The 122,772-nt window shown below is 51.9% G+C and overlaps 5 protein-coding genes across 9 annotated transcripts; 2 read left to right on the forward strand and 3 right to left on the reverse strand.

Moving 5' to 3' along the window:
* The first annotated feature begins 2,082 nt into the window (after positions 1-2,082).
* NOL4L (nucleolar protein 4 like) lies at positions 2,083-65,453 on the forward strand. Of its 3 annotated transcripts, XM_066561384.1 has the most exons (11): positions 2,083-2,391; positions 19,935-20,090; positions 23,611-23,722; positions 28,196-28,305; positions 44,402-44,543; positions 55,719-55,990; positions 56,385-56,570; positions 56,650-56,841; positions 56,929-57,051; positions 57,311-57,512; positions 60,346-65,453. In XM_066561384.1, the coding sequence occupies exons 1-11, from the start codon at positions 2,083-2,085 to the stop codon at positions 60,543-60,545; spliced, it is 2,004 nt and encodes a 667-aa protein (XP_066417481.1). In that variant the 3' UTR covers positions 60,546-65,453. The 3 variants fall into 3 exon arrangements, with proteins under 3 accessions (XP_066417481.1, XP_066417482.1, XP_066417483.1); XM_066561385.1 differs by lacking the exons at positions 2,083-2,391; positions 19,935-20,090; positions 23,611-23,722; positions 28,196-28,305 and adding an exon at positions 38,344-38,414; XM_066561386.1 differs by lacking the exons at positions 2,083-2,391; positions 19,935-20,090; positions 23,611-23,722; positions 28,196-28,305 and adding an exon at positions 38,795-38,863.
* Positions 65,454-67,025: 1,572 nt separating this feature from the next.
* On the reverse strand, positions 67,026-85,046 carry ASXL1 (ASXL transcriptional regulator 1). The gene is made up of 12 exons (XM_066561662.1): positions 84,943-85,046; positions 80,313-80,395; positions 77,105-77,213; positions 75,903-76,023; positions 75,734-75,828; positions 75,303-75,396; positions 74,883-75,035; positions 74,321-74,484; positions 74,127-74,223; positions 73,579-73,684; positions 72,548-73,163; positions 67,026-71,833 (listed from the first exon to the last, which is right to left on the reverse strand). The coding sequence occupies exons 1-12, from the start codon at positions 85,000-85,002 to the stop codon at positions 68,972-68,974; spliced, it is 4,560 nt and encodes a 1,519-aa protein (XP_066417759.1). The 5' UTR covers positions 85,003-85,046; the 3' UTR covers positions 67,026-68,971.
* A 1,470-nt stretch (positions 85,047-86,516) lies between these two features.
* Positions 86,517-98,363, reverse strand: KIF3B (kinesin family member 3B). 2 transcript variants are annotated; one of them, XM_066561502.1, is made up of 9 exons: positions 98,325-98,363; positions 93,692-95,130; positions 93,015-93,116; positions 92,248-92,370; positions 92,017-92,135; positions 91,675-91,788; positions 91,088-91,193; positions 90,702-90,880; positions 86,517-90,121 (listed from the first exon to the last, which is right to left on the reverse strand). In XM_066561502.1, exons 2-9 carry the CDS (start codon positions 95,072-95,074, stop codon positions 90,025-90,027), a joined length of 2,223 nt encoding a protein of 740 aa, XP_066417599.1. In that variant the 5' UTR covers positions 95,075-95,130; positions 98,325-98,363; the 3' UTR covers positions 86,517-90,024. The 2 variants fall into 2 exon arrangements, with proteins under 2 accessions (XP_066417599.1, XP_066417600.1); XM_066561503.1 differs by lacking the exon at positions 98,325-98,363 and having other exon boundaries at positions 93,692-95,175.
* A 652-nt stretch (positions 98,364-99,015) lies between these two features.
* Positions 99,016-104,737, reverse strand: POFUT1 (protein O-fucosyltransferase 1). Its single transcript, XM_066561450.1, has 7 exons — positions 104,578-104,737; positions 103,839-103,960; positions 103,557-103,739; positions 102,877-102,989; positions 102,031-102,223; positions 101,289-101,531; positions 99,016-100,856 (listed from the first exon to the last, which is right to left on the reverse strand). The coding sequence occupies exons 1-7, from the start codon at positions 104,735-104,737 to the stop codon at positions 100,668-100,670; spliced, it is 1,203 nt and encodes a 400-aa protein (XP_066417547.1). The 3' UTR covers positions 99,016-100,667.
* A 39-nt stretch (positions 104,738-104,776) lies between these two features.
* On the forward strand, positions 104,777-111,728 carry PLAGL2 (PLAG1 like zinc finger 2). Of its 2 annotated transcripts, none has more exons than XM_066561425.1 (4): positions 104,777-104,868; positions 105,303-105,412; positions 106,804-107,192; positions 107,995-111,728. In XM_066561425.1, the coding sequence occupies exons 3-4, from the start codon at positions 106,930-106,932 to the stop codon at positions 109,214-109,216; spliced, it is 1,485 nt and encodes a 494-aa protein (XP_066417522.1). In that variant the 5' UTR covers positions 104,777-104,868; positions 105,303-105,412; positions 106,804-106,929; the 3' UTR covers positions 109,217-111,728. The 2 variants fall into 2 exon arrangements, with proteins under 2 accessions (XP_066417522.1, XP_066417523.1); XM_066561426.1 differs by having other exon boundaries at positions 104,815-104,868; positions 105,307-105,412.
* Positions 111,729-122,772: the final 11,044 nt, after the last annotated feature.

Raw genomic sequence — 122,772 nt, forward strand, 5'->3', positions numbered from 1 at the left:
CAGCCATACAACTGCTGACCATGCAGGCAGCCCTCACATGGACCCTGCTGTGCCCCTGACTTGGGATGGAGCAAGTGTGTGGCACTGCCAGGTGGGCATGGAGCACACGTGTGGCACTGCCAGGTGGGCATGGAGCACACGTGTGGCACTACTGGGTGGGCATGGAGCACACGTGTGGCACTACTGGGTGGGCATGGAGCACACGTGTGGCACTGGTGGACAAAGCAGGAGCACAGGAATGGCACTGCCAGGTGGGCATGGAGCACAGAGGTGGCACCAGTGGGCAGACTAGGACCACATGTATGGCATTGATGGACAGACAGAAAACACAGGTATGGCAGTGATGGACAGACTGGGAGCATGCAGGTCACTGATGGACAGGGAGCACAGCTATGGGACAGATGGAACACACATGTGGCACTCGAGGACAGACTGGGACCACATGTGGGGCAGTGATGGACAGACAAGGAACTGGTGTGGTGGCACCAACAGACAGACCAGAAGCAGAAACGTGGCACTGTTGGGTGAGCATGGAGCACAGACGTGGCACTAATGGACAGACCAGGAGCACATATGTGGCATTGATGGACAGACAGGGAACACATATGACACCAACAGACAGAAGAAGAGCACACACGTGACTCTGCTGAGTGGGCATGGAACATGCATGTGGCACTGATGGACAGACCAGGAGCACACGTATGGCACTGACGGACAAACAGCACGTGCGTGGGACCAGCGAACAGACCGGCAGCATATGTGTGCCATTGATGGGCAGACCAGGAGCACACGCGTGGCGCTGCCAGGTGGGCATGGAGCCCACATGTGACACCGCTGGACAGACCGCGAGCACACGTGTGGCACCACCAGCATCTCGGCACATGCGTGTGAGCGCCGGGCAGAGCCCGAGCCGCAGCCGCCGGCCGGGACGGGCCGCCCCATCTCACCCCCCCGGGACCCGCCGTGGCCGCCCTCGCCTCCGCCCCCTCGGGGCCGGAGCATCGGGACCGTGTCCCGACCCCCCCCGTTGGCCCCGCAGTGGCGGCGCTCGATCCCGCCGCGGGACAGCCGCGGCTGCGGGGCGCGCGGCGGATGCGGAGGGCGGGGGAGCGGAGCGAGGCACCGGGGCCGGGGTCCGGCCTTTGTCTCCCGCTCCAGGGGCCGGCAGGACCGCGGCTGCCCCGGGGCCGGGCTTGGGGCGGGGTGCGGCTCTCCCGGTCCGGCGGGACAAGCCGCAGCCGCTCCGGTCAACCGAGGGCGCTGCGGGGCGATCCCGGTCCTCGCGGCGGGTGGCGGACCCCCCCCTCTTCACCTTCCCACCGCCGCTCCCGCTGCCCCCGCGGCTCCTCCCCGGCTCTGCGGCGGCTCGGCAGGTGCCCGCCTCCGCCCCCGCCGGCCCGTCCCGCCGCACACGTGCGCCCGCGCCCCGCCGGCCCTTTGTCTGGGACCGGCACCGGGACCCGCGCCCACCGACACCCCCTACCCCGCCCCGGCCGCTCGCCCCCCCGCTCCGCTATCCCGTACGGGGCCGTATGCCCGGGGAGCGGGGAAGCGGGGGGGGGAAGAGGCGGCCCAGCCAGGGGAGCGCATCCCACCGGAGCCGGGGCGGGGGGGAGCAGCTGCCCCGGGACCGGGTGTTGGAGGGGGGGGGGGGGTGGAACGACCCGTCGGTGGCGGCGAGGCCGCTCTAACAGGTGGGATCCCGCTGAGAGGAGGAGGCGGCCGGAGGGGGGCGGAGGAGGCAGGGACGGGCGGGCGGGCGGGCGGGCGGAGGGAGGGAGGGAGGGGGACGAGCCGGAGCCGCCTGTGATCCTGTGACAGGAGCGGCTGCTGCTGCTGCTGGCGCCGCCGGTACCTCCCTCCGGTCGCTGTCCGAGCCCCGGTGCTCCCCCCCTCCTCCCCGTTACAGCGGCCGCCACCCCTCCTGCGCCTCTTGCTCCCCGCTCCATCCCGCCCGTCGCCCCCGCAGCCCGTCCCGGGAGCGCCGCTGCCCCTCCGCCCGCTCCGGGACAGGGCGCGGGGCCGGGCGCCGCCGCTGCTGCTGCTACCGCCGCCGTTACCGCCGCCGCCGCCGGTCGGGCGATGCCGAAGCCGCCGTTACTGCTGCGGGGGAGCCGCCCCGGGGACAGCGAGCTGGGGCGGCAGTTCCGGGACTGGTGCCTGCGCACCTACGGGGACTCGGCCAAAACCAAGACGGTGACCCGGAGCAAGTACCAGCGCATCGCCGAGGTGCTGCAGGGGGGAACCGGCTCCGGCGGCGGCTCCGGCGGGGGGGAGAAAGGCAAGTTCCAGTTCTGGGTCCGGTCCAAGGGCTTCCGCCTGGGAAACGGCACCAGGGAGGCGACGAAGATGGGTCAAGTGGTGGTATATGTGCCGGTGAAAACGGGAACGGTTAGTGCGCTCCGTGCCCCGGGGGCTCTGTGTCTGTCTGTCTGCCTGCCTGTCCGTGTCTGTTTGTCCTCCCCGGGGGTGCGGGTGGGGAGGGGGGGGGAATTGCCCGGGGTGGGGGCGGGCACCCCCGGGGCCCCGGTCCCTTCCACCGCCGCGCCGGCCCTGTCCCGTCAGCACCGGGCGGCCCAGCCCCGCCGGCCGCCGGGAGCGCGCATGCCCCATGCGGGGCGCGACGCGGGGCCCGGCCGCTCCCGCAGCCCCCGCCGCTCCCGGGGCAGAGCCGCCGCGCCCCCGCCGCCCCGACCCGCCCGGGATGCGGATGGGGAGAGGCGCCCGCCCGGAGCCTCGCACCTTCCGCTGCCCCCCCGATCCCCATCCCCGTCCCCGTCCCATCCGGTGCTGCCGCCTTCCCCGGGCGCTGCCGGCGCGGGGGAGGTGGGGGGGCGGCGGTGCCCCGCGCCCGCCGCCGTGCACCTGCCCCCGCGGGGGGGCCGCGCCGCCGCCCGGTGCGGGCCCCGCCGCCCCCCCGCCCCGTCCGATCACGTTCGCCCGGCATTTCCCATCCGCCCCACGGCCGGGGACAGGGCTGCAGTCAAGGGCAGCGGGCGGCGGGGAGGGGGCGCCGGCACCCCCCGCCCCCCCGCGCCGCCGCCGCGCCCTGCCCGCCCCGCTGCCGCGCCGAGCGGAGCGGAGCGGGGCGAGTCTCGCCGAGCCGAGCGGAGCGGGGCGAGCCCGGCCGCCGCGCTGAGCCCGGCCCCGGCGTCCCGCGGCGCTGCCCGCCCGGCGCGGCCGCCGCAGCCGGTGCCCCGGGGGGTGCGGGCAGCGGCAGAGCCCGGATTAGGGCAGCTCCCCCCGCCCGCTCGCGGGCCGCTGTCCCGGGAACTCCCCCGCCGGAGCCTCATTGTTCGGCGCCCGGCCGGGCCGGGGAGCGGGGCACCGGCCGCCGCCTCCCTCCCTCCTCCCGCCGCCGCCCGGGGCTGCCCCGCCGCCCCATTGTTCCCGTCCCGAGCGTGTCCCGCTCCCCGGCGCGGGGGGGAACGCGCAACTTTGGCGGCCCCGGCCCCGCGCAGGGAGCGCCCGGCGGGGCTGCCCCGGTCCCGGCCCCGCGCCCCCCGCCGTCCCCCGCGCCCTTCTCCGCCCCGCCGGGACCGCGGGCACCGGAGGGCTCTGGCAGGGATTTTTTTCCCCCTGTCCCTCCCCGCCTCTCCCGCTGCTGCTGCTGCTGCCGCTGCTGCTGCTCTGAAGGGTGCAGTGTTTTCTGTGCACACAGACTCCAGCATTGATGTGGCTGGAGGATGCTTCCATTGAGGGCAGCCCATCTGTGGCAAATGCTTCTAAACGCACTATTTACCTCCCATCTGGTCCGCCTGATTATTGGGGGGAGGGGGAAGGGTCATTATTTCTCCCTCTCCCTTCGTGGTGCTCTGAGGCTCCTTTCTTTCTCCCCTCTCAGCCCCCCTCCCCCATGCAATGCCCCAAAAAAATTCTTTGCAATTTTTTTTTTTTAAGACCTCTTAGCAGCCCTCCTCTATCTCTGCCCCTGTGCCAGGAGCCCCTGAGGGAGGGCGGATTAGGTGCTGTACCCCCTTCCAAAGATCCTGCACTCCCTCCCGGGTCCTCTCCATGCAGTCAGCGACTCTATCCCAGATCTTCCAAATGCTGCAGAGTCATGGTACCCCAGAGAGGCCGAGCCAGACTCCCTCGACCCCGCTGCTCGCTAGATGCCCCCTCCCCTTTGTCCGGGAGGGAGTCCCGAGGGTCAGCGGCTCAACCAGGCCGGCACAAGCCCGCATATTCCCAAAGGGCCTCTGCACAGATGAAGTTTCAGCGAGGAGCATGCCTAGGCCCCCGCATCTTCCCTGGCAGAGTCCCTGCAGGCTACAGACAGGCGTTACACCCAGACTCCCCTAAACCAGCACACACAGGCAGATATACCCTAAGGGACAACCGAATTTTTTCAAGGGGCAATACAGCTTATTTCCCAGTGCCTAGATGCCAGCCAGATGTTAGGACTGGGAGCGCTTTGCAGAGCCACTGCAAAGGGAGACCAATCATCACAGTCCCCAAAACCTTCCAGAGTGGGGTCTGTAGAAGTTGTTGCCTCCTGCTCCTTTGGTCCCAGCCTCCCTGGCCCCCCTTGGCCAGGAATCCCATGGACCATTTCAGATGAGTGCAGTTGAGAGTTTGGTTTTGCCTGAAGTGGCTCTCAAATTTAGAGATAACTTGTCAGGGATTTTCTTCGGCTCCTTGTAATTCAGTGCTCTCCGCATCCTTGGTGGTTTGGGCTGGGTTTGGGGTGTATTTCCTTGCTCTCAGGCACACAGTCAAATATGTCATGAAGCTGATATGAGGCTTTTGCTGGACAGTAACGCCTGGATTCTGGTTTAATGTCTGTTCAGCTGCTTTTCCCAAATACTTCTGGAGCGGGTTTTGGTTGCTTTCCCCTGGCTGTGCTCCTCAGCAATCTGATCCCGCTCGTCCTGTCCGCTCGCCCTTCTCCAGGCACATCTGCCGGGCCAGCACCGTTCTGGGGATGTCCCCTGCTGCAGGGACAGGCAGAGCCCCACCCCGGGTGCACTGAGGGGGTGCCAGGTGCTCTGCTCTGACTGCAGGACACCACAGCAAATCCAAGGGACCAGGAGGGAAAGCTGGAAAAGAGGAGGAAAAGAGCGTGTAGAGGGCAGCAGTGGGGATAAGATTTCCTTTCCCTGACAGGGCTGGGGCCACTCCTCCTCTGGAAAATAATAATAATGACAATCCCAAACCCCAAAAATAATCACAACCCGCCCCCCCCAGCTAGCCAGCTGAGCTGTCCCTTTTGGCTTGTGCACCCTGAGCTGGTTTGTGTATTTTCTGCGCATCCGTAGTGAAAAATTAATTAACATGTGGTTATTATTTTCTCTCCTGAGTAACTTTCCCTTGCCCTCCTCCAGGCCTCTCATCAGAACAGGCCTAATCAGATTTGGGTGGCTTGAGAGCAGGGACTGTGCACTGAGAAGGGGGCATCTGCCTTAGGTGGTGGTCAGAGCAGATGGTGGTCTTCTCAAAGAATGCACTGGGAATAGGAACAGCAGTGCGGACGGATGTCTGGCACAGAGACTGTTCACATTTCTTTTTCCCAGATGAACGTCCCAAAGATGCTGGACGTTTAACACATACAATTAAAAAAGCCCTACGCAGATAAACACAGGCAGTTTAGCGGTGTAGGACATTGTTGCCTGACAGCCCTATTCACACGTGGGCTGGACTCTGCATCCTTTAGGTCAGGGTATTGGAAAAAAATACATTTAGGCTGTACTGAAGAGGAGGGTATCTTTGTGTGCTGCTGCAGCACAGACAATGGATACAGCCCAAAGTGCTCAGATCTGCCCTTCTTTCCTATGGCTGACACACTCTAAGGTGTGAACCCCTTCATTATCCATGGGCTGGATCGAATCCTGGCACTGGATGGGCAGCACTCATCCTTCTCCCCATCTTTGCTAAGAACTGTGGGAGAATTTGTCCATGACAAGGTGCTAAGATGCAGTTCATTATAATCTCATGTCCCTCTTGTCCTAAGCATTTAGCATCATTTAGACAGTCTTTCCCAGACAAATGTGGAGCGAGATGGAGCCAGGGTGCAGGAAAATGGCCAGCCCTCGGTGACAACCGGCGGAGCAGATGGCTGTGGCCGGAGCAGCGGGTGTGCAGGGGAGGCTTCTCCTCAGACTTGGGCTCGGGCGTTAGCTGCTCTCTAAATCGATGCTGCACTTGGCCGTGTGTGGTGGGAGCCTGTCACAACTCCGGCGGTGCTGGCAGGCCATGCTGCAGGCTGGGGGGCTGCGGGATGGATGAGCAGGGCAAGCCTGGAGTCAGCCCAGCCCTTCGGGGGCTGTGCGGAGCCGTGGGGACCAGGCAGGCTCTGCAGCACTGCCCACGTTTCATTCTGCTTTGCTGCTCTCTCCCCGTCCCCCGCAGCGCTGACATGAGGCTCTGGGGCTCTGTAGGCATCACTAACAGGGGAGGGCATTGCTCCAGTGGGTTGCTGCTGTTGTACAGGTACAGCTCACCTGTGCCAGCTCCCCTGGAGCCAGATGTACAAAATTATTTCATGGTTGTGCCTCATAAAACTCACCCGAGGAGCGATGCTGGGGTGGGGGGGAGCACTGGAAATACAACTGACGAGTCCAAAATGCAAAAATGGATGGAGGCTTTAGTGGACAGCAGGAAAACTATCCCACGGGACAGCAGATAAATCTCACAGCATGGCCTAGCCTTAAATTCGTTTTAGCTCCAGAGACAGGGAGTGTTGTGCTGTGGAAGCTGCGGTGCCAGGCCGTGGGACAGCACAGCAGAGTGGCAGAATGCCGGAGCTGAGGAGCCAGGCATGTCAGAAAGATGCTGCTCCAACAGCTAATAGAGGCTACATTTTTCCTGATACAAGTACCCTTCAATGCCCATATTCAGTGCCCCAAAAAGCTGCACATCTATAACCTCTGAGAACATCAGTCAACAGAAGGTTTTCACGGCGTGAATAACCACTCAGACTTTCTGGGGACTTCAAGTGATAAAAAAAATAAATCAAGACCATTCAGAAGAGCCTTAGACAAGGCAGATGGGCCTGAGGGTATTATCTGAGAAATCGTCTATTACTCCCATTGCACCAGCCTTACTTAGAGCATGCAGAGCTTTCACCTGTGGAGAGATCCCACCCTGAGCACACAGGGCAGCACCAGCTTTTCCAAGGAGTGAAACCGATGGCAGGTTTACATTTAAATGTGCCCTTAGGAGACTGGAACAATTCTGGCCTGGGTGCATGGTCCCATTCAACCCCATCTAAAGAAAATCTCCCACATTAGCATCCCGTCCAGATTCAGCTCCAAATTTGCACAGCATCAGTCACAGATTTCACATCTGAAGCTGCTCGTGGTAAGACTCAGAGAGGGCAGTGACACCCAATCCCCTGGGCCCAAGAGCTGGCTTAGCCTCACCAGGCAGTAGCTAAAGCCTTAGCAAGGTGAATTTAAAGAGTTCTGATGATCTGTAGTTACACAGACTGGCAGAATGAAGTTCCTCACTGCTGGGAGCAGATCTGACAGCAAAGCCCACTCCCGGCTCACTCCCATCCTTTCAGGACAGCCTGCTGAAGCCACTTCTAATGATAAGGGGGAAACCAGGATCTCCTTCAGTCCTTGCTTTATTTCTGCCAAGCCTACAAGCCTGATTAAAGGCAGTCCCACAGTAGTCATTAGTACTGTGTCCCAGTCCCAGAGGTCCCACCATCCCAGCCACCCTCATCCTTGGCTGCTGGCTGTGGTCACCAGCATTTGTGAGACCTGGAGCTCCACCAGCAAAGGTTCCCAATACATGTCTGACCAAACAGTTTCTGAAAAAATAAATCTCTGCCATTCACACTGCACATCCTACATGATTCCAGAAACAGGCATGGCATTGCTGATCCGAGAGAAGTGTTTTTTGGATAACATTTATCTGAAAGTAATCTCTTTCACCTACAATTGTTTTCAATTTGTAATTCTCAAAGGGTGTCACCTCTGAAGAAGGTCCAAAAGCAAACAACCAAAGCACAGCTTTGCCAGGCCTTGGTCAATGAGTCTGAAATGTAAAGAACCCCAGGTCTGACAAGGGGCTGTTGTTCCCACACTCCAGGTTATGTCCCACCTTTGCACAGGAAGAGGGTCTGAGCACTCAGGGCCTTGTTAATGAGGAGGAGAGAGGACTGGTGTGAGGACAGTACGTGGCTGTTCTCAGCTCCCCTCGTGGGCCTTGCTCAGAGGGGCTTGCTCTGACCACAGGCAGAAGGGGGAATTCAGTCAGTGACTAAAGTCTGCAGCAGAGCCCAGAGAGGCAGCCACAGTCCTTTCAGTGGGAACTTTCTCAGGACCATTCTCAGCAATAATCTTCTTTTGGTACAACTTGTTCAGTTTTAGTTTTATCATTATGTTAGGCTTGATATGAGCAGTCTGTGAACTTACACCGTGGACAAGCAAATGGCAGGGAAAGCCCAGGGGTGTGGAGGAGCATTGGTGGAGTGTCCATCCACCCTGCCTGGCCAGCGTGGATGCTCTGGCATTGCCATGACAGAGGAATGCATATTAATGTCTCTTTCTTTAGTGCAAATCATTAATTATCTTTCCCTGATCTCATATCAGCTGTGCCCACCTCTAAAGAATCACATTGAGAACGGGCCAGAGCCACCCCAGAGCTTCAGTGTCTGGTTTAATTAGCTGATTGTAGCAAGGGCAGGTACCTGTTGGCCAAAATCATTGTCTTTGCTGGAAAGCTACTGACTTCAACTTTTATGGCTGGTGCCAAAGAATAGCAATTTATTTGAGGAGAAATAACTGCAGGGAGTCTGTGCTGTGTGTGAGAGCAGAGAGCAGAGCAGAGGTTTGGGTAACACTGTCCATGTCTGAGGTTAAGGCAGCAGCCTCTGGAAGGGGAGTGGAGCCTGGTTGTGTCTTCCTGGCACGGTGCAGGGCCCTTCACGAAGTGACAGCCAGGAAGACAATGCTGTGTGAGTGGTTTCTCTCTGTCCTTGCTCTTCTTTGGCTTGGCAGCCCCAGAGGATGTATTTCCCTTCCAACAGACAGGCAAAGGCTCTGATGGATTTGCTCCTCACCAAGAGGGAGGGAGGGCTCTGGGAAGATGGGGTCACTCAGTCTTTCCAGTTGGTAGTGGGTTGCTCTTATGGGAGTCTTTGGGCTAAGAATCCAAACTCACCAGAAACAAGCCCCCCCCCCCCAGAAAAATGAGACTGAAGTTTGGGACTCCTCTGCTGGCTTGCATTTGAAGGAGGGATCTCAAAGCAAATACCGAGTCATCCACTCATCCACACTGTGGTGACATCCAAAACCTCCTGGGTGTCGGTGCTGCAGGTCCCACCCACACTGGCTCCAGGTGCCGCAGGGTGTTCCAGTTTGCAGTCTCACAGCACTGGGACAAGCAGCCAGTCCAGGGAAGCCGCTCCCTTGGGGATGCTTTTGGGTTTGTCATTTCCATCCTCGGTTTGAGCGCTGGTTGTGTGGCTCCCGGGGCTGGGAGGAGGCTGGGAGGAGGCCTGGCGTCTCCCGCTCACCTGCGCCCGGCGTTTGGATCCGGCAGAAAGCCCTTGAGCTGGTGACAAAGGTCTGGATGTGGGCTGGAAAGTACAGTCCTGTCTCTTAGCAACTGGTTCCTACCTCTGAGCTCTCGGAGCCGTGTGTGGGACAGAGAGCATCAGTCACGCTCCCGCTGCCGCAGCAGCGACGCACCGAGGAGGGGATGGGGGATCAGGCCGGCTCCAGCCACCGCCGAGGCGCTTAAAGAAGCTCAGGCATTTCCAGCACAAGCAGTCATCTGTGAGCCCAATCAAAGCTCGGGTTTAATTGCTTTCCTCGTGCCCTTCTCTGCCCGGCCAGCGGCGCCGATTGGCTGCGGCAGCGGTGCCTGCCGGCACCCAGAGCCCGCTCCCCAGCGCACCGCACCGGGGTGGGGACGGCACCGGGAGGAGCGGCACGGAGGACACAGCCCGTGTGTTTGTAGAAAAATGAGGCGTCCTCGGGTCCTCCCCTGAACTCCTCCACAGGGCAGCTGGGAATCCCCGTCCTCTCACAGACATTTGCATGGCTGTTTTCCCTCTCAGTGCTCGTTCTGCTGTTTCACCCTCGTGTTTCCTCTCCCAGCCCAAAGCAGCTCCTCTCTGCTGTGCGTTTCTCAGGGGCTCCCTTGCCAAGCACTGTTTCATAAACATTTTCACGAATCCTCTGCTTTGTCCTCCTAATTAACCATCCAATTGGCCCCCAGTGGAGCCTTCACCTCTCCTGTGAAGATCCTGCTTGCACAGATTATAACCTGTCAGCTGCCAATTTATTCCTCACACAGAGGGCAGGTTGTATTAATTGTCTGCCTTCCCTGCCCCGCTTGCTTTGCCCCTCCTTTCTTTTCCTCCCAAAAGCATCCCTGTTTGGAGACACAGACTCACCAAAGACCAGGGAGAGTCAGATGTGAGGCCACTCCATATGCCTCATGTGTCCAGCCTGCAGTGCTATGGCATTGAGACCAGATGTGATGGGATGAAGTGTCACACCTGGGAGAGGGATCTCTGTGGATGGATTACCACAACAGACTGTTTAAGACCATGCTTGACTTCTGCTCCCCCCATGTGTAGTCTCAGTTAAGAGCTCAAAAAAATTCCACTTGGTCATCCCAGGTTAGTGGGGAATCATTCCTGGGCTTATCTAAAAGTCTCAGTTTGGCTTTCGGAAGGGTTGGGGTTCACCTGGAGTGGTTATGATGGACATGAATCAGAATACAGGGGGCTTTACCTAAATGCAAGGGGACAACAAGCAGAGCTCCATCTATGTCTGCCCCCTGTGGCCCTTGCCCTGACTGCCTGTACAGGACCCTCCAGCCTTGCAGAGCCAGAGCCCAGGGTAAATACAAGTGAGCCCAGGATAAATACAAGTGCCTGCTCTCACTGAGGGCAGTGGACATCTGTTTTCCTGGGTTCCCATGTTGGGAAAGGGCATGATGGAGTCCAGCATGACCCTTATGCTTCCACAATGTCCCCATTTCATGAACCCAGTGCGGGCTCACGGGGAGCAGTCGTGGTGGTGCTTGGCTGTGCAGCCGGTGTTTCCAGGCTCTGGCATCGGGACCAGGCTGTGCTGAAGCCACTGTGGTGTGGTGCAGCTCAATCCCTGCTGTGCCCTGACCTGGAGAGGAGGCTGGTTTGGAAGGGGAGGGCTTGCAGGCCTTTTACCCCCCTCCAACATCCGCTGAGCTGTCAGCATTTCCCTAGAGGCACATCACATTGTTCCTGTGGGAGTCTCCGACTGTGGCCCACATACTGGGAGCTGCCAGGGCACAGGGAGCTGGCACCAGGATGCCACACATCCAGGGCTCTGCCTCTCAGCCCTGCCTGACCTTGATTCACTGTAGCATCATTTGTAACTGATTTTACATAATTTTTCTTACCACTGACGAGCTGAACTGCTGCTGCTCCGTATCTCCTCCTCCTCAGTTTCATTTTGACATCACCACGTTCTCACTGTAGGTGTGATGATGTCACCTGGCTGCCCTGACACTGCTGGGTCTATTCCTAGGCACAGAGGGGTCACCTTGCTGTGACAGGTCATCTCATCACTTGTTACAGTGCCTTGGCCCCCCTCTGACTCAAAGGATTGTGCTTTGCTTGTGATTTTTATTAGATTAGTGCTTGGTGCTGGGGAGATCGCTCACAGTGATAAGTTACTTCAAGGAAGAGCCACCTCTAGAACATGTTCTGAGTTTGTGTTACAGCTACAGATTGTCAATATTCTTTAGATTCCTAGTTTTATAATTTTTTCGGGATGGAATATAAAAACTCTTCTGATTGTAAATGCAGTTTACCATTCCCCCCCTTCTTTTTTTCCATTCCAATAGCATTGTCCCCCAAATCACCAAAACCAAGATCCAAATAGCATTAAGAAATCACTGCTCACCTTTGCAAATATATTTTTTTGTAAATTACCAAACTCACATTTTAGAATCACAGAATCCTAGAAGGGTTTGGGTGGGAATGGACCCTGAAGATCGTCTCATTCCAACCTCCTGCCATGGGCAGTGACACCTTCCACTAGACCAGGTTGCTCCAAGCCCTGTCCAACCTGACCTGGAGCACTTGCAGGGACAGAGCATCCACAGTTCCTCTGTGCAAACCTTGCCTATTTCAAAATATTAAGAAACACTGCAACATTATAATAATCCCCAGATGATAATGCTCGTGATCTCCTCCCTATTGGCACCCACATGGCACTTCTCCCACCCAGGTCCCTCACACCTTGGAGAGGAGGGTGATGCTCACCAGCTAACAGGGAGTGGGAAATCCACGGCCCCAGGGAGCAATTTCCCAAGAAGGTCAGTCAGGTGCTCCACTCACCAGGCTGCAGGAAACTTTCTCACCAAACCCAAGTGAAGCAGTGCTTGGGCTGCCCCACAGCACCCAGTGTCTTGTTATCCCTGAAAGAGCCAGCTCCCCCTTGCTCCCATCCAGCAGGTGCAGGGTCACATTTATTGGGGAGCCCTGTGCTTGCCTCTGCCTGCCAGGGTCACATTTATTGGGGAGCCCTGTGCTTGCCTCTGCCTGCCAGGGTCACATTTATTGGGGAGCCCTGTGCCTGCCTCTGCCTGCCAGGGTCACATTTATTGGGGAGCCCTGTGCCTGCCTCTGCCTGCCAGGGTCACATTTATTGGGGAGCCCTGTGCCTGCCTCTGCCTGTCAGGGTCACATTTATTGGGGAGCCCTGTGCCTGCCTCTGCCTGCCAGGGTCACATTTATTGGGGAGCCCTGTGCCTGCCTCTGCCTGCCAGGGTCACATTTATTGGGGAGCCCTGTGCCTGCCTCTGCCTGCCAGATGCAGCTGCTCCTGCAGCCTCCCTGCCGGCGCACAGCCTGGTGCTGGCAGGGAGGCAGCTCTGCTCTCTTGCGCTGTGCAAAATGTCCTCTGCCTCCCGGGCAGAGCAGGCATCCAAGGAGTCTCTAAGCAGGCATCTGAGCAAGAATCTCTTCCTGCTGGGCTTCTCCTCTGTCCTTCAGGCAGCCCTGGGATGGATGGCAGCCCCATCCCCAGCCGCCCACCAGACCCTGAGCACACCAACCTCCCCTTGGCACCCTGCACCTGGGCCCTCTCCACAGCTGGAGGCAGGGCTGCCATTTCCAGGCTCGCCCCTCCCAGGCTGCTCTGTTTTCATTCCCAGGCCTGGGAGCCAGGGGAGGAATAAGCCGAGGTCAGAGCAAAGGCCTGGACCCATCCCCATGGCTCAGCTGCTGAAAGAGCTGCTTGCTCTGAGGAGCTGCCTGTGCCCCGTGAAAGACACACACCTCAGCCGTGTTTGCCAGCTAAAAATAAAGCACCCGGCTCCCCTCATGAGGAAGTATTTGCTTTGGGAGAAAAAAAAAAGCATTGTGTACAGTTCTGGCTAGAGAAACAATGTGAATGCCCCCAGTCTTGGCCTGAGTCAGCAGAGAGTATTGGGAAAATTATTTTTCCCTGTGCCTCAGTTTCCCCAGGAGAAATGAGCTCTCTTGGGCCACAGGGATGCTCAGCTGCTCAGGAGGGCTGGGGCTGTTTTCACTGCAGTGAGTGGAGCTGGAGCTCTAAGTGCAGGATGGGGCTTTGTGTTTGCTTGGTGCAACAAGACACAACACAAAATGCTCAGCACTGGGAAGCACCATCAGCATTTTAGCAACTGCTTTTCTCCCATTTTTAAACCAGAAATGATCAGAAAAAATTCCTAGCAAAATATTTCCAGGAGAAAAAAGAGCAAAATCTGTCAGTCAGAGCATTTCCCATCGTCTTCTTGTGGGTTCTTTTATTATGAGCAGTACAGCTGATACTGTTTTCAGCCCAGTGTCTTCCTGGTGCCTATTTCTAAGGCATGCTCTGTGCCCCTGGCATGAGGGGCAAGAGGAAGAGGGAAGTTCGAGGAATCTAGCTCCTCTTTCTCCTCGCAGCATTAGCAGAGGGAGCCTGCTGTGGTTTAACATATCCCCCGCAAAAGCTGCTTTCATCCTACACCTAAATACCATGAGGAGTGAACTTCCTAAAGCCCTGGAGAAGTCTAAATATAGAAGCCAATCAAGGGCTGACTTCCCAGAGATGAGAAGTACCAAGAACAGTTTCTTGATCAAAAGTTGTAAGAGTCCATATTGAAATAAAACGTCTGTTTTGGTGCTGAAGCCTGTGCAGGAGGAGTAGTTGCAGAGGTGGGCTGTGGGCTGTGGGCTGGTGGTGGCCACAGTGCCAGCACAGGTGGTCACTGGGGGCCATGGGCTGCCCAGGGAGGTGGACTTGAGGAATCCTGGTGTTCAGAGGAAATTCTTCCCTTTGAGGGTGGCAAGATACTGGCACAGGCTGCCCAGAGAAGCTGTGGCTGCCCCGTCCCTGGAAGTCTTCAAGGCCAGGTTGGGTGGGACTTGGAGAAATCTGGTCTAGTGCAAGGTGTCCCATGGCAGAGGGATTGGATGGGTTTTAAGGTCCCTTCTAATCCAAACCATTCCATGTTTTTATGATCTCTGGAGAGCTTGATGGGAAGCTGGTGTCATGGCAGGATCATATCCCATCCTGTATGTCACAGTTTCTGATCCCACTAGGTCCCAATTGCTGTGCACATCCACTCCCTGGTCCAGCTGAGCATTTTTGTCAGAAGACCAAAAATTCCCTTAGAACAAAATACGACTTGTAGAAAATTAGAAAGACGCTTCAAAGAGGAAAAAGCCAGGAGAGTGCTCAGATGAAACCCCACCTTTGCTCCTCTTAAAGAAGGGTTCCTCCTTTGTGCAGCAGAAGGAACCACCCAGGGCTGGAAGAGAGGGCGAGGGATGGGTGAGTGCCACAGGAATGGCACTGCTGCTGGTGTCAGCTGGGGAACCCACGGTCATGCCGTGGGGTGACTCCAGCAGGGGACAGGAGGGCTCTGATCCTGACCTGGCTGAGGACAGTGGCTGTGTCCCACAGGCAGAGCAGCTGGAGCACAGGCAGAGCGAGCGACGTTGCCTGTCTGTGTACAAGGGAGGTGACCTTGAGGGACAGCTCGATACGGCTGGCCCCAAACATCCAGCTGGGCTGTCCCAGGGATGAGGGTGACAGTGGCCCTTCCAGCCAGCAGCAGGAAATTAGTTTAACGTGCACCTCTGTGCTGGGGCGGGGAGATGCTGTGGTTGGGAGATACAGAAGGGAACGCTTTCATGTGGGAAGTGCAAGGAGAGGCGAGGGCAGAGGGTCTGCTTGCGGGCAGAGAGCAGAACACAGCCATTATCAGGCAGGGCTCTGCTGGCAGGAAGCTGCTTTTGACTCACAGGAAGCTGAATTGGGCTGGTATCGGCCCTGGTGCGAGGGCCAGGGCAGTGTTTTATCTGCTGTTGAGCACAGCAGATGGGGAAGCAGTCGGCACTCCCTCCCATCCCACTCCTGCCCCAGCAGTCCCAGCCTGATGGCCCTGCAGCATAACCCCCTTGGAGAAGGGATGCTTCCCTGCAGAGCTGTGAAGCTTCCTGGGCCCAGGAGAACTGCCAGTCCCACTGGGGAAGGCACTGCCAGGCAGTGCAAGGGCACAGCCAAGCCCCTGCATGCTGCTGAGCCCAGAACGGGCAGTTTCCAGTTCTTCTGGCAGTGTCTATCCCAGTCAGCCTGAAGAGGAGCTGGGAGCATGCAGGCTTTGGAGAGCTCTGGTTAAATGTTCCCAGATTCTCCCAAACCCAACTCCAAGCTGGGGAAGGGCTTGCAGGGTTGAGAAGTCCTGTGCATGAAGGCTGCTGTCATCCCTTGGCCTCCCGGGAGCTGCCTGGTTGGGTCTGGTTTCGCTGGGGTGGTGGCAGGTTGCTGGGGCTTGGGGTGGAGGTCACCACGGGCAGCACGGACTGGATCAGGTGGCAGCTGCTGGCTGTGGATCTGCTGCCCCACAGAAAACGGGGCTAGCTCATCAGTGCTGCAGTTTGGCTGTGAAAATCTCCCATTATGGCAGTTTTCACACCCAGGCTGGGCTGCTGAGGAATGGCCACAGGGGCTGGTGGAGACACAGCAGGTTGCTGGGAGCACAGGGAGCTGCGTGCGTGGAGGAGGTTGGTCATGGAGATGTGTGGGTGCTGCTGCCAAGCTCCAAGGCAGGACTGGGCTGTGTAGGAGCGATGGCAGGGCTGTGTAGGAGCTATGGCAGGGCTGTGTGGGAGCATGGCAGAGCTGTGGGAGCCATGGCAGGGCTGTGGGAGCCATGGCAGGGCTGTGTGGGAGCCACAGCAGGTCCATGTGGGAACAAGGCAGGTCCGTGTGGGAGCATGGCAGCGCCCTAGGAGCATGGGAGGGCTTTGGGAGCCATGGCAGGTCCTTGAGGGAGCCGTGGCAGTTCCATGTGGGAACACACCAGGTCCATGGGGGAGCCGTGGCAGGTCCATGGGGGAGCCTGACAGGCCTGCGGGAGCCGTGGAACGTCCATGCGGGGGTGTGGCGGGGCTGTGGGAGCGCGGCAGGGCTGCAGTGGGGCTCCAGAAGTGAGCGGAGCTGCGGCCGGATGGCGGTTCCGGGAGTGGTAGGAACCCTCCCCTGCCCCTGCCCCTGCCCCTGCCCCTGCTCGCCCGTCCCGGGCCCGGCGAGGTGCGGGCCCGGCCGCAGTGGCCCCGCCGCCGCCGGTGCCTGCCCCGGGCCGGTCCGCGCCGGGCGGGGCGCGGGGGCAGCGGGCGCGGGGCGGCGGCGGCGGGCCCGGGGGAGCGGATTACCGCCGGTTGCCGTGGTTACCCGCTACCTGCCGGCGGGCCCCAGCCCGGCCCGGGCGGGGGGGGCTCGCCCGGCCCTGCCTCCCTCCCCCGCCGCAGCAGATGTCATCCCGCGCCGCCGCTCGGGGCTGCCCGAGCGCTCCCCGTCCCCTCCCGCCGCACCGCCCCCGTCCCGGGCCGGGCGGGGGCCGAGCGTGCCCGGGGCGGCTGCCGAGAACAAAGGTGCCGGGGCTGGGCGCTGCCAGCGCCATGGCCGGGCCCTGGGAGCGCTGCCCGGCCCGCGGCGCAGCCGGGACAGCGCTGCTGCCTGAAATGGCTGTCGCCGCCCGGGGCCGGGCACGGAGGCGACCTCGGGCCGCAGAGGCGGCTCCCGGCGCTGATCCGCCGGGCTGGAGGCGGCCGGGATGGAGCAGGGACAGAGGAGGTGCAGGGGCAGCGAAGCCCAGGGGAGTGGTCCTAGGGCAGAGGGTCCCCGGGGTACCGGTGCTCAGAGATGTGGAAATAGACAAAGGACACTGGGGAGGAAAAAGACCTGATGGAGGAGAGGAGCTGAGAGTGCTCACAGCTCAGGGAAAGTGGGGAGGATGTGAGGAAAGGCAGGGTGAGAACTGGGGGGCACAGTACACAGAGAAGGAGAGACTGGGAAGAGGGAGAGACAGAGCCGTGCTGGGCAAATATAGGGAAAAGGAGGATGGCTGGAAGGTGGTAGAGGGACTCCTCAGCACCTGAAATGCCACCTGCTTCCAAGCACCTCTGTCAGGGCTGAGCTTTGCTCCTGAAATCTTTTCCTCCTTGTGGGGGCAGGTGACTTCTAATAAAGCCCCAACACCAGGACAGGGTAAAAGCATCCCTTCTTCCCATTCTGCTTCCCAACTGAATTTTTATTGCTATTTAAACCTGAGGGGTTTTAAGCCTTTCTGAGATATTATGGGCTCTGACTCATGCCTTGAATACTGGTGAGCAATGCTGGGTGTGGAAGGAGGAACCCGAGGGGCGTGGGCCCCTCTGAGAGGTACTTTACAGCACACGTGTCCTCTTAAATCCTAGGTCAACATTTGGATATATTGCCAGATATAAACCTCCCTAATCCTGGAGGCACTGACTTGATACTGCTTCTTATACCCAGTGGCTTTGATACTGCTTGCATCTCACCTGCTTCCCAAAGCTAAATAATCATCACGGGGAGAGCAGTCACAAGGCTGAGGAGGGGATGGGGGATCGCTGCAGGGGGTGGGATGCTGAGGAGGCAGCTCCGGATCCAGCCGGGGTGGAGAGGAGAGAGAGCGCTGCTGGGTGTGCAGGGAGGCTGTAGCAATGCCCAGACCCTGAGGTTACCTTCCCTGCATTCCTTCTGAAACAGGGGAGGAAACAGGGACCTGCTGGCCGGGCAGGGAGGAGGATATTAGCTGGTTGGAAACAATGATTTGCATACAGGGTTGGTTACAGCCTTAATTTTGAAGGCTGTGCTTGTTAGATCTGACTGTGCTTTTCCCCTGCTGCATTTTCCTTTGTCCTGTTTCTGTAATTATCCTCATTTCAACCCTGCTCTGAGGATTATTGGTCAGTAGGAAGCCTCCTAATGCCCACTTCTCCTTGGCAGGGGAATACCCATGCCCTCGATTAAACTGAAACTCTCTGAACGGTGACAGAAGAAATTAGATCTATATTCCTCAAAGACACTCCCTGGGGCGAAGTTTCCCGACCCCCACCACGCAGCCCTGCCACCCTGCCCCTTGTGTTCGCTCTCAATATTCTCTTTGTTACAGCCACCTTCAGCCCGGGCTTGGGGCTCCCCGGGGAGGGGAGAGGTGGTTTGTGTTGGAAAATCCTCGTGCCCATGTCCCGGGTGAGCTCAGCCACCATCCCACTGCAGCCCGTGCCCAGGACAGGCAGTCTCTGTTCCGAAATTGGGGTGAGGAGCCAACTCTAATAGGCAGCGCTGTACATTAAATGACTGCTCCTCTGAGATGTTGGGTAGCTCTAGCAGAAGGTGGGCCCACTAAGTGATTGATTTTTGAGAGGCCCTTCACTGGTGGCTTAAAGAACAGCATTTATTCAATCTATAGACTGTGTAAGATACACAGAGCCCGACCAAGGACAGCACAAACGCAGGTTAGGAGACTGGCTGTTCCCTTTGCTTGCAGACCCCTGCCAGACCCTGCCCACAGCCCCTGCCCACAGCTCCCTGCCAGCTCCTGCCTGCCCTCAGGGATGTGTGAATGCACGTGAAAAAGGTAGTTTGCAGGTAATTTAGATGTGCAGGTTGCTGCTTAGCTGCCTGGTGGGTACCCAGTGGACAACATCCATGCATTCCTTTTGGAAAGCAGCCCTTAAAGGGATGTAATATAGATACATATACATACATAGATGCATATATATAATATTTTCAAAATTTTTTGTCTATGCAAAAATAGCATTTTTTCCAGGAGCAAGCTAAGTGACCTCCCAAAGGCTGGCCCTTTCTCAGTCCCCCCTGCCATTACATAGCCACTGACCACCTCCCAGTAGCCCATCCTGCTCTGGTGCTTTGTGCCAAGTGCCGATAGCAGCTGCCGGGTCCCAGAGGCTGCCTCCCCTTCCCACGGCAAACCCTGCCAGTGTGAGCTGACACCGTTGGTGCCAGTCAGCTCGGAGGAGCACTGCTCCCCACACTTCCCACTCCCATCAGTCTGTCACCACTGTCGTGTGGCAGAATTACTGCCTCCTGCTCTCCAGCACATCCGAACACACAAAGAGCTGTGCTGCTGCTGCCAGCGCTCAGCTGCTCTGCGTCTGTGAGAGGGAGGGAGCCTTGGAAAGGTCAGTGCAGGGAAGGAGGGGATGCTGGCTCCTTCCTTTAGGGGCTGTATCCTGGCATCACAGTGAAACCTTGTCCTGCTGGCTGATCCATGTCCACGGGGACTGCAGCCAGCAAGAGTACCTCACATCTCAGGGCTTCCCAGGGTGGTTTAGCACCATGTGCAGGTCCAAAGAGCTTCCCCTGCCTGTTCCCCGCCTAGCAAAACCATCCCACATTACGGAAATTGAATCTCTTGATCAGTTGTGACTCCACTCTGGACTCTTCCCTTGTTTTTATTCCTGGCCCAATTTCGTTGCCAGCTTTAGCAGCACGACAGCAGCAGCCGCCACTGCCCTGGCTACAGCAGGATCCTCCCTGAAGCGATGTTTAATTTATCCCCCACATCCCCCGTGCCCAAGGCAGCCCGAGGCGGGAGCACAGCCACTCTGCCCCCTCCAACCACATTAGCCCCGGGCCGATCTCGTCACCCCTGTCACCCATCGCTGACACTAACTCAACTTGCCTGCACTGTTGTAGGGGGCAGATGGACTGTCGGAGCCCGAGGGCATCTCTCTGAAACGCGTGGCTGTGGTGGAAGATTTCTTTGACATCATCTACTCGATGCATGTGGAAAGCTCGTCGGAGCCGGGCAAAGCACCCAAACATGCCGGGCAGAAGAAAACCTACCGAGCGGTGAGAGTCCCGCCGTGCCCCGGGCAGGGCGGGCACTGGAGCGGAGGGAGAGTCCCTCGGGAATGGGGATGGCAGGGCAGGTAGGAGCAGAGCCGCTGGCGGGAGGCAGAGGAGAGGCAGAGCCCAGTGTGGCTGTGCGGGGAGGCGTGAGGAAGGAGGGGTTTAAAGGCAGAGCAGCTGTGCTCGGGGAATCCGGGCTGCAGCGGCAGCACAGCGCGGCTGCTGGGAGAGGAGAGAGCAGGGCAATCATACAAAGACACTGTGCGTGTCTGAAGGGAAAAGGAAGAGAAATCCTCGGTGTTAGTGATGGATGAGAGAATGTTTGTCCGGTCCCGTGCTTGCTCCGGGTGATCTGCCTCCCTGTCTCCCTCAGCCAGAGGGAAATGTCTCCTGTGGGCCTTGAAGGTCAGGAGCCTTCAGACAGGGGGAGCGGGGCACGGCCGTGGCCTTTCCCTCCTCTCCTGCCCCTCCTGGGTTTCCTCAGTTACAAAATGGAGGCAGGCACCAAGCTAAGTCTTGTCTTGGTTCCTTGGTTCCATGCATGCCAAGAACCAGCTCTATCCACCCTGAAACACCACTCTAGTTAGGTCAGGAATAATTTAGCTTGAAGTGTGCTTCTCCAGGGAGCTTGCTGTTTCTCCTGACTCTGCACAGCCCTTCAATGCAAACGTTTGGGCTCTCCTTTTACAAGAAGAGCTGAATTTACTGTCCAAGACCAAGCTACTCCCTTGAATCCCACAGCCCTAAGGACCAGGTCGCTTAGAGACAGGAGTGGCTTGCTGGCAGCTCATCTCTCTGGTGTATACAATGTCTCAGAGAGGTCTTTGCAGGCTGCCCTCGTCTCAGTGATGATGCCTGAGGTTCTGCACAGCTCTGTGCTGCCAGAGTCAGCACAGGGTTGGAGTCTGTCCTGCCTGCCTGTGTCCCTGCTCCATCCACGCTGTGCTGGGAGTCTCCAGGGAGCAGGGCTCTGCACGCAGAACTCATGGCATCACTCCCTGCCCTGAGCACTCCAGTCCTGCCCCTGCAGCAGAGCTGGGGGCTGGGGCACGCACTGACCCTCCCTGGCTGGGGGCAAGTGATGACCTTTTTATGGTCAAGGGGGGCAGCCCCACCAGCATGACCACAATTCAAAAACTTTCTGCTCATTTCCCCAGCAGACCACTCCGACCCTTCCCTAATTCCTTCAATTCATCTCTCTGGAGGACTAATCTGTGCCCTGCACAGCCCCAGGGGAGCAGGCTGGATCCGTCTGTTTTCCCAGGCCTGCTCACAGCAGTCAGAGAGAGCTTCACGCTCCACCCCTCATCTCCCTCTTGAGCTGAGATCATCACATTAGCAGCGTGTATCCCCTCCTGACCTGGCAGGAGCTGCTGGCTGGGCTGCCCAGCCTGGCTCCTGCCCTCACTGCTGCCCTTGCTCCCCGCAGCGCCTTTGTAGCCTGAGCTGGAAGGTGAAATGGTGCAGAGCACACGCCACGCCTGGCACCGCGCACAAAGGGACACTGCTGGGTGGCCAGCTGGGAGGCTCCAGGGTCCCCTGCCTCCTTCTCCCTGCTCCCTTTCCCTACCACTTCTGATTAGAGACACTGGAGAGTTTGCCCTTGTCCATGACCTCTGGAGGGAGGCAATCAGAAAGGGAGTTTGGATGGGAGATAACTCATCAAGGAAGCTGTCTGCTCTGCAGAGCATCAAATCAGCTGAGAAATAACAACTGTATCACTAAAATTAGCTGAACATTTGCAGCAGAGACTGTGGGCTTGCTGGAGCAAAAGAGGCAGGGAGACGGCTGAGCCCGGCAGGCAGCAGGCGGGGACAGTTCCCTGCCTGTGACACCCCACCACGGCTGCCACCAGCAATTTCCAGGCCCCTCATTTCAGCGTTTCTGCGGGAATCCCTTGTGCTTGTGCATCGATAAATATCACACAGAGGCAAAGGCTGAGCTGGCATCCGCTCCGCCACAACAGAGCTCGCTGGGGCTGCAGATAAATAGGAGGAGAATCCCATGAGGACCAGGCACTGCAGCCTCCATTTGAGCGCTGGGACAAGGTCCCCGCCTGAACTTTCCACCCATCTGGCATTCTGTGCGTGTGAAAGCCCGGGCTCTGCTGCCGCGCAGTGGAGAGGGATGCGGCTCCCTCCCACCGCAGAGCCAGAGCCGGGCACGGCGCTGCCTGAGCCGTGATCCAGCAGAGCCCCTGCCCCGCTGCTCTGCCTCTAGAACAGCACCCCCTCAGGGTACAAAAATGCGTGGAATTTAGGTCTTTTTGTATTTCATGTCGACTTTTAGAATTTAGGGATTGTTAACTATGTCAGGCAGGAGGACAATGTGGCCACAGGAGGGGGATCAGGACATCCTGGGCTGTCCTCCCAGCTCAGCCCCGTCACCCACGAGGTGTCTGATTCCAGCCCCACTTCCCGTCCTGAGTCCCACTTCTGCAGGGCTCCCAGCCCCGAGGACTGGCACAAACAATTGAATTTCTGTCTGCTTTATGACCCCACTTGTAAGTGCTGTGACCCCTGTGGGGGTCACGGCCCCTGGTTTGGGAACTGCCGTGCTGGGACAAGTCACTTAGACCAAACAGGATGGGTGATTAACCATAGGAGCCAGCCCAAAGTGAGAGGTGGGCTCTCCACCTTTTAATGCCTTCCAATTAAGACCAGATGTCTTCCTGGATGATGTTTTAGGCAAACCACAGGCCACGGGGCTGCAGGAGAACCTGGGTGAAGTTTTGTGGCTTGTGCTGCACAGGTCAGACTCCAAGATTTGATGGTGTTTTATGGCTTTAAAGAAGTCTACATTAAAATGGACTCATACCTTCTCCAAATAGCCTAGTCTTGATCCTTAGAAACACCGTAAAATTACTGCTGGCAGGAATTAATTGCAATAACAGGGATTGCCAGACACCTTCTGTGGGTGCTTAGGTCTGGATTTAGTGTTTAACTTCAAGCATTCAAGTTTTAAATATTTATCCTTAGCTTTTCCTCATCTGTAAAATATATACCATACAAAGGTTCAGGAGACTTAATTCATTATTGTTTGGAAAAATGTTTTCAATTCCCTAGATAAAATATGTCACAGAAGTGCAAAGTATTATTAACAGTAATTGATTGTCATTGTGGGAAAAAGTGACCTGCCCTTACAAAAGATTAATGGATTCTTCAGGTTACTGGTGTGATGGTAATTAACAATGCAAACAGAGCTGATGAGGCCTTACTTTCACATTTGATTCTTACGCGTTCATAGCTTTGCTCTTCCCAGACTCCAATAGGGAACGGGAAGGAGTTTCTGGGAAGGTGTGGGTATGCAGGGATACCAAAGGCCTGTTCATTTGTGTTGTGGTGCCTCAGTGGCACACCAGTTACCCTCCCAAGGCGTTCCCCTACCAACAGCTGCTCTGGAGGGAGGGATTTAGAGCTGGAGGGGACAATACGTGGCTACGAGCATGTGCCCGTGGTCCCTGTGCTCTCCACCCCGTTCTCCATCTCCCAGGACCTACAGCTCTCTGTTGTTTCCCCAGATTGCAGAGACCTATGCTTTCCTCCCGAGAGAGGCTGTGACCAGGTTCCTGATGAGTTGCACTGAGTGCCAGAAGAGGATGCATTTCAACTCCAACGGCCTGGAGCCCAAAGGTAAAGGCGAGTGGCTTCTGCCAGCAGAGCTGACTCTGCATTTTGCACCAGCACAGTGCCACCAACAGCTGCCAGACACTGTCCTGCCCAGGAGATACATCCTAACCTAAGGGTTTTCCTAACCTGGGATATTTTACATGAAGGAATTGCTTAAACCTGCTCCTTTCAGCTTTGGGAGCAGAAGCAGCCTGGCTTTCTTTCCAAGCCTTCCCCAGTGCTGCCCAAAACATGGGTCAGAAATACCACAGATATGGCTGCAATCAACCCTTGATCATGTGAAGGTGGAAACCTCAATGTCTATAAAAATAACCTTAAGTTTTTTGCCCTGGAACTGATAATTTTGTATTGAAAGACACAGAATATGTCTGAATAGCTGAAGTTTCTGATAAAGAAGCGATTTACACTTAATTACTAGATAAGCACGGGATCCTGAGTTAGATAATGGCAAGTGTTTTGGCAATCCCAGTTACACTGTGCCTGTGTACACACACAATTAGTGTGGCCACTGAGGTGGTTGACTCCTTATGGTTCTTTTGTGGGCAGTTCCAATCTGCAGCTTCTTAGGTGTAAGAGAGAGCAGGAGTGGGAAGAAGATGGGACCAGGTTCTCTTCCAGAGTAGCTGCTTAAATGTTTGTGTGGTTGTTTTCTGAATTACAAACTTGTTTTTCATGGTCAAGTGCAAAGCAAGTGCAAAGTGATGTTGATTTCAGCTATTAAAATTGCTACTTTAAAGAAAAAACCTGAGCAAACTGCTGGGAGTTGGTCAGTTTCAAAAGTGGCAAGGCAAAGTGGCTCATTTGGCAGCTCTTATCAGGAAGGGAAGCAGAATTTAAGGAACAAAAGGCCCAACAATTGAGAATTTCTTGTATTAAACTGTTTACTGCTGGGAGCAGAGCTATGGACATCCCAGAGGTTTTGTGTAAGTGGATTATGTGCCATCTATCCAAAGGTAGTGACTGAAATGCTTTGTACTCATTATATTTTTAAAAAACTCTCAAAAACTCTCCCAAACAGCTCCATGTGAATTCTATTAGTTGAAGCTCCATTACCACTTCCCACTCTGCCAGCTAAGGGCCTGATCCCTCTTTCCAATTACATCCAGAAAATTTTGGCCTTGCTGGGAGCAAACCTGACCTTCACATGGATTACACTGCATCCATCATGGGAGAGGGTCCTTCACAGAGTCACAGACTGGTTGCGTTTGGAAGGAACCTTAAAGTCCCTCTCATTCCAACCCCTTGCCAAGGGCAGGGACACCTTCCATTAGATCAGGTTGCTCAAAGCCCTGTCCAACCTGGTTTTCCTTCAGGGGCTTCCACCCACCCACCATCCTGCATCTCCTGTGCCTCTCCCAGCAGCACACACCCATCCCAGTTCAGAGGCAGCTCTGGGAACCTCTGGTTCTGGATATCCCCCCCAGTGTGTTCTGGATATCCCCTTCAGTGTGGTCCTAGCTGTGGGAACCATGATCAAGGCTGACACCCATCTGTCCTGAACAAATTTATAAATTAATATCAATTTGTGAATATTTTCATAAACCTTCTGCCCTTAGCAGTTCTCTTAAAAATAAATCAACCAGGAATACAAAGGATCCCACAGGTAAAAAGTCTTACCCACCATGAATGAATGAAAGGACAGAAGTGTTTCTCTGTCTGAATAGCACCTAAATAGTGACGAAGTACATGTGAAAATGCATTGAGTAGATTAGATAAGGTTACTTTTCCTGGGGAAGGGTGTCTGATTTCACTAACACGTATTCAGAAATTTATCAGGAGCAAATCACCTAAAAAAACCACTGGGGTCATAGAAGAATTACTGAGGTGTATGCACGTGCATACACACATTCAGGCACATACAGGTAAAGTTTAACTCAGTAAGATGACAAAATTTGAGTAATTCCCATCTCTTTCTACTTCTCTTGTCTGTGAAAGAAATCTGAACACATTTAATTTGTGATCACAAAAATCCCTAATTAAATATATCTGCCATCAAACCCTGCAGGGCACCCACATCATTCATAAAAGCAAATTGTCTTGCTTGTGGGAAGGTTTGAATGTCACTGGACTTCACTGGGATCTCTTTACAGTGGTATTAAATTAGGAGTAATTCTGGTGGAGTGATAAAAATGTGGAGCTAGGATCAAAACCATTTCTCCTTGTTCCATCTGTGTGTCCAACATGTGGGGCATGTGATAGAGATAACTGCAAAATGAGCTAAAGGATTCCTGGAGCTTCCTCTTGTGGCACAGGATGTGAGGATTGTTCCCGTGGAGCCCCCCAGGCCTTTGAAAACAAAGGTTTTCTTTCTTTCCCAGATAACTTAGCAAAAAGGAGAAAAAAAAAAAAAAAGGGGCTTGGTTTCTTGGGCTCAAGCCCTTCTGTAGTGCAGTTGCACAAATTCACAAATTTGTGTCCTCAAATGGGATTGTTCCAAATTTACATCAGAATGGTTCCAGGCAGAATCTAAGCACTAAAAGATCACTTACCTCCCTCTTCCTCCCCATCTGAAGTTGCTGAGCTGCTCCTGTTCAGCTTCATTCATCTCTGCAGCGCTGAGCAGTGGAGTGGGGAATGGCAGGAGAGCAACTTATCATCCTCAGGGATCCCAAACACTCCCCTCACCGTGCCTGTGCCTCAGCAGAGAGCAACTTATCATCCTCAGAGATCCCAAACCCTCCCCTCACCGTGCCTGTGCCTCAGCAGAGAGCAACTTATCATCCTCAGGGATCCCAAACACTCCCCTCACCATGCCTGTGCCTCAGCAGAGAGCAGCTCTATCTGTGATACTCTGAGCAAATGCTTTCCCAAATTCTTAGGGACTCAGCCAGCTGGGGCAGGTTTAGCTCCTGTGAAAAGCTCCCCTAGCATTGGGATTTTAGCATCTTTTAATCACAGCACAATAAAGGTTTATTTTGGGTCCTACAGAGACATATAAGTGCTCCTAGTCTGTAGGTCAAAGCATGACAGAGACAGCTGACATACAGCCATGAGAAAAGATGGAGGAATCAGTTTACAAGGTTCCTAAAAGCTTTGGACCTTCCTGTTTGGGCAAGTTGATGACTTGAGTGGCACTGGCCACCCTTCCCTGCACCCACAGGCAGGAATGCTCCATCTGCCCAGGAATGGACCAGATTAACCTGAGAAAAAAAGCATTGTATTTCCATGGACCCAGTCAATGTCTTGATAGAGAAGATTTGCAAAGACCTTTGTGATGTTTAAGTCGATTACAGGCAGTTTTGGGGTCAGGTAATTTCCTAATCAGTCATGATAGATGTGGTCTTTCCAGAGGTGTGAAGCATCTTCAGGTCTGCTGAGTTTCAACAGGATTTTTTTACACTCAGCATTTCTGAGAAGCAGGCCCATTAGGATTGGGTTGATGGCTTTTCTGAGGTGCTGTAAAACATTTTGTGAAGGCTTTTTTTCAAAGGGCTCTGTCACACATGCCTGTGAAACCAGTGACCCCAGAAAAAGCAAGGCAGCCAGGGAGATTCAGAACCAGGAATGGAAACCTCCCACCATAAGTTCACCTTCAGCTCCTGAGAATCCTTCTTTCCCTGCTGCTTAAGCTCCCTGTCCAGTGGGTACCACACATCCCTTCAGCATGTGCTGGAAGGCTGGATTAATTCCCCAGACTTGCATCTGCCTGTGCTGAGGGCAAAGAGATCTTGCTTGTAGCCACCAGCCATCCCTGTGGACAATGGCAGCTTTCCTCCTGCACAAACCCATTCTGAGAGCCTGAAAATTCAGTGTTAGAACAGATCATTCCAGCAGCCTTCATGTTCTGTGTCCTGCAGGATCTGTAGTGGTTGTGGCAGAGCAGAAAAATCTTTGAGAATTCAGAGAAATCACTGAGAATTTGCTTTGTGGACTCGGCCTGGCCAGACAAAGTGATTTGCAGGAGCATCCAAACCTGGAGCCATCTCTAGAGCTCAATGTGATGCAGCCAGAGGAATCAACAGGAACAATTTAAATTAAAGATCTCTAAAATTAAGTTTGTGCTTTAATGAGGATGTTAAAAATAATCTTCATCACCAGATAGAGATACTTAATACGTTGCCTTAATGTTAACTCCTACCTGAGGGAATCCCAGCAAAATTGGCAAGACTTTGCAATGCTGAAGCAAGCTGCAAATAGATCCTTGTTCATCATCCCCTGCATAAATCCCATGTGCATGGAAGCACTTCTGAGGCTTCAGCAAGACTCAATTTCTTCCTCAGGTTTGGGGGACACTGAAAAATTATACATTATGTGTAGTTTTTTTCACAGGTGACAGCAATGCTTTTTTATTTATTTTTTTTTTCCAAGACAACATCTGTTCTGTAATTATGTTCTTGGTGGGGTCATGTTCTTAGAGGAACCTTCTCTCAGCGGGTGGCTCTTGCCAGGGATTTGAAGTTCTCCTGAATACCCCTGAGTTACAAGAACATACCTGCAGGTCCCTCATCTAAATAAAGCTTTTCCTCTGTTCTTCAGAGAGTGAGCCACCTTCCTCCTTGGTTTCTGGGATCATTGACTACAACATGCCACTCACCTCGACCTACCTGAAGCAGATGAAGCTGCGGGTGATGAATTCCCAGGAGCAGGTGAGTGATCTGCCCGTGCCGAGGGGCTCAACGGAGAATGGGGAAGGGCACTTGGATTCCAGGAGGATGTTTTTGGGAATGCCTGGTTTGTCTGAGCTTGTGAGGCTCTGAGCAAGCACAGCACGTTGGGAGGCAGTGTATCCTGCATCTCCTGGAAGCTGAGCTGCTTCAGAGTTGTGCCAGTGGAGAGAGGCAGAGATGGGGTTGATTAAGTTGTAACTGTCTGCTTGTTCTTTAGACATACAGTTCTTCTAAGAAATTGTTTTAAAAATAAATATGGCAAGTAGTAATTTGTTTATCTCCCACGGATGTCTGGGAGCTTTAGCAGATGGGGTCTGAAGCCCAGACCTGGCTTTGGTTGCTCTGGGGCTCTCTTAAACTGCTCAGCAACTTGAGGGGTTCAGCTGCAGCCGCTCCGCTCCCACGTCAATGTGGGACACGGCTCTGTTGTTTGGTGACAGTGTTAAGCCACTGGATTTTGCTTTGGGGATGTATGGGGCACCCTGCCACAGGATTATACCCAGGCTGTGCAATTTTCTGAAGTTCTGCAGCTGCAGAATTAGCTATGGGAACCTCTGTGCACCATGGAAACAGTCTATAAAAAGAAAAGTATGTTTTACTTGCTCCCCACAATCTGCACTGGAAGCCAGTGCTGGATTTTCTTTCCAGCACTCTGAAACCTGAACCTGATTTCACACATTGCTGCCAGTGGCAAGATGTGACAGCATTTGCATGGTGCTGTGGTGGAAAACATTGCTGGGAGCCTGAGCACCCGATGGGGGCTTTTATCCAGCAGCTTCCTAAAGGGATGTGGGTTAGAGCATCATTGCCAGGGTGTGAAGTGCCAAGTGTGGGTTTGCTGGAGGGATACCGAGCTGCTCTATCACTTCTGTTGTGAAACCTTCTTGCTGGAGGACAAAATGGCATCTGGTGGGAAGCACTTCTGTGTCTCAGAGCTTTTTCCTTTGCACTTGTTTGACACTTGAGTGATTTCAGGATTTGTTTTAGGTTTTAAAAGGTGAAAGGCTGATGTGCCAGGTTTTGTGCTCATGATGGGTCAGGCAGTAGAACTGTGGACAATTTGGGGGGCAGCTGGGCTGTGCAGATGGAGTGGGTGGATGTGCCCCTTTGTGCCATCTGATTGCTACTTTGGGACCACTTCTGGATAAATAGGCCAGCATGTTCCAATGACCTTTGGGTTGCTCAGTGTTTGCTGGGTCTTGGTGCAGCTCCTGGCAGAGTGGCATTGGTGTGGCAGACCCTGCAGTCCTGTTCTTCACCAAGGTCAGGGACTCAGGGCCATCCATGAAAGCTGGCTGTGCTTTCCAGCATTTGAGGTGGTTGCTTCAAGTTAAGTTTACTACATACAGAGGACTGAGTAGTTTGACTTGTAGCCATTTATGCATTTTCAACCAGTTCCTCTTGGCTCTGAAGCTGCTTAAGGGAAGTGTGCTACAAAGCTTCATTAAACTCCTGTATGCAGTTTATGCAGGTAAATACTGACCTTGCAGTTTGGTCTTACTCCCAGGCTAGCAAACCACCCAGAAGCCGGGAGGCTTCAGTAGTGGATCTTGAGTTTTTGAGCTACCTGCTTAGGGATGCTTGTTTTGAGAACTTTAGTTGGTAATTTAGAGTTCATCCCCTGAATTTTGGTGCAGCAGTTTGCACTGCAACTGTCACTAGATCGATATAACGTGCTGCTAACATGAATACTCCTGAAGCTTGCAGAGATTGGAATAGAAGCATATGTCATGCAGGAACAAAAAGGGACCAGCTGAGGCAACCAGCAGTTGTTGGTTTAGATCATAAATCAAATGGTTTGATGTTATTCCCTGCCTCCAAAGTTTTCCTTCTCCTGTGCTCCTGTCGTTACACTGCAGCACAGCTTTCGAAGCTTTTCAAGCTGTAGCAGCCAAGGGAAAAACCTGTTTGGAAGAAGTAAAAATTGCTGTTCACTGTATTACTGAAACTGATTCCTGAGAGCAAAGTAAAAAAAGGATCAGTCCTATTGCTCAGACTTCTGAAGCGTTGAAATTTTCCATCATGGCAAAAGTCTGGAGAGGATTCAGATGGCTGGGGAAAATCCAGCAGGATTTGAGTGCAGTCTCTCCTGACATGGGACGTTCCCTGGCTTCCCCTGAGGAATCAATAGAATTATTTAGGTTGAAAAGATCTTCAGGATCATTGAATCCAACCATTTCCCCAGCACTGCCAAGCCCACCAGTAAACCATGCCCCCAGGTGCCACACTGACATGGCTTAAATCCCTCCAGGGATGGTGGGCAGCCTGTTCCAGGGCTGGACAACCCCTTTGGTGAAAAAATTTTTCCTGATTCAACCTAAACCTCCCCTGGTGTAACTTGAATGAAAACAAGTGCCACACTCCTGAGGCAGCTGTGGCTGGACCTGGAGCTGCTAATGCTGAGGCTACCTGAAGATAATGTGTGTAATAATGCAAATAACAGGGGTCAGGTCCCTCCACAAGCACTCCCCTGCCAATTTTATTCTATTTATTCATACACTGCACTGGAAAGAAAACAGTGCCATCCTTTTTTTCCTGGAGGAACCTGGCAGTCTGTGTGGAGCATGGTGTGTGAAACAAGGGCTGTGTGACACAGGGTGATGGTTAGGGTTGCACAGTTCAGGTGTTGCAGCTTTTGGAGTTCCAGGTGTTTGCCAACTGAAAGAGCCCTCTGAAGACAGTAGAAATAATTCTGACTTTTAAGCAAATGCAAAACAGTCAGAAAATACAACCTCCTTCTTAAATTTGCCCTATGCAGATATCCCCTGCAAGGGTTTTATCTACCAGCACATCCAGGCTGCTCTCGCTGAGCGCTGCCACTTTGCTGCCTCGCTCTCACTAACATTTGATGGTGTTAATAGAAATAAATTAAGCAGTGGACTCATGTTTCCCTTGGCTTTGGCCAAAAGCAATTATTTGTATGCAGCAGCACCAGGAGAAACTCACTTCACTTAGGGTAACAATGAGTGAATTTATGCCAAAGTGGCCTTTTAACTTCATTATTCAGGGAAAAAAAATAGTGCATGTAAGCGTAATCTATTAGTGCTGCTAAGCACATCAGTATTAGGGCACCAGTGTCTCCAGAAGGAAGCACAGCCAGGAGAACCTTAAAGAAAGCATTTTATCCCTGCTTAGGGACAAAAAACTGTCAGAAAAGAAGCTCTTTATGTGGTTGCTCACAAAAGGAAGAGTTCCCACAGAATATATCTCTATATATTTTTTGGAGTCCGAACATCTGTTCTGGGACAGTGGAAAACAGCAGAGACCCGTGTTGCTTATACTGGGTTCAGTAGGACATGCAGGTTCTTCTGGAGTGGGAACCTTCCTTTATCCCCATTTTTTTACCAGTTCTCACATGTGTGAAAAACCAAGCCCCTTACCCTTTCCAGGGTGCTGAATTAGCCCCATTTCATAGTATCTACCAAAGCATTAAGCATCTCTGAACTCCCGACTGTCCCAATCTAGCAGCAAAAAGGAATGAATAGAAGATATTTGATATTTATCTGTAAAGATCCTTCCACTTCATTTTCAAATGCTAAATATTAGCATTTTTAAATGATTGGTTATTCTACTGCAGTCATTTTTCAGACAATCTTTTCTGTTATTCAACCTCAGCCTTGGATTTATTTTTTATGCTGCTGTTGGGCAGGGTTTCCACTGGTGACAGAAGGAATAGAAAGATTTTAAGAGGACAAATCTCAGCACTGAAATGCCAGGCTCTCTCTGCTCCAGAGTTGTTGCTGCTACCTTGGCAGGAACAGTCCAGGGCCAAGTAACCAGGTTTAAATGATACAGAAACGTTTTCAAAGATTGCTTCAGTGGCTGCTGGCAGAAGGTCACGCAATCAGTGAATGGCAGGAGCTGCTCTTGGATGGGAAATAAGAAGAGTGTTTTCCTTGTTGCTATGGCTTTGATGCACTGACTTGTGTTTGAGAGGGACAGAGCCTTGTCCTGCACCATCACACATCCCATCCATCCAGTAATTTCCCTGTAAGCCTGGAGTGTGTGACAGTGCATGGATGTGAGGTGGTTTTCAGAGCGCTATTTCAAGCAATGTTTTAGCTCAGACAGCTGGATCATCCTGGAAGGGGGTGCAGGGGCTTAAATCCCATCCATGTGCAAGGAGTTGGTCTTGTCTGGTGCTGGTGAGGATCAAGCCTCTGCAGGGTTTGAGAGCTCACAGAGCCTCATGACCAGAGGCTGGTTGGCAATGTGAATTCCTCTCCTTTTTCCCTGGCCTGCCCATTACTGTGCTTGCTCACTTCAGTGTCTCAGAGGCTCTGAGAGCAGCTAAGATGCATCTTCCCCTGGCAGCTCACTCCCTTCCTTCTGCTTTGGAGCCATCTCCAGCCAGTCCTGGGGGTGCAGAAAGCAGGGAGGGGAGCCTGCAGCCACACAGGAAGGCACACTGGGTTTTCATTTTCAGCCTGGAAGTTCAGTAGTAAGAATTGCAGACATCTCATTCCACATAGTCCAGACACCAGGAGCAAATTTGGCAGAGCTGGCAGCTGCTGGACAAGCCCTAGGACCTGGATTTAGCTGTTTTATGTAGGCATCCTGAAGAAAAACTGTGTGTGTTCACAGAGGTGAGGAGGGCAGAAGCAGGCAGTACTTGACAGGAAGTGGGATAATGCGTTTGCATCACATGAGGATGATAAGGTACTTCCCAGTCCATTAAAGAGGGTGTTAAACATCTCCGGGGGAATAAATACCTCTAGATCAACTTGACTTGAGCTCTAGATAGTTCTCATTCAAGAAGTTTTGTCATGGTTTGGGATATTTGTTTCCTGATGCTAATTTTTAAAACAATTTTTGAGCACTGGAGAAGTTCCTTGAACACACCCTTAGGCACAGAAGGGAGCACCGGCCGTAGGCACAGGGAGACACCGAGTCAGGAACAGATTTCCTCGCTGCTCGCCTGCGCAGCCCTCTAGTGGGGACAGAGCTTCTGCCGCCGGGAGCCGGCTTTGCCTGGGAAACTTCGGATCTGCTCTAAACCGCAGAGTTAGTCCGGGCAAAGCCAGGTCCAGCTGTCACAGCAGCGTTCTTTACTGGCAAAGATGCTTTAGGAAAACTTTCATCCTTGGCCTAAAGGCTCATGAGATGCAGGAGGTCAGATGACCGATCCATTTAGCCTGGTTTCACCCTGGTGTGAATGGGTGGCTTTCAGTGAAGGGCAACTCTTTTTTTTTTTTACTGGCAATTAACTCTGGCATTCCCAGCTAGTAAAAACTCGGCAGCTTTTATTTCCCACTGTGTGGAGGTGTCAGGTCCCAGTGCTCCAGGTGAGCTCTGTTTGTTCAGAATGACGTGTGCTGTGAGCAAACAGTGTGAGACCAACGTGGGCAGGCTGGGGTCGGTCCTGCCGCTGCAGCTCTTGTCTTCCAGTGAGAAGTGCTGCCAAGGCTCTGGCTCTTTGCTGTTTTGGGGCTAATCACGGTGTTTTCTATAATAAAGGAGGTGGCATTGCGTGTTTATAGTGGTGCTGGGGACAATTCACCCCCCTGAAGTACTCAGGTGCATTTAGTTGCTCCATGTCACAGCTCCAGTCCATTCTTGTGCACCAGTGGTCCCTTCCCCACTCTCTCTTCACTTCCCTATGGTGTTGTGCAGCTCAGCTAAGGTCCTGGAGTAGTGGCTGGGGGATGTTTAGAAGTTTCTCTGGCTTTTAGTAGGGCTGTGGTTGTCATGCAGATCCACCCCTGGGACATTGGGACTGATCACTCTCACCACGCACACCTTTCCTGGGGCCTGTTACCTGGTCTCAGAAGCCTGCTACAGCCAAGCTGCAGGACCTTGTGTCTGGGAACACTGAATAAGCAGGGCCAGAAGGCTCTCTATCTCTCTTTATTCCTCATTTCTTCCCAGTACATTCTCTGTTTGGTAAGGAGAGCTGCTGCCCATCCCCTTGTGTGCTAACCAGCATCAAAGGCAGCTGTTCCCAGTAGAACTGGAAATGAGGTTTTGGTTCAGGGTCTGTAAAGTGGGGCTGGGGAAGAAGTAAAGATGTCAGCCTCAGAGTGAGGAAAACACAATTGCAACATCCATGGAGTAGTCTCATGGATCCAGTTGGATCTGTCTTGTTCCTGTGGAAAGCTGTGCATGGTGGGCTGTTCTGCATCATCTCAAAGCTCAGGTGCTGACGTGCTGTACACTGACTTTGATCAAGTCACACAAATAGCTGTTTCTTAATTGCCTTCTCCCTTTAAAAAGGGGATAATACCTTAGAGAGACTTCTGAGGTCTTGCTCACTAATAAAGCTCTTCAAGATCTTGGATGGCAACTACTTTGAGAGTGCAAACTGTTATTAATGATTTCCGTTATTACAGAAGATGAAGCTGTGTGGTTCAGCTTTTTAACCTTGAATTGTGTGCTTGCTTTTGTTTCTGCTGCTGTTCAACCTGCACGGGCAGGTTTGCACCTTGTCTGCTTGCACACACCCCTCAGACCCACACCAGGAGTTGTGTGTGCTCAGAAGGAGCTGAGGAGTCAGTTTTACTCACAAGGATGGATTCTGAATTGTGTGGAATGCTTGAGAATGGCCAAAAATGGGTTTAATGAGGGTTCTGTGTGTGGTTACTCAATTCTGATTTGGGGGAGCAAGAGATAAGCTGTGAGGGCTGTCCTCACTGTATAGAGCAGTGCAGACATCGCTGCTGGGGCTGTGTATTTGGGCAGTGGAAAGGAATGTTAGGGGATATTTGACTGTCAGGGACCTGTCCCATCAAACACCCATTCCCTGTACACCAGAAGAAGAAAATTCTATCCACAGAAACAACTCCTTTCCTGCTCCTGTATTTGGCAGTGACTGGTGTGAAATACAGAGCTGTATTTCCTTTTCTTCTCTTGGTCTTGGCTCCTGGGAGGAGAAAACCCCTTTTATTGATGCCCATGCCAGATACTAACCACTGCTGCTTCTAAGGAAGGAGTGATCAGGATAAAGTGGGAATACAGCCCTTAGTCCACAAGGAACCTGGTCTATAATGAAGTTTCCCAAATCTTTACCCTCCATTTTTAACCTGACTCTGCTCTGGATGGCAGATAAGGCACAGTGTGGATAAAAGCTGTGTCTGCCCCTCATGCCATGCCCTCCCTCAGTCCCTCCTGCCCATTTCCCTCCTGGCCTTGCCCCAAGAGAATCGCATTTCACTGCTTATTCCTCAGCAGGGTTTGATGGTCACGGAGGACCCAATGCAGGAGGTCCCGTTTGTTATTTAACCTACTTTTCAGAGGCACAAGAACATCAAGTGACTCGCACAAGGTCGTCCATGAGTCAGTGACTCCTCTGGCGTGATGGCCAGAGCCTGCAGTCCCTGCTCCCACCACTAGATCCCTGTGCCCACAATCCATAGCACCACAACCATTCAATTAAGCTCCTGCAGCGCCTTAAATGTCGTGTATTCCTGGGTTTGACAGCAGTCCTGGTATTCTTGTGGAGCCTTGCCTTAGGAAATGACAACAGATGAGGTCAGGTCATTGTTAGCGATGCCCTTGGAAGCATCAGTGCCTGGTGCTCGGGCAGGCTCTGTGGTGGGGGTGCTGTCACAGCTGGGACATGGCTCTTCCCAGGACCTGCAGCTCGGCTCTGGGGGAATCCAGGAGGACCCAGGGAGCCCCAGGGTCTCTGCATGGCCAGATCTGTGTCCATGTGAGGGGGCTGGCAGGTACCAGAGGTAATGAACACATTGTGAAGAGAGAGGGAAGGAAGTGACTTATAAATAATATATTTGATGTATATTATATATATGATATAGTAACAGCAGCACTGGTTTGTTATGGTGTGCGTTTTTTTTAATGTGTAATCTCGTAAGGCACTTACCCTTGTTCCTGACAAGTCGATAAATTATTATTACCAATTCTATATCTAATTGCCAGTTATTTCCCCCTAGACAATTTGAATCCGAAAAGTACCCACTAGAAAGGCGCTTGGAGGGCCGTTTCCCAGAGCCTCCCAGGCTGTTTCTGGAGGCAGCCCCTCTTCCGCTGGTGAGCCCCACTTCTGCCAGCCTCGTGACCCCGTGTGCTGGCACAAACAATTGCATTTCTGTCGGGCTCATGACCCCACTTGTAACGGCGGTGACCCCCCTTGGGGTCAGGACCCCTCTCCTGCACAGGGAACAGCTCCTGCCCAGCAGCTCTTGCTGAATGGCTCTTCCTCCCTCACTCCCTGTGTGGACCCGGCTGTTCCACACTAAGTTTGCCGATGTGAAATTTAGGTTAATCCATTTCCAAAGTGGATTAAGCTAACCCACACAAAGGCACTTAGTATAAAATAAGAGTGTCCACATGGTGAGGCAGCACAGAATAGTGACTGTGCTTCAAACTCGCATCCTGGCCAGTTTGTGTCCTCTGCAAGCTCACCAAATGGAGGGACAGGCACTCTGTTCCCAGGGGATGTGCTCTCTCAAATGGCTTTAAGCCGCTCTAGCTTGAAGCCAAAGGAAGTGCAAGGAGTAAACAAAGCCCAGCAATGGGAAGGGGTTAAAGCCCGCTCTGCTGAGGTCCTCGGCAAGGCTCCTGTTCACCTTAAATGGTCAGGATTTTATTTTAGATTCAGGGAGGAGCAGCAGCCATGGAGCTGGAAGGGAGTGTAGAGAAGTCCCTGTGGCTGGGGGCTCACAGCCTGCTGGCCTCCCAGCCATCCGCCTCCTGCAGAAGGCCCTCAGGGCTCCCGTGCTTGCATTTCAGCCTCTGGCTCCTGACCAGCCTGGAGGACGTGGAAATGTAGTGAGTGATGCCCATTTTCACCTCTGGCCTCAGATCTTCCTAAGCCACCCTCTTCCCTTGCCTCTTCCCTGGCAGTGAGGTGGTTAACGCTGGAACAGATAACATCACAATTGGACATCCCCACTAACCCAAACCTGGCAGTTCCCATGCTGTCTCTGGCACCATTTCTGGTACCAGCCTATTGCAGGCTCGACACTGAACTGCTACACTTGGTTTGTTTCATAAACCATTTCCTTTGTAACCATTAAATAGTGAAACATGAGGTGGGCTGGGGAGGGGGGATGCTGCAATGCTGGCATCCATCACTGTGGTAGGGATCACCATCCCATCATGGTGATCCCAAACTAAGATAGAGGTCATTGACCCACTGCCCTCGGAGCCCAGCCTGGGAGTGAGTCCCAGCCTGGGGGATCCCAGGACCCCCAGTGCTGCCCTGCCAGAGCTGGGGCGCAGCATCCCCATCCTCCCGGGGATCTGGCAGCCGGTGCCCTGCCCAGGGCTGTGCTGGGCAAGCCGCTGGTTTGCCAACAGCCCTGCTCCAGCCTTCGGAGGCTGTGGCGGCGGCTGATGGTGCTGCCGGCAGCGCGGGGTTCTTCTGCTCCCGCGGAGCGAAGGAGAATCCTCGGGAACAAAAGGATTCGGCACCGCGGCACCCACCGCGCGGGGAAGGGGCTGCGGGACCCCCCACGCCCGGGGCTCGCTGCAGGGGCCCCGCACTTACACCCGCGCACGGCCGGACCCAGGGACGGAGCTGCCGGGGCCGCACCGAGCCGGACGGGCACAGGGTCCCCGGGCCGGGCCGTGACGGGCGGCAGCCTCCGGTGCTGTGCAGAGCGGAGGGTCCCCGGATCGGCTGCAGCCCCGCGGGCCGTGCGGAGCGGAGGATGCCCGGGCGGGTAGCGGCCCTCCCGGCCGATCCGAACCGATCCGTACCGTGCCCCGGCCGCGCATTCTCGCGCTCTCCAGCAGGCGCCCGGCCCTGGACATTGTCTCCTCCCGGGGAAGGGCCCTCCCGGCCCTCCACAATGTGCTCTTCCAGGCGCGGCTCCGCGCCCCCCGCCGCGCCCGGCCCGGTGCGCCCGCCCCCCGCGGCCCCGCTCCCCTTCCCCCGCCGCCCCCGCCCCCTCCGCCCGCGGCCGGGCCCCGCTCGCCCCCCTCCGCCTCCCCGGCCCCCCCCCCGGGAGCCGGGAGTGACGCGCTCCGCAGCGCCGGCCCCTCTCCCCGGGCAGCAGCTGGCTGTCAGCCTCTCCGGAGCGCCGCCAGCCCGGGCCCCCTCCCTCCGTCCCTCCGTCCCTCCGCCCCGCGCTCCCCGCCGCGCCGCCGGGCTGGCGCAGGCCGGCAGGCCCCGGGCTCCGCTCCAGGTAGGCGCCCGCCCGCGGGGGGCTCCGCTACCGGCCCCGGGGCGGCGGGCGGGGGGAGATGCGCGGGGGCTCCACGCGGCCGCGGCGCTGCGGGGCTGGGGAGGAGGGGGGGGGGCACCGGCGGGCGGGGCGGGGCGGGGCGGGGGGGGGGCGGTGGCCGCGGGGCCCGGCCCCAACTCCGGGGGGAGCGGCCGCCCCGCGGCCCCGGGAAGTTGCGGGTCGCCCGCCCGGCTGCCCGGCGGCGGGGGGGGGAGGGCGGCGCGTCCTTCCCCGCGCCCGGCGCGGCTCCCCCGCGCCCGGAAGAGCACAAAAGCGCCGAAGAAAGTGGGAGGAGGCGGCGGCGGGAGCGCTCCGTCCCCGGCCATCCCCGGGCACCGGCCCCGCGCCGCCATCACCAGCAGCCCCGACCCCGAGAGGGGATTGTGCTGGAAATAGCCGCCTCCCTGGAGGTAAAGCCCTACTTACGTGTCAATCCTCGCCGCACGCTGAGCCCCGCACACGCGCGGGCAGGGCTCCATCGCGGGTGTATCTGTTTACCTGCGGGAGGGGGTAGGACGGGGACGGGGACTCTCGCCCGGCGCCTCGCACCTCGCTGCCGCGGGGACACACGCGTGGGAACCGCGTCCCACCGGGGTCCCGCGGCCGTCGGGGAGGGTGGGGACAGGGGGACCCCCGGCTGTTCAGCCCACAGCGCTGCTCCTCTTGGCCACCGCCTCCAAAACCGGGTCCGTCCCCCCCCACACCCCGACACTCGCTTCCCGGTGCTGGGGGAAGAGCAAAGTGCCCTTTCACACCGCGCGGTATCAGTCACCGTCCCCACCTCGCATGGAAAAGCAAACGCCTGTGAGCAAGTTCAGGTGCGGGGGAGGCAGGTGCGGGGCTCCGGGGTGGTGGTGGTGGGAGTCGTGCAGCCCGGTCCCCCCAGCCCCGCGTTCAGCACCTCCCCGCTGAACAGCAGGAACGGGGCAGCGGCTCCGGGAAGGGGCTGCGGGGCCGCCCCCCGCCCTGGCAGCTCCCCGCGCCTCGGGGCTGTGGGAATGCTCGGGGGGTTCCCAGAAGAGCTCTTAGAGAAGGGGGAGGGGGCGAAGGGGATGAGCTTCCCTTCCTCTTCCATTTGTCGTTTGCCGTTAAAATCATCTGTTTTGCCCATTTTCGGGAACTAGGAAATTACTCGGGTTTTGCCGGGTCCCGTAGAAATCGGCGGCAGTCGCGGTAAATAAGGACGTAAGTGACCTGACAAAGAGCGCCGGGGATGTTCTCTTTGGTGTGGGAATTGTACACACGAGTAGGCAGCGCAGTCACAGCTCACCGCCGCCACAGCCCGCGTACACCCGTGTGCTGCGAGGCTGCTCGGCTCTTTGAGGCGATGTCCACCACAGCGTTTGCGGCTGCAGTACCAATCTTTGACCCGGAGTGTTTTATCTTCCATTAGTAAGCCTTTCTCTGCGCGGAACTGGTTAAGTTAGGGTCAAATCTGGTTCAATACCTTCTTGGCATGCTCAGAGGGCTGGGTTTAAACAGTGGCTGAGACGGAGATGAGGCTGCCTTCCTGAGAGCTCGTCCCTGCGCGCCGCTGCCGGGGGTCAGGGCACCGGGAGCTCTGTCCTGGCCAGGTCTGGCAGGTCCGGGGGTGCCTGTGCCGGGCAGGTCGTGCACGGCCCCGGCGTGGCAGTGGATCAGCTCTGGGGGCTGGCAGTCACGCGTTGCCTTTTGTTGATTCTAAAAACACGGCTGGTTGTGGTGGGAAGCTGAGCGTGGCTGTGTGCTGAGGAGGTTGCACGGCACACAGCCTCGGTTCCTGCTCCGCGGAAGGAAATCCCATCGGGATAGTAGGCTGTGGCGTGAAAGGACATGCTTTAAAATAAAAGGACTTAAAGAGAGAAAATAAACCGTCCTGAGACTCGGAGCTTGGCATATTAAACGTGAGGCACAGCATGTAAATGACTGGAGAGAGATTGGAAGGCAGTCCCCGAGAAACTGAGCCTGGCTGTAAAATAAGCAGGTTACCGATAGTCTTGCATATATTTACGAGGTTATAAGAGTAGCTTCCCCCCCTGCCCTGCTCCAGCCCGTGCTGTGAGAGGTTGCTCTCCAGGAGGAAGAGCTTTGGTGAAGAAACATTGTCTAGCAATTACAGCCTTGCAGTCCGGGGGGCTTGATTAGGTTTCTGGATCTGCCAGCGACTCGTTGTGTTCTTGGACCAGCCAGGGTGGCTGTCAGTACCCGGGGTTTCCAGTTTTGTAATACGAGGAGGAGTTTTCTAACTCGCAGCGAAGTTGGGAAGTTGGGAAGCTCAGCGGACACTTGCAGGCACAGTGCTTGAAGATCGTGAATGGAAAGTGGGACAGAAATGTGGAGTGTGAGCCCTGCACATGTGAGTGTCTGCTTCTGCTCGGTAGAAAATATTGGCTGTGAATGTCTGTAGAGCAGCTGTGAATGTTGGACTGGAGATAAGGAGAGAAGCAAGGATTTTGTTTTCCAAACCCTGAGTGGTGCCGGGAGCCCCGCTCCGATGTTTGGGTGTGCCCTGTGAGTGCAGCAGCAGGATCTGACTTCCCCTTGCAGAGAGGAGCTCTGCTGCCTGACCCTTGATCGCTCAGTCCCTTGAACATTGGAAACAAAGCGATGGGACTTTACTGCGGGGTGAGGAGATCTCTCCGGAGAGCTGGGAAAGGCAGGAAGGAGGAGGGCGGCAGCAGCAGTGCTGGGGTTCAGGGTTTGGCTCTGGGCTGGCTGCTCGGGGCGCCACTGGCACTTCCATCTCTGCCACGAGTGGTGTGGAACTGGGGAAAAGGCAGCAGGTCCTGAGACAGGCACTGGTAATGGATTGCATTCTGTTTTCTAATGAAAGTTTCATTTGAAGTTTGTTTACAGGAAAGAAGAAATTAGCAGAGGGAATTCTCCTGAGAACCCAGAGAGGAAAAAGAATGAGCTGCCTGACTTGCAAGCCAAAAGAGGGTGGAAGGGTAGATTACATTTACCGTATTGCTCCGAGTCGTGGCTGTTGCTGCTGTTGAGAAACGCTTCCTTGTTTGGCTGGATGGGGAGCCCACTGCAAGGCTCAGCCTTCAGCCAGGTTACTGGCATCCAGGGAGATTCAGAGCTCCCACCTAGCCAGAAATTTTGATCTTGCTCTGGTGTCCTGTGCTTTGAGGCTGGATTTGTGCTGAGCTGTGTTGCTGTCCCTCTGCTCCTGGCTGTGGCTGGGCAGACAGTGCTGCTGGGGCCTCCTGTCCCTGTGATTGTCCCTGGTGTGAGGAGGCAGTGCCAGCAGTTCATGGGCAGCACTTGGAGGTCACAGTGTTCAGCCTTTGGTCTCTGAGGGGTGTGCTGAGGCAGGAGTTTTCTGGTGGCCTCTGGTGTCCCTACAAGCAGTGAGGAATGCAGCCAAGGGCAAGTGCAGGATGCCAGAGCGGGAGTGATGGAGACGGCCAGAGCCACTCTTGAGGCTGGGGCTTTTCTCTTTATTTACTAAAGAGGCACAAAGGTGTGAGGAGTTCCTGGGGCACTGTGGTGTGGGCAGAGCCAGGTGGTTGCCCAGACTCAGCGGGCAGTGGATGCTCTCTCCGCAGTTCCCACTGCCAGGAAGGGTTCTCCTGCTGCCACCTGCACGTTTGGCTTTGCATTCTCTTGGGGTGGGCTGTGCATTGGGAGCTCTGAGATGCTGAGAAGTTCATGCCATTGGCATTTTGGCCAAGGGTATTAGTGCTGGAAAGCAGAAAGCTCTGGCTGGAAAGCAGAGGGTGACTTTCTGCTGGTGGCTGAATCCTGGATGGTGGACGTGTGACAGCCTTGTTTAACTTGAGTCATTTATAGCTTATCAGTTTCTGGTTTGATAGCCTGAGTATTTCTAATAATAGGCGAATGTTATTGCACCTCAAGAGAATTGTACACATTTATAAAGCACTTTCTATTGCATGTGCATGTGAGGCATCCTTCGTGTCACTGCTTCTCCCCCATGCTTGAGTGCGTGGAGTAGGTGATGCCTCCTGGGTTGTGGTTTGGGTACTGAGGCTCAATGTCCTCTGCACCTGAGCCTGAACAACCTGAAAACATTGTGGGTCACTCCTTGGGCTCCTCCTCCCCACCGGACAGGTGAGAGACTGTGGGCAGCAAGGACCTTGGCATTTGCATTTGTCTCTTAAGCCTGACAGTAATCTTGAGTAAGCCTTGTGAAGAAGGCCAGATATTAGGGTGGCTGCTTCCCTGCAAATGCTTACAATGAAGAGACTATTTATAGTTTGCAACAGGGAGACCTTTGCAGTTCTGTTCCTGTACGTACAAGATGGAGTTTCTGGAGAGGCAGGATTGCTTTGTGGCTGGTGTGGCAGTGGAGCTGTGCTGAGCCAGGGACAATGTGCCTGGCCCTACCTTCTGAGCACTCCTGCTCAGCTCCACCTGGGCACAGGGGGGCTGCTCAGGGACACCTGGTGGGTCTGGGGTCAGGGTGTCCCCGTGGGGGGCATGCATGGGGCTGCCGAGCCATGTCCGTCTGTCCATCAGTCCGTCCCTTGGTGCGTGCAGGGTTTCACAAGCCGTAAATTCCAGGAAACTCCCCGGGAGGCACATGGAGGGAGCGGGCTGGGGCCAGCACGAGCCCTGAGCCAGCAGATGTGTCTGCAGGGACGAGGAGCTGGGAGGAAAAGCACAAACCTGTCTTTAAAGACATTTGTTTGTTCACAATAAAAACTATCAGCCAGCGGCAGCCAGACAGGGCCGTTTTTATGAGGAGCAGGCGTAGGTTGGAGGGGTGCTGCCAATTACTGCTTACACGGAAAGGGAGCGGGGATTGTATTTTATCTCAGGACCAGGGGGAGGGTAAAAAAAACAAGAGCAGAGAGGTTTACAAGCCTTTGAAATGTTTCAATCAAAGGAAAGCAGAGTTGAAAGCGGTTCTGGAAACATTTTCGGTGTTCCCCTGCACCCCAGGGCTGTCTGTGCCCCTGGCTTTGGGAGGGGAGCAGGGAGAGGAAGGCAGATAAAGGGATCACCAGCATGACCGTGTCCATACGGGAGCACGTATCTGCTTCCTCCCAAGCTTTGCATTGGGAGAGTTCAGCCTGGGGAGGTCCCACAGCCCCTCCTCTCATTCAGGATCTCAGTGCTGCTTTTATGATGATGGTTTTGAAATCCTGTGGCTGACCTTTCCGGCACTGGAAGCAATCCAAGGGCTGTGTCTCAAAGTACTGTAAAGGTTAGTGAGAAGGGAGAGAGGGAGAGAGAAAATGTCCTTTGAGCTGCAAAAGTGGGAGAGAGGAATGTCATCTATGCCATCGTCAGGGAACAGGCAGCTGGCTGGGGTCCCTGGCCTGAGCTGGGGTGTCCTTGTCTCACTGGGGACCTCACTCCCCCAGCTCCTTCCCAAGGTGTGTGCTGTCATTTTTGATCTGGGTACAGAGGCAATATCCCTCTGGAGAGGTCTGGAGGAGCCTCCTCTGCAGCATCAGGCAGTGCAGATCTTTGGGGATCCATACCTATGTGCAGATATGCCCCAGAAGCCGCTCCTGCTGCTGCCACTGCTCTGGTGATTCCTCGTGTAGCAGATGATTTGATCTCAGAAAAGTCCAGGTTGTTTTATGGAGCCATTTCTTGCCTGTCCTCAGCTCCCCCACGCCGCCGCCTTGCCAGGAGCACACTGGGGTGGATGGAGATTAAAGGGTAAACTCCAGGGCTCAGCCATCCGCTCCTACAGGATGTGAGCTCTTTCTAATTGTCCTCAATTAGAGACAGTGCCATTGCTCAGGCAAGTCTTCAGGCAGGAAGCAGAGCCCTGGTCCCTGCTGGGGTAGCCACCTCGCCCTGCACAGGGAAGGGCTGCTTGCTGTGGCCTTGGGAAGCCCAAGGGGCCAGCACGGCTTCTCAGGGCGGGGAACAGGAGCTGCCCACCCAATTGTTTTTAGGAAAGGAGTGTGGTGAGGAGATGTTAAAGCCAGAGAAAGGAGGAAAGGAAATAGCTCCATGAGTTAACCCTTTCCTGTTGCCTCCAGGATGAGACGTCGGTGAGCAGCGAGGACTTTGATATGAACGACTCCACATGGATCTCAGCTGACCAGCACCTGAACTCCAGCCTGAGCCCCAGCCAGGACGAGAGCATGCGCAGCCCGCAGAACCTGCACGGCCACGAGGACGGTGAGTCCCCCAGCGGGCGGGAAGAGCCCCAGCCTCTGCCACAGGATGTTTTTGTGACTGATTAAACATTAACCAGTCCTTTCTGATCAGGTGTCCCCACCTGTGGGATGGATTTCATATCAGCTCAGAGCTGGCTTCCAGTCCTTCCAATTTAGCCTCTGGGCTCCTGCTCAGCCAGGGCCCTGTCCAGCTTGTAGCTGATGGTCCTTCTGCCTGGGGCTGTCTCCCAGCTCCTCCAGAAAAAGGCCACTAAATCCCCTTCTAAGGGGAGGACTTCGTTCCCCACATCCTCCTCCCAGGTGATGAGGAGAGCGCTGTTAGTTCTGAACACAGGGAGGATGCCACGGCTTTGCGAGACAGTCACAGGTTTCTGTGTTTGGAAAGCTGCACCTTTGACAGGTCTTGCATCCCCAGGCAAGAAATTGTGAATAATCTGCAGCAGCCACAGCGATGCTGAGCAGGGTGAACGTGGGTGTCTCCTCCCTCGGGGAGGGCGGCTGGAAGGGCTGAAAGCAGCACACGTGGGCTGGGTGGGAGGAAGTTTTGTGAAGAGAGGTGGCGTGTTGCGTCTGTGAAACATGCAAGCTTAAAATACAAGAGCAAGTAAATAAGTGGTAAAAGTACAAGTTCAGGTCAGAGTTCATCACTGTGATGCTTGGGAGGATTTGGTGGTTGGACTGTTGCTGGCTTTTTCTCAGGAGGTTGAATCCCTCATTGTCCCAGCCTGGCTGCTGCTGGGAGTGCAGGGAGGAGCAGAGGAATCTGAGGAACAACTGAGACTGGGTTGGTCCTGCTTTAAGAAAGGGGACTGGAAAACCACTCCCAAAGGAAGAAAAGGCTTTTGTGCTGGCAGGTCTCTCTGGAGTGGCTTTTAGCTGGTGGTGTAGCTAGTGGCAGGGATGGTAGAGACAGAAGGGGCTCTCTTCAATCCTAGGGACAGCAAGGCCACTGCTCTCTTCAATCCAGTGAGTTGTGGCACTTCAGTTTCCATTGCAAATCTGCACTTTTGGGAAACTGCTGGTTTTCCCTAGCCAGCCCCAGCCCCAGAGCCAGGCAGCCTTGGTGAGGATGTGAAACCTGACTGCACAGCACTGCATCCCAGAGGTGGGACGGGCACTTCTGCTTGCCCAGGGCCCCAGGGGGCTGTGTCTTGGCAGGAAGAAGAGTGTTTTGGTGGTGACACAGTTGCTCCCATAGAAGCTTTTGGCTCTTCAGGACTAGGCTGCAGCCTCCACCCCAACAAGCCCAGCTCCTGATCCCTGCAGCCTGACCAGGTCTCTCTGTACCCCCTGAACTTTGCCATTCTCCCACTGGGACATTTCAGGCTTGTGACTTAGCCCTCACCACTGAATTCCCAAGTCTCATTTACAATCTAGAATGACACAGTTTTGATCCCTTTGCTGAACACTATTATTGAACAGGACAGTAATTTAATAAGAGACTCACGTATTTAGGCAAATCAAGATGTTCTCACTAAATCGAAATCCTCTTTCTGTCTGCGCCCTCTTAGGAATTGCTTCCAATTTTTCATGCCCTGTGGTTTTCCTTCAGAAGCAGGTGTCCTCTTTGGGGCTCTTCTTGGCTCCTTTAATTTCTTTCCTAAGGTTCAGTGATGAGAAATAAAGCAGAAATAGTCCCATAGGAATGCAAGTGTCCCTGGTGTCAGCATCAGCTGAACTGGGTAGACTTTGGTGGATCAGAAGTGATGGTGTCAAAAAAATAAGCAAGCCAAGCCTAGGGTGACAAATGAGACCCATACAAAAAAAACCCCAGGAATTGCAATATTCACCAGGCTGTCACACTTCAGAAGCATTTTGTGGACTGAGGTTTTGTGCCTATGGGAATGTCCATGATCTGAATCAGAGCTCTAAATGCAGACGATGCTGCCTTATGCCAGTCCCTCTGCCAAACCAATGCTCCCACCCAGGAATGGAGCACACACAAGAGTGGGGATGGGAGGAGGACAATGGAGTAACCCAGGAGGGCAGTGGGTGGTTAAAGGAGAGGAGCATGGAGCAGAGGAGCATGTTGTGAGAGGAAAAGCAGATTACTGCTGTGGGGAAGGGAACGTGCACAATCAAAGTCTCGACCACTCTTCAGTTTCCTCTTCTCTCAACCAATGGAAGCTCTTTTTTTTTTTGGAAACAAATGTGTTTTCCGGGCTCACACAAGCTTGCTAAGGCTGTGCAAAAAGTGTGAGTAACCAGCCCACATAAGCTGTGGAGCCTTCTTGGAGCCAAGCTGGCCAAGCTGCCAAAGCAGAGTGCCTGCACTGGGGCAGCCCAGCTACTCCCAAGCTGGAAGTTTGCCCACATCTCCTGTGCTCAGTTGTCCCCTGTGCCCTGAGGAGTCCTGCGGAGCTCCAGCCAGTGCAAAGTGATCCCCACACATCCCCTGCAGCCAGGCTGGGCTCAGCTCCGGGCATCCTGGAGCTGCAGAGGGATCTGGTTGCACACCACGTCCTTCAGTTGGGAGCTTGTTCAGGACTGGATACTCTCCGCCTTCAGGAAAACCTTCTGAGTTACTAAATTGGTCCTGCCTGCTGCTGTTTGACGGGTGTGATGCTTGGAGTGTGTCTGCAGTGAAAGGCTTGCTAAAGTATAAAGTTTTAATGAAGAGTTGCCTAGTAGGAGAGCAGTATCGTCTGACACGCTTGTTAAAGAAGTCCTGTTTAAAGGACCAAAGCACCAGCTCCATGTCTTTTCAAGGCCTGGGAGTGGCAAATGCTCTTCTGTGGCATAGAGTAGAGCTGTTTGAAATCCAGAGAGGCAGGAGAGCAGGGAATTGTCATCCCATGCTTTGATAAACAGGTACCTGCTAAATCATCAGAGACCTAAAAAGCATCTGGGACAAATGCCAACACCTTCATTGTCCTGGGTGCCCAGAAGCCTTGGCCCAGTACAGCCATGCTACAGCTGGAGTCAGCCCTGGAACTGCAGGGAGAGCAAAATACACCTAAAGACTTGGGAGGGCTGTGGACAGAGCAGGCACTGTCAGGGGAGCCAGGGTCCCTGCTGGGTCAGTGGGCACATGGTGGGACTTAGGACTGAGCAGGGACACTGAACACACACACACACACACACTCGCTCCTTCCATTTTCCTTTGTTACTCATCCTGCGGGCCCCAGCACGGAAAACATGAAGCTCCCAGCAACATCCCTTCCCAGTCGGATGTTGCTCACAGCGTACGTGCCCGCAGGAAGCCGAGGGCTGCCCAGAGCAACAGCAACATCCACACAAACTCTGCTGCTGGAGCGGAGCTATTGTGCTGGACATCCTGGAGGGACACATCTGCCGGGGCCAGCACACGCTGGGAGCAAAGGGACCTGAATGCTGCACCATCCTGCTGTCTGAGCCCACCTCCATTCCTGAAGGCATCCCATGCTCAGTCCCCGCTGAGCACAGGTCCCAGGCCCTGGTGCTGTGTTGCTGTGGCAGTTTGAGCTGGGCTCTGTCCATCTTCAGAGCCTCTCTGCTTCCACAGGCAAGCACTGCACTAGAAACTTCTCATTTCAGTGTGGTGTGAGGGGTTGAGCGGGGTATCCCACCACAGGGGTGCTGTGACTTTCTGCCAAGTGCAATGCCCTTGAAAGTAAAGCAGGAGTCAGACCCCAAACCTCAGTGTGTGACATGGAAAAGTGCTTGAACTCATATAGAAGAGCCTCTGTCTTGCCCAGTGACAGGATCCACCTTGCCTTGTCCCTGTACATCCTGCTGCACTGCCCAGGATCAGTGCTCAGCCCATAGGCAGGGCTTGCTGCTCCCCAGCCTCTTTTGAAGAGCAGGGAAACCTCCTGAGTGTATGGTGTGCTTACTCTGTGTGGGGAACATGGGGTTGCTTCGTGGCACCATGTTGGACTGATCCCCTTGTGCTGAGATCCCCACGTGCCGTCCTCGCTTGACTGGCAGGGTCCCCGCTGAGTCTGTTCTGCCCGGAGCAGCAGTGGCTAATCCAGACCTTGGAGAAAGGACTTTCTTAACCTACTTAACTGTGAAGGCACATGCTTCTTGGGGGCATCCCTTGAGGCAGCTGGCTGGGGAGGCTTCTGAGTGTTGGGGACATTCCTCAGGAGTGCTGCAAGGAGGGACCTCAAGGACATGTGGGCAAGCATTATTTCCAGATTCTGTCCCAGGGGCTGGTAAGGTGTGTCACTCCCCAGGACACCTTGCCCTGGGATGTCAGGGATGGCACAGAGCTGTCCCCAGCACAGCAGTCTCTCTGCTGGTATGGCACAGCTCTGGGTCACAGTGCTGGCACTTGATGAGATGCCCACGATGTGCTGCACATCACCAGCTCCCCTGAACCACCAGTCTAGTAGAGCTTTCTGGGGAGGAGCAGCCTCTTGCCAAGTGCTGACCAAAAGCCAGGCTCCATCCACTTCTGACAGCTGGCACCCAACTGTGGGGCAGTGGTGCCCACCTCCCTGTGCCCTCATAGGGTCACTGCTGCAGCACTGGGTGTCACACAGCTCCCAGGCAGCCTAGACCTACTCCAGGTGAATATAAACACCCTTTGTAAGCCACAGGGAGAGCCCAGCAGACCATGGGCAATTGTCTGATGGCTGGCTAGTACAGGAGGTGGCCTGTGAGCCCCAAGACACTTGCTTAGCCCAAGCTGCAAAATCCTTACTCTTTCCAGGGCTTCTTGTGCCGGTGTTGAATTTTGGCCCTCGAAAGCCTTAGCTTTAAACAAGACTAGCACCAATAGCCAGGCCTTACTACAGCTGGACACAACCTTATCTCATTTTCATTAGGGGTATATTTCCTCTTTCTCCAGGGTGTCCCCATGCTGTGTTGGCTCCACAGGAGTCAACAAACGTGTGCCTGCCTCGCCTGAGTGGTCTGGGCTGGTGACTCCATTCCTGTCACCTCTTCCAGGGACACATCTGCTCCTCCCGAGCAAAGGCCCTGGCCTGTGATAAACACCCTCCTTTTGGTGTCCTTTGAAAGTTGTCCTTGCCTGCTGCCAGGCTGAGGAGCGCAGCAGGGATGCTGTGAGGCTGTGGTGGCTTTCCCAGCCTGGCACACTGAGCTCGACTCAGCTCTCTCATGGCTGCTGCAGGCACTGCCCAGTCAGTCCTGCTGGTGCACCGAGCAGGGTTTTGGGGGTCTCTTCTTTAACCTGGAGCAGAGAGGATCACCAGGCTATGGACAGCCAGCACCACCTGTGCCCCTCCCTTCCTCCCCAAACTGAGTACCCCCAACCAGAGGGGTGAGTGGGGACAGCAGGGTGAGCCCCACAGTACTAAAGGACAGTCCTAAAGGATTGGGGGTGCACAGCAGGGTCTCTCTTCTAGTGGTAGGCTGTGTTGGAGGCACCAGCTTGGCATGAATCCAGCCCAAACCCACCAAACTCGTTTGTTTGGCATGGGGAGAGGCAGTGCCCAAGGAGCATGGGGCCACAGCATGTCCCCTCCCTGCAGCAGGATCCGGGTGGCTGCCAGCAGCAGTGGCACAAGGAGAGGCTTGGTCTGTGCCACCTCCTTCCTCAATGTGAGCAAGGGCCAGCTCCTTGCTCAAGCATTCCTTGAGCTGCAAGGTGGCTGGAGGAGCAGCAGTGGGAGGGAAGGAACAATGTTTGGGAGGAGAAGGGAAAACCGAGGGACAGAGAGCGTTTGTGACAAGGCTGCTCTGTGCGGCGGGAGCTGACGAGCTTTGGTGCTTGGGAAAACATCCAGCACGGGGCTGGCGCGGTGAGATCCCGGTGCCGGAGGGAGCTGCTCCCTCGGGCTGGGCAGTGGAGCCGGGGGGAGACGGCACTGGGGGGCACCTTTCATGGCAGGGGACAGGGAGGCGGCCGCACAGCGCTGCCTTGTCCGGCCCAGCTCTCCCTGCAGACAGGCATTGTGTCCAGCCCTGCCAGATGTCTGGCTCGTCAAGGGCTCTGGTCGAGGCAGGGACCCAGGGAGGGAGTGTGGAGGGTGGACACTTTGTCTGGGACATAACGAGGTTTGCCTTAGCGAAGGAAGACAGGAAATAGAGCGCCTTAACTGGAACCTGGCCAGCCCCAGTGCACTGCGGCCCTCAGCCACGTTGCTTTTTTTCTTTCTTGTGCATCTTGGAGGCAAATGCTGGGCAGGACCTGGAGAAAATGGGCTCCGTGCTCTGACTGTGTGAGCAGTGTGGGGCCAGGGCCTCTCCTGCCACTCACCACCCAGTTATGGGTGCAGGATCCCTGCAGAGGTGGTTCCTTGCCCTTAATGAGTGTGGCTCTAACACCCTGCACTGGCCCCCCCCACGGGGCCCCCATTCCCACTCGGTCTCTCCAATTTGTATTAAGTATCCCTTCCTCGCAGGCTTTCCTCCTCCCCTTCTTCTCCCTTCTTGTCTCTTTTGTGAGTGAATAATTTATGGCACTTTTCATCTTCCTGGCTGTTGTTCCAGGCAGGCGGCGGTGGGATGCTCTATGCCCTCCTGACGGCCACTCCCAGGCTGGGCGTGCAGCTCCATCCTTTTCCGGTGCCACGGCAGGCTGGAAATGGGACAGACCCACCCATGAGCCACAGGAGGACTCAGGTGTGGCAGAATCACTGCCATCACCCGTGGAGCCATAGCAGGCAGGGCAATGGCTGGTGGATCCATGACAGCCCATGGGGCACCAAGAGTCACTGGTGGGACCTGGCATGGCTGTGACACCCACAACCGCCCAGGCAGGTGGGCAGCAGCCATGGGAGGGCTGCCCCAAGGCCGGCCAGGGGTCGCATGGCAGCAGGGTGTGGGCAGAGCCGGGTGGACCCCGGCCCACTGCATGGTGCGGGGCTGCGGTGAGGTTTCCGTGGGCCGCTGGCTCTTACATAAGCTCATTGTTTCCTGAGTCAAAAGAGGTTTTGTCTCCGCTCTGGAGATGTGACAGGAGGAGGAACAATTTGCCCCATTCATCTTTAACTCTGCTCTGGAGAGTGGTGCGGTGGCCTGCGCCGGCAGAGACGTTAAACCCAACCACTTCCCCGCCATAAAATCTCCCGGGGAGCAGGTGTTGGAAATCGCCCCTTCCCCTCCTGATCTCCTCAAATCCAGTGCCACAGAAATCAAGGATAATCCAGCAGCCTCTTCAAAATGAAAACGCTGAGCCCTGATTAATTCATTTAATAAGTGACTGATCACCTCCTCCCCCAGCACCGTGGCCCAAGAAGCCATTTTGCTTCTTGCTCTCCTGGGCTGATGCCGGGGAGATGCCGGGGAGATGCCGGGGCTGCAGCAGAGGCACCAGGCTGCTCCCCCACAGCCACCTCACCAGCCTCACCACGTGTCTTGTCGTTCTCTGGCCTCTGCAGAGGGGCCAAAGAGGGCAGCACTCCATGGACCTCAGGGCCAGCAGCCTCTGTTGGGCTCTCCAACCTCACCTGTCTTGCACAGTCCAGGGGCTGCTCCACCTCCATGCAGCCCAAGGAGCCCCAGCTCGAGGGGATTAAACAGGAGAACGAAATAGTCCCGTTTTCCAACCGAAAGATCAAACCTGTTAGAAGTGACATTGTTTTTGCAGTTCCATCTGCTTCAATTAGGGCACGGGGGTGGAGCAGGGGGGCTCCCAATTATCCTCATTAGAGGGGCTCCTCGTGCAGCCAAGCTCCAGCCGTGAGCAGGGAGCTCACCAGGCTCGTGCTGGTTGATAATGAATATATTCATGGCTGCGCAGCCTGGCCTTGCTCGCCTGCTGCTGCTGGAGCCCTGCTCCTGACATGTGCTTTGGGCACTGCTGGGAGATGAGGAAAACCTCTTCAAGCTCTGGAGCTTGGTGGGTTTTGCTGAAATGGAGTGTGGTCAACACAGCCCCACCACTGCTGAGAGTCCTGACACAGCTGCCAAAGCCAGGCAGGAGCCTAAATCTGGTCCCAGTACCCAGGGTGGGAATGCTCCTGCTCCCTCTCCCCTGGGTCCCACTCCCCAGCTCCTCTCAGGAATGGCTGTGGGCTGGAGATAACCCAGTGAAGCTGCCCAGGGAGCAGCTTCATCCCCATCCCTGGCCCATCCACCCCAACAAGGAGATTGCAGCTCCCTCCTGAGCTCATCTGCATTTTCAAGCTGGCTCAGGCCATTCTCATTTGGACCAAAGTACTCACCAATTTGAATTTGTGGCCATTTCTCTGCTAACAGTACTGAAATTAACCCACCACTTTGTGTGTGGAGCTTCTGGGAGAGCATAACATAAAAATACAGAAATAAGAAAATATCTGTAGCTTATGGGTTTAAAAACCTCATTATTTACGTACATCCATCCTTGTATAAACTAAATTGTTCTTTTAGTAGGTGCTGGCTACTGATATTAGATTCCCATTTCATTTCCTTATCCCACCTGGCAGGTTCCAAGAGACATCTTCTTTGTTTGCAATATCTTTTGCCTGTAGCAAACCCAGGGTTCGTAAATGCAGCAGCATCGGGTGGAAACCTGACGTGCATCTGCTGCTGTGTGTGTTTTGTGTGACACAAAAGAAAACCTGAGACGTGGAGGAATCGGGACAGTCCAGGTGTCACCCCCAGGATCCTGTCTGGTGTCAGCAGCCAGTGCAGGACTGTCCCTGCCTGCAGGAATGGGGGGCCAGACTTGGGGGCTGTGAGGAGGCTGGAGGTGGATGGGCAAGGGCAGAGTGGGATGCCCAGGGGGAGTGGGGGTAGTTAAGGCAGATTGGGGATGTCTGGGGTTGCTCATAGCAGGTTGAGGATGCTTTCATCCCTGCAGGGGTGCCCCAGGACGGGTTTGGGGATGTTCAGGGCAGCTGCACATTGTTCTCCCAGGTGACCAGAGAGGCAAACACCTCTCTTGGTGTCCTTGCCTGGCAGGGATTTTGTGCCATGGTGGGCCCCCAGCCCTGCTGGTGCAGGCAGCCATGCCAGGGGAGCTGAGGGAGGAGGTCCCACCATCATCCTGGGCACGGCGCCGATTGGCCCAGCGCTGTTGCTGTGGCTGTGCCCGGGCCGATGGCGGGGCCTGGCCTACAGCTCGTGCCTCCGTGCATGGGAATAATTCTCCTTAATCCTTCCGAGAGGCATCGCTGGATGAGACTGGAGCCTCCCTCTGGGAGCCCCATCTCCCCTGGCGCAGAGAGCAGTGCTGGGGGAGGGACAGCCGCCATCCTGGGCAGGGAGGCCTCTGTGCCCCCGGCCACCTGCCCGCTCCTGCTGGGGCCACAGCCAAGCCAGCATTGCTCCTGCACCCGTGCCGAGGGACAGCAAAACCCTGGGGGCTCAGCACCAGACCAGTGCCCTGGGCCAGGAGGGGTGTGGGGAGCAGGAGGTGGCAGTGCCCCCAACACCCTGCCCCTCCAGATGCAGCAGGAACCTGTGGACATGGTCTGGGATGCAGCCCCACCATTACAAACACTGGGACAGCAGACTGGAGCTGGTTTTGGAGAGGTGGCTTGGAGGGTGCCCCTGGATAAGCGCTGGCTGCTGAGCCCCTCTGGAGCCCCGCACTCCCTGGCACAGAGAGCTGGCACCGAGGGCTTTTGCCAGGACCCAGCCCCGTGGTGGGGCGGGTGACGCCTGCCACCGGCCCGGAGCACCCGGCACATAAACACCACCCCGGGATTAGGTCAGCTCTGGTCATCGCTCAGACGAATAAGTGGATCAGCGCAAGGGAAAGGAGGGGGAGGGAGCTCTGCTGAGTGGGGACCTCCAGTAGGGACCTTTTAATTTAGGAGCTCATGGGGCCAGGAGCCGCCTTGGCGCAGGCGCTAGGCTGGGCAGCGAGCGCTGCTGGGGTGACTGGGGACACGAAGTGGCAGCCCCGGCCGGCCCCACAGTCGGCTGGGATGCCCGAGTGTCCTCAAGTGTGTTTATTTTAAGGGATACAAAGTCCTGGGCCACCGCAGGGTCACCGCAGCACTCGCCCAGCCTGGCAGGAAAGTTTCCCGCAGGTGCTGGCAGGGGGAGGAGGAGGAGGAGGGTGAATGGCAGCAGCTGGGCACCATCCCGCCACCCTACTCCCACACACCTTTGGACCTGGCTCCCATGTGCCAGGAGCCATCGGTCGGGGCTGCGGCCGCCCCACAGCCCCGGCCCATTGTCCCAGGGTGGCCGGGCCGGGTGTGGGGACGGCCATCTGCTCCTCGCTGCCGACAGCTTCTTTGTTCACCGCCCGGCGCACGCTGGCGCAGGAAGCGGCTCCCACGTGCTTCGCCCTTTCCCTCTCGCAGAGGCACCTAATGAAATAAAGGATTTACTGCGGCGAGGGGGAGGGAAGGGAACAGGCTGAGCAGTTTGAAATGTCGTGCCTGGCCCCAGGGCCGGGCTCCCTGGCCAGGTGCAGGCAGGGTGGGTGCAGGCAGTGCTGGGCTCTCTGCCACTGCTGGGCTGTTCTTGGGGAGCCGCTGTAGTGGGAGCAGGCACAGGCAGGGGGATGGTGCCAGGGCCTGGGGTGTGAATGCAGCCAAGATCTGTGCACTGGGTGTGCGTGGCACTGCCATTGCCAGGGCCCTGACCTGTTTGTGTGGTGGGGAAAAGGCCTTGCATGTGCTGTGGGGATGGCTCTAGGGCATGTGGAAACTGGGAACAGGAGTGTAGGGTGTAGGTCACTTGGGTTTTGAGTGAGACAGGAAGGACATTGTGCAGCCCCTGTCCCCTCCCTGCAGCAGCATGCCAAGGAGGAGCCTTGCTGGGTGGTGCCAGCTGTGAGCAGAGCTCCTAATGCTGCTTTCAGACACCATGGATTCACGGTTTTCCCACCCAAGTGAACTTGTCCTTGTGTGTTATCCCCATGGGCCAGCACTCTGCAGAACTTCATGTTCCTTAAACACCAGTGCTGGAACTTGTCACTTCCCATTGCACCCAGCCCCAAACTGGGCCAGGAGGATGGCAGGGGACCTGGCAGGGAGAGGCAGTGCCCCTTTCTCCTCCCTGCAATGCAAACAGAAACTGAAAAGGACCAAATTCCAAAGTTCTTATTCAAGCCCAGGCACCATAGCTGCGGGCGGAGGCGTGGGGACTGTCACCTGCAGAGGGATGGGTGGCTCGGGCATGGGGCACGGCAGCACCTGGTGTGCTTTGAGGGATGAGGGAGTAGATCCCTGTGACAATGGCCTTGAAGGCAGGGACACCAGCATCTGCTGCATCCCAGGGCCCAAAGTGCAGCAGTGCCAGCCTGGCTCCCAGTGGCAACTCAGCCACCAAGTGACCCCAGAGCAGCTTTGGGAAGGTGGCCATAGGGTGCCAAGGGGGTGACACACATTGTTCCTTGCAGATGACTCCTCGTCAGAGAGCTGCAGCGGGAATGGCTCCTCCACCCTGAACCCCTCCACCTCCAGCAGCACGCAGGGCGACAGCGCCTTCCCCGAAATGAACGGCAATGGCACCGCAGCCCCCATGGACTTCACCACCTCCGCCGAGGACCAGCCCATCAACCTCTGTGACAAGCTCACCCCTGCCCACATCACCCCTTCCTACCAGTCTGACAGCTGCAGTGCCGACGGGCTGCGCAGCAGGGTCAAGTACGGGGTGAAGACCACAGCAGAGGTATGGCCTGGGATGCTCTGGGTGAGACAGGGATGCACCCCACACCCCAGCTGCTCCAGGGCTGGGCACTGCAGTGGGCTCACCTCACCCCTGACCAGCTGTGCCACAGCCACCATGTGACAAAGAGCCCATTCATGCTGGGTCAGTCAATGTTTGCCACAGGATCAGGCAGAGCCATGGCCCCACCAGCCAGAGCTGTCATGGAGCCACCAGGTTATCACAGTCTTGCTGAGGCCACCATGCTCCCCCCTGCCCAAAGCAGGCAGGAGGTGACGCACCTGGCCATGGGTTCATCTCCCTGGGTTGCAGGGGAGGGGTCAGACATAGTAAGACAAGGAGAAAGGGCAGGTGCATGAGGTGAGAGCTGCTGGTGGTAACCCCTTTCTCCTCTCAGTCCCCGCCGTACAGCTCTGGCAGCTATGACTCCATCAAGACAGAGGTGAGCGGCTGCCCCGAGGACCTGACTGTCGGCAGGGCCCCCACAGCTGATGAAGATGATGATGACCACGACGACCATGAAGACAATGATAAGATCAATGACTCGGAGGGGATGGACCCAGAGAGGCTAAAGGCCTTCAATGTAAGGAGAGCTCCAGAAGGAGGGTGAGCCCACCTGCCTTCCATCTCAGGGTTCCCACCACGTCTCTTCTCATTTGCAGATGTTTGTGCGCCTTTTTGTGGACGAGAACCTGGACAGGATGGTTCCCATCTCCAAGCAGCCCAAGGAGAAGATCCAGGCCATCATCGAGTCCTGCAGCCGGCAGTTCCCCGAGTTCCAGGAGCGGGCGCGCAAGCGCATCCGCACCTACCTCAAGTCCTGCCGCCGCATGAAGAAGAACGGGATGGAGATGGTGAGTGGGCACCCCAGTGCCCTGCCCTCAGTCCCAGTGCCCAGAGCAGCACATCCCTGAGCAGCCCCTCTGCTTGTGTCCCTGCAGACCAGGCCCACGCCACCCCACCTGACCTCAGCCATGGCAGAGAACATCTTGGCCGCCGCCTGCGAGAGCGAAACGCGGAAAGCAGCCAAGAGGATGCGGCTGGAGATCTACCAGACCTCCCAGGTACAGTGCTGGCAGCTGGGGGTGGGCGGGGAACAGAACTGGCAGTGTCCTATGGTGGGGTCAAAAGTCTTTCTGAAAGTCTGAGGGGCTGCAGAGCAGAGCCCTGTGGTGTGCCCTCAGCCAGTGGGGATGGGAATGCTGGTTTGGATTGGGCACACTGCAGCTGCAGGACACCAGGCATCCCTGCACTGTCCATCCTGCTGGCCGCAGAGGACAGCCAGGCTCCTCGCTGGAGCAGGTCTGTGTTTCCCCTGTGCAGGACGAACCGATCGCTCTAGACAAGCAGCACTCCAGAGACTCCACAGCCATCACCCACTCCTCCTACTCACTGCCAGCTTCATCTTACTCCCAAGACCCAGTCTACATCAATGGAAGCCTGAACTACAGCTACCGTGGCTACGGGTCCCTGGGGGGCAGCCTGCAGCCCCCCGCATCCCTCCAGACGGGCAACCACAGTAACGGTGAGTGGCTGTGCCAGGGGCACGGGGAGCCCACCCTGGCATCACCTCTGCCCCAGTGCACCAGGGGCTCCTGGCATCCCCACTGTGGGGTTGAGCTGGTTGCTGGAGGAGAGGCAGGGGCTGCTCCCACAGCTCCCACAAAGCTCCCAGTCCTGGCAGCACCTTTCCCACCACTGCACAGAGCTGCTCTGAAATCCCCTCTTGTCCCTTCTGTCTGGTGGCTCTGCCCACGTCATCAGCAGGTGGTTAATTGTTGAACTGCACTTGGAAGGACGGTTTGGGTGGCACTGGTGGAGGGAAGGAGTGTCACTTAAAAAAAAAAAAGGAGAATTCGTACCAGATTCTCTGTTAATTATTAACTGGGCGGGCGGCTATCGCTGCCCTGATCTCCTGCTGGTATGAGCAGCTCTGCTCTCGGGGATGGGGACAGGGTGGGGGGCACAGCCACAGCTCAGGAGGGCTCTGAGGGGCTGGGGACTGCGTGGGGACAGCTGAGAAAACAGGGCTGGTGCTGCAGGGCAGGAAGGTGGAAGGAGAATGTAGGCAGAGCTTGAGATTAGGAGCAAGTGAACAGAGCAGAGTATCCTGGAGCAGGGCACACAGGAAGGCTCTCAGGTACCTGGTGACTCGCCCACACCTGGAGCAAGAGGTGTCGGATGAGATCAAGTGCTCCCTCTGGCTCTGTCCTGCAGCAGTGGTGGCAGGAGGGGCTGGAGCCCTTGCCAGTCCTTGTCCAGTCCTCCTGCAATCCCTGGGTTGCCATTGCCTGTCCTGGTGCACTCTGGGCTCCTGCCCCAGCCCACCCCGACGGGAGCCAGGATTTGGAAGGATGTGATTTCCGGAGGCCTGAGAGATGCCTGTCTGGGATTAACTCTTATCATCCCTTCCTAATGCTTCTTAACCCTGAATAAAGATCCTGTCCCGGCCTCCAGCTGCTGAGACCTAATCCTCACAGCAATGGTTCCTCCCCAGAACAGCACAGCCACTCAGTCCCCACTGCCAGGCACCCTCCTTGGGCTCCTCCGTGTGAGACAGTGAACGTGCAGGAAGGTCCCTGAGCAGCCCCAGGCGGAGCAAACAGGCCCTGGGTGCAGCACCCAGCAGCACCTCGCCTTATTTCCTTCTAGGGGGTTTTTAAACCTCTGATTTGCAGTTGTCTTTTTCCCAAGCTCTTGCCCAGTCCTTGAGAGGGAAGAGCACTCTGCAAGGAGCTGCATCTTCTCCCTCTGAGCAGAGGCCCCGCAGGGCATTGCTGCCCAGAAGTGTCTTCACCCTCCATCCCCCACCTCAGGCAATTCTTGCTCAAGCCCACATCCCTGCTCCCAGCTCCTTCCCCCTTGGTGAGCTGGGAAACAAGCTCAGGCTCAGTTTACTGCTGCCTTTTCTGCCCAGTGAAATTGCTTTCGCATGAGAGCCTCCTCCTTCTCCTCCTCCTCCTCCCTCTCCTCCTCCTCCTCCTTCTCCTCCTCCTCCCCCGCTTTGAAGCTCTGGTTCTCTTGGCATGGAACACTTCTGCTGGTGCTGCTCCTTCCGCAGCTCCAGCATTGCTTTCCTTGAATGCTTTCCATTCTGCCCGGGGCAATGAGCTTCCCTCCCTGCCACCATCACCCGTGCCCCCCACCTGGACTCGGGGCAGCTGAATTCTCCCATCCTGGTTTGCAAACAGCCACAACACCCAGTCCTTGCTCCGTGTGCCTGGTGTCCCATGGCTGAGTCAGGCCACCCAGTAGGGGCTCAGCCATCCCAAAGCCTTTCTCCATCATCACCAACTGCTCCATCAGCCTGCAGCACTTCAGCTCACAGCCCAGGGATTGGTTCAGTGTCTTCTCTCCTTCCCTCCAGGCTGCAGCCTCAGCAGCCTCCTCTCCCTGACTACTATTGCATCTCTAGTACATCTCTTGGCACTTCCCATTTCCGATTGATTGTGTGGTTTTTGCTCTTTGTTTCGCTTCTCTTACTTAGTCCAACATGAAGCTAAGTCCACTTTTTCCCCTGCCTTTACCTTCTGGGGTCACTTGTCGAGATAAACCAGGGAAGCATAGCTCATGTGGGATGTTACTCCCCATATGCAGAGGGAAAACTGGAACTTTGAAGGTGATTTTGATGGTGCAGGTGCCAACAGGAGCTGGCTTACCTCCCAGCAGACCGTCTCTTCACAGAGCTGTGAGCCAGGCTGCAGGATGGGATTTTTGTCATATTGGCTCTCAGACCTCCTTATAGAATTGTTTGGTTTGGAAGAAGCCTTGAAGTTGACTTCACTCCAACCCCCTACCACAGGCAGGGACACTTTCCACTAGAGAAGATTGCTCCAAGCCCTGTCCAGCCTGGCCTTGAACAATTCCAGGGATGGGGCAGCCACAGCTTCTCTGGGCAACCTGTGCCAGAAACTCACCAATCTCACAGAGAATAATTTCTTCCCAGTATCCCATCTAAGCCTTCCCTCTGTGAGGTTGAAGCCATTGCCCCTTGTTCTGTCATTCCATGCCCTTGTCCAAAGTTCCTCCCCAGCTGTCTTGGAGCCCCTTTAGGCACTGAAAGGAGCTCTGAGGTCTCTGCAGAGCCTTCTCCAGGCTGAACAACCCCAATTCCCTCAGCCTTTCCCCCTAGCAGAGGTGCTCCAACCTTTGCAGCAACTCTGTGGGCTCCTCTGGACCTGTGTTCCTGTTGCAGAGACAGTGAGTGGCTGCTCTGATGTCTGAGAGGGAGCGGGAGCTCCTCACGTTATCCAGGCACTGTGGGTACCTTCCAAGTGCTGCAGAGGTCTGGAATCACAGCAGGATGAGTATGGGAAATGTTGCTGTGCCTGAGCTTCCCTCTCACTTTTCCTTGTCAGGTCCAACGGATCTCAGCATGAAAGGTGGGGCCTCCAGCACAGCCCCGTCCAACAGCACCAGCCGGGGCATGCAGGCAGCGCAGCTCAGCCCCACGGAGATCAGCGCCGTGCGGCAGCTCATCGCCGGCTACCGGGAGTCGGCGGCGTTCCTGCTCCGCTCTGCAGACGAACTGGAAAACCTCATTTTACAGCAGAACTGACTCCCCATGTCCGCATCGCTCCTCGGTCGACAAGACAATTTGTACCTGCTAGAAAGAGGCTCCCGGCGGTGTCCTGCTCAGGACCAGCATCGTCCTCCCGCCACGCGGTGGGCACATGTAGTTTTAGAAGGTGGGATCCTAAAGACCTGTTTTCTTTTACACTCCAAGCACCTGGGACTTCAGGCACAAGGACACGTTTTGGAACCGTACCAACAGCCGTGCCTCCGGCCGACCAGAAGCCAACCCTGCAGCTTGGAAGGATGTGGGACTTTGAAGGGCAGAAGGGAGCCTGGGGAGGTTTGGGGCTGCAGATGTATTTAGAATAACCTTTGTGGACCCAAATGTTAGATTCCCATCCCTGGATAATTTCCAAGTCTTAGGTGAGCTGAATCACATATTTATTGAGAAATGGACCCTCCTCTTCCCTTAGTAATTTATTTTTCTGAAAATGGATTCTTTTGAGTTTGTACAGATTGCCAGTTTTTTGTCTGTCTGATCAGAAGGAATTTATTCCTGTGAAATAACACATTCCATATCACTACACTACTAATTTCCAGGCAGCTCTGCCTGTTTCTCTGGTGAACCCTTGTCCCACAGGGAGCAAGTTTGCCATCCAGCCCTTGACATCGAGGCTGCTCAGCCTCCAGTGAGCGTAGGTGGGAGCTGAACAGCAGTGCAAGCATCCTGCTTAGGCCTTTGTTCTAAGAGGTCCCGTAGCAGCAGTGGGGTCTGAACCTCCCGCAGAGACTCGGCAAGCTCAGCAGACCTCCGGCTGGAAGGACATCTCGCACTCATTGAAGTCATTGCAGATAAGAGAAGGAAGGAAGAAAGGAAGGAGATACCTGAGAAACACTGTCTTGCGGTCACCATCCGTACTCTACCTCACACTCCATTGTGGGCTTCTTCCAGGACTGGCAGCGCCGGTCCTGGGGGTCAGTGGGTGCTGCAGACATGGGGATCGTGCTGAGGAGGCTGGAACCTCCGGCTGGGTCCTGCTGCGCCCGGCCGTGTGCTCCGCTCCGTCTGCAGCCAGCCCGGGGAGCACGGGGGCTGAACCGCCCGGTCCCGCGGGGTGTGAGGCTGGGCAGCCCCAGGGCTCAGCCCAGAGCTGAGCTGGAGTGGTGACCGCCCGCTTCTGGGCAGCATTGAGCAGCAGAACTGACAAAGTCCTCTCCAGGGCCCAGGATCCTTCCCCCTCCCTGCTCACAGTCCTGGAACAAGCCCACAGTTCCCAAAGTGTGGAAGAACCGTAGTCCAATGATCATTCTGCCCTGTTTCCACCCCCCAACAACGATGCACTTCGTTTTGCTCAGTGCAATACCTACTGCCAGTGCTGCTAACCCAGGGACCTCGCTCCGGCCAGGGGTGCTGAGCCCAGCCCAGCCATGCAATGTGCTCTGGAGCTGTGCAGAGACCAGCGAGGGTCCCGCTGCTCCCTGTCCCCCGCAGCCCCCCCACTTGGCTGAAGTCCACACCATGAGATAGAAATCTGATAAGTGTAAAGCTGTTTTGTAGGTAGGAACTTTCTTGGTTTGGAGCCAGTTTTTATCTTATTTTTTGGCCACTCGGAGCCAGCAGCCAGGGGCTGCTGCTCCAGGGGCCAACGCTGGTGGCACAGGCTTGAGCAGCCGCTGGTCCGGCCAGGAGCGGGCCCGGGCAGTTCCCCTGTACCCTCTGTACCCCATGATGCTCCACACACTGGAAGAAAAACAAAACTTTACCCTGCTCTTAGTCTCAGAACAGAAAAAGCTGCTGGCTCCTGAGGCCAGGTGTGCCTGGCCCCACAGCAGAAGGGATCAACCCTTGCATTGACTGTTTTCCCCAAACCTTAAAACTTTCTGTAGCATTTGGAGAAAAGGGACCCAGCCCCTCGCCGCGGGGTGCAGCTGAGGGGTCAGTGCAGAGACAGGTGATGGTGGCTCTTAGACCTGACCCGATGCTGGAGCACCCATCCCCTCCTGCCGAGCATGGGGAGGGGGCCCCGGGCACGCCAGCCCCCAGCCAGGGCTCAGACTCAACGCTTTCCCCAGCACTTCAGAAGCCTGCTTGGTTTGTCCACTGCATCCTCCCATACTTGGAATTTATGTAAATATTTATTTTTGTGTGAATACCATGAAGTAACAAACCTTTGACAAAATCTGTAACTGCAGCCATTTGTGAAAGTCTTACCGTTCAGGCAGGAGAGGCAGAGACAATCGCTGTCCCGGGATTCTCCCTCTCCATGGTCTCCCACCCACGCCGGTGCCTCCCTCCTCGGCAGAGGCAGAGGAACCTTTAGCCATAAGTTTGCCATCAGTTTGTACTGAAACAGAGGTAACCTGGGGGCATATGGACAGACCACCAACAGCCACAGTTGGGTTAAGTTTTATTTATCCAAGTCATTCCTGATCACCTCTGAACCTGTCTCAGCACATGTGGAAGTTCAGGAGCTCTCACACGTGGTCAAACTGCTGTAGAGGACACCGAGGCCGCGTCGTGAAGGAGGGTGCCCAACACCACCCTGTCCCAGCACCTGATGTTCATAACCTGCAGCTGAATGGTACAGACTCAGATTCCCAAAGCCCTGGTGACAGCCACATCTGGGACAAGTTTTAAAACAAACGGGATTGACTCCGAATTTCTGTCAGGGATCTTTTTATTTTTCTTTCCCCTCCTTTTTTTTTTTTCCCCTTCTTTTTTTTATTTTTTAAATTTTTTTTAGTGAGCCACAGCATTCTGGTTCCTTTGGCATGAGCTCCACAGACATCTCCATGCTCTGCAGCTGCTCCGTGCTCCACCGTGACTCTCCCTGTGCTCCAGGACTGTTCACAGCCACATTCCTGCGCTCTCACTGGGCAGGACGGGGTCAGGAATTGCTAGTCCAGGTTCTCAACAAGAAGGAACAAGCAGGAGCAGAATACACCGGCTTTCCAGATATCTGAGAGGTGGAAGGAGAATGCTGGGTTAGCAAATGGTCTGGATGGTCTTGGGTTTGGTTAAGAAAAGCTGATCACTGGTCAAAAAAAAGAGATTTTTTTTTTTTTTTTAAATTTTATTTTACTTCTACACACCCATCCTGCCCTGGATGTGCGGTTCCCATGATGCTGTTTCTCTATGGGAGAGCATTCCCGGGGTTGTGAGCAGATGTAACTTGTACCTCCCTGATCCCAAGGGCCACTTCCCTCCCGGAGCGGCCGTCGGATTTAGTACCAGTTCATGAAAAAAAAAAATGCTGCTTTGAACTCAGAGGGTTAATATACTTTTGATTTGTAATTTTTTGTAAAACTTTTTACAAGGTAGCATAGTATTTCACCAGATACCAACTACAATCCGTCCATGGTCTGATTTTTATATAATTTAGTGGTGCTTTAGAAACTTTTGTTTGGTTGTTTCAGAGCTGCACAGCTCAGTTCTTCGCCTGTATCTACCTAAGACCAATGTGAACCTTTGTATTTTTGCTCCTAATTTTGGACTCAGTGAAAGTGTACTGTTTACATGTACAGAACTCCCGACCCCGTGTGTTCTGCCAGACCTGCTGTTGAAGAGGAAGCTGCCCCTCACCCAGTTCGTCTGCTTAACCCAGCCACAGCCTCACCCACCCACTGCCACGCGCCCGCCCCAGGGACACCCCACCAAACCCACACACCCTTTAAGCAATTTTGGGTTTTGCACAAGCTGCTGCATTTTATTTCCCCCCGGTAGTTTTACAGATCGGCTGCAATTCCAATCGGGAGCTGATCCGGGGCTCTGAAGCACCAGATCTGGGCAGCGCTGCTGCCTCCCCATCCTCCTCCTCCTCCCACACGGGCGGGAGGGCAGTGCTGCCCGTCGGGTCCAGCTGATGTAGGGGAGCAGGGGGAAGCACTCCTGAGCAGAATTGGGAATACTTTAGGGAAGGGGGTGAGCTCGCCCAAGCCGGCTGCTGGCTTGGGGTGGAGGTGGGAGCGCGGTCCCACGGGAGGCTCCCAGCGAGGCAGAAGAGGCTTTTGGGAAGCTGGTGCTTTCCCGAGGGCTCAGACAGAAAGCGTATGGCACTTAATCCAGCTTCTAAGGTGACACTTTATTGCTTAATCAATTGATTCCTTTGGAAATGATATTTTTGCAGATAGGCACCTATGCAACTTCATGTGGCTCTTAAGCAGATGAGCACTTCCTCCTCAACGAGCTTGATAAGAGTTATTTGTGTTATATACTGTGGATTTTTCCAGTAAATGTGGCTTAATATTTTAATTCTTAGAATGTGTGTCTATTATATATGTGATGCAACTTAATTCTGTTCTGTTTGTGGAATGATTAGCACAGGCCAACTCCCTGTCCCCTCACTTAACAAAGACCAATGAGCTGTTAATCGAGCTGTTATCTCCATGGTATTACTTGCTAAATGCACTGATTTCATAAGTATGTGGAATCCTTTTTTTTTTTTTTCTTTTGAATCTGTATATCATATATAAGACTGAATCTACTTAATAAACACTGTATAACAAAAAGGGCTTTCTCCTCCACTGTCGAGCCCCGCTGGGTGCTGCTGGCCCCAGCGCTGCCCCTCGCCCCAGGCTCTGTGCGAGAGGTTGGTGCCATCAGTCACCAGAGCGGGATCTAAATTTAGGTGTTAAAAGGAAGAAAAAAAAACCAAACCAAAACATCTCTCTCTCTGTTGACATAAGCTGTGCTTTCCATTCCGTAACAGACAGCGTGGGTACCAGAGAGAGCAGTGGCAGCACTCACAAAGGGGGCAAGGCACCAGTTTTATGCTTAACTTATATTTTGACAAAATTAATTTTGTGAAGTGTCTGGTTTTTGTGAGAAAAAAAAAAAAAAAGAAAAAAAAAGTTTTCATTGAAGTTTGTGCAAAGTTCTCCCTCATGGAAAATACTGATTTTTCGTTATCAGCTTTATTCACTAAGTATAATAAACCTGTGCATCCATAAATGTTCCTCTTCAAGCACTGTATAGATACCATCTCCTGGTTTGATCATCAGGAGACCCAGAGGGTCCAAGGGGTTTGCGGCTTCCATGGAAATGCAGCTGCCCAGGGGTGTGGGGATGCTGGCTGGGCAGAGGGGTGGGCTGCCCCTTCCTGGGATTTGCTACGGAGCGAGGCCAGGAGGACCCACCTGAATGTTTGTGCTTGTAAAGGATCACCTGGGACAGCGCATCCCAAACAGAGCATCCACAGAATTCATTCATGTCTGGCAGCACAGCACCAGTGGCCCTGTGTCCCTGACACCATTGGGTCTGTGACTGAGCCTCTGGCTGAGCTCTGCTTCCAGCTTTCCAAGGCAGCATGGGAGAGGGCTAGGCACAGGGATAAGCAGTGCCAGGCCACGCCAGCTGCAAACCAGTTGGCATCACCTGCTGAGGCTTCCACAGCCCCCTGGCCAGACTGGTTCAGGATGTCCCTGTGCCTGCAGATGGCCCCACCAAGCACGGCAGAGCCAGAGCCAAACAGCAGCCGGGCCGGGAGAGGAAAATCTGTTACTTGGCACACAAATATCACAGAGAGAAAAAAAAAAGGAAAAAAGTGTATTGCTCTTTGTGAAATTCTGAAGTTAATGCGTTTTGCTCTTGAAACCCCCAAGCTCCCCTATTCCAGAGGTAGCTAATCCTGATGCCATCACCCCCATCCCAATAAAACAGGGAAGGATTAAATACTGAGTTTAAAAGCTTGGCTAAGTAACAACTCTTCTCAGTTTTTGCATTCTCTGTATTTAGCTTATTTAAATTATCCAGGTATTCTGCCAGAGTCAGAACATCAGTGAACCACTAAAAACCCACAGAAGCCTTTTTTCACCCCAAATGCTGGTGCTGGACCATCTGCTGCTCCAGCCCCAGCTCATGTGTGAGGCCATGGCTGCAGTTCTGCAACGGCAGCGCTGTGGAATGCCAGGGAGTCAGGGATTGTGTCACCACAGGATCTCAGCACTCCCACAGCCCCAGGCAAGAGATCCCTGCTCGCCCTGCAGAACCCAGACACATAACATCATATTTCATGTTATTTCCTTACTGCCCAAAAAAGAGAAAGGACTTGGCCATAAAGTGAGTTTCCAAGTAGTTTCAATAAACTGTAATTGGTATCACATTTATGCTCTTGAGAAACATTTTTAGATCCATTTATCCAACAGTGACTGCAGTAACAGCAGGACCTGCCCTGACATTGGGAAAAGTCTCAGTGCTGCTGCCCACAGGCATCACCCCAGCAGGGCAGGGAGCCCCTGTGACTGTGGGGGGCCCCTGCAGTGTCCCACAGCATCCCGTGGCTCTCAGAGCCTCCAGGGTGTGCATTCCCCAAGAGCCACATGGTATCTCTGCAGGAGCTGCACCATCTTCAGTGCTTTTTAAGTGCATAAAACCAGATTTAACAAAGCCAAGCAGCAACACAGCCCCTCCCCTCCATGACTTGAGCAGAGCTCTGGAACAGCTGCAGTTAAAAGAGAGGAAAGGAAAAGCCACATTGCCTTAGAATGGAGGAGGATTTCAGAAAAAGGACTGAAACCACACAAGCAGATTTTACAGTGTTTATTTTTCCAATAGCACAAGGGACAGACACGAGCAGGCCCCCCCCGAGGGCTCTGCCCCCCAGACCAGTCCGAGCTGAACACTGCAGTGGCCCCCAGGAGGCAGAGCCAGCCCCCTGCTCCGCTCCCCATCTTTGGTAAGCAGGTTCCACACTCCGCTCGCCCCCAGGGGCACCGCAGCCCTGCCCAGGCCGGGGCACCGGGCTCTCCTTCTCGTGGGATGAGGCTGGTGGATGCATTGAGGATAAAACCATCTCAGGGACTGAACTTGTTCCACCCCTCACGATTGTGGCTGAAAGAGGAACTTGCACGGCTGAAAGAAAGTGCATGGTGAAGGGAGGTAGGATGGAGCTGGAAAAGGGACGAGAAGAAAAAAATGAAAATAAACTCCCTAAAATTCTTGCTACTGCCCGCTTGAATAAGCCAGCAGCTTCTCCTCCTCACTGAAGCAATTAACTCTTGATTAGGAATTGCTCCAGAGAGGAAGAGAATTGCAGTTTTGCTCTCCCTCTCTGGATGCACGTGGATGTTCATTCACCTCCTTGCAGTGCAGGTACAGCCATGCCCTGGGAGCTCAGGTGCAGCAACAACTGGCAAGAGCATAAATGAGCAACCGGGGAGTTGAGCCTGGCTCAGCAAATCCCACCTGGTCATCCTTGAGCCTGCACAGCACAGTCCACCCGGGCACCACGGGCACGGGGAGGCTGTGGGAACCAAGACCCCAGCGTGGTGAGCCTCACGTCAGGCAAGACGGAATACAGTGGCTCTGACAATAACTAACACCACTTTAATGCAATACTGCTGTAGAGCCTGGAAATCCAAAGAAAAAAAAAAGACCCCTTTATGCTCTATGTACATTACATCCATTTACAGAGTTGGCCAGTACTGTGTACAACATATAAATATATGATCAAACAGATGCAGAGAGGATACTTACAGGAGCCAAATAACTCACTTTATACATCCAAGAATGAAAATATATAAAAAAAGGAAAATAAAAAAAGAGGAAAGAACACTGCTTTAAATGTTAGATGATGGTCACACAGATGCACAGCTCGATGCTCGCAGGTGCTCAGCTGCTGTGGGGTTTCAGGTCCTCACCACAAAGCTGCAGTGCAGAGCTCACTGACCCTATCACTGAGCTCCAGGGAACCTCCAGTGTTCCACAGCAGTTTGTGGAAGTTGGCCAAAGGAGGCAGGCACAGCCGCTGGGCCAGTTCAGCCAGGAACAGTTCCCTGGCCACACAGCTTCCTGCAGGCCAGCAGAAGGCACTGGCTTGGCACTTGCCCCGAATTGTTTTTTCCTCTTCTTGCATCCTCCGCGTGGGTTCCATGTGGCACATGGTAGGCTGTACACGGCTCCACAACCACCTGCAGAGCACATCCCTGGGCACCACATCCTGCTGCAGCATCCAAAGACTGCATGGGACCATCCCTGCAGGGCAGCTCTTCTGCTTACACTCACTGCACAGCAGCACTTCCCACACAAACCAGGAATGGAGATGGCAGAAGAGGAGAGTGGAAGACTGTAGGGCCTCACCTTGTGCAGCCCTGAAATAGCAAACACCATCTTCCAGTTCCTTTGGATGTAAGGATTTCCTCCACAGAAGGTCCAGGGATTGCCACAGCGAACGGCCTCTCCCCCGGCGTCAGCCTCAGAGCACAGCTGGAATTTCCATGACAGCAGGAAGCAGCAGGATCGCTCCCATGGGGCACAGCCCACCCTGAGCAGGGTGTCCCCATCAGCAGGAATGAGCTCTGCACCGTCGACCTCCATGGGAAGGCAGCTCAACGTTCCTCACCAAAACAAAGTGTAACAGCGTTTCTACTATGAACAGAGAGTACTTCGTGTACTTTGTGTACTTGCGTTAGGATCAGTCGTTATCAAAATACACACACTGAATATACAACCTGTCCCATGGCCATAATTTATTATCTCACCACAAGGCACAATACACAGAGCTTAGAGGGTCCTATACAGTCGTCGTGGCAGAAGGCGCCGCAGCCTTTGCACATGATCATGGCTTTGAGGCTGCACGAGCACTGGAACGAGATCTCGTCCACGCTGCTGCTGTCAGCAAACATCTGCACAGCCAGGGCCGTGTTCCGGCTCGCAGCAAAGTTCGCTTTGTGGGTGAGCTGCACCACGCTCCCAGCAAGGCCTCGGGGGAAAGCCGGAGTGTTGGATGAATAATTAAAGCTGGTGGAATTAAGCTGCAGCTTTGAAAGCTTCCCATAAAACGCTTGCTTGATATTGAGCTGAGAGGGGATGGATGAAGGCTCCAAAGGGTGACACTGTCCTTTTCCTGGATCCCTTGAAAACTTAAAGGGCCAGTCCATGACCAGTGGCTCTCTCTGTGTGTGCCTGGCCAGTTCCGTGGGCTGCTGGGCCACATCCCCCCGGTTCTCTGCATTACTCTTGGCTGGGCTGCCACACACCAGCACCTTCTCACTTCTGATCCCTCCCAGGGTGCTGCTGTGCTGCTTTGAAGTCCACTCCTCCCTGGCAGCTGGGATTCCTTCTCCCAGTGCACAGCCCTTGTCCAAGGGAATCTGTTTGCCAGGGGACAAGGTTTCCATGGCTGAACTGTGTTCCAAAGCCCTGGAGTGATGCAGCCTCACGCTGGGGCTGGAAGGAAAACCAGAACCAAAGAGCTTTTTGCCTTGAACCCCACTGTAATTTTTATTGACCAATGCACCTCCTGTCTGATTTGGTCCAAGAGAAGTTACACCTGGAGATAAAAACTGAGGCTCTGTAGAGGCATTCAGCTTCTCTGGGCTTTTACCTGCTGTGACACTTGCTAATGGATTGTGCTGTGGCATCCGGTGGACCTTGGGCAACTCCTTCTGCTCCTCAAAGCTACAGGAAGAAAATGTTCTTTCCCGAGGGTCCACATCTTCAGACTTCAGAGAGGCACTTGCCACGTTTGCCAGTTGGTCTTGGCAGCTTAAAGTCGAGCCAGCTTTGGAATGTTTTTCTGGGACAGCCTGATCCTCTACACCAGGTAATGCTCCTGATCCACAGGTTTTTTCCTGGGGACCTTTGGAAGATCTCACTGAGCAAACATCATCGCTCCTGCTTTGGGCACTCGTCTTTATTCCCACATCTGGAGAAGAGTCTTTGCCAAAATAGTGACCGCTGCCTCTGTCCAGTTGCAGGGAGAGGCCTTCTGACTGCTTCTGCAGCACTGGCTGTGCAATTTCCAGCTTGATGTTGACATGAGACACTGGGAGAACTTCTTCCAGTGGAAGCTTCCCCTTCAGCAACTGCATCACCAAAGGGTTGTTGGTCTCAATGGAGGACACGGGCCGAGCAGAGCTGGCCGGACGCTCGGTTCTCTGGGGTCCCCACCTCTGAGGTGGGGGTGCAACCAAATCCTCAGAACAGGCTGGACTCTCTGTCTTCACAGACAATTTTGACTTAATACCATTGCGCTTCTCACTGCTGCTGTGACAGGAAGAGCCTTTCCCAGCCACCTCCCTACAGCTGACACTTCTGAAACACATCTCCACCTCCACATTCTCATCAGCCATGTCCCCTTCCCAGTCGGAAGCAGTGTCTGTTGTTTCACTGTGTGTACTCTGTATTTCTTCATCTCCACTTCTCTTCAACTCCTGAGTCTCTCCCAGGGGCTGATGTGCGTTTTCTGGTTCAGTTTTGGGGCACCTCTCCCTTGGCTGCAGGAGTTTTTCAGAGGTATCTATCCTATTCTGAGAAATAAAGTCACCATGCACAGAGGGCTGCAGTAGAGCCTCTGCCTTTTGTTCCTCATTACTCAGTTTGCCATCACTGCCTTTCCCTGTCTGCAGCTGTGCAGTGTCACACACTGCAGGGATTGCTTTCTTCACTCCAACAGTCACCGTTTTGGAGGTATTATCAGCAACACATTTTTCCAGAAATGTCTGGGAGTTGTTATATCTAAAACCAGACACCTTCTCTGGATCATGGCGTTCTGAGACACCCGATGACAATTCTGGCGGAAAAGGACAACTGGAGGAATTTTGCTTTACATCAGAAGGATAATCCAGCTGTATGGTGGAAGCACCAACATCTCCAAGTTCCACCACAGCCCTGTGTCCTGTGGGACTGACCCCAGCTCCCTGCCCCCCAGAACACGACACACTGGTCACCACAGGAACCACACATCCCAGCTTTGTGCTCTCCTGTGATGCAGCACAAGATGGGAGCTCGGTCCTTGGGTCATGGAGGAGCTGCTCAGGACTCTCCTCCTGCCTCTCAGGAGTTGCACTGTCCAAGGATGACACAGTCAGAGAACCACAGAACGGTGTCCTGGGTGACCCATCACCAGGCTGAGTGTCCCCTGACCCTGTGGCACAGCCTGGAATGCTGCTCCTTTCGCTTTTTGAGGAGGAGTGATCTTGTCTGGAAGAGAGGCAAGAATTCACGCTGGCTTCCTGAGCAGCCCCTTTGGAGTCAGCCTTCCCTCCGCTCAGATGAACAGACAGCTGTAGTTGTGCTCGCTGTAGATCTGACGCACGTTTTCCATGAGCTCTCTTGGATCTCCTGTGCTGGGAACGGCCGCTGGATTCTCCTCCACCGCCTCCTTCATCGGAGCCTCTCCCCCCACCAGGGCCACCCCCTCCTCCGATGGCGGCGGTGGCGGCTTCGCGCTGGGCTCGGGCTTGCAGAGCACGGGCCTTAATGTCTGCGAGGGTCCGGGCCCCGGGGCGGCCCCGGCCGGAGGGCTCCGTGCTGGGGATGATCCGGGGGCAGATCTGGTAAGTGGGCTGACCTTTAACCACCCAGGGTGGTTTAATACGTGAAAGTTGAATCTGAAAGAAAGGGAAATGCGGTAAGTTCTAACACTGCCCATCTCCAGTGAGATACATTTCGTTTCACAGTGATGGCAACTGCTCATCACAATTCTTAGCACAAAAATTCAACAAAAATTTCAACTTAGAAATTAACTTGGGCAGAGAAGCAGCACAACCTCTGCTCTGTGATTTGTAAAGCTCAGTTCACACTAATATTGTTTTACCAGAGGCTGCAGGCAAATATGAAGTAAGTTATTTATATTCACGTCTTCAGAGATCAAACTGGTCTTCTCTACACCAGGATGACTGCCCTGAAGCTACCAAAATGAGTATCCTGGTCAAAATGAAAAAAGTCAGGAGGAACACTGAGATTCTGTCCAAAAGTTAAGGAAAAGAACTCAGAAACTAGATAGAATAAAGAACATGATTTCAAGGTCTTTTGCAGCTAGTCAGCTCATTTCAGGCAGTGTTTCTGTAGCCACAGAAATGCAAATGAAGGGAGTAAGTCAAGGTTACCCTGTGCTCTTGTGCAAAGACCTTGGGATGATTTTCCATTCTTTGCCTGTCTAAATACGACAGCAAACCGTGGCAGTCAGAGGCACTTCACCAGCTCTACCAATGAAACCCCTCGACTCCTTCCCTTAAGATGGCAACACTTGACATTTTAATAATGTTTTGATACTACTGAGCACGACAGCCCTGAGATACAGCGGCTCTAAAGCTCTTTCTTACCCGGATGGGTGGGACTTTGGGCTCCTCTTTAGTAGGCTGTGGCTTTTCTGCGTGAACACTTTCAATTGTGTTACGAAAGGACTGACGATCTTCAAGCCGGGGCTTCTTTTCGGGGAAGGACGCAGAGGCAGCCTCCTCAAAGCTTTTCCTCTTCTGCTCCTTGGACTCCTGAGCAGAGTTCTCCTGGGGCAAACTGGGAATTCTGCTGGTAGCTGCTGACGATGGATCTTCTGATTTGCTGTTTGATTTGGAAGTCTCTGGAGAGAGGTGCAGTTCGGTACTCTCTGCCTTCAATCCTGCAGCCGAGGGGCTGGTCAGATCATCTTTCTTCAGGTCTGTCTCAGACTTTAGCTCTTTATGAAGCGAGGGATCTGGCCCCACAGGAGCAGGCTCTTTGGGAGTCTCCGTGTGCTCAGGCTCCCTCAGTCTGTACAGGCTCCTCCTGGCCCGGCAGCGCAGGTCAGCCCGCGAGCGTTTCCGGAAGCGCCCGTCCCTCTGGCGCGTGGTCGGCCCGCGCGGCAACCTCGCTTCTCCTTTAACAGACAGCTCTGTCCTGTTTTCAGCGTCCTCCTGCACTGAATTCTGCGCCTGGGATTCTTCCTGGGTCAAGCCCAACCTATAAGGCAAACACAAAAGCCAGCTCAAAGCTAAAGCTCACCCCAATTTCAGTGTTACTGAATAGAGCCAACACAAGCAGAGAGTCATCAAAGCCTCATTAACTCATCCTGCAAGGGGAGAGCCCATACATTCCACATTGCTATCACATGGAATGAAATAAAAACCCCAAAAATTTGTGATGGAAAATACCATCAACTTTTCTTAAAACAGAAGAGATGGGCTACAAAATTCTGCTGAACCCAGCCAATTCCACTAAGGATTTTCCCAGAACAACAGCTGGAACAATTCACCCCACAACCTGTGTTTTTCCAAAGAGTTTATGCTGCATCTGCTCAGGTATCCACAAAGAGAAACACACTCTGCCACCTGCATAAGCATGGATAAAGCAGAATAGACATAGTAAAATTTCTCACTTTTGCCCATAGTAGTCCTCGAAGAACTTCTCTTTCCATTGCTCCACTCTCTTTTCTTTCTCCATCTCCTGCCTGATTCGAACTTGCATCTCATGGGTGAATTCACCTACATGAAAGCAAGAGACTGAAATTCAGTTCCAAACAAAACTCGTTCTGCAAATGCAACCTCTAGTGTTTAAACTGTACAGCAGATAAATATATGAAAGGCAGACCTGCTGTTAACACCCTGCTCCCCATCCCACTCTGGATCCACACGCTGCCTGTGGCTCCAGGAAAAATCCTGTTTTAACAGACAGCCCACCTTTTAAAGAAAACTAAGTCTGGCACTACTTTACACCTTCACCACTTAATGCTTAAGACCCCACGGCACCAAAAGAAATTGTATATGTGTTTTGTGTTTTGATTTTAAACAAAAAAAAAAGAAAAAGTTGGGGGCAACATGCAGCAAAGCTGTACTAAGTTCCCACTCATTAACTGGAAAAGAAAACCAAAAGTCTTTCAAAATGAGCATCTATTCCCCAGGCACTCAGGAAAGCAAAGCCACTCACCGTCAGCGAGCCGCTCTCTCCAGCTCTGTGCAGCGTGGGTGAAGAACTCGTTGTTCAGAGCGCTGCCACTGAGCCGCATCAGCCCGTCAGCCCCCACCTAGCAGGACAGAGCCAGGACAAACAGAACACATCTGCTCCAGCTGTTCCACACTGAAGAGGTTATCAGGGAAGGGAAAACACCTGAGTGCTCATACCTGTCTATCAACTTCAGGCAGGAGGTAAAGCAGCTGCTGCTGGAAGTGTGATGGAAGCGCGTTAAAGGTCCTGGAGTTGATCAGCGCTCGCAGGTTTGTGTTGACAAGGATGGAGCCTGGGGTTTCAAAGTCAATATCCTCACCCCGGTTACGTTTCATTTGCCCTGGAGTTTAAGGACAGGCAAATAAAATTAACATTGCTGTACAAAAGTATTTCAGCATTATGGGCTGAAATTTATGTCAAACTACAACAACAAAAGGAGTGAGAGAGATGATAAAGACTGCACTATTCAAGTGTGAAGAATGACTCTCCAGCACAGTAATTAATAAACCCACATCTGGAATTCTGACATGAGGTCACAGTTCTGCCATATTCAGGTACTATTCTCAATGCTGCTCTTCAGACCAGCCAATCTTTTAAACAATTCTATCACTAACACTCAAGGTGGAAAACCTGGTTTTTGCCCTCAGGTCATCAAATGCCTCCTGGTGCTCTTTTCTCAGATACATGTGGACTTCACCATCACCAATTATTTTTCTGCCTTTACCCAGGAGCACGTACCAGCCGTGGGCTTTCGGATGCCCCTCAGCAGCTGTGGAGGATCCCTGTTGATCTCTGTCCTACTGCGCAGGCTGGTTTTGCACAGGGCCAAGGAGCTGCTGCTGCTGCTGGATGTGCTGCTGCTCTCCCCATCAGCGTGCCTTCCTGTGAAGCCTAAATGCAAAACAACATCATAAAAATATGCAAAGAACAGTCAAAACCCAACTGGGAGAGTGGTTTACCATACAGGAATTTTCTGTTACTAACAAATCTGCTATTACAGGGTACCAACTATTTTGAGTGAGTTAAACACACACACAACTCTGCAGTCTCACTCATTCTCAGCAGGTGTTACAGAAATCCTCAGGCAAACACAGATGACTGGGGACTGACTGAGAGAGATCTGTGAGGTCACCAGGACCCCCCCAAAGCCATGCTCACCTGAGGCAGACTCCATGTGTGCCCCATTTACTTTCAGTGGGGTTAACACCACCCGTGGCAGCATCACACCTGTCTTTTTCTTCTGTTTGGTTGTCTGCAGATCAGAGAGAAACCAAAAACAAAACAAAGGAATGAAGGCATTATGGAAGAGTATAGTAATCTTCTAAGCAGCATGTTCCTCAGTTAAAAGAGCTGCCTGGCTCCTCCTAGCTGAATCTTCAGGCAACACTACGTTTAGGACTAGCAGAGAATTCAAAACTGTCTTCCCATACATGATCCCTCACCATCCTGCCACTTCTTGCCCAAGGAGACAGACTCATAACTATCTCTGAGGCACTTATGCACAAACAGTCCCTGTCATACCTCCCCAATAGTAATGAAACCTCCCTTTGAAAGGCTTTATCCTTCCCATTAGTCCCAGTTTTTCCTACCTGGGAAGCAGTTCTGTAGCTCTCCCTGGTAGCAGGTCCTTTGCTCTGAGATTCAGTGGAACACGAGGCGTTAGAAGAAGTTTCATCAAGAGACACTGAAAGAGATGAGCTCTTAGTCAGACACAGAAGTAGGTCCTGGAGTTTAAGGTTAATGTCACCAGACACTTACCATCATTGTCACCACTCACAGTGCTGGCTTCGTTGGACCCACAGCTTTCTGCATCTGCTGTGTCCTCCAGCTCCTCCCCTTCTGGCACTGACAGGTTCCGGGACCACTGCAAGGCATCTTTCTAGAGGGGGAACAGAACTGGGGTGGCTACAGCCCTCCCTCCCTCCCAAATCTACACCAATGGGACCAGACAGTTAACTGGATATACTTTAACCTTCAATTTTTTCCCTATTTTAACCCTTGATGCAGAAAGGGATTTTAAAGTATATTTGGGCTCATAGCGGAACAGAAGTCACCTAAACTAAGAGCACTTCGTAGCCCCTTCCTAGACAAGTAACACATACCCAAAAACCAGGTTAATAATAATTAATTTAATAGAAAGGTTCATAATATCTTATAATTTTCTGTATGTAATGAGTTTGTATTAAAGAGAAGCATCACACTATGAAAGAACAAGTAGCATCAGAGTGGCCAAACACTAAGACAACAAGCTTAGGAGATGTATTTCCTACTTGTACAATAAAAGCCATTTCAATGCCATCTATGTTCAGGAAATGTGTCAATTCAATAGGATTTTCTAACAGCAGAAAAAAGATGGAAGTGAAATAGCTGAGATCTATCAAGTTGATATTTATCAGGGAATCCAACAGTACAAAACAATGCAAAAGAAAACCTCAGGACCAGAAATATTTTCAATATTTAATATTACTGGAACAATAAACTAAAAATAAAAAAATATTCCAGAGAGGTTTCAAGATCTAAGGAAAATACTGATGCTAAATAACACAGAATGTAGTGGAACACAGAACAAGCACCTAGAAGAATTAATATACATTTTCCTATCAAGATTTTTCATGTCACTACAAGCTCTTGGACCAATTCCTTGGTTGGCTGTTTTCCCTTGTGGCTGGCAGCAAGGGAGTGCACAGATCTGTTCTGATGAACAGCCACCTGAGCTGGACACCAGGTAAAGAAGTAAGAGGATTCAAGAAATAACAGTTGGGGTTTTTTTTAAAGAATTTATCATAGGTGGCTGAATACACCTGGAAGGTACAAGCTCCAAGGAAATAATGAATTCCAGATCCTCTCTCACATGATGATCTCACTGCTCATGATGCTCAGTGACAGGGTAACACTCAGCCCTGTACAAGGAACAGAACTCACCCCTGGGCCCTCAGCTGGGAGCAGAGCTCAGCATTTACCTTGAGTGTGAATAGGCTGATGCGTCCAGGCAGTTTGTAGAAGAGCCCATCCCCTCCCCGGGAATTGGAGTGGAGCATGGCGTTGAGGCAGGCCAGGGGAGATGTGCCACTGCAGCAGAGACAGAGAAAAGAGAGAGCTTAGGAAACAGATTATCAAGAAAACAGCCTGAAAGAGGTGGTTAAATGGGCATCCTTTAGCTGATGAGGGGAACAGAGGTGATGCTATTAACTTTATGGCACAGTAAGAACAGTGTCACTGGTTTCATTCTGACCTGTACATCAGCCTTGCACATCACAGCCAACAGTAAATGTGACACCAATTTTAAAGCTATCCTCATCTGTTTTTAGACATTTCTAACTTTAATTATCTGTTTTCTCCTCTCCTCTCCAGGAATCCTTCAGTGTTGGATTGATTTTATAAAACCCCCAGATTTATTCAGCAGTAGAAAGATGTAACAAACTATAGACACACATGTTACTGGAATGTCTCCCTGATATGTCACTGACCAAACTACTTGAGCAGAGCTCGATAAAAAGGTTCTGATGCTCTCATTTGTTAATTCCTACATAGCTCCCTGGTTAAAGCCCCATCCTACACTCACACTGATGGAAATGCTGTGCCACACAATATGATGTTTTCCAGTAAGTCCCACATATACGGGCAGAAAGTTGTCCGGAAGACACATTACAGCACTACTGACTGCATTCCTAGTAAAAGTGAAACTGATAACTGGACTGAGATAAAATGCTTCAAAGAAAATAATTGTAAAATTGAAAACATAGAATTTCTGTTTCCACCCTGTACGTGCCTGGGTTTTGGACATTTCTTCACATTCCACTGCAACAGGCAAAGTTACCCTGTATCACTTTCAGATCATGTGAACAAAATTTCCAGCCTTCTGTCCTGTTAGACTGTGTTTTCCCCTCTGTGTTTACCAGACACTCCAAGCACACTCACCAGCCACAGAGCTCTCTTAAAACAGCAAACTAAGTAATTTTCCCCAAAACAAGAAAAAAACCAAGCAGTTAAAACTCTATCAGGAGCAAAATTCAGCATGGTACTGGCTCATGGGAATGTCAGTGCCTGGTATGGAACACAGCCCTCCCAGCAGAGCAGCATGACCCCCCAACCAGGGAGCCCCACCTCAGAATCGATTCAGAAGGAAAAACATCTCAAGGCACTGAGCTATTTCCTTCAGGAAATGGAGTTTCAGGAAGAACTTCTATACAAGCACCAGCAAAGCCTGCTGCACGTTCAGCCAGGCAGGCTCACTGCCTTTATCCTGCAAACAATCACGCTCTGAAGAAAACAATCTTTTCTTAAAGCAGAGAATTAATGACCAGGGAAGGAAAAGCAGATATCCCAAAGGAAACCATCGACCTTTAAAGGAATGAGTTAGGTTTGTGGGATTTAACATGACACATGTTCCAAAGTCTGGTCTTTACTTACACAGTGTGACAGGTCACTTGTGAAAACTGGGAAAGCACAGGATAATTTATGTGTGTGAAGAGCCCTGCTATTATCTTTGGCAGGGGACAGCCTGTGCACAGAGATCTTCAACTGCCTGCTGAGGTAACAGGACTTATGTGAGAGAGTTGCCAAAGATTGATTAAAGCAAAGCCCCTCTTATGAAGATCCTCATTAAAATCTGTCTGAATTCTACTGAAATCACTGCCCATATCCACACCAGAGAAGATCTCAGAAAGCATCACAGAATCATGGAACAGTTTGGGTTGGAAGGGACCTGAAAGACCATCTTGTTCCAAATGCCCTGCCATGGGCAGGGACACCTTTCACCAGACTAGGTTGCTCTAAGCCCTGTCCAGCCTGGCCTCAAAGACTTCCAAGGATGGAACAGTCCCAGCTTCTCTGGGAACCTATGCCATGACCTCACCACCCTCACAGTGAAGAATTTCTTCCTAATATCCAATCTAAATCTTCCCTCCTTCACCTGAAGTCCCCTGCCCCTTGTCCTCCCACTACATGCCCCTGTGAAAAGTCCCTCCCAAGCCTTCTCGTAAGCCCATGGAAGGTGGGTGTTCAACAGTTCCAAATCTGATGCAGCAGCACACACCAGCCTCATGCCTCTCCAAACAACAGCAGGTCCCACACCCAACATCCCTGTACCCGTCACTGATTTTCACTATTCAAAACACCCCAGCTGTTTCCTGATTTCACAAAAACAAGGAGCAGAAACAAGCTAACATTTAGGTCCCAGAAGAAATCAGTTTACCTTCTGCAGTTGGGTAAAGTACAGGTTCAGGAAATGCAAACGCAACAGTGAAAAACAGTCCACAGAAACAAAGGGAGGGAGAAGCAAGACTAGAAACAGTTCTTGCATCTGGATTTGTCAAAAGTCCATCACTGGACAGCAGCTTTTCGTGTCTCTGGTAGTCAAACCTTCACCTTCTTTTTTTTTTTTTTTTTTTTTTGGTTTTTTTTTGGTTGTTTGTTTGGTTTTTTTTGCCAGGCAGCAGCAACTGAGGCATTTGGACTATCACAGTTACCCACTTTCTTTGAGCTGCAAGACACTCTGTATTTCTACTACTGTCATGGAAACAGATGGAAGCTCACAGGAACTTAACCAAGGAAAGCAGTCTCCCACTTCTGCCCTTTCCAAGGCTTTGTATCAGGTTCTTTTCCACATGAAATCCACTCTGAGATGGGCATCTCCTCCTACAATGTCAAGAGCCACAACCGTGTGATGTGAGCTGTGCTCTCCTGATGCCCAAGAATCTGAGCACAAGCCAGTGACATGGAGAAGACTGTCTCTTCTAAAACATGTCTGCTCTAGAAATGAAGCATCAGAGGAGATAAAACTTAAACTGTTCTCAAACTCAAGTCACAATAGCAGAAACTATTGTTGCTGGGAGCTACTTATGTGAGAACCATGGGAGTGAGTGGTAAGTACAGCACAATGCAGGGGCCTGATCTGCAAGAGGCATTTACTTCACAATAGATGGATGAAGGGACTCTGTATAATATCTAAAAATCCAAGAACATTTCCCAGTTATTATCAGTGAAAAAGAAACCCTCACAATCTGTATATAAATGTCTGTACTGTCATCTGAAATTACCAGGCTGAAAAGAGAAAAAGGGAAGCAAAGTGGGCTGGGGATGAGGCAGAACTGTATGAAGCAACACCAGCCTTCATACACTGCCTCCCCCATGCTGCACACTGGTTTAGACAAAATCATCAATACTAACCTCATTTCCTTTAGACCTTCAGCCTCTATGACCTGCAGAATCTGTTTTGGGGTCATAGGAGCATCTGAGTAATTTTCCAGCACCTGAAAAGACAGAAAGACCAAGTGTCATTACAGAACTGGCTTCTGCATTCCCAGAACTACTCCATCAGCTGCGGCCCAGACCCAATAATGCGCCCCTTCAAATTTGATTCACCTGCAAAGACACAAAGTAAAATTGCAGGCTACCTCAAGATCCTGGTGAACATGGATCAAAGCCACAAAAGGCTTCACCTTCATCTCTTCCCCAACTAACTGAAATACAAACATGGAGGAGAAAAAGCAGCAGAATTTGGCCTTGACCCCACCCAATGGAAGCTGTACCAGACTTCATTATACATTAGATGGAGCTGCTGCCACATAAACCTTCCAAACTGAACAGTGGTGACCTGTAACAATGTAAAACCTTTTCCTACCTCTCCACAAAGCATCCAGTGGTTTTTTGTCACTAAAAGTATTACTGTGCAGCTATACAATCCAATACTGTACCTTCCTCAGATTACTGCATTCATTTCATCTTCACTCTATCCCAGGAAGGGAACCACAAGTTAAGAGTCAGAATTTGTGGCAGAGAAGGATAGAATCCAGGAAAGGACAAAAAAACAGTAAAGGATTTGGGGAAAAAAAATTTGGCTAGAGACACTAAAAAGACTTAAGAGTGCTCGCCTTTGACATAAAATGAAGAAAATCAGATATTAAAAGGCAACACAATAAATAACAACTCATCCTTTCACATATTATATCAAGAATAGAATTGTCACTTATATACAAAGAAGTAAAGAGGTTATTACTTTATTTTTTTTAAGCCTGTGGAACTTACTGCTCCGAAATGTCTAGAAGCAAAACCTCAAGGATTCAAAGACAGGACCGGACATTTCTGTGGATAAGAAGATTATCCACATAAACAGGAAACAATGAGCAAAAATAAGCTGCAGTAGATGTAAACCACTCAGTTTCTTTGGGAGCAGATTACCCTACAGCTGTTGACCACGCGCCTTCCCCAGCAGCAGACAGTGCTGCTCCTGGAATGCAAAGGCACCCAGCTCCACAGACCTGGGGCCACGAGCTAAAAGAGGCTGAGACAGGCACAGGCCATGGCCTGGAACAGGCATGGAAAGCAGCAACAGGAATTCATTCAGGAACTTTTTGATAACCATGGTCTAAATTCCCCCAGCATCACGGCCACATGATGCACAGCCCCGGTGTCATCTGTGCCCATGTTTTAGGAGTCAGCAACACAGTGCTGTCTCTCAGTCTGACTGATGTGGGAAGCCAGAGGAAGGATGCAGATGCCCCATTTTCATTAGTAACATCTAGAAGTGAGTCACTGCAGCAGCCATGCCAATGGGACGTGAGCAATATCACCCCAAAGCTGTGCAGGCCAACGTTTGCACCTCAGACCATCTCCACCCTCCACAAGTAACGAAAAACCCAAGCGCAGTTCTGCACTTCAACTGTGTGTTGTGATATAGCTGGGTGGATGGGGCTTGGACCAGCCTGGACTAGTGGGAGCTGTCCCTTACTGTAGCAGGGACAAGATGATCTTTAAAGGTCCTTCCAATCTAAACCTTGATTCTACAAATGGAATTTCTCTAACCATATCCACCCAACAGGTATTCTGCAGATGCTTGAAGCTCACAAGCTTCTGAAAATGAGGTAAGAACCTCATGGGGAAGAGAATTAGAGAACTAACTTCAGTTAAAACCCAATGAAAACAAAAGAAAAATCAAAGCAAGTGATGAGCCATATTCAGAGAGAGTAAACTAATTAAATTCCATACAGCTCCATCACACTTCTTCCTCCCTCCATAGGTTACAAGGTCTCCATGCCTCCCTCCTGAGCTGTCACCCCATCACTCAGAGGCTGCTGACACAGGAAACTCATTGCTCCCAAGCCCAGTGAGATCTGCAAAATACAACACGTCTGTTCCAAAAAATCAGGGAATTATTCAAACATCTCTCCAGTGACAGACACAGCAAGTGAAGTATGTGGCCTAAAACTGAGCACAAAGAAGCATTTACATACAGATAAAAGAATCTATGCTCAGGGGAACAATTTCCAATCAAGAGCTGTATTAAGTATACAGAGCACTTAATGGAAGAACTGGAGGAGAGGATCCTGCAAGCTTTAGACACCAAATCCCAGTCTCCAGCACTGCCCCATCCATCCCTCCCCAACCTGACACTCCCAGCACATCAGCCCTCCACCCAGAGCTACAACTTCAATATTGGCTACACCTTACACCCAAAACAGAATTTTACCCCCTTCACTATTTACAGCAGTGGTAGCTGAGGGTTCCTGTGCCCCTGATTATGGAAGTTTACATCACTTCCTCAATTTATTGGTCATCTAGCTCTGATAGCACTTGTAGGATCCTGTCATGGCTTTGGGCATCCAGATGAACCTTTAAAGTTTATTTTATGGAACGTGCAGAGTTTTGGCTCTGTAGGAGGAGCAACACTGAAGAACATTTCTGCCTGTGATTCTCAGAAACGTTGAGCAGAATACAAAATACACCAGTACACGTCAGAGAGGGAAATTAAAAGCATTTTGACAGGGAGCATGTGTAAGCCTAGTGTGAAATAAAGATCTATTTTTAGTGGATTTACAATCAGTCCTGCAAGCTGCAAGTGCAGCTACGCAACTGTAGGTCTCTTTAAGTGGATAATCTAGTATGAGATCGTTCTATTTCTGGTTCATCAATGGCTCTAAGATGCTGTTGAGGCTTAGACATCTCATGCACCCACCGTGCCTGAGGTGCTGGCCAGAAGACAGGTGAGAGGAACTGTGTGAAGAAATGCCTTCCCCATCACACAAGGGTGATGAGGTGTATTAGGCGACTGCTCATGTGCTGCTTTGGGCAGCCTATAAATGCTGATTTTTTTTTCACCTCTCAGAGTTCAGGATGTTTGAATGAGCTGACTTTATGCAAGGTCACATAGCACAGCCTCTGCCCCCAGGGTCACTTGCCAGGAAAGCATCCCTGCCATCTGCACTGACACACATGCTTCAAAGAACCTGGATCCCAAGAAGAAATGCAGGATGGAGAACAAGACCACCAGGCTCCTGCTGTGAAGTTCCACAGTAGCTGCTTTATGCCCTTCTCTAGTTTTTCAAGCAAAGCCACATGGGTCTAAAATATTATCATTTACACACAAAAGATGATGCAAGTTGCTGGAAGTCAGATGCTTGTCTGATTAGGTTTTCTCCTGGCAAGCAGTAAGAAAACACTCCAATAGCCAAAAAAATCTTACTCAGAAGCACCAAGAGTTATCCTGAACATCCTCAGTATAAGACATGAGCCTCATTGGACTCACCCACACTGTTCCTTCGGAATGTTTACATGCTTCAATACATAACCTGGGCTGGCAAAACCAAAACAAACACACACAACAGAAAAAAACAAGGAAACAAATCACCCTCAAGCTCTTTAAATCCACTTCTGCAGAAGTCCAGGGGCTACACAGAAAGAACATATGTATCCTCATGAGTTGTACACCACTGACAGGGCTGTGTGGAGGAACTGTGGGATCATTCATATCCAAGTAGCTGGATCATCCCTCACTGCATCCCTGGCACTGCTGTACCTGTGTCACTGGGTCACCAGGAGAGAGCCAGCTCCTTCCACCCAAATGCCAGCCAGCCAGCCCAAACACCTCAGCATGCAGCTCTTAAACCAAACCTATGACTAGCTCCCTGAAACACACTGAAATTATTTCTCTTTTTTAGATTTCCTACTTCATGACTGAGGTTGAAGACAGATCCAGCTCAAAGGCTTCACAGAGGGAAGTCACCTTCCTCCCAGCGCATCGGTGCAATGACAACAGCATTCCCACAGACATCAGAGCTGGTCTGGGAAGTTGAAGCCTTCAACAAGGAAATTCTTTAAGACAAAAGGACTGAGACATCTCAACGGCCACATCTCCTAAACCCAAAAGTGACCAAATACGGGCTGATTCAGGGATGTTCAGTCCAGCTGCTGCTACAGCAGCCCAGCACACGCCACCGGTCCTGGGGCGCTGCCGGTGCACAGAAAGACCCCGCACCCTCGGTAATTAAACCAGAAACTTTTGACAGCGGCCGTGCCCTCTCCGGAGTCTCCGGTTCCTCCCACAGAGCTTTAAAACCATCTGAAAGGAAGAGAACGAGCGGGACCGTGCGCGCAGCCCTGCCCAGCACGCACGGAACTGCAGCGGGACGGGGGCACCTCCCGCGTCCCACGCCGGGAGCCGCTGCAGCCCCGCCCGGCGGAGGCCGCGGGACCCCTGGCGGGGGCCACCGAGGGCCGGGGGCCGCGCTCGCACCGCCCCGGGGCGCAGCTCCTTCGCACCGGGCTGAGAAAGAAAAACAACCGCGCGGGAGAGCTCGGCCACAGCGGCCGGCGGGGGAACCGCGGGAAGCCGCGGGACCGGGCGGGGAAGCGGCAACATCGCCCGCGCCCTCCAGGCGGGCCCGGCCCCCGCTTTTACCCCCTCAAGAGCGATGGCGGCGCCGCCGGCCCCGTTACTCGGGGAGGGGCCGGACGCGGCGGGGAGGCCCTGAGGCACGGCGGAGCCCCCGCGCCCCCTCCCTGGACGCCCCCCCGGCCTCACCAGGCGGGCGGCCTCGGCCCACGTGCGCTCCTTCTTCCTCCTCTGCTTCATCTCCTTCATCCTCCTCCTCCTCCTCCTCCTCCCGCGCGGGCGGGCGCGGCGGGCGCGGACCGTTGGGCGCGCGGGCGGCAGGCGGGCGGCAGGCGGGCGGCAGCGACCGGAGCGGGCTGGGCGCGGCGGGCGGGGCGCGAGGCGGGGGCGACTCCGGGCGCTACGGGAGACGGCGGCGGCGGCGGCGGCTCGGGCCCGGCATAACAACGGGGTCAAAGGGCCGGGAGCGGGGCGGGGCGGCGGGGCCCAGCGACGGTGGCCGCGGCGGGACACGGAGGGACCGGAGGGGAGGGGTTGGAGGGGCGGGCCTGGGGCTGGTTTGAAGGAAAACAAACTGCAAGGACCGCCGGGAGTTGTAGTTTTCACGCGTAGCCCCAGCGCAGCACCGCTGTAGCCCGCGGACTACAAGTCCCGGCGGCCGTCGCGCCCCATGGCGGGAGAGGCCTCTGCCGCCGCATGGCCGCGGCGGGGAAGTGGCACCGCCCGGGCTGGGGGCGGCCGCGGCACCGAGCTGGAGCTCAGGGCTCGAGGCTGAGCCCCCGCGGCTGAGGGCTGCGGCGATTGTGTTCCAGCATCCCGGTTAGTACAGAATCAATGAGGCTGGAAAAGACCTCTGAGATCAGCGAGTCCAACCTCTGACCCAACACCACCATGTCCACCAGAGCACGGGGCCGAGCGCCACGTCCAACCTTTCCTTGAACACCTCCGGGGACGGTGACTCCATCACCTCTCTGGGCAGCGCCTTCCAATAGCTAATGACCCTTTCTGTGAAGGAATTCTTCGTGATGTTCCAAACTAAATATCCCCTGGCACAGTTTCATGCTGTGTCCTCTTGGCACTGGTTGGCAGAAGAGCCCGACTCCCATTTGGCCACAACCTCCTTTCGCAGAGGTGGAGAGAGTGGTAAGGTCACCCTGGAGCCTCCTTCTCCAGGGTAAACACTCCTGGCTCCTTCACAGGACATGTGCTGTGGACTCTTCCCCACCTTCACTTCCCTTCTCTGGACATCGTGGTTATACTCCGAGGCTCCTTCTCTCCATGGTGCCAATAAAAGGATAAAAGACTGGTTTAAATCAGCACCACCCATTGCAGGAGCCCACCCTGGACTAGGATTCTGGCAGGGTTTCACCAGCACTTCTGGTACCCAAGGTGCCACATGCTGCATCAGCACCTAGATATATATAGATATAGATATAGATAGATATACATATTTATATATATAAAATATATATATGTATATATACACACATATATATGTGTGTGTATATATACATATATATGTGTATGTATACATGTATATATATCTGTATTAAACAGATATATATGTATATAGATATATGTGTATATCAATATATACACACATATACACACATACACACATATTACAATACTCATTGCACTTCTACTCATATTTTTCCACTTACTTTATGCAGACTTTTTTTTTATGAAAGAAAAATAACACGAGGCATTGTAAGACATGAAGTCACTGAGCCTTGCCCCAAATTAACAATGAAAAACACATATTTTGATAGATGCAATAAATCTTATTGACTTTATTACACATTGTATTTTAGGATCACTTTACATTCCTAGACAAAAGAGATGATACAAATAAATATAAGCTGTAAAACTATGGACAGAACTATGGACAGGATCTTTTTCTACAGATCACCTAAGAGAAGGTGGAGGTGGGTGTATCTCCAAGGAGCTGAGAGTTGCCATTGACAGTTTTGCCCACAGAAGGATCCTGGGTCACCTCTTCAAAAAGAAAGGAGGCTGGAGAAGGCAGTAAGCACCTGGATCCCAGAGAGTCAACCCCCCACTGCACAGTGCAGAAGGCAGCACCAGTGTTCTCATTTCACTTCCATCTCTGTAGCTAATTATGGCTTTTGCAGGTTCTCTTTTCCAGTCTGTGTTTGAACACAGCAGGAACAGACCCCCAGGAATTCCACTGAACTTTTTTTTAAAGACTGGTGCACATTGCCCAGCACAGACAGGAGAGAGGACAGGTCCAGGTATGCAGGTGTTTCACTGAAGCTCCAGCACTGTGTGTTCAGCCAGGACAGACTTACACAGCCCCGACTGACTGAGCACTGCCTGCTCTGATCTGTATAAGGCACCAGGTGCCTGGCAGAGGTATGTATTTTAGAAGATTCAAGCAGCATGCAAATATTTTTAAAAAGGCGCTAGACCTAAGTTAAGGATTTAAGAAAGTGCTTTAATTCCTATGCTTCAGTGTCTGGTGGCTTGCTCCCACGGCCAACTCCTGCTCCATGCCACTTTTTTAAAAAAAAAGATCCCATTATACAGATCAGAGCAAAGACAATTCTGTTGAGTGTTAAACATTCCTATGAAGAAAAGGTGATGGTGCAAGGCTGTCCCAGGGCCTCCTCCAGGAGTCCAGCTGGATTTCCTGCCTTTGGTTAACCAGCAGGAAGCCCAGATGGTTCAGATAACACCAAAGAAGGGCAAACTCAGCAGGAATGTTTCTTAAAAGCTTCAACCCAGAGCTCAGTTTGTTTTGTACAACTTAAGACAATGTATCTTAACATCAGTGCCACTGAGCATCTGGTGAGGGTTAAGTCCTTTGGAATGAGAATCCAAAGGCTTCTGTAACAGGCCCATGAATACACTGACCAAATCTCCACCAAGCCCCAATTTACATACAATAACTAAATATGCGGATTTATTCTTTTCCACTCTACTGAGTTTCTTTCACCTTGCTAATGAATTTCTACAGAGTTAAAAGCAGAGCCTTTCTGACACTGGCTCATCAACATGAAAACAGGTTTGCACTGCAGAGCTCCATGGTACCAGCCCTGCCACAAAGGCAGTTTCCAGCATATGAGTTTAATATAGAATAGAATTCCCTATGGGATAGTATCAACTGAGGAAAAATGTGCACATGTGCAGACACAGATGTGTCTGTGTATGCATTATTCACATAAAACATGTGTACATAGGTATGTACATACACGTGGTTATATATTGTGCTGCTGTTTCAGGGTTTTAAACCTCCCCCCCCCCCCCCCATTTAATTTCAATTCTCTGAGCACTTAAATACAATCATCTTTTAAAATGTCCTAGTACAGAAGATTATGTGCTGGAGAGAAAGAAGGAAGAGAGGGAAGAGAAGGTGATGTTATACTATGCAACAAAAGCCAGTTAAAAGGCTCTCTGGATATAAACAGTGCCTGGTGAAAATGAAGATTATGCTGGGTTTACATGTTCAGGTTGAAAGAAATTGGTCATGTGCCTGCTCTCTCAGTTATAAGTAAATCCCTCCTTCCTCCACCAAAACTATTATATATATGTATGTGTGCATACATGTGTATACATTTATTAACCTTGTGGCCCAGGAAAGCAGTCCATGGAATGCAGCAGCCAAGTTGGTGTTTAGGGGGCCCACCTGGCTCACCTGGGCACCGTGCCTGCAGGATGCACAGGTGAGCTGTGCTGAGCACTCAGTTCCTCCTGCTCAGGGTGTCAGTAGAAAGGAGCTCTCCAGCCTGGATGAAGTCACTCCGTGGACACTTAAGGAGCACAAGGCAGAGTCCACACATCAGAGCATGTCTGCAGCCAGGCAAGTCCTCACACACTCACACGTGTCAGTCTGGAGGGAGTCATCAGTGAGGGAAAACAGGTAAAAATGTTCACAGGATGACAGCCAAGAGCAACCAGTAAAAGTAACATCCCAAGTCTCAATATACAGTGAACTAAAACTTACAAATGAGCTGTGGGACACTAGACAGGGACACCTTACTCTGTCCTTAGTGTGGAGTTCCACCTCCCCCTACCCTGCTACACGAGCCTGCTTTAGTCATAGGGCAGCTTTGCAATGAGACTGTCAAAAGCAGGAGTTCTCCCTCCCTTGTTTTCAAAGTAAAACCCCTGGAATTAACACCAGCTTCCATCACCAGCCTCAGTTAGGTTGGGTTCACTCCCAGCAGGCTCTGAGTGGGCTGGAAGGTGCAGAGAGAAAGCTGCTTAACATGGAACAGGTGAGGCACAAGAGGCACTGAATGCTAAACCTCCTTAGACACCAAGGGAAGGGACCAAACTCCCAGGAGTGCACTCAAAGGCAGCTCCACGTTCCAGTGCTCTGCCCAGCTGAGAGTCTGAGCCTGGCAGGGAGAGCTCTGAGCTAGTGCTACGTTTTCCATCAACAGTGGGAGGCATGAGAATATGGCCATATGCCATTAAAGATGTCATATGGACACTGGTTTTAAATGCCAGGGGTAAAGATGGAGGCAAGAGAGAGGAGGAAAGCTGTGGAGCTGACACTGGCATGCAGAGGTGTTCCTTGACAAGGTGGTTCCTGTTGGTAGGGGTAAGGTCTGTAGGTCAGCTTAGAGGAGCTCTCACTTATGCCTGTAAACAAAGAAAGGACTTCAGATTCTACTGCTTCCTTTCTAGAGACCACAGAGTTGTTTATGAGACCCCTTTCTGTCCTACAGCCCTGTGGGGAGGCACAGCTGTGTGGTGTTGAGGACACGCTGGCCACTGCCATCCTGCCTGAACCCCAGGTGGTGATGCCAGTCTCTCAAGCAGGAAGAGGAAGAACCATGCACCTTGTCGAGTTTGAACAGATCCTCTGCTTTTTAGCCTCTTTTGGCTCTCACTGTGGAGCTGCAGAGTGGTGGTTCTGTGGAGATGACTTTCAACTCTGTCTTCTCAGTGCCCAACAGCCAAAAAGCGCCGTGCAGCAGAAGGGCTGGTGCAGGAGGAGGACGGTGATGCTGTGAGGTGATCCCCATGCTTCCCATTGCTCCTAACACACTGTAACGTACCTCATGCATTTTTGATTTCCTAACTAAAATCCATTTCCCACAGAGGCCAAATGCTGAATTGCAAGCACGGATCTTCCCATGGCTCAGTGCCCCTGGACTGGCCCAAGTCAGTTAAACAGCAACAAGGCCATCTCCAGGGAAAGGGGCTGGAGGCTGGCCAGGAGCTCTCTCTGCAGGTTTGTCCTTGTCTCTGCTCCCAGAAGGTAAAGGCTGTTCCCTCCCTGGAGAGGAGTTGCTGGCTTTATTTTGGAACCAGCCCTCGTGACTGTGGGTAGAGCTGAGAAGTGGGGGTGCCTGATCCTGATGCAGATCCCACTGATTTCCTTCCAGTTTTTGGTCTGAAGAAGCAAAAATGAAAATATAAACAAGAAAACTTATAACAATGTCCCCTGCCTTTCCAAAATTAATCTGCAAAAAGCTGATTTTTTTTTATCTAGAGTTATTCTCTAATAAACAGTTTCAGCTTTTTCTTTTGTCCTATGTCCTACACCCTGAAAGAAGGTCGTAACAAGGTGGGGGTTGGCCTCTTCTCCCAAGTAGAAAGCGACAGGCCAAGGTGAAACAGCCTCAAGTTCTACAAAGGGAGGTTGAGGCTGGATATGAGGAAAAATCTCTTCACTGCAAGAGTGCTTGAGCCCTGGCACAGGCAGCTCAGGGCAGGGCTGGGATCTCCATCCCCTGCAGTGCTCAAAAAATGGGATGTGGCACATCAAGATAAGGTTTAGTAGCACAGTGGGGATTCAGCTGGAGGTTGGACTCAAATCTTAAAGGTCTTTTCCAACCTTACTGATTCTATGTTCCTTTTTCTCTCTGCTTTACTATGAAGCTCAGCTTCACTTCACTGACAAATGCTGACCAACAGCACCTTTACTTGCACCTCTCCTGTGGGCCAATCTGCTCAGGGAAAGCCCGACTCACCTGGGTTTTGATTTTTTATTTGAAGAGCTCTCAAAGGTTGAGGCATCCACTTGAATTTCATCTTCATCCTGCAGAGCTGCTTCCAGAGCTGCCTGAACCTTGGGAGCAATGGCTGGACCTTCATAATTCCTCGTTGTCCGGCTGGGCGCATCCAATTCCAGTAACACGATGTTCTCTGCCTGAGACAGGAAAAGCAGAATCAAAGTCTCCATGTTTTCACACAAACTGTTACTTTGCCCTCCAGAAACTTAATCTGAGGTACTTTATAAATGTATGCCGGGCACTACAAATTTACATCTCAAAGAAGAACACCCAATCCCCTCTGGAATTCGCATTCCCCTGATCACAGGGTGAAGAGGCAAAGGTTCAACCACATCTGGGCTTACCCTGTACCGAGCAGCTGTGTGATTCAGCATGGACGTCCTGGCATGCTGGCTCAGGGGCCTCTTGTACCCCACAGCAGATACTGGTCTTTTCATCATCTGCTGGTTACTAGAGAAAAACAGACTCAGGCTGTTATACCCTAAAACCAAAAGCTCCCCTTGGAGTTTATGAGCTACAACTCCTCTTGGAGTTTATGAGCTACGACATCTGCAAATTCCATGCAGAAATCTGTTTCAACACAGCAGAAACCACCCAGGCTGCATTTGTAGGAGCAGGAAAGAAATATGATAGGAATGCACTGCTATTTTAAGGGTGAATGCACTATTACATGTATTTTACATAATATTATTGGGTTTGCCTATTAGAAAAATCATAATCTCTCAAGAATTCCCCAAACTGTACATTCATATTTTATAGCACCTATTGAGAGGAATAAATTGATTTGTTTTATCTTATTTTATTACACATCAAGAAGCTGTGAACTCTAGAGGGTTAGTTTAAATCCCCAATTCAATCCCTCTTTTGTTCTTGACAGCTAGAGGGTTTCCTGTGACCTGTAATTCCATCCCAAGAGCAGAAATACACTCACTCCAGACGGGTTATAGGATGTAGTTTCCAGTTGTCTTCCTCTTCATCAAGGAATGCTCTGTTCATGATCTTATTCTTTTCTTCCAAGGGAATAAAGTTTTCAATAATCAGGTGCCTACATGCAACCACAAAAATGAGAAATATACAAGAAACATAATTAGCAATGACTTTCCTCACTGCTCCTCTCCCACTGATGTAATACAACCCTAGAAAAGGAGGAATGGTTTCGTTTTCTCGTGGTTAAATCTTATTCCACAATTATGTGCATGGCAGTCCCTCCACTCCCTGCCCCAAGACACCCTCTCTGTTACAGTTAATAGCTTACTTAAGTGATGGGGCTTACTTGAGCTTCAGTTCCCTGGTGAGTTCATTCTGGGTCTGTTCCATTTCCTGGCGTCCCTTGATGTGCTCTTCTTGGAGATCATGGATCTCTGCCTTCACAGCTTGCAGCTTGGAAAATAACTGGAGCACACAACAAGAGCCAAAATCCATCACTTGCCAAAGCTCCTCTCACTTTCACAGAGAAGTTGATTTTATTCCCAGCCTGGCAGACAGGAAATCATTTTCTTTTTACCTTTTTGAGTTTTTTGGTCTTTATGTCCACCTCTTGCTGAAGAGAACTGTAGGTCTCCTTCAGCTCAAGTGTTTCCTCATCCTGACTCTCCATCTGTTGCTGGATTTCTCGCTCCCGACGTTTCTGAAGAATGTGAAAATATGGCATTAAAAGCCTCAATTACCTTGTCACCTCCAGCTGACACACATGAAACCAAGGCTCAGGATGGATTTCCAGTTCTTCATATCTCTTGCCATAGAAATACCAGAAACACCTTATTTGTCCTTATTTTGCTATTAAAATCAGATAGTGTGAACAAGGCTCAAGCTTCAACTAAAGGAATCAAATGTCACTTTTAGATTATTTTTTCTTTCCTTTTTATCAGTTTGTACTGCTTACTGTATTTAAGAATCACCAACAAAATTTGCATTAACAGAAAATAAACTTTTAGCACAGAGTAAAGACTCCTCCCTTGAGCTAAAGACTAAACTAGTACTCTTAAAAGTCTTGCAAGTATTTCTTCACTTACAAACAGCTCCAATCAAGATAGGAGGTAAATCTTTATCATGAAGAACTAGAAGAAAACTTTTATAAACCTTCTTTACATATTTCAAATAATGACAAATATTACACAAGCCCTTCCCCCTTCTTTTCAATAAATTATTGCCATTAAACCAATTCTAGGGTTAACCCTGGGAAAATTTTCTGGTAATTTCCCTGACACAATGTTTTACAAAAGTTCAGCAGCAAGGCTTTTTATACAAAATAACAAATCTCCTTCCTTGTACCTGTTCTGCAATTTCCTGTCGTTTCTGTTCCAGGATTTTCTGCTGTTCATTTGTGTGATCCACAATATTTTTCCCTCCCACCAGCAGCTTGCTTTCCATTGTCTGAAAAGAAAAACCAGGGTCAGAAGTTTCTCTCAGTGACTACAGAGGGTAACTTTCTCTTCTATGGATACAACTTCTCCAGGTTTTATTTAATTTTTATTTAACCTTCTCTTTCAAGGCAGCTGCTACAGGAATCGCTATTTCTTAAAATTCCTATAAAACTGTGGGATTAATGCAACAGTAACTTGTTTAGAAAAAGGCACCACTGCAATGTGCGGCAAAGCTGGAGAATCAAAATGTGTGTTCCCTTGTAAATAACTTGTTAATGACCTGTGACAGAAGGAAACATTTTTAGTGCCACAGCTTGTGAAAAGATGCATTGTCTTTTTCTGTGCCAATTGCTTAAGATCAGTACAGAAGAACAATGAAACAACTCATGAATATTGAAATATGTGATTAATGGTGGAAATTTCAACTTCTGGCTAGAAATGGTTTATTTTAAAATCTTCCAACCTAAACACAAATCACTATCCTGGAAACTTTCTGTGAAATATCTTTCCAAATTGGGAAACCCTTTCTTTTCCCCACAGCCTAAGGAAACTGCTTTCAAAGGGTATGACCAGGAAGAATTCTACCTTGATTTTAGCACTCAGCATCTCTGTTGCTTCTTTCTCTCGCTTCAGGTCCTCCATTTTCTTCTCCTTCTCCTTCAGCAGCCTCATCTTTTCTTCTGCTACCAAGCTGTGATCCTCGACTATAGCTTTCTTCTCAATCTCCAGCTTTTCTTGTTGCTCCCTCCAATAGTCATCTTTGTCATCTCCTTCATCCTCACCCTCTTCAGTGTCATCCTCCTCTTCCCCACCCTCCCTCCTCCTTTCCCTCCTCTTTCTTTTGCCAATAGACCGTTTTTCCAACTGTGCCTTGAGTCGAGCAATCTCTTCCTGGAATTCCCGCAGCAGAGCCTCCTTTGGATCCTCGTTCACCTGTGGCTTGTTCTTGATGTTTTTGGCACGGTTGGCATATCTCAGTGTGGTCAGGGTCTCCTCTACATTGTAAGAGGCAGGGCCTATATTGGCCACCATCACAGTTTTGGCATTGCCACCTAATGAATCCTGGAGCAGCCTGGTCAGCTTGGAGTCCCGGTAGGGAATGTGCGTGCTTTTGCCATCTACCAGGGCAGAGATAACATTGCCCAAAGCTGAGAGGGACAGGTTGATTTTGGTGGCTTCCTTCAGCCTTTCCCCCTGCGCTCCAGTCTTTGCCTGCCGCTCGCTGCCTGCCAGGTCCACCAGGTTGAGCTTCCCCACACGGATGTGGTTCTCTCCATCCAGCCCCAGCTCGCTGCACTCGATTGTGATCTGGAAGATGGCGTGAGACCGAGAGCTGTGCTCGTTCATGTTGGTGGCACCAACTGAGCGGTTCTGGTTTCCCAAATTCATGATGTGCTCTATCTCTTTGACGCTTTTCGTGACAATGGTGGTCAAATCCTTAACAAAAACCCCCGTGTCTGGTCTCTCCTTCAACTCCAGCCGCTTGGACTGATCCTTTGATAACAAGTCTCTGATTTCTTCTTGGTATATTTCCAAGTAAGACGCTCTAACTAAGTATTGCTGATTTTGAGATCTAGAGATGTGGGTGAAGATGTGCTCGAATGAATTGGGGATGACCCCTCTCTTTTCGGGATCACCACGCACCCCTTCCATCGTGTATGTTTTCCCTGTCCCAGTCTGCCCATAGGCAAAGATTGTCCCATTAAACCCTTGCAGAACAGAGTCCACGAGAGGTCTGAAGGTCTCATCGTAGAGCTCGACCTGTTTGGAATTCCAATCATACACAGCATCAAAGGTGAACGTTTTAGGCAGTTCATGAGATGATCCCCGTGGATTCTTCACTGAGACCTGCCCTAACTTGACATCCACGTTGACAACCTTCTCATAGGAAGCAGTTTGCTCCTTACTGTTCATGGGCCGGCAGCGCACGACCACCCGCACGGACTCGGAGCTCTTTGCCTTGGACATGACGGCGGGGCTGTGCCTGCTGTGATCCTGCTGGTGGATGATCCCCTGCTACACACCTGGAACAAAAACAAAGCAGGAATGTCTGAAGGCAGTTTTCTGCAGGGGACAGCTTTTCACAAAGCCAAAGTCTCGCCTCATCAATTTGAGCAGCATTTTGCGTTCATTAAGTTGCAAGGGGTTTTGAAATACTAAAATAATGTACAACATGGAAACCCTGTAAAGGCCTGAACTGAGACAGAATTATTTTACCAAAGGCTGTGCATGAAATGGTATAATTTCTACAAGCTCTGCTGCAAAAACTCATCATCAGATCAGTCTTTACAGCTGGTAAACATCATTTTCTTGACCCTTAAAAATAACAATAAACCTTTTTAAACTATTTATGAAAATAATACTTTGCCATTCATTTTCTTTGCAGTCAGGCCTTTGTTTTAAATCTCCCATTTTGAAACTCTAGTACAGCCTTGCTCTCTCTGGAGCACAAGTCTGCTATTATCTTTTCTTTTGGCAATAAACTTTTATCAGGATTCCCCACAAAAACCAGCCCTGCTCAGCTACACTGACCTACTGACATCACTCCTGCTCTGGTGTTCCAATTGCATCAGGTCTACAGGACTCACCATCAACCTAAACTCGTGTTGCATAAACCCAGATCACAGATCCAACTCCTTCATGAATCTGGGTAGAGAGGGAGGACACACTGGTGCATCCTCCAGCCATCAGCAAGATGAGCTGCCTTTGAAAATAGAGCAAGGAGCCTGTGCTCCTAAACTGCTAAAGCAGTCACTGCTAAAACCTCACACAGCAGATCTCAGTGGCACGACTTGGAGGATGCCATGCAATTTCTAATAACCCTTTTTATTTCCAAAATACCTTCCAGTAAGAGCCCTGAGGTCCCTTTGCCAACTAGAACTAAGTGTAAAACTAATACACACAGGGAAGCCCAGGCAGTGCTGGCACAGGTTCAGGTGTGGTCTCCTTGGGATGTGTTCACTGCTCCCTTCCCAGCCAGATCAGCAGGAAACAGGGATTTTTGTCTAATTGTTTTTCACTTGATAATTGCATGTCTCAGGAGAGCTTCTCCAACAAGGTGGCAGAAAACTGCAGGGCTAGAGCTATTGGATGGAAAAGGAAGCACAATTCCAGCCCAATATACAGACAGTCAGATTGGCCAAAAGTAAAAGAGAAGTAACAGATAAACATGGTTAAGAATTGTACAGAAACCTCAGTATGGCCTTGGGAATTTCCTCAGGTCTGTGGGGGGAAACTCTTTGCTTCTCACTCTTCCCATAAAAGCACTGAACTGGACAGTCATTCAGAATTCACCCTGCACAGTAAGTTCAAATTGTTACAGGAATTTGGGGTAGCTACTGAATAAAACCATTTCCCTCCTAACTGACAGCTCCAGATAAAGGTGCCCTTCCTGTCTGACCCATAGCAAACACGAATTCTGGAGCACAAACACAGAAAGAATAAGTGAAATGAGGACAAATCTTGGCAGAATCACAAAGAACAACTCTCCCTCTGTTCATCCTGAGGACTTGTATGCATTAACACACGCTTCCCCTTCCACAGCTCCGAGAGACATTCCAGTAATTCAAGTTCACAAGAGACAATTTTCTGACAAGGTCACATGACAACTATCTGCATGTTCACACTGGCAAATACTCCAGCTAGGCACACGTTCTGACAAGGAGAGCATGGATTTATTTTATATATTGAATATCTAAAATACTATTCTGATGAGAAGTGCCGCTTTTGTAAGCAGCTATGACAAATATTACATGATCAGAGTTAAGTTAGTCTTGCCAGAGCTACACCTTGAACAAAAATTATGTTGCACATTTGCTGCTCCTCTGGGTGTACCTCCTCACCACCAGCTTTTGACACCTTTCCCCACTTCACTTGCAAGTCTCTTTTTATAGTCACAAACAACTGGTTTTACCCCTGATGTGGGCTATTTTCATAACAACCCATCCTGAATCACCTCCATTTTAGCTACTGTGGTGAAGTTTACTGGAAGCATAACAAATTATGGTTCTTCTCAGATTTATCCAAGTGTGTAACTGGAAAATAAAACCAATTAGCTGGCAGTGTTCGTATTCCCCAGAAACTCCTGGGCAATGTTTGAACTGCCAGAGTAGCTGGACATGAATGGCCAGAAAGCTGGGAATGCTGCCATGCCAGCCACTCTTCTCCATCAAAGATGGGAATTTTTTCATGAAATTAGTTCAGCCTAAAGTGACCTGGGCCAGGTCCCTGCAAGTCAAGGTCAAGGTCAAGGTTGAGATGGATGCACTTGCAAATGTACCCCTGGTGACCAAGAAGGGAGGATGGGCAGAAATTGAAGCATTTTTATTTATTTCAGTCAACACAAAGTTTATGCCTGAAAAAATGAGCAATGCCACAACCTGAATACAAACTGGGGCAACCACTTTTCCTCAGAAACTTGCAGGATTGGAAGGTGCTGTCTTGGACAGCTGTGCCCACCTATGCCCCCTGTCCTGACAGGTGACATCCAGAAGCTGCTCTGCCTCCTGCCTTAAACACCTCTGCCCAAACCCTTCCCTTGCATCTCTGCACATCCCGAGGTACCACTCAAAACATTCCATTGCTTCTCGCCATTCAAATCTTTCAAATATTTGTGGTTTCATAATGTCACGGTTGAATTGTGTCCTTCCCTCCCTCCCAAGCCAAACCACCCTTGGCGCTGCTGTTTTCCTCTCGCCTCCCTGCCAAACGTTCCGCAGGCCGGGCAGGACATCCCGGTGCTGCCGCTGGAGCCGGGCCGGCGGTGCCACCTGCGAGCCCTGATTCCACTCGGCGTCTGGGGTCACCTGTGGTCACCTGTCACCGCTGTCGCCTCAGCACGGCACCCCACCGGTGTTCCCTCCCCCGGGGAGCCGCGGATTCACCCGAGCATCACCCACCGCCCTCGCGGCTGCGGCACCGGGCGCTGCAGGGAGGGGACCCGGGGACAGCGGGGAGAGGGGGAAGGACCGCGGGGGAGAAGCACCGGGAGCGGGGGACACCCACCCGAACGGGGCCACCCGCCCGCGGCATCGCCCCCGCAGCCCGGCCGCGGGCGGGTCCCGCCGCCTCCCGCGCCCGCTGTCCCGGCCGTGCCCACGGCTGGCACCGGGAGCACCGGGAGCACCGGGCTGGCAGCGGCCCGCGGTGTGCCAGCCCGGGGGGGTGGGGGATGCTCGGGGCGGGGTGCGGGCGCGGTGCGGGGCCAGGCCGGACTCACCTGCGCCGTCACCATGGAGCCGCCCGGGCGCTCCTCCCGCGGCCCCGGAAGCGGCGCGGCCGCTCCGCCCGCCCGTGACGCGCTTCCCTGGCAACGGGCGCGCCCGCCCCGCGCCGCCCGGCCCGGATGGGCCCGCACAAAGGGGCCCCGCCGCGGGCATCCCGCACACCGCCAATCCCGAGAATGCCGCGATTGCCCCAGCCCGGACAAAGGAGCCCCGCCGCGGGCATCCCGCACACCGCCAATCCCGAAAATGCCGGGATTGCCCCAGCCCGGACAAAGGAGCCCCGCCGCGGGCATCCCGCACACGCCAATCCCGAAAATGCCGGGATTGCCCCAGCCCGGACAAAGGAGCCCCGCCGCGGGCATCCCGCACACGCCAATCCCGAAAATGCCGGCATTGCCCCAGCCCGGACAAAGGAGCCCCGCCGCGGGCATCCCGCACACCGCCAATCCCGAGAATGCCAGGATTGCCCCAGCCGGGCGGGTCTCAGCCGCAGCCAGGCTGGGGTTTTTTAAATCCTCCAAAGCTCAGGAGTATTTCCAAGGAGAAAAAGAATATCGTAAAGAACATATTTAAGAGTTAAAGACCCTTAATCAGAGCTTTCTGGATCGCAGCAGTGCAGTGCAGGCTGCAGCTCTGGTACCAGAGACTCCTGCAATGGAAGAAGGAATGCTGGTGCACTACAAGTGAATACAAAATCAAGTTTTTATTAGTACAAAAATTACCTTATTTTAAAAAACAGAAAAGAAACGCCCCATCCCAACATGTTGTGTTAATAATTTGTCTTCCCAACAGTGTGGGGAAAGGCTTCCCCTGCTCCACATCAAGGCAAGGCAGCCCCAAGGGCATCGCCCAAGATCAGTAAACTGTATGACACAGGGAGGTTCAGTCTTCAAAAGCCCAGCTTCCAAAGGCTCTAAACCAGATATTTTTCCCCCAAATCCCATGATTTTTGAAGCCAGACCTGAGGAAACAAGAGATGAGTTTTTGCCACTCTGACACCTGGGGGACCTTCTCCTTTTGTCCTTTTTTGCTTACTCTCCTGAGCCCTTAAACTCCTTTAAAGCTCATTTGAAGAATGAAACATTTCAAGGAGGAAAAGACCACCATAAAGAGAGACATTTGGAGTTAACTGCTCATAACAGCCTTGCCTGGACTGCAGCAGTGCACTGGAAGCAGCAGCTCTGGTACCACAGATTCACCCAAGTGGCATTTCTGAAAAATGAACCGTTCTGTACTCAGACTTTGGACCAGAAAATGAAGTCACAGAAGCACCAAAAGGCATGGGTCAAGTTGAGTCTCACCATGTTGGGATTATCTGTGTTACCAGCATCAAACCACCAGGCCAAACAGAGGAGTTTGGGCTGTTGCTTTCCCATCAATGAATAATTTTCCAGAGTTACCTCCACTGGGAACTGCCCTAAACAAGGGTAATGCTCTCAGAGGAGTTATCTTATAAAGTACAAAAACAAAACAATACCATAGACCCAGGTATGACATACCTAACCCCACTACAGCTATTTCAATAACCTTGGCTCAAAGCTTCTCTTCTACCACAGACCTCACTGACATCAACAGCTACAAAGCTACAAGCCCTCAATCTCCAGTCCTGGCCTGGCTGTGACAGATCTCCTCCCAGGTCCTGCACACACCTTGCCCCAGGCTGATGCAGGGAGGCTGAACAGGCAGCTGCCATGTCACACCATGTCCCACTGCACCCCTCCAGCACCACCAAAGAGATCCAGGGCCCCACTGCACAGGGTATGGAATCTCCTTGGACAGGAAAAGGGACACTGAGGCACTGTGGTGGCACAGGTCTGGTAAGACAACTGCGGTCCTTAATAAACCCCAGAGCTTTTTCAGTCCTGAGCTTCACCTTGCACACCCTTTCCAGGGAACCTGATATGCCTGACAGAAGTTTTACATTCAAAGAGAACCAATTATGGTCAGTTTTAGACACAAAGCTTCAAAACACCTCCAGGTGAGAGTTAAGAATTAACAGAGAAAGAAAAGAGGAGGAAATCTGAGCAGCTGCTTCATTGTGATTGCTGGTGAATCCCAAGTAGTGAGAATGGAGAACTATAAAAGCTACATCTTAAAAAACTAAACATAGTTTATAGTTTCCTATAAACGACATGATTTAAATTTCTATCTGAGCTCACACTGGAAACACAGGAGAGATCAGACAGAACAGTCTGGAAGGGACTGTGGGGAGCATTGCAGTGCGGGATCTCTCCCACAGCACGGCAATGACTGCGCACAGGAAATGCTGCAGCACCAGGGACCCAGCTCAGAGCCCTGGCACTAGGGAGCTCCTCCTCCTCCTCCTCCTCCTCTGGTCAGAACTCATCCCGCAGCCTCGGTGGGTGGTCCATGCCAAAAAACGAGGAGGGTTTCCCGTGGATGTCACGCTCTCTTTTCACAAAGGCAGTGAAGGAAGAGACACAGTTCCCAATGAAGTGGTCGGACTGGCCGAGGATGTACAGATCAATCTGAGGCACTTCTGGCTGCAAGCTGACAACCTTGAGCTGCAGAGAAACGAGGAGAGCAGATGAATCCAGTCAGCTATTATCACAATCCAATGTCTTGGCATAATGTTAGAAATGGAATACACAACAGAAAGAGAGTGAGTTTTGTCTTTCTCTGCCCTATAACTCATTTATGATTGGATCAATGTCAGAGCATTTCTGAAAATCACTTAGGTTTATTTAATTTAAACCCTTTTCATGGAAATATTTACTACCATGCCAGACAATGCTCTTCAATCTCCCAGAAAAAAAAAGAATTTTACAGGATAATTTTTATTGCTATGAGCCAAATCCACTTTGAGATGCCAATATTTGGCTGTGAATAACCTATTCCACAACTGCCCGTCTGCTATCCATGACAGCCTTGGGCCAGAAGCCAAGGAAGGTTTTTATCCCAGCACTCCTGCCAGAAGAGGTTTCTGGAAGACTCACCTTTCCCTGGAAGAACTGCTGTAACTCTGTTGTGTAGGGCTCAGAATCAGTAGCAATATAAACAGATTTAGCTTCAATCTTTGCCACCCAGAGCTTGAGAGCCCGTTTGATCTCTCGGAGGTCTGGCAGGCACATGTCCATGGTGAGAGGCACCGCAGCACTGCGGTCGTAGCCCACGCACTGTGGTGAAGCCATGAAGTGTGGCCCAGCTGTCCCATCCTTTAACATGTTGCAGGCATTTTTCTATTGGAAGAGGAAAAGAGAATCACAGAATCATCAAAGCTGAAGACCTCTGAGATCATCAACTCCAAACTTTGAACAGATACCCCATGCCCATTGAATCTTATTAGAAATGCCACCTTTACTTGTGTTCTGGACACTTCCATGAATGGCAATTCCACCCAGCCCTGGGCAGGCTGGGTCAGGGCTCAATCACTTGTTCAGTGAAGAATTTTCCCCTAATATTCAACCTGAACCTCCCCTGGTGCAACCTGAGGCCATTTCCCTTTGTCCTGTCACTGAGAGGAGAGGCTGAACCCCACCTCACCACAAACTTTTTCAATTTTTTTCAGTACCACATTCAAATGAGAAAACACCACCACATCCCTCACCTCTGCCTGTCTGAAAGAATCCCAGCACCACTGCTAACACACAGGGAGCTCCTGGATGCCAGCAGGGATCAGGTGCTGTCCCAGCACAGCTCCTTTTAGAGCAGCTTTGCCCACACCCCATTGTGCCGTACCCAGTCAGAGCCGATCCTCAGGTGGATTCCCACGTAGGGCCGGAGCAGCAGGGACTGGATGTAGGCTTCTCCCTTCTCCACCATTGCATCCGACCACTCCATGTACTTCTGCAGGGGCCGGTGCTCCTCCAGGACAGGGAACTGGGCTGGAGCTCCAGGCAAGGCAAGAACAGGGTGCTCAGAGGCTGGAAACCTACGGAAAACCAAACCCAGCAGGCTGAAATGTGACCTAACCTGCACGAAGGCTGCTGTTAAGGGTACAGAAGAAACCAGGAATGCCCCAAAATATGCAGCATTTATTGCTCCAAAATGAGATAATTTTAGCTGGTTTGCCATCTGAACTGAAGAAATCTCAGGGACTATATTTTACCTCAGACCTTTTATCTGACAGACAATAAGAGAAGAACTTCAAACATGTAGTGAGGAGCTAAAAAGCAATGGGATGCTACATTTTCACCCCAGACTAGACCAATTCTGTCACCCAAACTTACTGATAACCGCTAAAGTCACTCATGCCTCTGAAAACACAAATACAGTTCATAATCCTCAAGTGACAACCAAATTCCTTTTGATGATTAGTTACATATTTAATAAATACTTGATAAATTAAATATTCCTGGCTCAGAAGTCAATCAGCCGAACAGAGTTCATACCTAAAGTAATGCCCACAAGAAGTGCTCAGCAAACATTTAATGGAAAAACATTAACATATTTAACCATATTACTAACTAACCACTTCAATCTCTCCCCCAAAATGTAAAGTCACAATACACAGTCACAGCTGCTTTCATGAGTGACTCTAAATGCCCACAGTGACCTGTCAGCACTCTTTCATCTCCTTGCTACCTTTGGATCCAATGGTCCTTGTATGCAGGACTGAAGGAAATCCCCTTGAAGAGCTCAGACTTATCAAAATCCACTTGGAACTGATCCCAGAAGGGACCAAACGGATTTCCATCCTGCAAAGAAAAGACAAGTGCTCATTTAGTACACACACAAAGCCTGAAAGGTGGATGTGCAAAGATCCTGAGGTGCAAAGCAGGAGTCTGTTCCAGGATGGAAGCAGCTGGAATACAACAGCCTGTTTGACACACCAGCTCCACAGGAAGGAGACAGCAAATTTATATATTTATATATTTAGCTTCAATCTTTGCCACCCAGAGTATACACGGAAGTTCACTGAAAAGGTTGCAAAGGTTGTCCAAAACAACAAGGACACCACTCGTAGTTAAGAGAGGTTGCTTTAACACCACCTGGGAAACAGAGAGCAGGAGATAAGCTACAATCTCAATTAAATCTGAGGTGATAAAATCTACTTGCACAGACTATATCCCTGATCCCCAAGCACTTGTAGACAAAGAAAACTAATAATGGCACAGCATGCCACTCCACAAGCGGTGAAAGCAATGCCACACAGACCGATTTACGGCGGGTAACTCCTAAATTTGCGAATCAATGGCAACCTGAACGAGTCAGTCGTACACTTTGGAATTAAGCCGTGCCCGCAGGGCTGACGAGAAACTAACCTTCATGGGACACGTGCTTTTGTCCGCGCTTCTCTGGGCAGCAGCCTCGAAGCAATAAGCCACCCTGCTGCCGGGCGGCCAGTGCCGGGGCGCCAGCTGCTCCATGAACATCTCCAGGCTGACCACGCGGTGGTAGCGCCGCAGCGGCTCCAGCTTGAAGAGCTCCGAGTAGGGGACGTGCAGCTGCGGGGGGAGCAGAGCCGTGAGCCGGGGCTCCCCTCACCGGGCCCGCAGCTCGTCCCAGCCCTGCCCGCCGCCCCCTCCCTCCCCGCCGGTGCTCACGTTGGTGTAGGGCGGGCGGTGGTGCCGGTACTCGATCCAGGGCGGCACGGCCAGGGTCCGGTTGAGGGCGCGGGCGAAGGCCAGGGCTCCCAGGAAGTGCTCGGCCTGGTTACCGAAACGGCCTGCGGGAGACGGGGCTCAGCCGGGCGGGGACCGCGCCGGGACGGAGCGGGGGATGCAGCGGGGCACGGAGCGGGGGATGCAGCGGGCACGGAGCGGGGGATGCAGCGGGGCACGGAGCGGGGGATGCAGCGGGGCACGGAGCGGGGGATGCAGCGGGGCACGGAGCGGGGGATGCAGCGGGCACGGAGCGGGGGATGCTGCGGAGACGAACCAGGGGATGCAGCGGGGCACGGAGCGGGGGATGCAGCGGGGCACGGAGCGGGGGATGCAGCGGGGCACGGAGCGGGGGATGCAGCGCGGCACGGAGCGGGGATACAGCGGAGCACGGAGCGGGGATGCAGCAGGGCACGGAGCGGGGGATGCTGCGGGGACGAACCGGGGGATGCAGCGGGGCTCGGAGCGGGGATACAGCGGGCACGGAGCGGGGGATGCAGCGGGGACGAACCAGGGGATGCAGCGGGGCACGGAGCGGGGATGCAGCGGGGAACGGACCGCGCTTCGCACCGGGGAATGAACCGCGGATCGCGCCGGGGAATGAACCGGGGTTTGCAGCGGGAACCGCACCGGGGGATGCAACCGGGAGATGCACAGGGGGTCGGCACCGGGAAAGCCTCACCCATGCAGGGACAGTAGAGCAGGTACCCGGCCTCGTCCCAGGTGGGTGCCTCGCTGCCTCCCGCCGCCATCCCAGGGAGGAACAGAAGGAGGACGAGGAGCAGCGGGGCCGGTGGCACCGCCATGGCGGCTCCTCGGCGGCCAGAGCCCGGCGCCACCATCCCGGCATGCCCCGCGGCGCGCCGCTCTGGCGGCCGCCACCGAGCCGTGACGTCACTCCCACAAGGCCCCGCGCAATGGCGCCGCCGGGGCCGGGAGCGGAGCCGCGCTTGGCGGGGCCCGGGGGAACGGGGTGAGCGAGGGGGGGCGAGGGAGGGGGGCGGCACCGCAGCGAGGGGCGGTGGCACGGCCGTACCCTCCCCTCGGTGGCGGGGTCCCCTCAGGGGACAGGGGGGCGTGTGAGGAGGAGGAGGATGCGGGGCGGAGGGGGGCGTAGGCCGGGCCCGCCTCCCTCCCCTCAGCGCTGCGGGGCGGGGGTGGGATGTGTGATCCCGCTCCACCGGGGCTGCGTTATCCCCGCGGGTGGGGGTCTCCCGGTTGGCTTCCGAGGCAAGCGGCGGAGGTGCTGGAGGGAGGAGCGAGTTGCCCCTCGCGGCCACCCCCCGGCACCTCCGCTGTTTGCAAGACGGTTGCAGCAGCACCTCTGAATTCCCTAAAATTCCACGGTGATCGTTTATGCACTTTACTGTTAAAAACATCAAAATTCAAACTCTTGTCTTCTTCCAGGTAGCTTTGAAACTGGCCCAGATGGCCAGGCTTTTTCGGAGGGAAAGGAGCAGTTCCCTGGTGAAAGTGGTGGAGACTCTCGGGACACCTGCACAGCTCTGGAGCAAGAGGTAGAGAACACTATCTTTTCTGGGACATACTTCATAGAGAGGTGAAATAGTCATGCTTTTAGCACCCAGTAGGACAGCTTGCTCTGAACCACAGGCCTCCTGCACCCTGAGGGGTCAGAGCAGCTGTCACATCACGCTGGTTTGTCCCAAAGTGGCACCTCAGCAGTTCTGGTCCTTTATTGTTCTGCTCTGACCACGTAGATTTAGCCTGCACAAAACCAAGTTTTGTTCTTAACAGGCATTCCCAAAGCTCACAGTTATATTTTCTTGGAGTCATCCTGTTTCCCAGTGTTTTCCTCCCTGAGGGAACCATCCATGGTATTTGGGGTGACGGTGCAGTCACAGTAATTGTCATTTCAGCTCTTCATAACGTTCCTTGAGCACTTTCTTGGGGGTTGGTTTGTTCCCTCGCAGTTGCACATCCTGCCCACAACTCGTGTTGATGTGCAGCAGGAAGTTCCTCCTCTGAAGCAATCATGGAGTGAGGGTTTGATGCTATTTTAAGTAGGGTTTCTCAGGCAGCCAAATTGAGTGAAAGAGGTTGGTTTTATTTCAGCTGACCGTTTACCAGTCAAGCTGGCAGTAGAACCCTGTAAAGACCAACACACAACTCGAGAACAACCTGCTAAGAGAGATTCATGTAGAACCTCATCAATGTGAAAGCCAGAAGAGCTTACAGGAGGTGTACTTTTTTGAACAGGAAACAGTTTGAGCTTCCATTATTAACGCATGAGAGTGTCAAAGAAAAAAAAAAGAGTTAAAAATTGCTCATTACAGTAGAAAACTTGCTGATCCAGAGAGGCAGAATCTGCCTCAGAGTCGAAAAGTGAAAATACAGTGAGTAATCCCACCCTGAAGAGGAGCAGCATCCGTTGCCTTCCAGAAAAAGGTGTGATGTTGATGATAATTGAGAGTTTTCTTCCTCAGCTCTGTTCAGCCACATCTGGGGGTTCAGATTGATTTGCTCTGGAGATAGTTTTGTCCAGTGCATCAGCTTGGTAGCAGAAAGAAAGGGAAAAGAAAATACAGGACAACTCTGAGAATCTCTGAGAGGGAATTCCATGTAGGCAGAGACCAAGAGCAAGTGAGAATAAAAAAAAATGGGATGAGAAGTGATTTGCAAGACATACAAGGAAATGTATTTAGAGCTACAAATACCTTTTAGGATATTTTCAGGAGAAAATACATCCTACATGTAACACTGGCTCTTAATAGTGGCAGAAAATGCAATTCAGAAAAAGTTTAACATAATTTTATTCAGGTAACAGGTTAAAGGGGAAGAGACAGAAAAATATTATTGATTGGAGGTCCCCATGACTGGGAATGTACATGTTCACTGTGTACACAGGTGAAGGTGGCAGTGAATTAACAGCAGCCTTCTGTGATTTCAGATGAAGAAGTTTTGCTATTAAAGCAGTTTGGTCACAGGGGGCTCCAACAGAAAACTGCACTGGGACAACATCATAGCCCACAGGCTCGAGTTCTGCTTGACATGGCCATGTTCTACTAGCCCTGCCATGACGGCATTTTTCCCCAGTGTTCCCAACTGGATTCAAGATGCAAAGCAGGAGGAGGAAGAGACAGGCTGGAAATTAGTCCCCAGACCAAGAGGTGAAGAAACCGAAAGTCAGGGAAAATGCCAGTGTGAACTATCGGAGCCCTCCTTCCCTCACGTGGACAAGCTGAGAACTCACACACTTTCCCATTCGGAGCAGAGGCCCTACAACTGCCCCCAGCTGCACTGTGGCAAGGCCTTTGCCTCCAAGTACAAGCTCTACAGGTAGGTATCTGCAAGTGCCTCTGCCCAGCAGTGCCAGGAGAGAGGGGAAACCCCCTCCCTCGGATGTCTTTGCTTGAATTTCTGAGAAGCTGGAGGAGGGGAAATGCCCTTTTACCTTGCAGAGCAGTTGAGTCCCAGACATTACCATACTTGGCATCTCTTTAGGTGCCTTCCAGAGAACTTCAGCTAATGCTGTATCCTGAGCTCAAGCTGTTTTATGTTTCACTGAGAAGGAAATAGAAACAGAAAGTGAAGTTCACGGATGAAAAACAAAATGAAAAGCAAGAATAGCGTTTGCATTCATAAATCCTGCTTCTAACCACAGGGATAATTCCATGGCAGCTGTTGCTCCAGTATGGAGAAGTAGAGTTCCCATTTATTAGTGAAGTACAACACAAAATAGTTAAACAGTGATGGCTGAGAACTTGAAACCAAGTGAACCACAGTTGGGGAGAGTGTGAGATACCAAGGTTAAGTCAGACCACAGTGGCTGTCAGCAGACTTGGGCACAGCCTGACCCTCCTGATGAAGTGAAGTTTTCTCACCTAGTGTCTCAAACAAGGGGAGGTTTTCTTTGGCAGCCTCAGCAAAGAGCAGGAGCTGAGGAGAGACAGCTGCTGGGACAGACTGCAGGTTTTGCCTGAAGCGTTGTGCTCCTGTGCTCCTTGTTTAATGGAGGTAAAATGCCATCTAGGATTTTTGTGGCATGAAGTGTAGGACACAAGGAAAATTTTGGAAAACCAGCTGGTGTTCTCTCAGGGGCTGGATGTTTGTCTGACCTTTCCTGCTTTTCTCCCCTAAGGCATATGGCCACGCACTCTGCTCAGAAGCCCCACCAGTGCATGTACTGCGAGAAGATGTTCCACAGGAAGGATCACCTCCGGAACCACCTGCAGACCCACGATCCCAACAAGGAGGCCCTCCACTGTCCCGAGTGCGGCAAGAACTACAACACCAAACTGGGCTTCAGGCGACACCTGGCCATGCACGCGGCTGCCAGCGGTGACCTCAGCTGCAAGGTGTGCCTCCAGACCTTTGAGAGCACCCAGGTCCTGCTGGAGCACCTCAAAGCCCATTCCAGGCGGGCTTCTGGTGGGGCCAAGGAGAAGAAGCACCCGTGTGACCACTGCGACCGGCGCTTCTACACCCGCAAGGACGTGCGCAGGCACCTGGTGGTGCACACGGGGCGGAAGGACTTCCTGTGCCAGTACTGTGCTCAGAGGTTTGGGAGGAAAGACCACCTGACCAGGCACATGAAGAAAAGCCACTCCCAGGAACTGCTGAAGATTAAGACAGAGCCAGTGGACATGTTGGGTCTGCTCAGCTGCAGCTCCTCTGTGGCAGTGAAGGAAGAGCTGAGTCCTGTCCTGTGTATGGCATCCAGAGACATGATGGGTGGTAAGAGCTTCCCTGGCATGCTGCCCGTGGGCATGTACAGCACACATCTCCAAACCATGCCAAGCTCAGGGATGCCCCATTCTTTGGTTCCTAATTCTCTTCCAATGGGAATGAGCTACCCTCTGGAGTCTTCTTCTCCCATCTCCTCCCCACCGCAACCTCCTCCAAAGTATCAGCTTGGATCTACCTCATATTTGCCTGAGAAACTACCCAAAGTAGAGGTGGACAGCTTTTTGTCAGACTTCCCTGGCAGTCTGTCTCTCTCATCTGGTGATCCTCAGTCCTCTTCGCCTCAGCCACCCGCCCTGGATGAGGCTTTGCTTTCCAAGAGCCCTGCTAACCTCTCAGAGGCTCTCTGTGCTGCTAACATGGACTTTTCTCATCTTCTTGGCTTCCTTCCCCTAAACCTTCCTCCTTGCAATCCACCTGTCTCGTCGGGGGGATTGGTCATGGGCTACTCGCAGGGGGAGGCGCAGCCACTGCTCACCACTTTGCAACATCAACCTCAAGAGTCTCCCGGAGCCGGGGCCTCGCTGAACTTTGGGCCCCTTCATTCGTTGCCCCCCGTCTTCACCTCCAGCTTGAGCACAACCACGCTGCCACGGTTCCACCAGGCATTCCAATAAGCTGGAAATAGCACTGGAGAACAGATCTTTCAGTCACCCTTTTGTGGAGAGCCTTAAAAACGCACAACCCTTCCTTGGCGGGGTGAAAGCTCTGGCAGAGCTGGGTCAGACAGGAGGTTTCTGATCTCGGAGGGAGCACTTGTAGACTGGAACCCGTGCAAGTCCCAGTCCTGTAGAGCAGAAAGATTTCAGCTGATAGACTGGATATATTTTATCTAATTTTTAATCTGTGAATCAGGAGCCGCGCTTAGCACTGACCTTCCCTGAGGATGCTGGAGCTGTATTCCTCTCTGGGAAGGGACTGTCCCTCAGAAGAGTTGAGACTCTTTCATCCTGGGCTAAACTTTTGAAGAGTCCAGCTTCCATTTCATGTTAACCACACTGCAATTCTGGCAAACCAGCCAACACCTCCACATGGAGAAGAAGTCATGATACCACTCTGTATGAAGCCAATGGGGAAGAGCTGTCCTTCCCTGCTACCTCTCATCCCATCACCCAACACAGCTTACTCCACATCAGTGTTAAGCAACAAGCCCGTTTACATAGTGAATTCAACGCCGCCTCTTTGGAGCTGTTAGGACAAACTCGTTATGGTGAACATTGTTTACACAACACAAATCTGTTTCTGCCATTGCAAAAAATAGGAGGCACCAGAATACACTGGGTTCATCTCTGGTGTAGCTAGAACACTGTTTACACAACGAAGTCAGGTTGCACTGATTTCTCTTCACTTATCATGTTCTTCCCCCATGGGGAAATACACTGCTTTTGGACCACTTCAGCCTCTGCCCCTGTAGGCAGCAGCTTCCTGCCTTTTCTCGCTGGCTGTCCTGAGTGAAGGGGATGGAGCAGCTCTCACAGCTCAGCTTGGTGTGTGGTGTATGGACAGAGCCCTTTTAAATATCTCCCCCAGGCAAACAGATCTGGAAGCCAAAGCACGTGAGAGAGCTGGGTGAGGAGCTCGGGCCATGGAGCACTGGCAGACCAGGCTTGGGTGAGAACAGGCTGCAGGCCCTGCTCCATAGCTTCCCTTGGGATGAGGAACAGAGTATGAGTTTCTGGGGTTTGGGGTTTTTTAACCACTCATTGAGGTCAGCACCCTTTTTGGCTTGTCCAGGAAGGAGTCTCAAAGGTATATTTTAACCTCAATGGTGATAACATGCAAGAATCAGGGAAAAATTGGTCCCAGCTTCATGTACACACTTTCAGTGTATTTGAAGCATTTCTCCCAACACCAATAGTTCTAACAAATGCTGAGGTTTGGGGCCTGCAGTCAACTTTTCACGTTGGATTTGGTTGCACTGGCCTTTTTTGTTCTCTCCTGCTCAAGCCTTGCCTCCTGAAGTTAAAGTCCTGCTTCCCTTGCTCCCTGCCCTACCTCTTCAACTCTTCCATGGGCTGTCTACCTACCAGGGCAGAAGGGTTATACTGGGAAGAGGCAGCCAGCTGCTGGTGTCACTTAGCACCTGTATTGTCTCCTGCTCCTGTTTTCCTGGGCACTTCTACTGCAGATGGGGACAATATGGAGGTCACTCTGCACTGGTGCATGTTTGTGACTATGGATGGGCAGATCTTCATACCTCAGCATGGAGGAACCATTGTAGGCCAATATAAACCAGGAAATCTGTCAATATTGTTCTCCATAAATCTAGGAAAAGCAAAATCTACCTCTACTCTGTTATCTCAGCTCCTTGGGTGAAGCCAGATGCTGTCCTCCCCTGTCTCCCCAGAGCACATCCACCTCAGTTGATGCAGATTCCTTCCTGCTGAGCCATGATCCCACTGTGTGACATCAGCTGTGCCTCTTTTGGTCACAGGCTTGTCCACCTTCCATTTTACTCCAGAATTTTATTTTTAATTTAGCTTAGTAATTCTTCCCAGAATGACTCTTTAGCAATCCATTGATTCTCCAGAACATAGATCGGTTGTTTTAGGTTAGCCAGCAATGCTGCAAATAAGACTTTTGTATCAAAATGTAATATAAGATTTATTTACCTCAGCAATATCCTGTGGCAATGATCTCCCCGAGTTGAATGCAGTACTTTTTCCTTTTCTCCACTGGAAAATGTTGCCTTTCCAAGTCCAACGAGTGCCTTCTTGTTCTCTAACCTAGCAAAGGTAAACAGGGCATTGCAGCCAGTCTGTTTACCAGCATTGAATACCTCAGGCCTGTCTTCTATTGCTTTGCTCTTTGCAAATTAAAGAGTTTCACACTGTTATCAATTATATGCAAGCCTTATCCCTGTCTTCAGTTGAGAGGATTATTATTTTTTGAGAAATAAATGGTCAGAACTGATCACTCACGGCCAGTGAGGATTATCAGATTTATGCAATGCCATCACACACCTTCTCCCACTGCAGAACATTCAGCTTTTTTGCTTCCTGCCTGCATTGTACTCTGAACAGATGTCATCACTGGAATTCCTGTAGCAGTGGTAGCTAAACTTAGAGCCAGGCATCTTTTTCCTACCAGTAGTCTGTCAAAGAATAAATGGAATTCATTTTGCTATGATTTGCACGTGTGATTTGCTTTCCACAGCTACTTTAACAAGCAGAACTGCAGTAACTTTTGTCAATGCAAGGAAAATCAAACCCAGCAAGGGCAGCGTGGTCAGAGACAGCATTGGAGCTGATTCCAGGTGTTTGCACAGGAAAATGGATTCAAAGTTCTTCTAACACAACAGCTTGTAATCTGAAGGTATTTTACCAATCAGTCTAAAACTAACAAGACTAATTCCATTTGAAATAGCAAATATGCAATTCACAGAACAAATTACAGTGAACAACTTTTACCTGTTTATAAGAAAATACTTGGAGCATCCAAGCTTACAGCACTTGGGAATCCCAGTCCACTAGGACATATGTACCAAGCTCTTAGGCAAGTCAGTGGAACTCATGTTAGCCAAGCTCCTGCTGATGCAGCTGGAGGTGAGGGACAAGGGTAACTCTGGCTTGCTGTGAGGGGATTGCTGCAGCACAGCCTGCAATCTGTTCTGTGGTGCATGTGCAGGGCTTTGTGGCAGCCAGTGCTGGTTATGTGATATAAAAAATCATCCCAGAAAGAGTTCGGGTTTGGTTTTTGTTTTAGACCACAAGTTTGGGGTTGCAGGTCCAGGACACAGCTGTGGGTCAGGCAAGCAGAGCCCAGGAAACCTTTCCACTGTGATCCCTCTGTTCTTGGCACACCTGTACCACAAAGAGCTCAAGGGCAGCAAGTACTGCACATAATTGTTCAGGAGGGTTTAATTAAATAAAGGGCTGGCTTGGGGGGGGGGGGGGTCCAAAGCAGAAGGACCAGTGCAGTCAACCAAGATACAAACCCATAGACCTCCAGTTAGTGAAAGGACAGGACATGAACTTGCCAGCCCTTATAAATCAGACCCTGGATTCTCAGAAAGCCAAGGACCTAATGCCCCCTAGAAATAAGAATTAACAAAGAGCCAAGCCACTCCCTGGCAGCAGAGGGTTAACTCTTGCCCATCCTTCCAGGCTCAGATTGCCAGAACCATGTGGAGGGCTGAAGATCTTTCATCCCCCTGGGATTACACCTCACTCAAAATCCATTTGTAGGAAGGAACAACATGTTATCTTGCATTTGCTTCCACTGAATTTCACATGAGAGAATACTCACACACCGTGTTGTGACAGACCCCGTTCTCTGTCTCACAACATTGCTGCTCTTTAGCCTCAGTGTTGAAAAATGGTGTCACTTCAACTGGAATCCTTTTTTCACCTCTGGTAGATTGATGATTTCAGTACTTTTGTTGAGCTCAGCTCTTTGTTCTTTAATTCCTTCCTTGCTGACAGGTGAACAGTAGCTGCTGGGAAGATTTCCTGCAGTTCACTGAAAAAATCCCCTTTTCCTTTCTCTACCATTGCACCACCTTTGCTCTCTAGACAGAACAACCCCACTGAGGCATTTTCTGCTGCCTGCAATTAAAATTTCCAAATACATCTTCAAAGATGTGCTTCCCATCACCCTACCTTCTTGCTTATCCTCTAATCCCAGTTAGTCAGGCTGACTGAATTCTCCCTCAGGTGCCTATTTTTAGTTAATTGCCTGCCCAAGCCCTGGAGCTATTCTGCCACTGAACAGTGAAGTGGATGAATAGCTTGAACAGAACCACCTCAGGTTTCCATCCTCATCCAAAATTTGTGTCTTTTCCATAACTTCTGGTATTTTTCCCAGTTTCTAGAGATGAGAGCTGCCACCTGAAGCTCTGAATCCCCTCCTGGCTGACCCCTGTGCAGTAGGAGAAGGTGGTTTGGTTTAGCCTGGTCTGCTGGATCTGGGAAGCCCAGGTTCTTTTCACCCCAATGCCCAGCTCTGGCACCTCTCACCCTTTCCATGCCTGTTTACCATAACATGCTGAGCCTCTCCTGGAAAGCAGCTGGAAGCTGCCAGGGAAATGCCATCACCACTGATCCAGCTGCTTGCAGGACCACTATTCCTATTCCCCACCACCTCTCAGGTTTTGTTGTCCCTGCTTGCACAATCCAGGCACACTCAGACTCACCTCTGGCTATTCCCAGTGATGGACTTGCTTCCTTCTAGTGAATAACTGGGATCCCCTAGGAATGCTACACATTTCCACTATTCTTGTGGCTGCAGGTAAGGAGTTTTCTCCTGCGGTACAGTCTGCAATCTCTACCTGGAGCCAGCTCTATGTCTTCCCACAGGCCACACACCACTAATCACACTAGCATGCAAACAGGTCAAGCGAAACCAGAACTGGTGCTCAGAAATGAGACCAGAAAACAGATCACATTCTGCTTCTCAAATCCACACCAGGAGATGAGCTTGGCTTTCCTGTTCAAAGTACATTTTATTTCCATGTGCACAGGTGGGCTGCAGGAGGAGCCTGAATCACCTTCCTCACTCTGTGCTTGTGCTTGAAGCCAGGTCTGCGTGGTCCTTTCCACCAGTGCCTGAATACCAGCATGGAAATACAGCATACATGACACAGAGGGAGCTTCTCTGGATCAGATCACACTGACAAAGGGAGTTAAAAGCATTGCAAAAGATAACCAGGTAATTTGGAATTAATTTTTTTATAACTATAAATAGGTCAGCTCTTCAGCTGGGGGAAGAATCCTCAACATTGAAGTGTCTTGTTACAAACCCACCATCCCTCACTTCTGTGTCTTTGTTTTGAACTACTGTGCAAGGGGATAACCAGCTCTAGCATGGAATGCACTGATGCCGATTTTTGCCCCAAAAGGCGAGAAATTACTGCTTAAGAGACTCAGTCAAATAAGCAGGAGGTATTTTATTACGACGTCGGAGAAATCCTAAAATGGGATTTCTAAACCTTTACAGCAAAAGCGTACCTTTTTATACAGTTTTGGGTTTGGGATTACATCATATTCATGCATATACATATGGGGAGTGGTGTAGGCGGAGCGTGGGCGGGGACTTCTCTTTTGAGGATCTTCTCAGGGGTCGTTCCGGTCGGCCTTCATCAGCTTCGAGGAGTCTTCCTCTTTAAACTTTTGAACCTCTCCCCAAATTTGGTCAATTCCCGGTGTAGTTGGCTTAGTCTCCAGGCCTTGGCAAGGGTCTCAGGGTCAATTTGACATGTTGGCCCTAAACGTGCTTTACCCAGCAGTTCTTAACTTATCACTGTCTGTCCTTATCTCTTCCCTGTCATTGTGTTCCATACCTTACTCAATTTATTGCTCTATGTGATTTCCTAACATTGAATATTTCCCATAACTGCTTTATATTCTATGCTTTAACCCATCATCTCTTGAAAGTAACTGTTTTAGGGGCTTCATTTCCCTCCTTTTCTTATAACTTACGAATTCTTTCGTCAAGTTCTAATCCTTCGGGGCGTTGATACGCCCGCACCATCGCCCAAATCATTTGGATCTTACTCATCAAGGATTTCAGCCTCCACCACAAGCATAGGTTCATAAAAGTCAGTATAAGCATTGCTATAGTTAAAATTAGTATCGGGTGTACCAGGTAATGAAAGACCTGTGTTGCTATTGGGGAAAATCCTGTGAAAACGTCCCACTAGTGATGTTGGCCTACTTGTTCTACTTCAGTCAGGATGTTTTTTATTCTTTCTGAGTTGTGCTCTACCTGTAGGACCATGCGCTTAACTGTTTGGTTCACTTTTTGCACCAGTCTTCTTACTTCTGGATGCACGAGCATCGCCTTAAGAACCTCGACATCCATACCTATCTGTAATTTTGGCAACTCATGATACAGGTCGTAGTCTGCATTAATTAGCTGCTGGGTGGTTACAGGAGCGGTATAGTTAAAATCACAACCTATAATCTTGGTAAAATTACATATACAAAAGTTAGTATTGTCTTGGCAACTATCTACAGTTACGTTACTGCAAGCTGTTCTGACGCAGGCGCATCCATTCTCTACATAATAAACCTGCGACCGTACTCTATTGTGTGGAAGCATTTCAAAAGTGCATACACTATTTTCAGCATCTAAGCATAAATCTTCTGTTTCTACTATAGCATTTTTACATATGTATCCTAGTTGCCCCCTAGGAATACATGCTTCTGTACTAACAGACTGCCACTTATTTTTGGCGTCATCATAACTCGCCCAAACATTATGATCTACTGGCCTAACAAGGACATTCTGATGTATGGTCCCTAAGGTAAGGATAGGGAAAATCGCCCTTTCCTCTGCAGCACTGATGGTAAGAACATAGGCTTCAATGTGCTCATGCTGTGGTACATAAGTAAAGTTTACTAATTGCCACCAGGCTTGATGGTCCCTTTCAAATTGTGTAGTATGACTATCCTTCAATATCGTTTCTCTTATTTCCTGGGACAGCGTTCTTGACGTTCTTTCTCTTATTATCCCTGCTGCCACTGACTGTACCCACTGTTGTGTTTGTGTGCATTGGATAGCAAGCGCAATTTCCTTGCTAATGTTTCCTGTATAGCCGGCAATTCTAGCAAAATCTTCAGCAGTGTGATTTGCTACCAGGGTTAGTAACCTAACTACCAGTGATTGTGTTTCTGCCAATGTAAGCATGGATGAACTCAGGGGCACTTTAAGTTTTCTTAAGTTGGTGGTGACAGTACTCAATTTGTTAACCAATACTTCTTGATCTATGGTATTCAGTATTCCAAATCCAGTGCCGACCCATCCACTTATATCCCTTTGCACCCGCCTGTGATAAGACCTAGTAGCTAGCCATGCCTCCCATCCTTTAAGGCTCTGTTGTATGAACGGTTGACAGTCCTTTTGCAGATGGGTAATGTTAGTCTGAATATTCATCTGCACCTTTTTCAGAGAGTACGTGGGGTCTAGCAGTAGTTTCAGTTCATCTGACCTCCTTACTACCTGGGGCCCGATAAAGGTTAAGTTATGCACCTTTCTACATTCAATTGGTGGAGTAATTTCTTGGGGCAAGTCTAAATTTGGATATAAGGAGATCACGTCTTCCGGTGATGCCACTTCGTATCTTGTAACACGTCTGGAGAAACTAGTACCCTGTTCCAGCGTTTTCGACTCCCTTTCACATGCGAACGTCATCGACTGATCTAATCTAAATGCCATCTCACACTGTGCTTTCCCTTCCTCGGGACCGCTAGATGCTACAATCTTTCCCACAGGAAAGAGGAGAGGGTGAGGGTCAAAGGTTATATTTTGAGGATGTAGTTCCCCAAGTGAATCTTCTCTATAAATTATCGAGTTTCGGGGTTGTGATCCAGGTGGGTCTTCCCTGAAGTCACTCCACAGACATGAAATTGGGCCCTTTTGCTGGATCCAAACGGTGGGCTTGCCCATTTTCACTAGACTAAAGGTAATCAGATTATGTATAAGAGTTGGCATCAAGGGTTGGATTGTTAATACCAGCCGCCTTGTTTTTCCTTCTACTGGGTCAAGTTCCCGGCACCCAATTTGGATTTGATCTCCCTTCTGTGCCACTAGGTATGTCCGCTTATCCCATTCCTCTTTTGGGTATGACTGATTGTTACGTAAGGCATAAACCTCAAAATGGGGCCCCTTCATCCCTGACTCCGGATGAATGCACTGGTGTGCATTGGACCATGGGTCTATTGGGGCAGAGTTTCGAGGAAAAACTACATTCTGCCCGAATTGTATGGATGTTAGAAAAATAACTATCATAAGTATGGTTTCCCCCATTGATCTTCCTACCATTTGTATTTCCTTAGTGTGGGTGGTGCTGAATTCTGACGTCTATATTGCCTAAAATAAATTTGGTTAACTCGTATAATAACCTTTTCTAATTCTGAGTCCAAATTTCTCTGTTTCTTAAATGGTCCTATTTGTTCAATTGTAAAAGAATGTTTTGGAACAGATGCATGACATCGGGCTGTCAATACTTTAGAGCGACTAAGCTTTAAACACTTTTGAAACCAGCGTTGCGCTTTCCAAAAACACCACCCTAATACCACTTGTTCAGGGGCTTCATACAATTCTCTGGCATCCAAAATAGACTTATTAGCAAACTTTTCCAAAGCTAAATAAGGATCATCATCTCTTATTTCTTTGGAAATACATTCATAACATTGAAGATCCCCTAAATTGCTTTGCACATTCCAAAATTTCCTATCACACCCGCCACAAAGAAAACCAATCTGTCCAACACAATTCTTTTTACCACAGCAGTAACACGGTTGGTCGTAGACAGGTTCCTGTGGGTCCGGCCCCTGATGACTGTATGTTTCAATCCACGTTGTCCACGATAGCGGTGCGCTGTCTAGTGCAGCTCTAGCTTCAGCATTAAACTCTGCTATGGGAAACAAAAGTTTCGGTAAAGTTAATGTCAGTTTGTGCTGGATTCTCTCGTGATCCCGAGGGGTCAGCTGATTCAGAAAGCTCCACATCCAAGGCAGGTCTTATCCATTTAACTGGGATCCAAACAGAACTTGGCTGGCATTCATATGGAACCCCAAGGGTCTGATGATCAGGTTAGTAGGGGTCTGGAGTGGAATCCGGGTCACGGTGTCTACTCCTCTTGTTTACTCCCCGGTGCTTTCTTGACCCGCGAGTAATGGATCCACGTAGGTCGCTCCTTAATTCGAACCGCGGTGAAGGTGGTCAGCAGCACTTGGAAAGGTCCCTCCCACTTTTCTTGTAGGGGTTTTCCTGAAAGATTCTTAACATACACCCAATCACCGGGATTAAAAGGATGCAACTTACAGTTAGGTTGTTTAGGTTGGTGGTCAATCACCACCGCAGCATTCTTGTCAAATTGCTTCCCTACCATAATCACATAGTCATAAATATACTGATTACCTATTTGATCTACAGCGTCCCCATTTACAGTTTGCATAGCATAAGGTCTGCCGTACAGAATTTCAAATGGGCTTAGCCTTTCTTTCGATCTTGGCTTGACCCTCAGTCTAAGCAGAGCAATAGGCAAAGCTTGATACCAATGCAAATTAGTCTCCTGGCATATTTTGGCAATCTGCTGCTTAATAAGATGGTTCATCTTTTCCACCTGGCCGCTGGCCTGTGGGCGATAGGGCGTGTGTAATTGCCATTTGATTTGTAGTGCTTTGCTTATTGTCCTTACCACTTTTGCACAGAAATGTGTACCCCTATCCGAAGAAATGCTCTTCGGTACCCCAAACCGTGGAATGATTTCATTCAACAGTACTTTGGTCACTTCTCTTTCCTTATTTGTTCTGCAAGGGAATGCTTCAGGCCACCCAGAAAATGTACCAGTTAATACCAGCAAATATCGAAACCCTCCTTTTCTTGGGAGCTCAGAAAAATCAATTTGCCACACTTCACCTGGGAATTTACCTCGATTTATGGCCCCTGGATGTATCTTAGTTCCTGTATTCGGGTTGTTCTTCAGGCACCTCTCACACTGGGATGTGACATGTTTTACAGTGGTGAACAATTTTGGTCCTGCTATCCGAGCCTGCAAATACTGATATAGCGGGTCCAAACTCCAATGGGCTTTCTCGTGTTCTGCTTTCACAAACTGCCACATCGTATTCCCTGGTATTATTAACTGTCCCGTTTCCAATTGACCCCAACCATTCTCTAACATTTTACCTTTATTTCTCTGAATCCACCTGTGATCTGACTCCTGATATTCTGGCCGAAAATTTGTGTCTAACTCACCTGGTACTAGAGCTGCTACTTTTATTTCTTCAGTTCTTGCAGCAGCTAATTTAGCCTCTGCGTCTGCTTTTCTATTCCCTATCTCCGGGATAGTGTCCCTCTTTAAATGTCCCTTACAATGCATTATGGCCACCTGTGCTGGGAGCTGGACTGCTTCCAGCAGTCGCAGGACCTCTTTTGCGTGTTTGACTGTTTTTCCTTGAGCAGTTAACAGTCCCCTTTCTTTCCAGATGGCCCCATGAGCATGTACGACGGAAAAGGCATACTTAGAGTCTGTCCATATGTTGATCCGCATGTTCTCCGCCAATTCCAGGGCTCGAATCAGAGCTATCAGTTCTGCCTTCTGGGCTGAAGTCTCTGCGGGTAAAGGGTTCGACTCAATTACCTCTTCTGCGGTGGTAATTGCATAGCCGGCCATTCTCACTCCCTGCCTCACGAAGCTGCTTCCATCCGTGAACCAGTCGTCCGCATCTTCGAATGGTTCTTCTTTGAGGTCCGGGCGGCTGGAGTAGACGGCCTCAATTGTTTCCAGGCAGTCGTGCTCGATCGGCTCTGCTGGGGCTCTCCCTTCTAGGAATAAAGCTGGGTTCACAATGTTAGTGACCTGAATAGTCACGTCATCTGACTCAGCCAAAATGGCCTGGTATTTTAAAAATCTGGAAGGTGACAGCCAGTGGTTACCTTTCTGCTCCAACACAGCTGAGACGGTGTGAGACACCAGCACCGTTACCTTTTGGCCGAGCGTGAGTTTCCTGGCCTCTTCGATATTAATGATTACTGCGGCCACCGCTCTCAGGCAGCCAGGCCATCCCTTGCTTACTTCATCCAACTGTTTGGAGAAGTAGGCCACAGCTCTCTTACGTGGTCCTAACTGCTGTGCCAGGACTCCTAGGGCCATCCCCTGTCGCTCGTGGGAGAACAGCCAGAATGGTTTTGATACATCTGGGAGACCTAAAGCTGGTGCTCTCATTAGCTCCTGTTTCAGCTTTTTGAAGGCCCCCTCTGCTTCGGGAGTCCAAACTAGGACACTCTTGGTCTCCTTCAACAAATCATACAGTGGTTTAGCGAGCATCCCGTACTGGTAGATCCATAGCCGACACCAACCTGTCATCCCCAGGAAGGCACGCAGTTCTCTCACCGTCTCTGGTTTAGGCATCTGGCAGATGGCCTCTTTTCTGGCTGCTCCCAGGGATCGCTGTCCTCTGGAGACTTCGTATCCCAGGTACACCACTTCTTTTTGCACCAGCTGCGCTTTCTGTTGGGAGACTCGATATCCACTTAAACCCAGAAAGTTTAACAGGGAAATAGTCCATGCAATGCACTCTTCCTCTGTCACTGTTGCTATTAGGAGGTCGTCTACGTACTGTAGGAGAGTGCCATCTCCCAGCGGCCTTTCCCACTGCTCTAACTCTTTGGCTAACTGATTCCCGAAAATCGTGGGGGAGTTACACCATCCTTGGGGTGATACTGTCCACGTAAGTTGGGTCTTTCTTCCTCTATCTACAAATTCCCACTCAAAGGCAAAAATCTTTTGACTCTCAGGAGCTAAAGGAAGGCAGAAGAATGCGTCTTTCAAATCCAATACGGTGAACCATGTCAAACTATCTTTCAGTTTAGTTAAAAGCGTGTATGGGTTAGCAACTGCCGGATGTAATGTCTTGGTTATCTTATTTACTGCTCTCAAGTCTTGGGACTAATCTATAAGTTCCATTAGGTTTCTTTACTGGCAGAATTGGGGTGTTAAAATCTGATTCACATTCTATCAATAATCTTAATTCTAAGAACTTTTTAATTATGGGCTCGATTCTCTTTCTATCTTCTAACTTCAGTGGGTATTGTTTCTTAACCACCGGCCTTGCTCCAGGTATAAGTTCAATAATGATAGGTGTTGCTTGTTTTGATTTCCCAGGTGTATCAGTAGCTCATACTAGTGGGTATACTTCACTTAGGATTCGCCTGATGTTATGATTCTCAGGCTTTGGTTCTACACAGCTGATTGTCAGGCTTAGAGCTGTGATCAGCTGTTCTTCACTTACTTGGAATTCCAATTTGTCTTTGTTGAACTTTATTATAGCTCTCAAATTCTCCAATAGGTCTCTCCCCAATAAGGGCTTTGGCGAATTTGGTAAATACAGGAACTGATGGATTCCCATTTGTTTCCCAATTTTGTATTTGATGGGTTTCAAAAAGTAAGCTTTTTCTGGTTGGCCTGTTGCTCCCACAACTTGCACAAATTCATCACTTTTAGGTACCAATTCCTGATTTAGAACCGAAAAGGTTGCTCCCGTATCAATCAAAAAGTCCAATTCTTTTTCACCTTCCCCTAGCTCCATTTTAACCAGTGGGTCTGCTAGGGAACGGCCCACCGGTCCCCCTCAGTCGTTATCCTGTTGTGTGGCCGTAGTAGTGCCCAATAGTCTCTCCCTTAACTGGGGGCATTCTTGCTTCTAGTGTCCCATTTTCAGGCAGTACGCACACTGGTTTGGCCCCACTCTAGTTGGGTGGGGTTGGAGTCTCCCCCCCCCCCTCTTGCCGGATTGCCTCTACCTCTTCCCCTGGTTCCAGGTCCCGAGTAACCTGTATTCTGAGCTGCCACGGCTACAGCCACCACTCGAGCTATCCTCCTGTCCTCCTTTTTCTTCTCCTCAATTTCCCTATTATTATACACCTTCCATGCCTCATTTAGCAGTGTCTCTAGGTTTTTATTTGCTGGATGCTCAAGCTTTTGCAATTTCTTCCTGATGTCTGGATTACTTTGTCCCATCATTAATCCTAACAGGTGTTGTTTCCCTTCTTCCGTCGCTGGGTCTAGGGGTGTGTATTGTCTCATGGCTGCCCTAAGTCTATCCAAGAACTCTGATGGGGTCTCATCCTTTCCCTGCCTGATGTCATATAGCATTGACCAATTGATAGCCTTGGGGATCGCGTTACGCAAGCCCATTGCTATCAGTTTTCTATACTGCACTAACTGCTGATAGTGGTCTGCATTGCCCGGGTCCCATTCTGGTTTGCTGCTGGGAAAATTATCTTCTAGTCTCCCCGATAATAGTTGAGCATGTCGCTTTCTTGTTTCCAATACGAGTTCCCTTTCTGTATCTGTCAGCTCTGACAACATCACCTCTATATCCTCCCAATCAATATCCAAATTCTTTACCATTAATTCAAACCTCTTTGCTACTCCCTCCGGATTCCTTCTAAAATTCTTTGCCTCATCCCTCCAATTATTTAAGTCATTGGTCGAGAACGGCACCTTTACTCTTGTCCTTTCCCCTACCATTGGCACAACTTGTCGGAGGGGAGCTATCGTGTGGTTCCCCCCCTCTCTTTGCTTTGCTTCCTCCCGTGCCACAGATCTGGTATAATACGAGTGGCTGATCCCTTCCCCGGGATCTTCTTCCTGTACCTCGGTGCCTTCTCGATTCTTTCTCTTCTCTTTTCTTTTTCCCCCTTCCTGCTCTTCAGTCTCCTC

This window comes from Molothrus aeneus, chromosome 17, assembly GCF_037042795.1.
Source record: "Molothrus aeneus isolate 106 chromosome 17, BPBGC_Maene_1.0, whole genome shotgun sequence".
Classification (NCBI taxonomy): domain Eukaryota; kingdom Metazoa; phylum Chordata; class Aves; order Passeriformes; family Icteridae; genus Molothrus; species Molothrus aeneus.

Bases quoted from the DNA above. Each gene is read 5' to 3' on its own strand.
- NOL4L (XM_066561384.1), top strand. From the start codon at position 2,083: ATGCCGAAGCCGCCGTTACTGCTGCGGGGGAGCCGCCCCGGGGACAGC. The intron at 28,306-44,401 runs GTGAGTGATCTG...TGTTGCCTCCAG, and splicing joins TGATGAATTCCCAGGAGCAG to GATGAGACGTCGGTGAGCAG. The intron at 56,842-56,928 runs GTGAGTGGGCAC...GTGTCCCTGCAG, and splicing joins AGAAGAACGGGATGGAGATG to ACCAGGCCCACGCCACCCCA.
- ASXL1 (XM_066561662.1), bottom strand. From the start codon at position 85,002: ATGAAGGAGATGAAGCAGAGGAGGAAGAAGGAGCGCACGTGGGCCGAG. The intron at 73,685-74,126 runs GTGAGTGGCTTT...GCTTTCATGTAG, and splicing joins GAGAGAGCGGCTCGCTGACG to GTGAATTCACCCATGAGATG. The intron at 71,834-72,547 runs GTAAGAAAGAGC...CCTTTCTTTCAG, and splicing joins CCAAAGTCCCACCCATCCGG to ATTCAACTTTCACGTATTAA.
- KIF3B (XM_066561502.1), bottom strand. From the start codon at position 95,074: ATGTCCAAGGCAAAGAGCTCCGAGTCCGTGCGGGTGGTCGTGCGCTGC. The intron at 91,789-92,016 runs GTAAGCCCCATC...GGTTGCATGTAG, and splicing joins ACCAGGGAACTGAAGCTCAA to GCACCTGATTATTGAAAACT. The intron at 91,194-91,674 runs GTGAGTGTATTT...GTTTTTCTCTAG, and splicing joins CATCCTATAACCCGTCTGGA to TAACCAGCAGATGATGAAAA.
- POFUT1 (XM_066561450.1), bottom strand. From the start codon at position 104,737: ATGGTGGCGCCGGGCTCTGGCCGCCGAGGAGCCGCCATGGCGGTGCCA. The intron at 103,961-104,577 runs GTGAGGCTTTCC...CGTCTCCCGCAG, and splicing joins GCTCTACTGTCCCTGCATGG to GCCGTTTCGGTAACCAGGCC. The intron at 102,224-102,876 runs GTAGCAAGGAGA...GGTTTTCCGTAG, and splicing joins AAGGACCATTGGATCCAAAG to GTTTCCAGCCTCTGAGCACC.
- PLAGL2 (XM_066561425.1), top strand. From the start codon at position 106,930: ATGACGGCATTTTTCCCCAGTGTTCCCAACTGGATTCAAGATGCAAAG. The intron at 107,193-107,994 runs GTAGGTATCTGC...TTCTCCCCTAAG, and splicing joins TCCAAGTACAAGCTCTACAG to GCATATGGCCACGCACTCTG.